General features: G+C 42.0%; 2 protein-coding genes across 2 annotated transcripts; one reads left to right on the forward strand and one right to left on the reverse strand.

The window, feature by feature from the left end:
• Window positions 1-22,417: 22,417 nt before the first annotated feature.
• On the reverse strand, window positions 22,418-80,159 carry LOC126480756 (ras-related protein Rab-8A). The gene is made up of 5 exons (XM_050104043.1): window positions 79,945-80,159; window positions 79,297-79,357; window positions 78,636-78,840; window positions 36,252-36,392; window positions 22,418-23,170 (listed from the first exon to the last, which is right to left on the reverse strand). Exons 1-5 carry the CDS (start codon window positions 80,066-80,068, stop codon window positions 23,075-23,077), a joined length of 627 nt encoding a protein of 208 aa, XP_049960000.1. The 5' UTR covers window positions 80,069-80,159; the 3' UTR covers window positions 22,418-23,074.
• Window positions 80,160-80,566: 407 nt separating this feature from the next.
• On the forward strand, window positions 80,567-82,476 carry LOC126480755 (isopentenyl-diphosphate Delta-isomerase 1). Its single transcript, XM_050104042.1, has 2 exons — window positions 80,567-80,740; window positions 81,192-82,476. Exon 2 carries the CDS (start codon window positions 81,195-81,197, stop codon window positions 81,924-81,926), a length of 732 nt encoding a protein of 243 aa, XP_049959999.1. The 5' UTR covers window positions 80,567-80,740; window positions 81,192-81,194; the 3' UTR covers window positions 81,927-82,476.
• Window positions 82,477-144,179: the final 61,703 nt, after the last annotated feature.

The following is a 144,179-nucleotide window of genomic DNA, read 5'->3' on the forward strand; positions in this document are numbered from 1 at the left end:
AATATCTCTCTACACTGGAGAATTTTCACACATATGCCTCACGAGGCAAGAAACATCGAACAAGTACAGGGAAGATCTTTGCTTTTGTGTGATTAGATGCATCAGAAAGAATAGTAATGCAGTTCACTTTGGACATTTCTAGCAGCAATTCATCATAACAGGGTGGAGCAAGCATGTGAACAACAACGGCTTGTCATTTTGTACGGCCACAAGTGCACTTAAGACTCGAAGCACTTCTGGATGAGTTTAGATGTACAGTAACTTGAACGAAAGCTGTGGTTTCTTGTACTAAATGGAAGGCCCATGTCCCTTCCGCTGCACCTGGTTTAAGTTAGTTTTCACTTCGAACAACTTGCCGAAAGAAGTCTGTTAAACTTCTCGAAGATGCGGCACTGGTATCTGATGACTTGTGCTTGGCCCTTTTCAAGTGATACTCTACGTCGTATTTCCCGTCACGAGAAACAGAAAACTCTCTTCAACATTTCGTGCAACGGACACCGTGGTCTGTTCTCCCTCTTTTCATTATGAATGGATACCTGTGTTAAAAGTAAATATATGACAGTGTATGAGGGTTTCTTCACTTAAATTTGATTTAACCCGTCTAGTATCTATGGATATCAACAGGAACACAATTATTACGTTGGGTTCTATCAGACTTCCTTTTTATTTATTTTTTATGTAAAACAATCGCTCTGGTGAAAATAGATGTTTATTATTTCCTATTTTTTTCTGCTTTGTAAGTGCTGAAACGACCAGCTTCAAAAGACAGAAATTATAATCGCTGGTCAGTCATTCTCAAAGACTGTAATTTAGACCTTTTTAACAAATTTACATAAGCGTATCCAGCAAGGGGCAGGGGGGGGGCAGCTGCCCCCCCCCCCCCCCCCCCTAGAAGATATTCGCAGTTTTTCACTAGTTTACCGTTTTATTTAATAAGAAATGCTGCATGTTTTCTTGGATTGTACAAGTGCATTCTTGTATTTAAAATGTTTATTAAAAGCAGTTTTTCATTGGTTTACTGTTTTATTTAATAAGAAGTGCTGTATGTTGTCTCGAGTCCTTGTTTCCTGAGACTAGTATGACCTTGCCCCCCCCCCCCCCCCCCCCCACCGCCCCTTAGTTCAGATCCTAGGTACGCCCTTGCACATTGACACTTGACAGCCACAGCCAAAAAGAGTGAACCGCTCCCAGAATCAATGTTAAACGGTTCATACAGTTTGATTCGTCATCTCAGTTGAAGCCTATCTGTCTCCGATTATTTTTAAAAAACGATTATTGACGAGAAAATAGAGTGGAAAGTTCGGCTCAGAAGCGCAATAATATCGTCAGAAATAGAGCAGAAGTTATCTCGTGGTTTTTTGGCCAATTTTTGAAGAAACGCCAAGTCTCTGCGTGGAAGAATGCTTCAAGACAGCGTTCCCCAACTGTCTGTGAGAGATCGCGACCCGGCATCGGGACGCGATAATTAAATATCGGGTCGCATAAATATCCTCTTGTCGCAACTGACAGTTCACAATTACGTACGCTATTAAATAATCCCATTTTAGTAATAGTAAGTTAATTAAAAAACTTAAGATACTAAAGGGAATCATATGACAGTTGCATGTTACATAGAAGTTGTACTCATTCCAGTATATAATGAAATTGCCTAAAACTGAGGCTCAACAAAGCTCAGAGAATTTCAAAGAGAGTACAACATAGGTTCATTCCCGCTCGATACAGCAACTCTTACCAAGGAGCATTTGCTGGAACTGGACAGTGCACACTAATCTGAAATATTATTTTCCTTCAATCAACAGCAACCGAACGTGGATAAGGAAATTGTTTTCAGTCAATTTAGAATACTCCAATTTGTCAGATTCAGATGCTGCCTCGTTAACTGTGCTGTCGTGTGGCAGATTTTTGGATATCTTATCGTCAAGAGCTCGCGCTTTTGCAGAACAAGAGATGAAATTCTTAATGCCTTTAGATTCGATACATAAGTGTGAATCAGGGTTTTCAACATTGGTGATCCTGAAGAAATAAATAGGCCTATCTAAACCGATTGGAAGTTGAACAGTCCCAAGAATAAAGATAACGTCTTTTGAACCGGATTTGGAATTCACAGTTAAAAATAAAGAGATTCATACCTCCGACTAATAGAGGACAGCTAAGGTAACATAACTGTGAAACTGTTAATTACCATTTTATTATTAAAAGTTGACGCTTCAAATACATTGTATGCTGTATAGATTTAGAAAGTGTTTTAATTTGCTTCGTTATCAGCCACACGATAATTTGCGCTTTTTGCCGTCTGTAAGTGCTGTTGGGGTCTTGATGGCATCATTGGAAATGTAAATCATGTCAGCTGTGCTCATTTTCTCATTGTTGCCCACGTGATTAGATCTACTCTACCAAGTTTTGCACGATAGCTGCGTGGCGAAGTGTTGTTACAATAACAAGCTGAATTTATCTTCATACTCTTTGCTATTTACCAGTACTGTATATGAAAACCCCAATAGTCTCTGTAATGCCATCCCCCCCCGTCCTGCGCGGGCCTTAAGGGAGAAGGGGCGATGCGGTAGGGCTGATAACGTTTACTCACGCACTTCAGTAATGTATCTCGTCTGTACCAAAAACTATTCGCCAAGTGTCGGCATCAATGTGGATAGGCAGGAGAATAACTAGCGGTGGGGGCGATAGCTCTTTCAAATGTTCTTGTATAGTAAAAAAACAGTGGTTCAGGAAGGGAAAGCATAAAAATTAACCGTCTCCAGCCATCCTGATTTAGGTTTTCCGTGATTTCCCTAAATCGTTTGTGGCAAATGCCGGGATGGTTCCTTTGAAAGGGCAGCCAGGACAAAAAAAATTTGGAACCTTTGCTTCAAGACACATTAACAATTTAAAAAAAAAAAAACCTTTGTTTCCATTTCCATTAGCGACACACAGCATAAATTTTTTGTCTGAAACTAAAATATTTGTATGAAATTTGGTGTGCACTTTTCTCTAACTTTATTCCAAAAACGAAAATAAAAATTATGTTTCGCCACATCCAGATGAGTTTATACACTTTTTTCTAACGCCCGAAATCTGTAAATCACGCGTATTTGCTACGAATGTTTTCGTATCTGGCGTTCTGCACAAACTCGTTTACTACGAGTTAACTCGCAGTTAGCGTCAGTGGCCAGTTCGTTCGTACGAGATAACTCGTAGTTGGCATACAACGTGTTAAGCTTTGCAATCTGGCACTATGTAGTTTGATGTAGCTCTTGCTCTTATGAATCGTATTATATAGCGTATTATCAGGGGAGCCAACATAAAACTATTTTACTTAAAATTTAGCTGGTGAAATTTCAACTGCTGTACAAACTTTCATGGAACATAGCTAAGTACCATTCTGATTCAACCAGCTATCAATAAAAAAACTGCATTAAAATACAAGTTATGATGCCTCTGACATACACACACAAACACGCTTTAAACTTGTAATACCCCTCTGTTTGCAACGCTGGTTAAGTAGGAAGAAAGGCTAGACTTCTGGCATCCATGCATCACATCCAATAGGAACAGCACACTTCGATTAGCATGGGTGTGTCATACATCACAGTAGAAGAAGTTTGTTGCACTCTTGAGAGACAATCCATAGTAGTTGAGGGTTAATGAAAAGCAGAATTACCACACTGTTTATGACACTGAATTATGAATACATTACTTACCTCTTTTGAAGTTCGAAACTAAAAGCGCATTGACGTTTGGGCACTGGAAAGCTGGTTACAAGCTGTATGCACTACAATAATCACGTCAACAAAACAATCACAACAGAGCTACCGCAGGGGAACTCCAGCTCAGTAATACCAACTTCAGCGCAAGTATTATTGAACGTCTCTAACTTGAACGCATCAGCAGACACGTCGTGTAAACGCATTTTATAATGTGGTATGTTAGTTTTGGGATATGCTATGGAAGTAAAGTGTGAATCACTTTTACAATGCTAAAAATATGAAAAGTTACATGTTGAAACATCCCGTGACCGAGACTTGGATTTGATTTGTAAAAACCGGAACATTTAGGCGTCCCGGCTGAACCCGGTCAGGACAGGCGGACAGGACTCAAAAATCCGGAAATGTCCCGGCTGAATCTGGATGCCTGGTCACTTTACAATAGAGAGCAGTGAATATTAAAGCTGCCTTAAGTGTTACATTCATCTATTAAACATCAATAGGCAACTGAGAGATCAGAGAATGCTCTTCGTAAGGGCAGCCAGCATCGAGCTTGGCCTTCAAAATTGTTTGTTTATGACACTATGCATGTGTAAAATTGTCTGAAGCCCAAGCACTCAGCACCAGAGCATCCAGGAGCAGACCCCTAGCCATCCACTTACACAAGTAAGTTACTGAGTGCAAGTTGTGTCTGGAAAGTTTGGGGAGTGATCTCAGAAAATAAAGGAAATTAGAGTTACAAACAAAATACCATTCAAAGTAAACACAATTAGCTACAACACACTTCTGAGACAGATTGTTAAGCTGTTGGCAACTGCCAGCAAATGCTTCTTGTCAAATTGCACAAAGCACTGTGATCACATGCAGTGTCTATAAAGCATAAGCCCTTCAGGGCTAATTTAAGGTGGCGAAACAAACAGAAGGCTGCCTGTGCTAAAACTAGAGACTAAGGAGAGTTTTGAAAAACAGTGACCTCACCCTGAGCAATAATTCTGACCGTGCAGCCCTTGCAGATATCCAACAATGCATGCATGCATCAAATCCACAAGAATCATTTGATGACTGTTTCCAACAGCCTTACAACCAATGTCAGAAGTGTGTTGTAGATAATTGTCATTACCTAGAAGACCAGTAAATGTATTTTGTATGTGGCTCCTGTTTCCTTTATTTCCTGGGACCTTTTGCCAAAGTTTTCAGATACTTTTTTTTTTCTTTTTTTTTACAAGCATTTGATATGCGAACCACCAGTGACCCGGCAGGCGTAATTACAGTAATTGAATCCTTGCCATACCCATCCCAGCATGGCATCGTTGACTGTGGCAGTCACTTCCTGTATTCTCTCCCGGAGCTCTTCTACATCTCATGATAGAGGCGATACATTTACCAGATCTTTAATGTGTCCCCACAGAAAAAAGTCATACGGAGTGTGATCTGGTGATCAGGGAGGCCATTTCATGAAACAGCTGTCCCCTCTGTAGCACGACCGATTCCTCAATGAGGCAGCTCCATGTTCAGGTACCCACAAACTTCACGAAGGAGCCCCCTCCTGCTGAAAGATGAATGCAGAGTCCGATTGCACTTGAAGCAAGAGCCATTGCTGCAACATGTCCAAGTAGGAATGTCCAGTGACTTTCTTGGCGAAGAAGAATGGCCCATACAGTTTTTGATGCAACAAGCACAAAAAACATTTACCTTTTGGAAATCACGCTGAAATTCAATGCATTCGTGTGGATGCTTTGCACCCCAGATTCGACAATTCTGCCAGTTAACTTTCCTATTTTTGCCGAACTCCAACACACAGGAAGCTCGCTCGCTCCGCACCTGAACTCACCATGTTTGCGACTAGTGCTACCAGCAAATTACCAAACTACGCTGTGGCGGTGTACATGAAAAAAAAAAAAAAAAAAAAAAACTGTCAGGGTTTCTCTTCAAAATGGTGTGTGTATGATATCTGTACAATGTATGGTTCTAGTGCAATAAATAATTGAAAGTTTTCCTGACTTCAAGTATAGCCTGTATATAAAAATAACTGTTATTATTAATTTCTCTGTTCATGAAGCAGTGGATTTGGCTGTATATTCCCATGGTGAAAGACTTCCATTTCCTGCAGTAAATCCAACAAATATCCTTGTGGTGCCTTATATGAGCTTTCAAGGTTGTTTGGACTTTAGCATTCTGTTAATCACTGCTTTGAAGTACACCAGGTTATGGATGGTGAAAAACCCTCTGTTGACGATCATCTCCATACTTCATGGCTTCTAAGACTTCCGATTCTGTCTGATGAAGAGGAAGGTGGGAGGAGCTAACTACTGCTGAAATCTAAAAGTTACAACGAAAATAAAAGAAATGGAAACTTTGTGTCAAAACAGTAAGAAACACATGATTATGTCATGACTGTGACAAATAATATGTTTATCAACAAGAAAGGGTTGCGCAGCTTGCTGTCAGGATCATACATACAAAAACAACTATAGTGCATATGACTTTTTTCAGGCTGAAAAGCAAGCAATGGGTGACATCCAAATATGACAGAGATCTTACACAAGACACCAATAGGATGTGTGTTGGCTCTACTGGAGGAAATGGAAATCTAAGTGAAAGGAATATACAGTCACATTTACTGCTTAACGAACAGAACAAGTTATTTTGATTATGAAAAGGAAAGTTGCTACTCACCATATAGCATAGATGCTGAGTTGCAGATAGGCACAGCAAAACACACACACACACACACACACACAAACAAACACACACACACACACCAGACTGTGAGAAACTGCGCATGATGGGAGAAGCAATCTGTGTGGTGGGGGTAAGAGAGGGAGAGCAGAGTACAGATGGCGGACAGTAAAGTGCTGTTTGTGGTAGCATACAGGGAGGAGGTGGAGAGAGGGTAGGGCAGCTATGTGCAGTCAGAAGGTTAGACAGAGGAAGGGGGAATGGGGAGTCGGGAGGGGAAGGGTGTGATCAGAAAAGAAGGAAGTAAAAAGACTGTGGGTGCACTTGTGGAATAGAAGTCTGTGGAGAGGACATAGAGGAGGGGATGGCGGCGGGCTAAGGACAATGACCAATGAAGGTTGAGAGGTTACGGCAATGTAGGGAATATTGCTTCAAAGAAGAAGTAATTGTGGGTGAGGATGGAGGTTGTAGGTTTGGAACTCCATTCTGGTCTCAAGCATCACCTATTCCATCAAACGCAGGGCGACCTGTTGAATCAGTCATGTGTTCTACAAGCTAAGATGCAACCACCGTGCTTCATTCTACATGTGTATGACAACTAACAAGCTGTCTGTCCACATGAATTACCACTGACAAACTGTGACCAAGAAACAGCTGGGCCACTCAATTGCTGAACATGCTGTCCAGCACAACATTCTGTATTTCAATGACTGCTTCACAACTTGTGCCATCTGGATCCTTCCTACCAGCAACAGCTTTCTTGAATTGTGCAGGTGGAAGCTCTGCCTGCAATATATCCTACACTGCCATAACCCTACTAGCCTGTCTTCATTAGTCATTGTTCTTCACCCACCATCTCCTTCTCTGTTCCCAGTCCACAGTCTTCTATTCCACAAGAACACCCACAGTCTTTTTATTTCTTGCCTTTTCTCTTTCGCCCCACCCACCTGCCCCCTGTGTAACCTCTCGAATGCACATCGCTCCGCTACTCTCTCTCTCTCTGACTCATTCCTGTTTCACAAGCTGTGACATTGTCACGAATAAAACAGTGACCCATATATAGAATAAATTTCCTTTAATTTACGTCTGTAGTCACAAACTTTTTCTTCACAGATTACCGGTTTCGGTCTATAATGACCATCTTCAGATCTGCAGCAAAAAATATGGGAAAAACATAAATACACTCACAGATTGTCTACAGTTTAAAAATAATAAATAGACCGTAATGAAAAGTACTACTGAGATATATATGCATATGTGCACCTCAAGTATGAAGAGGCATACCTGTTTTATAAAAACAGTGTCCTAATGTAATGCAGCCATAGTGGCATTGTCAAATGTTAAATGCAAAATCAGCACCAGCATCATCAAATATATATAAATAAATTATCTAGAATATTGGCATTTGAGCATATATCAATTACTGTCTCGTTACTCTTCCTCTTTTTAACAATCTGACTTTTGTCGTGTTCTATTTCATCCCTCTTTATTACTGTAATGTCTTTTATACCTTATAAGCTTATTACAGACATCACGACTGTATCCCCCCCTTTATTTTATGCTGTTCAATTGATCACTGAAAACTATCATATGACTACAGTAGCCACATCTGGTGAACATGCAACACAAACATCTTGTGGCTACTGTACGGCAGCTTGTTTTGAACAGTAGCGCTACTGACAACATGACTCGTGCGTATTCTGTTATTTATGTATATTTGATGACGCTGGTGCTGATTTTGCATTTAACATTTGACAATGCCACTATAGCTGCAGTACATTAGGACACTGTTTTTATAAAACACAGTTATGCCTCTTCATACTTAGAGTGCACATATGCATATATATGTCAGTAGTACTTTTCATTATGGTCTATTTACTGTTTTTAAGCTGTAGGCAATCTGCGAGTGTATTTATGTTTTTCCCATATTTTTTGCAGCACATCTGAAGAAGGTCATTATAGACCGAAACCGGTAATCTGAACAAAAAGTTTGTGACCATAGATGTAAATTAAAGAAAAGTTATCATCCCTGTTTGCATGCACAAGTAGCACTTCACTGTCTCCCACCATTACCCTGCTCTCTCTCCCTCTCCCCACTCCAGCTTCCTCTTTTACCTCTACCACCCAGTCTGCTTCCAATCATGCACTGTTGCTCACAACCTGACTCTGGCAGCCAGAGACAATGGTCACGTGTATATGTGCTGTGTTTTTATGAATGTGCATTTTTTTTTCCTTTTCTTTTTGAGTCTTCTGACTTGTTTGATGTGGCAGACCATGAATACCTCTCCTGTACCAACCTCTTCACCTCTGAGTGGCACTTGCAACCTACGTCCTCAATTATTTGTTGGATGTATTCCAATCACTGTCTTCCTCTACAATTTTTGCCCTCTACAGCTCCGTCTAGTACCATGGAAGTCATTCCCCGATGTCTTAACAGATGTCCTGTCATCCTGTCCCTTCTCTCTGTCAGTGTTATCTACATATTACTTTCCTCTCTGATCCCGTACAGAACCTCCTCATTCTTTATCTTCTCCATCCACCAAATTTTCAACATTCTCTATTGTTTCAATTCACTACCATAAAATGCTGTTAATCAAATGTACACTCTCAGAAATTTCTTCCTCAAATTAAGGCCTATGTTTGATACTAGTAGACTTCTCTTGACCGGAAAGTCCTTTTCGCGATTGCTAGTCTGCTTTTGATGCCCTCCTAGCTCTGTCCGCCATGGATTATTTTGCTGCTTAGGTAGTAGAATTCCTTGACTTCATCTACTTCATAACCATCAATCCTGCTGTTCTCATTACTTTTGTCTTCTTCAATTTACTCTTCATCCATAATCTGTACTCATTAGACTGTTCATTCCATTCAGCAGATCATGTAATTCTTCCTTACCTTCACTCAGGATAGCAATGTCATCAGCGAATCGTATCATTGAAATTATTTCACCTTAAATTTCAATTCCACTTCTGAGCCTTTCTTTTATTTTCATCACTGCTTCTTCGATATACAGATTGAACAGTAGGGGTGAAAGACTATATCCTTGTCTTATGCCCTTTTTAATCCAAGCACTTCATTCTTGGTCATACACTTTTACTATTTCCTCTTGGCTCTTGCACATACTGTACATTACCCATCTCTTCCTATAGCTTACCCCTATTTTACTCAGAACTTCGAACATCTTGTACCATTTTACATTGTCAAACGCTTTTTCCAGGTCAATAAATCCTATGAACTTGTCTCGATTTTTTTCTTTAATCTTGCTTCCATTATCAACTGCATTGTCAGAATTGCCTGTCTAATGCCTTTACCTTTCCTAAAGCCAGATTGCTTCTCATTCAACACATCCTCAATTTTCTTTTCCATTCTTCTGTATATTATTCTTGCCAACAACTTCAATGCATGAGCTGTTAAGCTGACTGCACAGTAATTTTCGCACTCGTCACCTCTTGCAGTCTTCCGAATTGTGTGTATGATATTTTTCCAAAAGTCAGATGGTATGATGCCAGACCCGTAAATTCTGCACACCAACGTAATAGTTCTTTTGTTGCCACTTCCCCCAATGATTTTAGAAATTCTGATGGGACATTATCAATCCCTTCTGCTCCACCACAGCTCTAATGAATTTTGTTTCTTATACTGGATCCCCTATCTCTTCAAAATCGACTCCTGTTTCTTCTTCTATCACATCAGAAAAATCTTCCCCCTCATAGAGGCCTCCTATATACTCTTTCCATCTATCCGCTCTCTCCTCTGGATTTGATGGTGGAAAACCCATTGCATTCTTGACGTTACCACCCTTGCTTTTAATTTCACCGAAGAATATTCTGACTTTCCTGTACGCCGAGTCAGTCCTTCCGACAATCAATTTTTTTTTTTCTTTGCATTTTGCATGCAGTCATTTCATTTTAGTTTCCCTGCACTTCCTATTTATTTCATTCCTCAGCAACTTGTATTTCTTTATTCTGAATTTCCCTTAACATTTTTGTTCTTCCTTCTTTCATTGATCAAAGAAAGTATTTCTTCTGTTACCCATTGTTTCTTTGCAATTAACTTCTTTGTATCTATGTTTTTCTTTCCAAATTCTGCAACTGCCCTTTTTAGAAATGTCTATTCCTCTTCAAATGTACTGCCTACTGAGCTATTCCTTATTGCAGTATCTACAGCCTTACAGAACTTCACGTGTATCTCGTCATTCCTTAGTGCTTCCGTATCCCACTTCTTTGCGTACTGATTCTTCCTGATCAATCTCTTGAACATCAGCCTACTCTTCATCATTACTACATTGTGATCTGAGTCTCTATCAGCTCCTGGGTATGCCTTATGTCCAGTATCTGATTTCAGAATTTCTGTCTGACCATGATGTAATCTCACTGAAATCTTCCCACATCACTTGGCCTTTTCCAAGTATATCTTCTCTTGTGCTTCTTGAATAAGGTATTGGCTATTGCTAGCCAAAATTTATTAGAATTCAATTAGTCTTTCTCCTCTCTCATTCCATGTTCCACGACCATATTCTCCTGTAACCTTTTCATCTACTCCTTCACCTACAGCTGCTTTCCAGCCCCCCATGACTGTTAGATTTTCATCTCCCTTTACATTTGTGTTACTCTTTCAGTATCCTCATACACTTTCTCTATCTCTTCATCTTGCAACATAGGCATGTATACGTGAACTATAATTGTCAGTGTTGGTTTACTGTAGGTTCTGATAAGATTAAACATATCAATGAACTGTTCACAGTAACACACTCTCTGCCCCACCTTCCTATTTATTATGAATCCTACTCCTGTTGTATCATTTTCTGCTGCTGTTGATATTAGCCTATACTCATCTGACCAGAAATCCTTGTCTTCTTTCCGCTTCACTTCACTGACCCCTACTACATATAGATTGAACCTTTGCATTTAACTTTTCACATTTTCTAGCTTCCCTACCACATTAAAGCTTCTGATATTCCACATCCCAATTTGTAGGATTATCCTTTTGCTGTTTCTTCAATCTTCTTCAACACTCCCAGAGATCCGAATGGGGGAATACTCCGGAATCTTTTTCCCATAGAGAGATCATTATGACACTTTTTCAGTTACAGGCTGCATGTCTTTTGGATACATGGTGTGTCTCTTTAACGCAGTGGTTTCCTTTTGCCTTCTGCACCCTGATGCCGTTGATCATTGATGATTCTTCTGCCGTCAGGGGCAGTTGTCCAACCCAAAGACAAGAGTGTACCCTAAACCTGTGTATGCTCTTCCGCCCCTCTTTGACAAGGCCATTAGCAGAATAAGGGTGCCTTCTTATGCCAGAAATTGGCTGCCAATGCTGATTAATAATCAAAATCTAAGCAGTGGCAGATTTCAAACCCAGGACAGAGGATGTTTCAATTACCAAAGACACTACCTCTAGACCATGGGTGCAATCTCGTGTGCGTTTATGTCACCTATTTTAGAAGAAGGCCTTCTGGCCAAAAGATTGTGTATGTAATAGTCTTTTGTTGTGCCTGTCTGCAATACAACATCTCCGCTATACAGTGAGAGACGAACTATTTTTTTTCATATTATTGTCATTATTCCATCCCAGATTTTCCATTGTTTCATTACGTCTACTCTCTGTATCACAGCAGTTCACAGCATGTGCATCTGACATATCAAAAGAAATAAACACAAAATGGTTAAGTTGTACTGCATACATCCAATAGCTATTTGAAGATACGTACTTCATTTTTAATGTTTTCATTATATGTTTAACAGAATAAGATTATGGCAGTAGTGTTAACTAGTTATTGATGAAATTACAATTGCAATCTTGGTGTAACAGTATAATAAAAAGTGCAAGGAATAACTGCAGGCACTTAAGCAGACTTTAAGGTCTTCAACCGAGCTAATTTTATAATCGTGAGATGTGCAAAGGAGGATTAAAACTGTAGAGGGAGATAAAGGCTTGAAACAATAAGCACGTTCAAAAAGACGTAGGGTGCAGTAATTATGAGGAAATGGAAAGACTTGCACAAGAGAGACTTCTGTCATGGAGGGCTGAATCTGGCATGTCTATGGACTGATGACTACAAAAAACAAGTTACATGTAATGTCTCCTTCAAATATATCTATAAGTTTTAACAATGAAACTCTTGTGATTCACAAATCTCCCTTTTCTGCGTCCGAAAATTAAGTTTCACAGCACCTCCACGACTCTCGAGCTTACTGAACACACATGTGGTGAAACACAATGAAGTACTGAATCCTATTGGCTATATTGTGGATGAAAACATTGCTTCACTTTTGGCTCATTGGGTTCTTGCTGTCTATTATGGAGGTCATGAAACTTGTCCTTTAATTACAAGCTGCAAAAGACAACTGATTATATTCCAATCAGTGGCGCGAATACACATTTATTACAGGATCATGACGACTTTCTAAATACAAAGGCCCAACAGAATGTCCAGTAATATTTTAAATACAAGTAAATATTAACAGTGTATCTTTGCACTTGTCAATAACTGGAATCAGAATGAGATTTTCACTCTGCAGCGGAGTGTGCGCTGATATGAAACTTCCTGGGAGATTAAAACTGTGTGCCTGACCGAGACTCGAACTCGGGACCTTTGCCTTTCGCGGGCAAGTGCTCTACCATCTGAGCTATGCGAAGCACGACTCACGGCCGGTCCTCACAGCTTTACTTCTGCCAGTGTCTCGTCTCCTACCTTCCAAACTTTACAGAAGCGAACCCTGCAGAACTAGCACTCCTGAAAGAAAGGATACTGCAGAGACATGGCTTAGCCACAGCCTGGAGGATGTTTCCAGAATGAGATTTTCACTCTGCAGTGGAGTGTTCGCTGATATGAAACCTCCTGGCAGATTAAAACTGTGTGCCCGACCGAGACTCGAACTCGGGACCTTTGCTTTTCGCGGGCAAGTGCTCTACCATCTGAGCTACCGGTAGCTCAGATGGTAGAGCACTTGCCCGCGAAAGGCAAAGGTCCCAAGTTTGAGTCTCGGTCGGGCACACAGTTTTAATCTGCCAGGAAGTTTCAAGAACTGGAATGATTTCTGAAACATTCAGAGATTAATCTCTAGCTGCTGTTGCAAATGTAAACATCTGGTTTTACAGCTAATAATTTGGGACTGGTTTGTTCACAATGTGTAGGTGGGTTGGGAAATTTAGTAGTAGTAGTAGTAGTAGTAGTAGTAGGTGGTTTTTTGTTTTTCCTTTAGTTTGGTGCAGCCTTTCACACTAGTCTATCGTGTGCAAGCCTCTTTACACAATTACTGCAACCTACATCCATTTGAAATGTTACTGTATTCATGACTAGCTCTCTCTGTACAAGTTTCACCGCAAAAACTTCTATCCATCATCAGACTATTGCTTAATGCCTCAGAATGTGTCCCTTCTTTTAACCAAATTATGCCATAGATTCTTTTCTCCCTATTCAATTCAGTAACTGATCAGTTATTGTATCTACCCACCTAATTTTCCACATTCTTCTGCGACATCACAATTCAAAAGCTTTTCTTCTCTTGTCCAAACTGTTTACTGCCCAAGTTTCATGTTGTACAAGACTAAGTCCAGACAAATATCTTCATAAAGGACTTCCTAACACTTAATTTTATATGTAATGTTAACAAATTTCTCTTTTCTGAAATCCTTTTCTTTCTATTTCCAGTCTGCATTTTATATCCTCTCTGCATTGGCTATCATCGAGTATTTTGCAGTCCAAATAGCACACACACTTCTATTACCATTAGTGTCTCATTTCCCAATCTAATTCTCTCAGCATAGTTAGATTTAACTATTGTTTTAGTTTTGTGACCTCTTTTCAAGACACTATCATTCTGTTCTGCTGCTCTTCCAAGTCGGGGGCTGCTCTTCCAAGTCCTTTGCTGACAATTACAATATCAGAATACCTCAAAGTTTTTATTTCTTCTCCCTGGACTTTAATTCCTCTTCCAACTTCTTCCTCAATTTTCTTTACTGCTTCCTTAGCATACAGGCTGAGTAACAATGGGGACAGGCTACAGCACTGTCTCACTCCCTTCTCAACCAGTGTTTCCCTTTCATGTCCTTCGACTCAACTGCAGTCTGGTTTCTGTACAAACTGTAACCCCCCTCCATTCCAATCAAATGTTTCCTAATGCTTCAAGACTCAACCATCTCTGGCTTCTTCCATTTATCCAGGGCCTACCACCTTGATTACCTATTCTTTTGCAATTTCTTCAGTTTTAATCTACAGGCCATAACCAATAAATTATGATCAGAGTTCACATCTGCCCATGGAAATCATATGCAGTTTCAAAATTGTCTTATCAGTCTGAAAGCTTCCACTATCTACAGATCTTTTTTCACATATACATTCTTCTGAGACTATTCCTTATACATTGACTGCCCCATGCAGTGATGGATGTTTCACCATCAGCTCGGCAGACATGTAGTCAGGTGTGAGTGGGGCTCCGCTGTGGCCAGTGGCAGTCTAGTTAAATGAAGGATCAGCAATGACTAAATTATGCCCTTTGTAAAATTCTACAAGGTGGCTCCCTCTTTCATACCTTCCCTGAGTCCATGTTCTACCATTACTCTTCCTACTACTGAATTCCAGTCCCCATCACAAATTCCCGCCACACTTAACTATCTGCATTTATGTCGATAGATAAAGAATCTACGTGTGGTGAGATTAAAGAAAGTGCAAGTCTTCTGAGCCAGTGGCTCCTCATGGCAAAACAGTTGAAGGAGAATGGGGGAGGAGGAGGGGGAGGAGGAGGGGGAGGGGGAGGAGGAGGGGCTGGTGAGGTTTAGCAGATTGAGTGTGTCCCCAAGTCACCTAGAACCCAGGATCAGGCAAGACTTACTAGACAGGATGAGAAGTAAAGACACTACTCACCCCGCCAGAATCGCTGCGCGTTGCAGCGATTCTGAGGAAGGTTGGATGACTACTGATCGTCCGCCAGACATCGATCTATTCTCAGGACAATCCGGAATATGCAATGTTGTCAGTTTAGACCAGAACAGTGCACCTATAGAATTTTTCTCATGTTTCCTAACAGACATATAAAGGAACAAACTAATCTGTATGCTCAACAATGCATCAGGACATTACGAAGCACAAATTCCCTTTCACCCACCTGCTCATTATCAAAGTGGAAAGGAGTTACACTTATGGAAATAAGGAAGTTTCTGGCAATTGTAGTCCATATGTCTGTAAGTGTGAGGCCACATATATGAGAGCACTGGTCCAAGAATCCTGTTGTGTCGTGTAATTTCTGTCCAAACATCCTGAACCGTGACAGATTTCTTTCTATTTTGAGAAACTTCCACATTAGTGATAATTCCTTAGCTAAGAGGAAAGGAGAAACTGGCTATGACCCACTGCACAAGGTGAGACCCCTCCTAGATAATGTGTGTGCTTATTTCCAGCGTGCTTATACACCATCTCAAAAAATTACAATAGATGAAGGCATGTGTAAATTTCGAGGTCGTGTGTATTTCAAACAGTACATGCCACAAAAACCAAATAAATACGGTATCAAACTGTACATGTTATCCGAATCTGACACAGGTTACATCTGGAATTTCTCTTTACACGGGTGAAAGGTCTAACACAGTGACTCTGGTAAAGACATTGCTTGCAAATCCGTCAGGAAAAGGCTACACTTTGTTTACGGACAGATTCTACACAAGTCCAATACTTGCTTCAGAACTGGAAGCTGCAAAAAACTGCTCTTGTGTGAACAACAAGAAAATCTCGGCAGGGGTTGCCTTGTGCTATAAAAGATCCAAACCTTCAGCGAGGAGAACTTATTTTCGGGCGTAAAGGAAATATGTTAGCACTGTGTTGGAAGGACAAAAGAAATGTGCATATGATAAGTACAAGGCACACTGCTGAGATGGTGACTTTCACTGATCAGAGAGGAAGAGAGAAGTCAAAGCCAGCCTGTGTAGTGGACTACAATAAAAACAAGTTTGGTGTTGACTTGTCAGATCAGCGATTGTCATACGGTGCATTTGAACATCTAACTGTGAAGTGGTGGAGAAAGTTGGCATTCCATGTTATACTAATGGTGATTGTAAATTCCTGCATATTATATAATAAGGTTCATGGGAAACACCTCACAACATCTCACTTCATGACAGTTATCTGTGCAGATCTTGCACAAAGCAAAGATCTTGAACCCCGACCTGGTCCATCTGGACTCTCAAGACTATCAACTGGAAATCATTTCCTGGAAAATGATTGAGACAGAAGTAGGTAACAAAAAGAAACAAAAACAGTGTGTAGTGTGTTTTCTGAGAGGAAAAAAACTGACTGGAAAAGTGTGGCGAAAAGACACAAGCTACCAGTGTAATGAATGTAAAGTAGCATTGTGCAAAATGCCGTGCTTCAAAATTTACAACACAAAGAGCAAAATTGCATCCTAAAATAGTTACAGGAAGTTACTGTAGATAAGACATACTGTATCCATCATAACTACAATTTCTGTGTAAAATAAAAAAAATTCCTTCTAGAAAATGCAGTAAATATACCTTTGACCAATTTTTCCTTTTTTCAAAAACAATGTTATTATTATAACGTTTGTCAATAGTATGTATTAATTCAAGAGAAAGGTATTATATATGGTTTTAAACAAGAAAGTCTAGGTCTTTCAATAAGAGTAATTTTATTGCTATAACAAACCTTTCATGAGTTATAGTAGTTTAAAGTACGTTAAAAATCAGCCAGGCTTTATGGTAGACACCCGCGCGCAATTGCTCAGGATCCAAAGTGTTAATGATTTGCTGAGCTAGCTGATAAATCAACTTTTGCTACTGTAGTGGGTGTTGGCTTCATGTCTATGATTACAATGTGTTCACTGTGCTGGTCACAGAAACTTACTCTAACCTAATTGAGGGATCTAACATTCCACTTTCGGACACAAAGAATGGCAGCATCTTCCCCCCCGGCCCCCCCTCCCCCTCCCCACACTGATGAAGACATCCTCCATAACTATCCCAACCACAAGTTACAAATTAAGAACTATTTACCTCTGCAATATTTTACTTAAGACCATGTCATCATTGTTAAGCCATGCAGCAGTGCTGCGTGCCCTCAGGACAAGTAATGGCTGTGAGTTTCCCTTGCTTTCATCCGTTCGCAACACTAGCACAGCAATTTTAGCAGACCACATCAAACATCCACACTGTTGCCTCTGTCTCTACTAAACGGGCTGCTGCACCTCTTCAGGAATCACAGGTGAGTGATCTCTCCACAGATACCCCTCTATTGTGGTTGCACCTGTAGTACAGCTATCTGTATCAGCAGTCCACCTCAGCTAGGCCTGTGGTTCATGGATAGGGGAGGGAGGTTAGTAGATACAGCTTCATAAAGCTAGCTGCTCTCAAAGTTGAAGCACAGTGTGCTGCTTGCTGAATTAGGATGCTAGGCATGTTACTTGTTTGATTCAGACAGGTAAAGCAACTGGCATAGTGACCAATTCAGATGTTAGACTGCATGTGTAGTGAGGTACCACTTTTTGTGATGTCAGGTTCTTGTATAATAATGAATATTACTGTAGTTTTGCCATCTCTCCCTTGAAAGCTCTGAAATATATCTGTGTCAGCTATCAACTTATTATGATCACTATGGTTATACTCTCACAAACAACAGAAACACAGGGCCAGAAGAATTTCTGTTCACTTTTATAATAACTTGTCCTACAAAATCAAACAGCAATTTCACCTTATGTAGTCTGCAAGTTACGTCTCCTATTAAGGGTGTCAAATAAGATCAGCTGACTTTGGTAATTTCATATCTTATACAGGGGCTTCACTTCTGCTGGTTAGTAACAGTTTGTCTAATTAGAAAGCAATGTGGAGCATTGAAGTATGTGCAAAATTAATGAAAGCAGAAGAATGCTACACTACAGTATGTGATTGTAGTTGTTCAGCCACCAGTTACATCAAATGGTAGCATGCCACAATTGAGATCCGACGAAAGTTTCAATATGATCAACCAACTAGAATGGGGAGTTAGTTGAGAAAGGTGCATGTAGCACCAACACTCATCATTCAGTACTAATGCAGTTTCATTAGATCATTTCAACACAAAAACAGATTCACACTGGTGTTTCTTGAAATAATGGCTTTTATGCATTACAGAACTGGTACCATACTATTACCTATCATAAATTACATTGCAGCCAATATAACACAGAAGAAACAGACTTCCTGAAAACTTTCATTCATAACACTAATCGGTCTTATGCTAGGTTTCTTAAAACAATCTCTGTAGTCTGTTGTATAGTAATTACAGTTCTTAACTCTCCATGCAACTGTAGTGCAACATCTAGCTATGATTTAAGGAATTTGACATGCTATGATCAGGCTCTGGAATGCAGGTTAGTGTTTTTTTTATAATTTTGATAAAATAATTTCAGTACAGTTTCTTTTTTTTACAAAAAGAAACTAATGTACTTAAATTTGTAAACAAATCAAAAATTTATTTCTTAAAACATCACATTTTTGTAACTGTTTCATACAGAATTGTTGCCTTCATTATTATCTGCATAATTATCAGAATTACAGGTAATAAAGGAAACTTTTAAAAATATGGCAATAGATATCAAAGATATGTGCTTTATGAAGTCTGCTTTCTTCTCAACTGTGCTTAAAACCTTATTTACCTGCAATAACATCAATTACTTTCTCCCATATGCACTTGTCAAAACCAGGTTTCCATTTTTATAAAGAGAAGCAACAGAGATTACTTCTTATGATTACAATGTGTTACAAATTCAGATTCACAAATGAATATAAAAATTTTGTAATGCAAAAATTACAGATACAGTGTGATAACTGTCACTATGATCAAATATTATGTTTATCTTAATGACCACCTTGGAATGTACCTCTGCAATGAATTCTACAAAACTATCTCATTTTCCTTCATTCATTCATGACCTTTTCTCTTAAGATATAATTCAGATACACTGCTTTGTTACAAGAATCTTATCTGCATCTCCATGTTTTTCCATTACCAGTAAGTTATCTTTAAAAATCTGTTTGTTCCAGGTAGCAGATCAATCAACTAAAACATTGAAAATATTTTCTCACTGTAGGAGTTAGGGAAAAAATGTGGTCCCTCTGCTATTCTTCTCAATCTTAACAATGTAGGCAAGTTTATCTAAGGAAAACATGGATGCACAAAATCAGCAACATTTGCTACATCGAAATTAAAGCAAGAATTTTGAAGTGACAAAATGTATCAATTAAGTCTATGCATATGTAGAAATGAAGATACCTGCCAAATTTTTATATCACGGTGAATATTTTTGCTCTTTGTAACTACCCAAATTGTATTATATAATTTTAAAGAATTTCTCTGTTAATGGTGCACACTGTGCATGATATAACATAGATCTATGAACAGTTCTACTTTTGGTCTGGCATCCAATAAAATATGTTCAGAACACCACTAGTTTTTGCACAATATATTTAAAATTACTTTTACAAACTTAAGGAAACCAACTGCAAACAATTTTCAGTTTACAAAAATGAAACAATAGTTCCAACTACTAAATGTTTTATTGACATAACCAGTTTCAATTAAGGACATTCATGCACTGCATACAGAAAGATTACTGTAACATTCAACTCCTTGACTACAGCAGCCACATACTCATCTTGTGTGCAGGCAGAATATTTCCTCTGCAGATGATTAATCATTAATTGAAACCAGTCATGTCAAAACATCTTGGAGGTGCAACTTCTTTATAGGAAATTTCGATAGTTGCAAGACATTGTCGCCTTATGGTAATCATTTTCAAACTATTACTAAATAGTTTCCTGGAATAAACCACTGACAATATAACAATGACAAACTACAATTGTTCCATACTGCACATTAAGCCTGCCACAATCATATTACATCAGCTTTTTGTTGTACAAAATGACTTTAAAACTCAGAATTATCAAATTCAATAAAATGAGAGCAACGATGAATCTTAGAAAGCTACAATAACTCATGACTGCATATTATTTTAATGTAGTGGCTTAAAATGCAGGTTGACACAGAATGTTTCATCGGTTTAAAGAAGGAAAAGCAAATCCTTTACAAATTACATCATCACTAATTCTTACTTTGTGGGAGGATAGGGACATGTTCCTTTAGCCAAGGCATCACTAAACAATTTCTAAAACACTTTTCTGAACGTTTCAACAACCTAAATTTTAACATTTATCAGTAAGAAAATCATCAATAGTACTGACAGTACAAAAAGTGGTACCAATTACTTGACAAATTTAATGACAAGAGCTCTTGGTCTCATCCAATAAATAACACCAAGTTGACAATTCTAATTAATGTCAAGACAAACAAATAAAATCACTGATTCTTTTCCCAATTAGTATGTCTAACGCTCCCATAAAAAAAACCAAATATCTAACTCTTGTAGTTAGAAACACTGTCATTTTTCAATTATTATGTGTGTGCCTGAAGGTAATCAGTAGATTAATAAAATAGATTTGCATAACGAGTACATATAGATGTTTTACTCTTCTCCCTATCATCAGCCTACTGAACAAAATATTGACAGGGTAATTTAACTGAAACGCAAGCACATGCACCTTCCTCCCCTACCCCCCCCCCCCCCCCCCCCAAAACGAAAAAAAAGACACACACACACACACACACACACACACACACACACACACACACACACACACACACACACTTATTGGGAAACAGCTATTACAACAAATCTTTATGCCCAATTTAAAGCATGCATTTACTAGTCCTTACATGAAACCAATACTTTTTGAAGCCAGAATTCCTACTAAGGCAACAGTAGTTTATACAAATTAAGTTTCTAATCATATTCTGTAATTGTGCCCATAAATAAATATAGGTATTTTCTAGCTACTTTGGGTTTCTATCGTTCAGTGCTTGTCAGTCTGCAAAGATGCAACAAGCTACTACTATAAATTCCTACACCTATTTTCATGCAATTCCCTTATGAAACAGGACTTTGTTCATTATTGTGGGTCTCTCATGTACTGTTGCTGTTGTGATACAATGATCCCATTCACAACATTGCAAATCCGCACATTCTCACATGTGACTGTTTACCGGCACTTCCAATATGCATGTCTGACACAAATTGTATTTTCTTCCAGCATTCATCTCTGCTGCAACAAGTATGCATGCTCTTAACTGTTAAGAAATTTCTTCTTTCCCATTAATCTGACAAGACATTTCAAAACTGAAAAGTGAATTTATGTTTACAGAAGTTATTTAAAAGAAATGCAAAAAGTGTTCAATAGACTGTATTTTGTGAAGAGTAGACAATGAACCAGAACATGCAGTGTTTTGCCACTACAAATGAGACTAGTTGTGTAATAATGTAAATTCTGTCCTCAGTAATTAAGTTGCCATGATTAAGGTCCAATAGATACCTACCTGAAAAAATACCAGTAACACTAAAAGTTAAAGTCAATTATTCTGCAGCATCTGGGTCTTGCTTGCCTTTACATAATGCAAATTATTCTTCAATGACTTAAATCTAAGGATTTTCTTAAGCCCACAAAAAGAGTGCTACTTAAAACACCCATCCCTCTTATTCTGACTATATATGAGTGGCAATAGCCTACTGAAAAATGAGGTTCAGTACTGTGAAATGTTAAATTTTAACATAATATTAGCCTACAAGCAACTGATCACAGTCAATGAGAATTAAGTATTTTCACCATAAAATGTTTCTTAACTAAATTATCCCGCAACAGTTACAAATTAGCAAAAATATGTGAAGGCAAAAATTGCTTCTCTCTTTATAAAGCTTTTTCTTTAAGCAAATATAGCACAAATAATACTTTTATTTTTCAACTAATTAAAAATCAGGGCAATAATTGGCAAACAAAGCAGCACAGGAAGTGCTTACAGTAACATGTCTAACCACACACACACACACACACACACACACACACACACACACACACACACACAGTGAGATATATATCAAAATTTTGGGTTGCTGGTGGTCCAGCAGTGACTCCAAAGAGGAAAGGGAGAATAAATACACAAACAATGACGACTGCAGTTAAAGAGTAACTTTTTCGTAAGTAAAATATACTCATTTTAATATCTTGCAATTAAGATTAAGAACCAAGACAACATTTTCATAATTTATAAACAAATCAATTCTAATTTTCAGAAATAAATGTATAAAATAGTAAACAAGCAATGATTTCCTATATCTAAGGCAATCATATGTCATGGCTAACACCATCCCCATTACTCGGCCACCGGAACATAAGCAAATGACAGCAAAAATGAGTATTTTCCTGCCACCACTGCTTTAACATAATTATATAACTATATGAACAAATCATGAGTACTGTATAAAAAAAACCCTTGCTGTTAAAACATCTCTGTACAGTCTTGATCATCATCCCTGGTGGAAGTAGGGAATAAAAAAACAAACTTGCTTAGCAAGTCTTACTTCAATCCACAGAACTGTACACAATTCTTCGAGTACAATTCAAATGTGTGACCGAATTACCTTATAAAAATGGCATAAATCCTTTCTCAAAATAAATATACAGCCACAATTTGGTCAGAGCAGTTACAAAATCACTTTATGCATTGTGTACTTCCCACAGAAGAATTTTTCACAACATACAGTGAAATAACTGTCTGCTGAAACATTAGTCTGAGGCCAAATGGAAACAGCACTGGACAGCTGTCAGAGTAAGGAACATCTAGACAACCAACTGGTTGGCTTCCTCATGGGTTCGGATGCCTTGAGCTGATGACCTCCCTTTGGTGGGTTGCTGGCCTCCTATAAAGTAAACATTATCTGTAAATACTGAAAACACTTATCCTTCAGTTACACAATGCTCTGGAACCTTCACATAAACAACATTGATTAGTACAAAACATGTTCCATGGCCATGCTAATTAGCAACAAACCAATGAGGTAACAATTTGGATTAAACTACGGTGAAATTCCAAACAAAACTTGTACCACAAAGTGTCTATGGTAGCAATAAAAACATTAAGTAAAAATTTGTATAACACAGAACCCTATTTTCATTTTCAAACAATCAAAAGATATGGATGACTTTCTGGAATCCAGTATTTATACTACCTTCTGTGATATAACAGTATCTGATAACTCAATAATTATGAAAAATTTATCAAATTAGTTTCATCAAACAATTTTAAAATATTTTTGCAAGTACAGCATATGAGGCTACATACAGTAACATATGAAATGTTACATTACACTAATCACTGCTTTCCAAAATAAGACTTAGAACACAGCAATTTAAAAAAAATTAATAAATAAATAAAATAAACTCTTACAAAGGCATTATAAGATGAAATGCTTCTTAGATGGTAAGTTTCAAGGAAAAAATGTTAAACAGTAAACCAAAGATAGTTTAACTATGTGAGAACCTTTACATTGCAAAATTTAGAGCCTGAAGTTAAAATAACTTCAAAGTTTAATACTGCTTTAACACACAGGCATTATTTTTAATTGTCATCCTATAACTGTAGTTTAAGAGGATGCAGAAAATCTATAGAAAATAATGAAATTAAGTAATTACACTCATATGAATCTACCCACTAAAACTGCAGGTATTACACATTAGTAACTTCTAAAAGAAAACCCACATGGTAGAATCTGATAAACAACTAAATAAGTTGTGGCATGAAGAATGGCAGTTATAATAAGGGACACTAAGCAAAATGTCCTAACTAGCTGAAGATTAAAACTGAACTGAAGGCACCATAATACATTTGTATACTAAAAATATTACACAGTTAGAAAAAACAGAACACTATTTAAATTTTATGAGTACCAATAGAGAAAGAATACCCAAATACTTTGAGGCTATTCCACCTCTAACTGGTCCGTGTAAATCCGTAGAACCAGAAGAGGCACTTCAAGAAGTCTTTAATTGATTTAGCCGGTATCTTATAATGTGCCCAACATATCTACTACTTGCAGTGAAAGAGGTTTTCACAAAACAACTACAGAGAAAGGGCCAATGAAAGGAGAGAGAAAAACATAAATGGAGGAAAATTATGAAATAATGTAAAGGAATTCCATCAGTAACAGTTCATATGATAAAGATATCATGAATTATTCAAACTCTATTAAATGACATTAGAAATTTTTAACTTTGTTATCAACAATTTTCCTGTTTCCAGGTAGAATTAGAACAATTCTGGCTGCCAACATGTTCTGTTAATTTTCTACTTTTACTCCCTGTCCATTGCACAGGAAACTAATGTGAATTATATCTGATCATCAAGATAACTGTAATTTTGACCATTCTGCTTTAGTATGTCACCCAGAAAGTGACTGATGTGTGTCTTGATAACATTGGGGTTGCTGCCATGTTGTGTATCTGCAATGTCAAAGTGGGTATGTTTTGGAAAAGGAACAGTTCACTTTTCTATTCGAGGTGTGTAAGGGCAGTGATGGATTCATAAAAATGACAATGAACATGGGCACTGCAAATGAGGCCAGCAGTAAACACTTCAAGTTTAGCATTAACAGCAAAGTATAACTTTTTACATTCTGGAAATTTACAGTACTCGCTTTTAATGCGCAAAATTCCAATTTATTCTCTACCTCTGTTTAACAAAGTCAGATTTCCACTATACCTCAATTTAGGGGGGGAAAAAACAAAAAACCCACAAGAATATGTTGTTTGCTTCCACAAATCCTCTCTTCATTTCATTTCACTCAATCTATTGTTCACATTACTACTCAGATTCTTCACTTTCATGGAATATAATCTACATGAAAAATAAGGTAGTATTATTTCTGTTGAAGCAAGGCTGTCAATCAGATTACAATAAATGCTTGAATATGATATGAAAGCAATTATCAAGCAGGCACAAAGCAGAAAGGTGAATTCCTTTAACTGCAAATGAAAGTATTATTTTTAGAATATTTGCCATTTTACTGAAAGATTTCTTAAGCCAGGAAAAGGCAAGGACACTCAGGCTTCCAATAAGAACACCATTCAGCTTTAACATCCACACTGGTACATGATTGAAAGCTTCCTCAGTGTATTCCTATGATAAAATATGCTTAGCTGATCAGCCACACAGTGGCAGGAGGATGACACCATCACCGCTTGACTGATCTCCCTCTAAGATTTTATTGCGCGCACACACACACACACACACACACACACACACACACACACACACACACACACAAAACTGGATATTTTATCGTCATTTTCTGTTGAAGAAACTTTTGAATATTGTGCATCTGAAAAACCCTCTGTCCAACTAGAACATAACAATAACACAACCTACAAAGTAATTTTATAAATACTAATGTATTTTACATCACACATTTCAATTTACAAACTGCAGTACTGTGATTCTCAGACTTATCACAACTGAAACAAGCCTGTAGCTGTTCCAGTAATATCCACATGCACATGCACAACTGTATCAGCACCTCAGTCTAGTGTCCCCCCTCCCCGCCCCCCCCCCCCTCTCCCCTTCCTTCCTTCCTTCCTTCCAGTTGAATTCCTGCTAACAGGTTAACTAAAATATATGGCAAATGCAGATTATGTATGTCCTCACTGAAGGGTGTTTGCATATTTATCCACTGCTGAAGTAGTTTTACATCTGCCTGTTCTATAAAAAACTCACACAGAGAATAGCATTTAATACAATGCCAAAAATTTAGATAACTTTCTATAAGCTATTGAAAATTGGTTCCTACACTGTGTTAAAAAAACTGAAGAACAAAATTTTACATTCATAGAACAATTAAACTTCTTTTAAGCCATTTAGTCAACACACATTTCCAACCCCTGAAACAAAATAACTTTTATATTTCAGTTAAACATAGATCCTAGCTTTTTGTAACAGCTCATCATGTGGTTTAAGGAAAAATTTACAATTTAAGTTGCTATAACATGAAAATGAAAATTTTATTGACATTTTATTGACATTTAACCAGTCTGTCTTAACACTTTCTGCAAGAAACAAAATGGACTTCCCTTGGCGCAGAAATATGTGCAGCATCCCCACATTTCGAGGCAAACTGGTTAACAACTTAACATTTACTTCTCCCATGATGCTGACCTTGTTAACTACTATTTCCTTGATCAAGAATTTTCTGATATTAACACTTGTATTTAATCACAAAAAAAAGAACTATTCTCTTAATGGTGTTCCATAGATTGAGAAGAACAAATAATCCTATGAATGAGAATGTATGGCAAGGAAGGGGGGCTTGAGAAATCATCCTGAAGACGGAGTCAAACCAAGCTTACTGGAAGCCTGGCTGCTTCATTTCTGAAACTCAAATCTGAGTGGAGAGAAATGCTGCAAAATATTGGGGATTAATACTTCCCACTGCAAACACAAGGAATCTTTCTACTTCCACTCTAAATTAGATTTACAATATACTTGATTCATAAACACTCTAGGTAAGAGGAAATGCGTGGTAATGGCAAAAAGAGCAAATAAAATTGAAAGCTTTATTGATGGATTGGAGGAGTTTAAAATGATGTGTTATAAGAACATAAAAACGCACTTTACACCTATGATCTTAATACCAACACCTGTGTGACTGCAAATGCTAATTACAGATAAGAGGAAGAAAGGGTTATCACTACTTGCAGATGCCCTCCACATCCAAAAAGTGCTCATTTCTCACAATTGTGCTACAAACTGGTCTAGTCATCTGCACCTCTGGATCTGAGCATACTTCGTTGCATGAAATCACACTACAGAATAGCTGGTGCAGAGATATCAACTCCTTGAGATGAAGGAATTATTATTTTACATAGTCTGTATGAAACACTGACTCAACAGCCTGTACTTAATGGTTTTGCAAATGCTATTTATTTTATAGTGTCAGCTGCCATACAGGATAATTCATTTCCTTCAAAGCAGGTGGAAATTTATCAAAAATATTTTACGAAGTGAAAACACATTGCAGAATTGTTTGTTGTGAGAAGATCCTGACTTTCACACTCCCAGTAGTTGCTAGAAAGTTGTGCGATGCTCTTATGAAAGAAAGAAAAAGGATTATGTCAGTGGCTACACTGAGCATTAGACAGAAGAGAAGTATTCGTCTGCAGGCAGGTTTTTTTACCATTTATACAACTACATGATTTTATGTGGAGGTAATTTCTCTGATTTCAAACAGCTGTTGCCAGCAACTTGACACGTCCTATACATAAATCATTCTGCAAGATTGAGGGAAACAATACATTAACCAAAACATGGATGATATTGAAAGAAGTATTCCTGAACTATTCTTCCATCATGCTCATTCTATAAAGAAAGAAAGAACAAACCTAAATAAAGCAATGGAAAATGTGGGATAGAATAACAGTAATGTGAAAAGGATAGACTGCCACTAACGACATGCAAGAGGCAATGAATGGTAGAAAGGCACGTTGAAAAAGACAACAGTATCTGCTAGGCTTTTTCAGGATGCCCGACACTCCACACAATCTCTCTGTGTTGAGCAGAGACCTGTCACTTCATATTGTTGCATCTAAACAAAAATTTCTCCTTCCTAAATGCTCTTAATCAAGACACCAATCAGCTGTTTCACATGTGATTAAAGTGAAAACCAACTGATTATATGTTAAGCTCCATTTTAATTTCTTTCACACTGTAATAATGTAATAGAGTACTTATATTACCTCAAAATGGGCCTACTTTAGATAACAGTAACAAATATATAAACTCTATGAACAAATTAAAATCCTTGTCGGTACTTGAAAAATTAAGGAGGAAATATTTACTTATACACAAAATTTGATACAAAGTTCATCACAGAAGCTTCTGTACAGTGTTAAATGCTGACAATACAAGAACACAGTGAATTGGGTATGGCATCCAAAAATCACTGCAAAATGTTAGGGAAATGTTTCCAAAGCATTGCACGAATATTAATCATCATGCAGCAGAAAAGAAACCAGTATTACCTTCTGCCATCACCAGTTGCATAATAGAAGGAATGGAAAGAAAAATAAGTATTAGTTTCCCCGAACAATTCAAAATTTTTTTTCTATAGCGCATAATTACAAAAATCTTAGTTTTACATTAATGCTAGACAATTTGAACAAATCCACACATTTCTTTTGTAATAATTTTCAGAATCATTATCTAATGTTGTGTAACTATGTCAAACATGTTTAGCACTAAGATAGTCTGTGGAATTGCATTAGTTATTTTACACACTACGCAGTACATTTCACTATCTCATCACATATGCAGCCAAAACAAATTCACTGTTGGGCTTTTTCAAAATGAGAGTACCCTATGCATAAACATATTGTGATAATTTATGTATATGAAAAATATGTTCTACAACTTTACTACTGCATACTGTTGAAAGTGTGAAACAGTGGTCATAGCTGACACCTTACAATTTCACTCAACAATACAACATCATGTTCTATGATCTAGTTATTTGACTTTTTATAATGAAAATAAAAAATGGAGATCTTCATGAACTTCTGAAGTGTAATATACTTCACATTAAGGATTTCAGTAAATATATATAAAAAATAAATTACACGGAGTGTGTGTCTGGCCAGCACTTGCCTTCAGGATGCAAAATCTGAATTGCTGCAGATACACCCACATTAACGAGTACAAAAAACTTCTCTCTTTTGGAACTGTTAGTTCTTTGCTCAGGGAGGAAAGAAGGATCACTGGGGAATGTTGGAAAAAATACAAAGTTCACTCAGAACCCAGAATGAGGAGCACCCGTTTTAAGGACAACAGGTGGCAGATTAAAGGGTAGGCTTCTCCTACAAGTCACCTCTAAACTATATTACACTTCATACATGAGGAACTTTTGCATACTATTCATCAAAACACTTTAAAACTAGGATACCTGTCCCACTACCACCAACCAAAACACTTACCATATTCAAATTAATTCTGAAAATTTTGAGAAGTAGTTTGCGGATACAGAGAGCTTTTTACTATTCCAATTAACTCTGTGACAGTTATGGATAATCCACGATACCACAGCAAACAGATCTACAAGCCACCTTCAATAGTCACCTAAATGTACCAATGTAGTCAAAAAGCAAAAACCAGTTAAGAGCATATCATGGGTAAGAAGGTTTAGTTCTCCACAAGGACATCTTAACAGCAAAGAACATGTGTTGACAAAATTGCAGCAAACAAAGGTAACAAGAGTCCATTTACTGTCATACAAATGACGAACTATTATGGGTTAAAATTAGGTTCAATTTTTAAGTTGCAAAATTTTGTATGTAACCTGTCAAAGGTAATTTTTCAGAATCTTGCTGGCGATTTCTTTCCCTCAGTTACAACAGAAAACTGGGAACTTACTTGCAGTTAAACTGCAAGCCTTTGTGGTCGATTTGAGCAACTGCAGTTTGTTGTCAGACACCTGCAACTATTCAGTCTCCTACAGACGCATGATGCATCTGTCAGAAAATGAGATAATGGCATGTGATGAGATGGGACATTGATGGACAGCACCATCCAACATGCTTCCTTGGCAGCTTTATCAGCCATGTCATTACCCTGTATTCCAATGTGGCCAACTACCCAGCAAAATATCACCACCTTGCCATGGTGTTGGAGCCACTGTAAGGCGTCATGGACAAGCTGGATCAGCGGGTCTACTGGATACATCTGGTGAAGTGCCTGCAGTGCATTAAGAGTGTCCGAACAGACAAGAAAACTTATGGTGATTTCTGTGAACCCTCTCCAGTGGCATCAGAATGACATAACTCCGCATCATAATTTGTAAATTGTTCTGGAAGACGCACTTTAAAAACCCTATCAGGGAAAACTGCAGAACAACCGAGAGAATTCCCCTGCTGTGATCCATCTGTAAAAATAACAATAAAACTATGGTATGTACTTAGACTAAAAGTTGTAAAAACCAAATCTGGAGTACAACTTTTCGTATATTGTGTCAAGCTTAAAATCACTTTGGGCCTCTGAAGACACCAGTATGTTCCATCCATGGGTGTGAGATCCAGAGCCTTGAGACAGTCTGTAGCACATATACCAAATGGCTGTGTCGCTTGGGGCAGATCCCTGAACAGTCATTCAAAGGTGGGTAGGATCACTGACCTACATGCCAATGACTGAGGTGACGCTAAGATTTTCAGTGCCTGTCGAGCCAAGAAAGATTCATCACCGAATCCAGAGTGGTGGTTCACCAGCCTCTGCACACAGACTTAACTGGGCTAATCCGAAAGGCTCCAGTTGATATCTGAATGCCCTCACAGTGCACAGCATCTAACATCCAGAGGTAGAAAGGACAGGCCAATCCGTAGACCATGCTGCCGTAGTCTAAGGATGATCTCACAAATGCCCTATAAAATTGCATGTCAGCATCCCATGTTTTTTCCACCAAGGCATTTCCAAATGTTCAACAACCAGAAGCCCTTTGTTCGTAGGTCTTTCAGGTGTGGGAGCCTTAATTTTGAGTCAAATAATAAACCCAAAAAGTGCACAGTGTCTTGAAAACATAAAATACAGTCCCCCATAGTAAGCTCTGGCTGGTTAAAATTGACACACAGTCTTCTCAGGTGAGAACCAAAAACCAGTTGTTTGGGACCAGGTTTCCAGCCTCCTAATGGTCAGCTGTAGCTGCCTTATCTTAAGATCAGAGGAAGAGAAGAAGATTGCAAAGTCATCCACAAACAAAGAGCATTTGATAGGGCTTCTAACTGCAGAGGAAATGCCACTGATAGCAATGGCAAACAATGTAACACTGAGGACACTGCCCTGGGGCACACCATTCTCCTGAACATAGCAATCAGACATGGCATCGCTAATGCAATAATGAAAACGCCAGTTCTCGAGAAAGGATAGGATCAGAAACAGCAGGTGTCCATGTAGTTCCCAATCATGAAGTTGGCGAAGGATGTTGTAACTCCAAGTAGTGTTATACGCTTTTTCAAGGTAAAAAAAAACACACAAACTAAATGATTTCAGCCTAAGGACTCCTGTATCACCATCTCCAGTACAATTAAGTTGCCTGAAACTACACTGGAGCGGCTCAGGTGACCTCGGGACTCGAGCAACCAGAGGAGGCAGCGGCTGAGCATGCGTTCCAGAGTCTTACCTATACAACTGGTAAGGGTGACATACTGATAAACAGAGTCTCTACAGTCCTTGCCTGGTTTCCACGGGCACAGATGACAAAGCACGGTATAATGGATCTCATCAGGTCCTGGAGCAGTGTGTCTGGCTGCAGATAAAGCTGATACCAGTTCCCCCATGGAGAATGGAAGGTTGTAGACTACTTCATTACATGGGAAGAAATTGAGCTCCCTCAACTCCACAGTCCGACGGAATACCTGAACTGCAGGAGCTTGTCCGGATGACTCCATAACAGTAAAGAAGTGTTCAGCTAAAATGTGAGCCATGTCTTCTGGTGCGTCCACCAAGACGCCGTTATTTGACAAGGCCATAAGGGGATGTGGATTACCCTCGCCTGGCATCAGTCTTACTGATTTCCCAACGTGAGCAGCGGAAGTGGAGTGATTAATGGAAGTCGTGAATTCCCTCCAGGAAGCCCACTTACTCACCTGGCATGTGCTCTCGCAGACATGAAGACATGAAAATTATCTGTAGTTGGCCACTGTTTGAAGTTCCGCAGAGCTGTCCGTCTGGCCCTGATGGCCAATTGACAGTCATCATTCCACCAAGGTACAGGTGGTTACTAGACCTCGGGATAGACTCTGCGGCAGCCCTTTGGATCTCATGAGTGATATGGGCCACTGCCTCCTGTGCACAATCCTTTTGTTCAAAAATAGCCTGTCAACTGTAATGTAACCAATTTGCCCTTTGTATCATCTACCTGCATGGTCTCCTGTTGGCCACCATCCTAGTTGGCAGATGTCACTAGAATGTAAATCTGGAGCCACTTCCCACTAACCTGAGTAGGCAATAGCTTGGGAACAAAAACAGAGGTAGATATCCGAAAAGACCCTGTAGCTGTGGAAAAGTGAATCATCTGACCCACATTCAGAAGGCCGATATTCTCAGAATGGACGAGTCACTCAATCATCTGACCCTTGAAGCAAGCCCCACGGGACATGGTGGGCATTTAAGTCCCCCACAAGGAGGAATGGGTGTGGGAGTGCCTGGAAGAGGTCTGCCAGTGCATCTGCATCCAAAGCGTCATTGGGGGGTGGGTACAAAGAACACACTGTGATAGTAAAGAGTGCGAGAACTTCCACAGCAAATGCTTGTATGGTCGTGGTAAGAGGGACAGGAGGGGAGTGGCATCTGTCATCAAGGAAAACAGTCACTGCACCTTTAGCCCTGTCTCCAGTAGTATCCTTCCTGTATATGTGGTAGCCCCATAATCCAAGTGTGTCTGTGACTTTAAGATAAGTTTCTTGTAAGCACATGCGAAAGGTTTATCCTGGACCAGCAGCTGCAATTTTTCCAAATGTGAGCGATATCCATTCAAATTCCACTGCAACACAGAAGTCCCCGTGGAAGCCACTGGTTAGCGATGGTGGTTTGTTTCTTTCTCCCTCGGAGGCAGTGACTTACCGGTTCCATGCTCTCTGGTTCCTCCAATTGGAAATCCATATCCTCAAGAGCATAGTCTCCATCAGAATGTGAGAGAGCTTGTCGATCTGAAGGTTTACCTACCACTTTCTTGGACTTAGAACTACTTTTCGAAGGATTTTTTTCCTTTACTGACAGGAGGCAGCAGTGGTTGCCTGGGTTGCAGGGATGGCTTAATTGGCTTCGGGTGTTGCGGAGTGGTATGTGGCTTAGGTGGTAAGCCTACTGCTGACAGCTTCCGAATGACGTCAGTTGCGAGTGGAGCGTTTCCCCATAGGTACATCGACAAGTGCATGTGCTCGTACTTTAAACTGTAGTCTGTTTGTGTGGAGGCATCACACTTAGCAATTGTTGTCTTAAGGGGTGATGCAAAAGAAGTAGCAAAAACCAGTGGTTGTACGGCTTTGAAAGCCTTTTTAGCTTCACCATACAGAATGCATCTCTTTTCTTTCAACTCTTTAATTTTCCTTTCCTTGTTGTAAACCCCACAGTTTCTACTCAACACTTGAGATCACCAGACCAGTTTACACATTTCGGAGGAAACGTACAAGAAGTCCCTGACTCTTGAGCGGAGCCTTCACGATTGCTACAAGTAGCTTTCTCATTACATCCCATAGTGGTATGGCCAAATCTTTGACATTTACAGCATCGCATGGGGACAGGAATAAAAGGGTGAACCTTAAGGCGGATATATCCTGCAATGATATGTTCTGGTAATTCCGGAGTACTAGACATTAGAATAAACATTGCCAATTTTTCCAATTTGTGATTGACTCTCCTCGCATAATTCTGCACCTCCGTCACATCCACATTCTTTCACTCTTCACATAACTCTGCGGTGTCCACCTCCATTATATCGGAGCAGGTAACCACGCCCTTACTGAAGTTAAGGGTGTTACACAACTCAGCCTCAACTGGGTGGTCACCTAAGGCCTTACATTCGAGACACTTAGATATTTGATTGGAATTAGCAGTTTAAACTAAACGTGTTCCATTACGAAGGCGTTTGACACTTTTCAGAGACCCAGCAATACCTTCCAATGCCTTGTTAATATAGAAAGGGGATATCTCCTCAAAGCTTCCCCCATTTCACTTTATTACAATGAAAGTGTTACGGCACACTAATGTTACTATTATTCTGAGACTTCTTTTCAGGAGGACTCTCCAACCGAGCACTCTTTGGAGAGTGGGTATAGGTGCTGCCTGACAGTACACCGTCCCGTCAGGAGTAGTAGTTTCATGAGACAGTTCCATAGGGATCCCACAAGATGCTAGGGAAACAACTGTCAACCCAGGCAGAGCCCTGCATGCCTGAGAAAGCCTTCTACAACTGAAGGTCGGCAGGTGCCCCAGAGGTTGCCCGCTAAAGACAGTTTTGTGTCAAAGTAACAGTATTTTCATTGTTTTTATAGCTTCTTTGAGCTTCAGTTGGAATAATTAGTGGTGTTCGTCATTCAATACTGGTACTGTGGTTTTTAAATAAATATTTCATTTTAAAAATGCCATTTGACTTTTCAACATGGGAGAATGAAGTACTAGGCCAACAGGAAACTAAGAAAACACTTTATACGAAACAGACTACATTGATGCAAATAAGGCCAAACAGTGTAAATAAGAAAGAATTTAAAAATTTTTGCAAATGCTTTAACAGGAACTGACCTTGTAAGAACGAATTAAAAAATAGCCTAAAATCTCCAATACAGCAGCAAAAGATACCATAAAGGAACAAAACTTCCACTAATTTTCTTTTCCTCATGCAACAGCACGTTTTGCAGAATATTTGTAAAAAAAAAATATTTTTGGTTTCCATTTTAGGCAATATGAAAGTAAATACAGACATTACTTTTTATAAAATGAAGCTAAAATTTTAAACTTTTCCCTGGATTTGCAAGTTTACTTACAAGTATTAGGTAATTTTGTTTACATTCCAATGAGTATATTAGCACCAAATTTCACACAGACAGGATGAAAAGTAAGCTTTCATATTTTTTTTTTCAAAATTTTAAGTGTCATTTTGCATCACTGTGATAAAAATGTGCAGACTTCGAAGCTCTGAGATATCTTGTTGCCTATATCAGTGCAGTGAACACCCTGCCCCCACCCCACCCCAAACCCATTCACTTTTGCGTATATATCGGTAGCGTCGGAGCTTTCGCCCCCAGATGGTAAGTACTGGTCATCAATGTTTTCTTGTAATTTTAAAATTTATCTTGTATCAATGAAAATAATTTTTGAAAACATAATTTAACTGATTGGATAAAATCTACTCACCAAGTGGCAGTAGAAGAACACACTTATAAAGGTTATTACAGTTTGCTAGCTTTAGGAGCCTGTCTGGCAAAAGGGTTGCAGGGGAAGAAAGAGCATTAGAGTTCTGGACAGTCACCCAGAACACCAGGTCAGATGAGACTTACCAGGCAGGATAAGAAGGAAAGACTCGAGAACTTTGATGCAAGGTTCAATGACAGGTTTGCTGTTGGAATGGTTTTGGGACAGGGCTGCAAAGTGATACTACACTTGACATTAAGTGTGAAGGAAAGTAGATCTTTCACCAAAGCAGCATGATTAAAGCAGGTTTAGGGCTCGAAGTGAGACTTAGGCAACACAGATTTTTCAGAAGGGGAGAGAGCTTTAGAAGAGAGGTTGAGAACACAGTATTCCTGTGACTGGTTCTCATGATTATGAGTTGCTATTTGTCTGAGAGGCAGTTGTGAAGGCTTTATGATAAGGAGGTTGGCCAAGTACAGTCTGTAGGAGAGCAGTAGTAGATGATGGTGTGGCTGTATACGGAGATGCAGAGGAACAGGAAGGGAACATTACTGTTGAGGAAGTTTAGGAATCTTTTCTCTTCATTCCATCCAGTAAGTCTCCTCTGACCTGGGCTTCTGGGTGACTTTTTCCAAACTCTACCCCTTTTTCTAAAACTCACCAGTCCTTTTACTTCACCCCTCTTTCTTCCTCTTCAACCCTCCTGCCAGAAGAAGGAGCCACTAGCTCAGAAACCTTGCAAACTGTAAGGTGTGTGTGTGTGTGTGTGTGTGTGTGTGTGTGTGTGTGTGTGTGTGTGTGTGTGTGTCTTGCTTATCTATTCATTTACATTAAAATGTATCTTAGGATTATTAAACTTGCATATTATTCATTAACGAATAATACAAGAGCACTATCAACTAATCACTGAGCAGTCTTAGTTGAGCAAGCATCACACTATAGCAGATCCCAGCACAGACCTCTAAGAAACACACAAAAATAGTAGTTCTTTGTACTACAACTTAAGTAAACAAACATCTGAATATGTAAAATGACAATCAGTGTAGTGACAGATGTCTACTAACCAATTTTTTCTCCATCTTAGTCTTTATATCTCTGGCAAGTGTGAAGAAGGCTTCCTCAACTCTTATAGAAGCTTTTGCACTTGTTTCCATAAATTTTATTCCATATTCTATAGCTAATTGTTCTCCTCTTTCTTTTGTTACCTTCAAATAAAAGAATAAAGAATATATTATGACTGATACATAGTATTTAAAAACTAAAAGCTAAAGCTAAAACTAGTCGCAACATAACAATGAAGATTTTTACACACCAAGTCTTTTACAATTGATTTTAATATTTTGTTTGGTTATTTCTGAGGCCAAGTGCAGGACTTTCAGTTTTAGGTACTGAAAAGAAGGTTTCTTATGAAAAAGTCCCTTCTCCCTTATGGAGCAACACCGCAGTTTATGTATTTTCTCCAGCAGGTAAGAGGTGCATGTTTAGTCCCAGTTAACACACCACAGTTACTTGCTTCTTACTCTATACACTTCAATACACAATTACAGCCAGTAATTAGTACAGTTTCCCAGTACGTGATATTTTTCTTGCTGTATTGTTCATTGCTAATTATTTCTAGAAAAATTAGTACAGTATTTTAAATTAGGGTTCAAGTTTATTATTCCACTGATTGCTGTATTACTAAATAGATACTATTCTGTTTCATCAGAAAGTACCGAAGACATATTTAAAAAAACATTTAGGTATTCAATTTGCTAGAAACAAATCACATTGGATTCACCTGTACTTTGCTATAAAAACTAAAACAAACAATGGGAAATCCAAGATGGAATATAACAATATTAGAGAAGGAAACAATATTAGAGAAGGAAACAATATTAGAGAAGGAAACAATATTAGAGAAGGAAACAATATTAGAGAAGGAAACAATATTAGAGAAGGAAACAATATTAGAGAAGGAAACAATATTAGAGAAGGAAACAATATTAGAGAAGGAAACAATATTAGAGAAGGAAACAATATTAGAGAAGGAAACAATATTAGAGAAGGAAACAATATTAGAGAAGGAAAGTTGATACTCACCATATAGCGGAGATGCCAAGTCACGATAGGCACAGCAAAAGGATTTACACAATTATAGCTTTCAACCATTAAGATCTTTGTCAGCAACACACACACACACACACACACACACACACACACACACACACACACACACACACACACGGAGGGCAGGAGAGAAGGTGGGGAGCGGGACGAGGACAGAGAAATAAAAAGAAATTAAAAGACTGGGTGTGGCAGTGACATGACTGCTGTGTAGTGCTGGAATGGGAACAGGGAGGAGGCTGGATGGGTGAGGACAGTGACTATCGTAGGTTGACCAGGAGGGTTACAGGCACGTAGGATGTACTGTAGAGAAAGTTCCACCTGCACAATTCAGAAAAGCTGGTGTTGGTGGGGAGGATCCATATGGCACAGGCTGTGAAGCAGTCATTGAGATTAGGGATATCACGTTTGGCAGCATGTTCAGCAACAGGGTGGTCCACTTGTTTTTTGGCCAGAGTTTGTTGGTGGCCATCCATGTGGACAGACAGCTTGTTGGTTGTCATGCCTACATAGAAAGCGGCACAGAGGTTGCAGCTTAGTTTATAGATCCCGTGACTGGTTTCACAGGTAGCCCTGCCTTTGATGGTATAGGTGATGTTACTGACCTGACTGGAGTAGGTGGTGGTAGGAGGATGTATGGGACAGGTCTTGCATCTAGGTCTATTACAGGGGTATGAGCCATGAGGTAAGGGATTGGGAGCAGGTTTTTTTTTTTTTTTTTAAGGATGGACGAGTATATCGTGAAGGTTCATTGGATGGCAGAATACCACTGTAGCAGGGGTGGAAAGGACAGTGTGCAGGACATTTCTCATTTCAGGGCACAACGAGAGGTAATTGAAACCCTGGCAGAGAACGTAATTCAGTTGCTCCAGTCCCAGATGGTACTGAGTTACAAGGGGAATGCTCCTCTGTGGCCGGATCATGGGGGGTGGTGGGAGACTGGCAAAATAAGGCACAGGAGATTTGTTTTTGTACAAGGTTGGGAGGATAATTACGGTCAGTGAAGGCTTCAGTGAGACCCTCAGTATATTTTGAGAGAGACTGCTAGTCACAGCAGATGCAACGACCACGAGTGGCTAGGCTGTACGGAAGGGACTTCTTTGTATGGAATGGGTGGCAGCTGTCAAAGTGGAGGTATTGCTGGTGGTTAGTAGGTTTGATAGGGATGGAGGTACTGATGTAGCCATCTCTGAGGTGGAGGTCAACATTTAGGAAGGTGGCTTGTTGGGTTGAGTAGGACCAGGTGAAGCAAATAGGGAAGAAGTTGTTAAGTTCTGGAGGAATGTGGATAGGGTGTACTCACCTTCAATCCAGATAGCAAATATGTCATCAATGAATCTGAACCAGGTGAAGAGTTTAGGATTCTGGGTTTTTACGAAGGATTCCTCTAATGGCCCATGAATAGGTTGGCACAGGATGGTGCCATGCGGGTGCCCATAGCCATACCCCAGATTTGTTTGTATGTAATGCCTTCATAGGAGAAGTAATTGTGGGCAAGCATATATTTGGTCATTGCGACTAGGAAGGAGGTTGTTCGTTTGGAATCCATAGGGCGTCTGGAAAGGTAGTGTTCAATGACTGTAAGGCCTTGGGCATTAGGAATGTTAGTGCACAGCGAGGTGGCATCAACAGTGACGAGCAGGGCACCGTATGGTGAAGGGAGAAGAACTGTGAAGAGTCGATGGAGGAAATTGTTGGCATCTTTTATATAGGAGGATAGGTTCCGGGTAATAGGTTGAAGGTGTTGGTCTACAAGACCAGAGATTCTCTTAGTGGGGGCACAGTAACCGGCCACAATGGGTCGTCCTGGATGGTTGGGTTTATGGACTTTTGAGAAGCATGTAGAAGGTGGCGGTGTGGAGAGTGGTAGGGGTAAGTAGAGAGATGGACTCAGGGGACAGGTTCTGGGATGGGCCTAAAGATTTGAGTAGTGACTGGAGATCCTGCAGGACTACTGGAATGGGGTCACAGTGGCAAGGTTTGTAGGTGGAAGTATCTGACGGCTGACTGAGTCCTTCCGCCACGTAATCCTTGCACCTGAATTACATTCCCCCACCAGGGTTTCAATTACCTCTCGTTGTGCCCTGAAATACGAAATGTCCAAACCACTATCCTTCCCACCCTTCCTACAGTGGTATTCCGCCATCCACCGAACCTTCACAAAATACTCTCCCATCCTTACACAATCCCTGCTCTCAATTCCTTACCTCATGGCTCATACCCCTGTAATAAACCTAGATGCAAGACCTATGGACCATACATCCTCCTGCCACCAGTTACTCCAGTCCAGTCATTAACATCACCTATCCAATCAAAGGCAGAGCTACCTGTGAAACCAGTCATGTGATTTACAAACTAAGTTGCAACCACTGTGCTGCATTCTATGTAGGCACGACAACCAACAAGCTGTCTGTCCGCATGAATGGCCACCAACAAATTGCAGCCAAGAAGCACGTGGACCACCCTGTTGCCGAACATGCTGTCTAACATGATATCCCTCATCTCAATGACTGCTTCACAGCCTGTACCAACACCAGCTTTTCTGAATTGCGAAGGTGGGAACTTTCCCTGCAATATATCCTATAGGTTCCCGTAACCCTCCTGGTCAACCTTCGGTAGTCACTGTCCTCGCCCATCCAGCCCCCTCCCTGTTCCCATTCCAGCACTACACAGCTATCATTTCACTATCTAACCCAGTCTTAATTTCTTTTTATTTCTCTCCTTTCCACTACTTCCCCCCCCCCCCCACCTCTCCCCTGCCCCCCTCCTAACCTGCAGCACTTCACTGTCAGCCACCCCCACCATGATCTCTCTCCCCCTCCCCGCCCCAGCTTCCTCCGTACCCCCACCCAGTCACCACACCCATCATGCACTGGTGCTGCTGCTCACAGTGTGGTTTCAGTTATCTGAGACTCCAGACGTGTGTGCAAGTAGTGTGTGTGTGTGTGTGTGTGTGTGTGTGTGTGTGTGTGTGTGTGTGTGTGTGTGTGTGTGTGTGTGTGTTTTTTTTTTGACAAAGGCCTTAATGGCCGAAAGCTATAATTGTGTAACTTTTTGTTGTGCCTATCGCAACTCCGCATCTCCACTATACGGTGAGTAGCAACTTTCCGTCTCTAATATTGTTACTATAAAAACTATATGATTAGTAATTGATCTGCCTCACATTTAGATGCAAAAATACAACAAAATTCATTATTTTGTGGAAGCATATTCCCATGGGAGATAAATCTTTTCTTTTGAGCACCAAGGTTTTAATAACCATTTCACTTCCACATATGTGTTTCTTAACTACAGTAATGCTTAACTCTTTGATGCACAGATTTTATGTTTAATTAATTTTTTAATAAAACATGCATTTTCTATGTCTGGTGGGGTTGCTAATAAAGGAAAACATGAATTAAAATTTTTTATTGTATTGATTTTGGTTTTAGATGGTGGTATATATAATATACCACCATGCCACTTAGGGCCGTACCTAAAGTTTTTGAGATATCTTGGTTTGTGCTTGTAACTCACCTTTAAATTCTACTCTAAGCAGTAATAATTAGTATAATTAATGTAAAATAATTTTATTTCTGGCAATTGGTCATTTACAATACAAAATCAAATTACAAACCTTACAAATAAAATATGTTTCTTATTCCTTTTTGTGAAAATCTTGAAAGCACCTTTTTGTTTTGCTAAGGCACAAAGGCACTTTGCATTCAGCGCACATCCAGAAAGTGCGCACTTGCTTCTTTTTTGTACTGCATTTCGCACAACGTCTGGCGGTAGTACGCTCTGGCTGGTGGGATGAATTGTCGAGACGCTGGCGTGAGGAAACATATGGCTTGTTTTTCTTTACGTGGACTTGACTCTCATGAAGTCTAGATGGCCTCAATGGTGTTTTCTGGGTTACTAAGCTTTGCAGGATACTCATCCTGAAGACTTTGGCAGTCATTTTTTCTCTATCGCCTAGTTCCTTCCAAATTATATAGCTGTTGACGATACTGACATCAAGCAGGTGAAAGAATATTCGGTGCCACCACTTTTTACTTCTCCGGCTTATTTCATATGATTTTTTCAGTTGGTCGAACTTGTCGACATTGTTCATGTGTGCATTGTAATCCATCACTGCTTGAGGACAAGGTAGCTCTATGCGTGAACCATCTCTTTCACGGCGAGTCACTGTAGTAACTTCAGGACTGTGAAAATTTGAAAGGAGATGAACAGCTCTCTTATCTTTCCACTTCAAGTAGAGGATGCCACAGTTGCTGACCCTCCAGTCAAATTCACCTCTGCTTAATTCTTTGTCTGTTTTTAATTTGGGTAAATGTTTCCTTGTTGGTTGAACTGTCCCACAGGCATATATGTTTCTCTGCTGTAAACCAGCCAACAAGTTATAGCTATTGAAATAGTTGTCGAAATAAAGATAATGGCCTTTATTTACGAGTTCAGAGGACAAACTCAGCACTACATGCTCCCCAAGGCCTGTTTGCACTGTGTCACCTACTTTTCCGGTGTAAATATCAAATTTCAAGTTGTAAGAGGTCTTGTCACACAGCATCCACACTTTGTAACCACGCTTTATGGGTTTATCTCTCATGTATTGTTTCATACTGTTGCGGCCTTTGAATTTGATCATTGACTCATCAATTGCTAGGTGTTTGCTGGGTTGGTAACACTTGGAAAAAGATTCAGATAGTATCTTGATCACTGGTCGCAGCTTGTACAGTTTGTCATAACCTGGGTGTCCTTTTTCTGGATGCAATGTGTTATCATTCAGATGAATGTTCCTCAGTAACCATCCAAACCGATTTACTGCCATCAGAGATGCAATATAACGATCATGAAGTTCTGGGGCACTAGACCAGTAGTCTCTGTATGCTGGCATACGCTTTATACCCATCAAAATGTTGATTCCCAGGAAAGTTCGTATTTCATTGTCAGTTGTTGGAGTGAAAGACTTGCCAGATTGCGTCGCATATAAATTTGTTTGGAAAACGATTAGCTCAACTAGCTCTTTTGAAAATATTTTTTCGAATATATCGATAGGTTCTGGATCATCAATGTCCCTAATAAAAGCACTTGGTCCTGATTCACTGTCGAACTGCATTCCTGAGGTAGCATTGAATTGTTGTCCCCAAGTTGGCGCTGTGTCAGCAGCGCGTTTTGGCGGAGTGGACTCACTTTCTTCCTCGCTCTCTGAAACTTCGCCTTCAGACGACACAATAGCCTCCGCAACAATGCTTGCTTCATAATCAGATTCGTCATCTGTGGTGTCAACAGTGGAATCCTCGTCTGATGGAATTTCACACAATAATCGTTCGATTTCTTCATCTCGTAAGCCTCTTCTTGACATTTTCATTTTCAAACAACAGCCTGAATCCAAGTAAAGAATACGTAAGCAAAACAAAATGGAGAAAGAGCTAAAATAAGTCACAACACAATTAAAAACTAAACTTTGTAGCGGAGGATTTCGAATTTTATACTAGGAAACGAAATGCAATAGAATACTGCTACATGCACGGTGGTACAAATAATATACCACCAAAATAAATTGTATATAAATAACGGAAGATTGTGCATATGAATGTATACATGGGTTCATACCGTAGCTGTGACGTCCAAGATATGGAAAAAACACAGGCGCAACAAGAAATTCGTTATAAACCACTATTCACACGCAAAAACCATGCACAACTCAGCACGCAGCTTTCACAGTTGTAATCTATGCAATTCTTGGCGGGAACTGATTCCTTATAGGCAGTGAGTGCCATCTGTCTGATAAGTAGAGAACTAGGTGAGCATATTAGAGTGGTGGTCGTGCAGTTAAACCACTGTGCAAAGAGCCAAGAAAATTTTCAAAAGGTGGTATACTATGTATACCACCGTGCTCCAAAGAGTTAAATGGATGTCTCAACAATTTTACCATGGGTTACTCCTATCTCGTTTAGATCCAAATATCGCCAACTCAGTATACTGCAAGAACAAAAGAAGATGCTGATATTCATAACACTACGATTATGTAACTAAAAATGAACAGAATATCTATTTAAATGAACTAATTTTATGGCACCATAGAAAACAGCAAAGACTGTTCATGGAGACCGAGAACCAAAGAGATACATTCATCAATAGATATATACTTCGTGATACGAAATCTGGAGCGTTTGCAAGTATGCCTTTATTTGTTTATGCAAGATATTGCAGAAGCTTGTATTCAGGCTTACAAGAGGGGATAAAATAAAAAGATGCAGGTTATATGACATGAATTATACACAACAATTTGTGACAAAGATCCAGGCGAAGCTTCAGCCTAAGTGGACAGCATGGAGGTGTACATGAATGGACCTCTAGCACAGGTGGTAAAGGCAAGCACTCCACTTCAGAAAGAAGAGACTGACACGAACCACAATATTAAGCCCTGATCTGGGCCGCCGAAGTGAGATGAACCGCCACGGGTGGGAAAGGGAGACAGTAATTTTTGATGATCAGGAAAACTATGAATGTGTGCAATGTAACTGTCAAGCTGTTGTGCATGGTGGGGGGGAGGGACACTGGCCGCCTCCAGGAAGCTGCTCACAGGACTTATGCTAAAGGCTTGCCAGTTGAACGCCACAGTGGTGCACTGGGTCAAGTAAACGCAATGCCGAGTGTGCCACCGAACCATAAACCAGACTCCCATAGTCAAGGTGGGATTGAAAAGGACTCAGTAGAGCTGCACCTATGTATACCCCTGTTGGTGCTGCTCAGGCAGTGGAAGGCATTGAGATGCAGCCAGCACTTTCACTTCAGTTGACTAAGATGGCAATCCACATTGAGTGCCAAAAACCAGTCCTAAGAATCGATGTGTCTCCACTACAGTGAGTGGATCATCATTAAGGTAAAGTTCTGGTTCCGGATGAACAGTACGACACAGACAGAAATACAGGACACACCACTTTACGGCTGAAAACCAGAAGCCATGGGCTAGAGCCCACGACTGCACCTTGTGGATAGCTCCCTGTAGATGCCACTCACTCAGCAACACCAGTACTGGAGGTGTAGTACGAAATGCAGAAATCGTCTGCATACAGAGATGGTAAGACAGATGACCCGATAGCTGCTGCTAGACCTTCACTGGCCACTAAAAATAGAGATACACTCAATACAGAGGAGCCCTGTGGGACTCCATTCTAATGGATATGGCAGGGGGGGGGGGGGGGGGGGGGGGGGGAACTAGAAACTTTGACACAAAGTACGGAGTGATAGGAAATTTTGGATAAAAATCTGGAGCAGTCCCCGGAGACTCCACTCATATAATATGGCAAGGATATGATGTCGCCAGGTCATGTCTTAAGCTTTTCATAAATTAAAGAAGACAGCAACCAAGTGTTGGCACCTGGAAAAGTTTGTTCCAATTGCAGACTCAAGGGAAACTACATCATCAGTGGCAGAGCAACCCTGGCGGTAACCACCCTAGCATGGAGGCAGTAGGCCACCTGACTCAATGACCCAACACAACTGCCAACTTACGATACATACTAATAGCTTACAAAGAACGATGAGGCTGATGGGCCGATAGCTATCCACATCAAGCGGGTATTTGCTGGGTTTGAGCACTGGAATGTTTGTGCTCTCCCACCACTGCAATAGGCACCATGGCACCAGATCTGGTTGAAGATGACAAGGAGATGTCGCTTATAGTCGGAGGAGAGATGTTTGATAATCTGACTGTGGATCCGATCCAGCCCAGGAGCTGTCGGGGCAATGGGCAAGGGCACTGAGGAGCTCCCACTCTGTAAATGGAACATTATAGGATTCACTGTGACGTTCAGTGAATGAGAGGGCTTTCCTTTCCATCCGCCATTTGAGGGTGGAAAGGCTGGGGGATAATTCCCCGATGTGGAGGCTCGAGCATAGTGCTCAGCAATTGTGTTTGCACCAGTAGATAACACGCCATTTATGTTGATGCCAGTGACACCTGTCAGGGTCTGGTACCCACAGAAATGTCCAAGCATTGTCCAGACCTGGGAAGGTTATGTATGGCACCCAACGTTTGAGACTTACCTCTCCCAATATTCCTGTTTCCGTCTTTTTATAAGCTGGCAAACGCAGGCATGGAGCCATTTAAATGCTAGTAGGTGCTCTAGAGAAGGGCGTCACAGCGGCTGTAGAGCTAGCTGATGCTCTTTAATGGCCTCAGCACTTTCCAGCGAGATTACAAGTGTGGGCATTATCCACAATTAATTTATTAATACTGAAGTTGTCTGTTGCAAAAATTGCTTTATTTCATAGATTTTTGAAATTTATGTACAAATAAATTTCGATTACATGGAGCAAAAACTGAAGGCTACCCAACAAAGGATTTTTATACCAGTAGTGATGTACTATCAATAATGATGGACCGGATCAAATGAAAGTGAAGATGACTCTACAACTACAACAGGGACATAAAAAAGGTAAGTACAAACTACTTGTGAAGTTGATGTTTGTGGACTCTTGTGCTTGTTAACAAAATGAGTAGATAGAAAAGCAAACGTGAGGTAGAAATAAAAGCTGCAGGATCCAATCAGGACATGTTTAAGCCAAGTGAAATCGTAATCAGCAAAGAAACATTAAAGACTGATGTTTTGGAGTTGATTTTGGTACGATTAGAGGAAATGAAGACATAACAATAGCAAATTTAGTGCAGTTAATGATCAGTTAACAGAAATAAGAACTGGAAACCATAGCAAAATGAACAGATTAAAAGATCAAATAGAGCAACTTAGTAATCAAGTTTCAGAGTTAAAAATGCGGTGTTGGAGGGGTTAAAAAGTGTGAATGAAAAAGTTGATGTTTTAGAAAATTCATTGTTTTAGAAAATGAGTGTAGCTGAGTAAGCAATAATAATAATAATAATAATAATAATAATAATAATAATAATAATAATAATAAAAGAATGTTGATGACAGTTGAACATGAGGCCAAAGCAGAAAAATCCTAACAAAATGTCACCAGAATGAGATTTTCACTCTGCAGCGGAGTGTGCGCTGGTATGAAACTTCCCGGCAGATTAAAACTGTGTGCCCGACCGAGACTCGAACTCGGGACCTTTGCCTTTCGGGGGCAAGTGCTCTACCATTTGAGCTACCGAAGCAAGACTCACGATACTGGCAGAAGTAAAAGCTATGAGTACCGGGCGTGAGTCGTGCTTCGGTAGCTCAGATGGTAGAGCACTTGCCGCGAAAGGCAAAGGTCCAGAATTCGAGTCTCGGTCGGGCACACAGTTTTAATCTGCCAGGAAGTTTCAAAATGTCACCAGTTTAAAACCAAAAAATTTTAAATGTAGGAAACAATGAGAAATAACAAATTTTTTACATCAGAAAACTTCAGCAGTTCAGGAAATTTGTATTAGGGGTCATTCCATGTCAGTTCAACCAGGGGCTCCAACTCAGTCTCAGATTGACTGAAATTCAGTATACTAATTCTACCATGTGTGGAACACTCATGTACAAAGTATTAGTTTCCCCTGCCAATAAGTTCCAGAATTATGACTTGTGAAAAAAGGTGGCGTGACCCGCAAATTGCAACCCGCATCTGGCAATCTCTTCAGACCTAACTTCAGGTCTTAATAACTTTGGAACTATTCCACACAGTCCAGTGAAATTTTTACAACCCAGTAACATCCATTTAGAGAACACACTCCATGAATCAAAACACCAACAACATATTTCTGAGGGAAAATAAAAAATTCAAAAATGTGATTAAAAAATGTAATATGTTAAAAGGTACATATTGAAGGAGCCATCTATGTCAAATATAATTCACTCAAAAGGGTATAAATTTTTTTGTGGTAAGCTTAATGTGGCCTAAACACACACAAAACTCATCATGCCCATATCAGTCACAAAATCTGAGTTACATGCTCACGAAAATACAAAAATTTGAAAAATTACCTGAAAAACATGGATTTTCGAAGTGTGGTAGCACAAAAGGGACATGTGGTATCCAAGCCAAATTTCACACACTGCATAAGTAGACCATAATGATACATATCTCAAAATTTCAGCATGTTATTGCAAGACATTTGTGTACAATGGAAGTTGACAGATGTATTTGATGATGTGGCCATTGTGCCACAACACAATTTTGTAAAACATATCAAACCGTTCTGCCTCTTCTTATCCTCTCCCACAACTGTTTAATCACTAAGCAACAACATATAGACAGATTAACACAACCTATCATTAATGTTTACTGCACCTTAACTTCTAAAAACCAGTCGATTGTGCTTCGAACAGAAGTTATCCCACACTTTAGCTACTGTACTCTGTACACTGAGTGGCAAATTGTACTGTCTTCCTGACACTGTGGTAGGAACTGGAACTGTCATAAGAATATGTTCAAAAGGAATCCAACACCTGTCTGCCAAATGTGCCCAATGAAATGATCTTGCTGGTACCATGAAGTTCACAAATACATCACCTTCTGCTTCACAGCACTCTGCCACACATCCAAAGTACCATTTGTCATCATAAACAGCAATAACATAGTAACCTGGTTGTACGTTGCTGCTTTTGCTTCTGAATCCTGAGTCAAACACACTGTGAAGACACATGTTGTGCATGAACCTATGGTTATAACCGGACAGTCTGCTCATCTGCACATTGTCAGAGTCCGCTGGAGAGAAGTGATGATGGCTCCTTGTGCCTGCAAGGGTTTTAACGTGTTCTAGTCTGCTTTTAAGCAGCTCTTCGACTGATTTCACCTCATCTTTCAAAACATAGAATGATTGTATGCCAGAGATATTTTTCTGTACCCAGGTAATTAATTGAAGAGGTGTTAGAATGTGACCTCCTGTAGGGTGCTGCAGACTAGCTCGTTATGCCATGTGCTTAATGGTAGCACCAATACCATCACATACATTTCTACCATGACTTGTAGTGAAAAAATTACATTCTGCGTGAATCTGAAAATCATGGTAATGCATGCATAAATTTGAGATTTTTACAGTTTTTGTATTGACAAGCTGCCCTATCACTGAAGTATTTCGCAGAATGTATGTGAGGCAGCTTGTTTTTCACATATTCCATGACAGTGCAAATGTGGGCATGAACTGCAACGGCATCGTGAATTCAACAGTCACTAAAAACGCACAGGTTCACAACACACACATCACCTGATTCAACTCTATAGTAAATCACAAATGGCTGGAGATTTGCTTGACTTGTCCCAACGATATCCTTGGATGGTATCTTTAACTATAAATGCATAATTATCAGAAAAGTCTAGTATTACTATAATTTCATCTTGTTTCAAATTATCCTTACAAAACTGGAGATAAGCCAATTGTGCTGTTGCTGTGAAGCTGTGTGTGGTTAGTTTGTCCATTTTTTGACAACACATTTGAACAAAATCTTCCACTGTACTTTGCTTTGTTTCAAGACTTTTGTTATCCCTATGTGTCCATTGTTTATAAGAAACAAGTTCATCATCCATTAGGAGTTCACCATACAGTTTGTTATTCATGTGTTATGCAAGATTTGCCTTACCTGGACACTTAACACCTGCGTATCATGCACTGGTAGGGACTGTGTCACACACTAGCAGCTTCATTGCACCTTTCTAATCGAGACCAGAAGCCTTTCTAGCAGCAAACATCAGCTTAGCATTTTGATGGGTCTCTCATACACAAACATTGTGTGCCTCCCTTGCACTTACAGGCACAACCCATTTTCGCTGAAGATTGAATTCTACATATAGCTCTTTTTTGCATCTGTACACATACACTTCCCATTTTCACCATTACATAGTCTTTATTTCCAGGCATTATTCGGCTGTAGTCATTATTTTCATAAAACTCCAACACTAGCACCTTTATTTCTGAACTCAATTGCTTACCTTGAGCCTGGTGAAGGTGTGGAAGCACTCCTTGGGTTGCTTTTATTTTCCTAGCCTGCTTTCCCATATATGTAAAAAATATTGAATTGCTTGGCAGTGTAGTCAATAGACCAGCTGGAAGGTGCAGAGGTAAGGATAGCTACTTTTTCTGGCATGTGGATATGGCACATTTCTTTCAAATCGGTCACAATTTTGTCCAAATCAGAGCATTTCTGGCATGATTTCTGTTCCTTTGGAGCAGATAGTTCTTCCTCTTCCACCAATTAGTGTGTCAGCTATTGTGTATTTTAATTCCATTTGAGCTTCTTGTAGTTTTCTTCTACGATAGCTGGGCCTGTCTCTTTTCCCAACTTTGTGTGTCTTCATGGGAGACAAACCAAGAGCAGTCACTGAAGTATTTAATTTCTCATCCGCTGTGGTTGTAGGTGGCTGATACTCTTTGTCACTGTCATGTAAATTATCAGAATATTCTTCATTTTTTAGCAGTGTAACACACTTGGAATGTAACTTTTGTCCTGGTTTCATGTTAAGTCCCATGCACAAATTCACTTTCAATACTTATTTTATATTAATTTCTCTGAGGCTACACTTCACTGTCTTCTTATGAATCCGAAATGGATCAAAACAACTTCTTTGTAGGAAAGAATATTTATCCAGAAACACATTCATATGATGATGATAAACACTAAAGTTTCCTGGAACTGCACTTCTTGTGCCCATAGGGTGTATCCCGGATCTCCATAGCACCAAATCTTGGTCCAATTCATCCAGATCATACAGTACAAAGCGAATGTCACATTTTGTTCCATATGTTTTATGACATTGAGATGCTTGTGCTCTACCAATACTGCAACTTGTTTGAACAAAAGCACCACTAGTACACTCTTCTGCCTCCATACTGACTTTCCACAACAGTACTGACCAGTCTGAACTAGAATCTTAAAAACATTAATAGCCTGTAATCGTTGCTTGTTTCCTTTGTTGTTCCTGCCTAACAATGACTCAATCTGTCCCCGAAAACTACCATTGTTTAACTTTCTGTTGCCTAATGGTTCCCAACAATTGCTGCAGCTATATCTGAAACAAGCTGTCTGCATCATCACTATTACTTGCTAAACCGTGTTAAAAGAAACGTAACCAAATACTTCGCCGTCAACTTTTATTGTACGCAAGTGCCTTGCAATAACAAGTTGAAATTTTGCCACATATTATATTATGGTCTACTTATGCAGTGTTTGAAATTTGGCTTGGATAACACTTGTCCCTTCTGTGCTACCACACTTCGAAAATCCATGTTTTTCAGGTAATTTTTCAAATTTTTGTATTTTCGTGTGCATGTAACTGTTTGTTTGACTGATATGGGCATGATGAGTTGTGTGTGTTTAGGTCACATTAAGCTCCCCACAAAAAAAATTTATACCCTTTTTGAGTGAATTATATTTGGCCTAGAAGGCACCTATAATATGTACCTTTTAACGTATTACATTTTTTTAATCACATTTTGGAATTTATTTTCCCTCAGAAATATGTTGTTGGTGTTTTGATCCGTGGAGTGTGTTCTCTAAGTGGATGTTACTGGGTTGTAAAAATTTCACAGGACTGTGCGGAATAGTTCCAAAGTTATTAAGACCTGAAGTTGGGTCTGAAGATAGATTGCCAGATGCGGGTTGCAATTTGCAGGTCACGCCAACTTCTTTCACAAGCCATAATTGTGAAACTAATTGGCAGGGGAACTTAACATTGTTTACAAAAGTGTTCCACACTTGGTATTATTGGTGTGCTAAATTTCAGCCAAATCTGAGACTATCAGCTGGAAAATTTTTTCAAATTGGTTGAATTGACATGGGATGACCCATTAATCAAAATCTGTTTGCAAACAGTGGTATTGCGTGGTCCAACACACTTATCAAAAGTTTTCAATCATGTAACTTACATCCAGGGGATTTTCTGTACCACCATAGAGATAGTTGTATGTCATGCATGAACGACAATCAAAACATTAAATTTTTTAAAGATTTTATTAAGACAAAGCTCTGTCATGGATCAATTTAAATTCACATCAGATGGAAACTATCAGAGTTTCGAAAAAAGTTTTTTTAAATACATTTTGGTCAGAAGAGCAACAGGGAAGAATTGAAAGTGAATTTTTGAATGGTCCTAATTATAGGAATAGTGATGACACTTTAAAAAGAGTTTTGTAAGAACAAACTTTAAAAATTATCAAATCTTGACAAACCATTTGACAAAATGACCTTGATTGATGCACTTTAAAGGAGATTACCAGAAATATTACAGTGGGATTTAGTACATGGACCTGGAGATTGTCTTTTACAATTTTTCCAATATATTGACAGACTGGATAGGGCAGTATGAAGTATGTACTATAGTAATAGCAATGATAGTAATAACAGAAACAGAGATAATGTAAACTTCTCTCAGGATCAAAGTGTCAACAGGAAAAAATTTGGAAATCAGCAGGAGTAATGGGGATAGCCATGGTCATTTTAATGGAAGAAACAACCATGGAAGTAACTAATCAGGAAATAGCAGTTCACCTCAATTAAGGTCCATAGTTTTGGGGCGAGGAAACTTAAGTACAAGACCCCCACGTTACACTCAATTAGACAATAACCAACAGTTTTAATGATACTGCACAAGTGTCTGAAATTGAACAGAAGGAATATCAGATTTTCACTTATGTTTTGATAAAAAGTTTTGGAATACTATGTTTAATTACAATGATTTAAGAGCTGATCACAAACCAGAATGTGAGAGTAGTGAGAATTTTGATGTAGTATGTACTTATGATTTCTTCTCTTGGGTGGAAAACAGTGTTGTTGATGTTTAAAAATCAGGTGATGGCTATATTGGATATGAACTAGGTGTTATCTTTGATAATGTGAATGAGAGCTGTGAAACGACTGAGGCTGGTAACTCTCAGACTGGAGGCTTATTGCAAATTAATGTAGGTGAAGTATGCGACTGATGGAGATGAGACTTATTGCCAGTGATGTTGTCGATGAAATGTTGGAGGAATATGAAGTCAGGTATTTGTGGAGTTTAGGAATAATGAAGTTATTTGTAAATGATGTTGACAATACAGGTAAGGTAGGAGAAATATGCTGTAAGTGAGGGTCATGTAATACCAGTCCAGTTAAAAAAGTTCTTCATTAATGTCATGCAGAGTAATGACACAAAAAGTAAAGGTGAGGTATCTGTGAGCCTGGAAAATAAAGGTGAAAACTTTTTGAAATTTGTTTGGGACCAGATTGACTATAACATTGATAAAGGTGCATTCTGGGATAAGTTAACTATGGTTAGAATTTGTACCCCAACTGGTGGAATGAAGTGAAAGAGGATCTAAGCAGGAAGCGTAACTTTGACAGTAATGTGTTTTGTGTTCCTTCTGCAATGAGTTGTGTTAGTTGTGCCATGGAATCCATTCATTGGGTTCATTCTTTACCTGACAACATGAGTAATCAAAGTAATGTTATGATACTTGTAAAGCTGATAAAACCTTGCGAGGACAGTGTGGATTGAAAGTGATATTTTGCATTACGTGTCTGGAAACAGAGGATGATTCAGATTTTGGGTGTCCCCACATTGAAAATTAAGATTGAAGGCAACTGAATGAGATTTTCACTCTGCAGCGGAGTGTGCGCTGGTATGAGACTTTCTGGCAGATTAAAACTGTGTGTCGGACCGTGACTCGAACTTGGGACCTTTGCCTTTCACGGGCAAGTGCTCTACCAACTGAGCTACCCAAGCACAACTCACGCCCCATCCTCACAGCTTTACTTCTTCCCAAGCTAGAGTCTCAGTCCGGCACACAGCTTGAAGGCAAATGTTTGATACAGGTAGCCCAATTTGTGGTATATTGGAACAATTTTGGGACAAGAATTTTGTGGAAATGTCCACTGTAGATGTAAAGATAAGAGGAGGTACAGGTAAGCAAAGCAAATTGGTAAAATCTCAGGTACTTTTAATTTTTAGTATAGAAGACAAGATCTTTGACCAAGGATGCTTAGTGATTCCTAATCTGGAAGAAAATAAACACTACATTATTCTGTTGTTTAATAAATTTGTGCTTTAGATTTTGATACATATATGTCATGTGCCTAAATGGCTACATCCTTTTACAATTTTTTTGAATGTGACAATGCCATTAAGCATCTAGTGATAAATTCCTCATTTCACAATGATGTTGTTGTTGATATTATTATTCCTGTGTACTCTACAGAAAATGATTTAATTCAATTGTCATTAACTTTTCTGGGTGAGGTCATGGGTGTTGTGGTAAACTGAATGAAGGCTCGTTTTATTCATGTGCACTGTAAATATCAGGAATAGTATCTTGAAATTTCATATGCACAAGCCAAACATGTGTATGTTATACACACAATTCTTATGCCAGTACATCATGGACTATGGTTCATACCTCATTTGGCAAGCATTTGCCAGATGCTTTGTCAATGCAGTCCAACTTGTGTACATAATTTCTTTTAATCTGCAAATTGCGAAGTAATTGTTACTCTGAGACATCCACTTTTTCCATTGAATTTAGCTCTGTTTATTAAGTACCACACGTGTGAACACCTTTTAATCCAGTTTGAATACTTTTTTTTCCCTTCAATATAATAGGCAAAACATATGCCAAATGATGTGGGGGAGGTATTTAACATGATATTTAGTACATGAAACACTGTTTCAGGAATCAATGTGAAAGCTTGACAGGAAGTTACCTATACGTTGGAGCGTGAGACGATATATCTAGGGAGGAAACAAAGATGTGGCTGGATCCACTCCCACACTCCTGTGTGGCTGCACCCTTGTTAGTCCAGCCAACTTACAAGAGATCACAGGTGCTGGGTAACGTACTCAAGCATCTGTCAACTACATCAGTCTTGTGATTGAAAACTAAATTGTTAGCTGACAAATTATCCTATATGCAAAATTATCTTATTTATATAAATTTCAAAGAACTATTTATTTAGGAAAAAAAGTTCCTGCTATGGACAGTGTTATTCCACATAAATATATGTTTTTTTCAAGTAGGGGTATTAACTTCCCAAACATTACGTAACTTTAATGCTGTGGAAGGTTAATGTTTTATGTCTGATGATTTGTCACGTTCAACACAGAAATGTTAAACTTAAGGTTCAGGATTATATTCTATGAACCATGATGTAAATAATTACCAGAATCTGATAAAATTAGGCACTGTTGGGTTAGTAGTCATACATTTCAATGACTTTTCTTACCTCAACACTCAGTATGCATTTTTTAAATTGTAAATGAATCTTCTAGACATCAATGTACGTAGATTAGTTTCTATGAACACTTAGCAAATAGCATGGCGGACATTTACATTTGTGATCATGAATTGCCTATAAACTGTATAACAAGATGAATACATTTCCAATTTCACACACTAATTTTTGTCCTCATGCTAATCTATTACATCATCGTTCCAAGCTATTGATGACTGATTACCTGTATTTATCTTGCATTACTGTATCTGATTGGAACTGAACTGAGTTGTGTGCAACTCATGCTTAACTCTGTTTTGGTTACCCCTACTCATTACAATTGTGTGTACTCGAGAGAGAGAGAGAGAGAGAGAGAGAGAGAGAGAGAGAGAGAGAGAGAGAGAGAGAGAGAGAGGAGGGGGGGGGGGAATTTCAGCTTCCAGAATCAGACCCCTAGACAAGAAGAACTGGAGCCAACTCTACATGAAAATGTGAGTAAACTAGAATGTTTATTGTAAACTTCACTCCTCTCAAATCTTCATAAAAAACTAATGGGGACAATAGCTACAAATAGGAAGGAGGGGGTAGATTATAAGCCTTCCCATCTCCTTTTTCAAACACTTTAGTTTCTCTACCATGTTCAAATTTCTGACATCTCACAAACCAACTTTTAGAATGTTACCCTTACTTTGGTTACTTAATATTTTTCTCCCTCAATGCAATACCCTCTCCAAGATACAAATAGAATGCTAATCAAAAAAGTTGTGCCAATGGAGATATCTTCCCGACAGTTTTTTTAATTATAGGTCCCATGTCCTGTGGACATACTATACATGTCCATCTACTGCAGTGGTTTCCATTAGCTTCTACATCATCTTACAGTTCATCACTACTGATTCTTCTGTTTTGTAGGGCAGTTTCCCCATTCAAGGGCAGGAGGATGCTCAAACCTCTTTATGCTTCTCCATCTTTCACAAGGCCTTTGAAAAGACAAGGGCAACTTATTATACCAAAATCCTTTGTCCACCATGACAAATTTTAATCAAATTTCAAGCACTGGCTGGGATCCAACCTGAGACTTAGAACATTTTGATTATTAGTTGAAGATGCTACCCCAGATCACAGAGGTTTCCTTGAATGTGTGTATGGAATTTTTTATTACACCTTGTCCATTGCCAGCAACTTTAGTAATACATCATAAGATCCACACTGGGAATGAACAGGCAATGAACAAGAAACCGTATCAGGTACTAAATCACCTACGATCAGTAGTGGAGTAATTGAGGAAGGGTCATCCATGGCAATTTTACTTACACATGGATAGCAGTACGGCATATCAATTCTTCTGTGATCACCATTATCTAAATCAGCATACAGTTGCAGATGTATATCCAATCTGAAGTGTCGCAAATGCTTTTTTAACCTAGGGCAGGTCCATCAACCAGAAGCAGCACCTTATCAAACATTATCAATACTGCTGAATGCCGTTAGGACTGAAGAATGCACCCGCGACATTTAGGCATCTGCTATATGGGGTGCAAACTACAACAGTACGAGGTGTGATCAAAAAAATAAGGGTTTTTTTTTATTTTTGTGGGCTTTGTACATGCAGCTTTCAAAATTTCTTTTTATTTTGTTTGTAAACATGTTCCTGATGCATGTCTGCATTTCTAGCTGTTTTGAATATTTAGTTTCTTGTTCACAAGTCTTAAAGGTTATACATGTTTTTGAGAGCCCTGCAAATTTTTACTTTCAAACAACATGGATCAACAAAGAATTTGCATTCAAGTTTGGTTGAAAAAGTGAACAAAATGCAGCACTGCATTTGATTACTTTATATTCCTGAGACTGAAAAGAATCACAAAAAGACATCTTTTTGCCCCCACTGATGAAATTAAAACAGAACTGTTGATGGAGCTGAATGCCGTAACAAAAACTGAGCTCCAGAAGTGCTTCCGAGGCCAAAGTTGATGTTGACGAATAAATATTCTTAAAGAAAAGCAAAAATTCTCACTACCTTTTTATCATACCTCTTTGGTGTAATTTGACAACACAGTAATGATTGATTTCTTGAGAAGGTTTATGGGACCAAACAGCTAGGTCATCAGTCCCGTTATTCCCAAGTTACTCACAGAAGAGAGGGTCCGTTAAAAGTGGACGGATCCAATCAGGGGACTCAAATTATAAAATGATGAAGTTAAAACAAACACAGTAAAAGGCATAAAAGGTGAGACCAAATCTAAGAACTGCAAAAAAGGGCACGTTCTCTGGGGGAGTGCCCTTGGGGCCCCAGATTGAGAAGACAAAGAGAGGTCTCAACCACAACCACCCTGCCCACACCACAGGAGTAAAGCAAAACCTTTAACCTGGAAAGAAAAACCACTTTCACAGAGGACACTGAGGACCAGTACAACCATCCGTGAATTGTCTGCTAATATTAAATTTAAGGAATCTTTCCACGTATTTGCAGCTGGAATTGTGAAAGGGATTGGGGTTAAGTATCTGCTTCTCTAGCCAAACGGTCAGCCAGTTCATTCCCTGGGATGCCCACGACTTGGGACCTAGAGAAAGAAACTGAACAGGCGGCATGACCAAGGGCAGATTGGTCATTGACAGCAGAGACCAAAGGGTGATGAGAGTAGCACAGTTGATAGCCTGCAAGCTGCTCATTGAGTTGGAACAAATGAAAACACTGTGGATGGAGGCCTCAGAAACAAAATGGAGGGCTCTGAATGGCTAGAAGCTCTACTGTGAACACATGACATGATCCCAGCAACAAATGGTGTTCTAAGCCAGTAGGAGCCATGAACACATTATCGACTGTCTTAGAACCGTCAGTGTAGAAGATGGTGTCACCCCAAAACTCTGCGAGGATGGCATGTACAAGACACCGGAAAACCATAGGGCAACAGAGGTCTGTGGTATAGGCACCATCCAATGGTGGATGTGGGAGAAAATACACTGAGTGCATTCCAGTGAGTGGGTATGGAGATCTTGACAGAGGGAAGCGAGACGAATGCCTTCCGGTAATCCCAACCATGGGCAGTTGTCAGAAGGGGGACATTCCTCATTTGCAAGGAGGCCAGGGTACACAGGTTGGCCAGGGAAATGGCAGATGGCGATTGCATAAGAAACCAGGAATTGGCTCCATTGTATTTGTAGAGGAGAAATCCCTGCTTCTATGAGGAGACTCAACGAGACTAGTGTGAAAGGCACCAATAGCCAGACGCATCCCACAATAGTGAACAGGGTCAAGTAGTTCAGAGTGGAAGTAGGCACTGAGCCATAAACCTGACTACCGTAATCTAGGCTGGGCAAGACCAGAGCATGGTAAAGATTGAGAAGAGTAGTACAGTCTGCACCCCAAGATGTGTGGGCCAAGAGGCAGGAAGCATTAAGCTTCCACATGCATGTAGTCTTTAGGTGGCGAATATGGGGCAGCCATATCACCTTTTTATCAAAAACAATGCCCAAGAAATGGGACTGTTACAACATCAAGAGCTGGTCACCTAAATAAAGTTCTGGATGGGGCTGTATGGTGGGTGAATGACAAAAATGCATAACCCGTGTTCTGGAGGGAGAAAACTGGTAGCCATGGGAGATGGCCCACACAGAGACCCCATCAGATGGCATCTTGGAGCTGGCACTAAGCAGATACTACCAAGTGGGAGCCACACCAGAAGCAAAAATCGTCTACATACAATACCAGGGTAACCACGCGCCCAACAGATGTTACAAGTCCATTGAGGGCTACGAGAAAGGGTGTGACACTTAACGCAGAAACCTGTGGGATACCGTTCTCCTGAATCTGATGGGAATGAGTGAAGTGCTAACTCGAACCCATAAGAGCCGTCATGAGAAACTCCGGGATAAAAATCTAAAGGTGCCATAGAGGGCAACTAAAATATGATGGTGCCAAGCCATGTCGTGTCACATACCTTATGTAAGTCAAAGAAGACCTCAACAAGGTGCCGGCAGTTAGTAACTGCCTGTCAGACTGCTGTTTTCAGTCTGAGCAAGTGGTCAGTTGGAGCTCATCGTGTCCAGAAGCCACATTGAGACACAGCAACAAAAGGCACCGAGATTCGAGTACCCAACATAATCTGAAGTTCACCATCCTCTCTAGCAGTTTACAAAGTACATTTATCAGGCTAATTGGGCATTAGCTGTTTAGAGCCGTTGGGTTCTTCCTAGGCTTATGGATAAGGATAACTACACTGTCTCACTATTGTGACAGGAAAGCACCCGTGAACCAAATGTGGCTGAAGACCCGGAGGAGATGTTGCCTCTGGGGAACGTCCAAGTGCGATCATCTAGTTATAGATGGAATCCGGGCCTTGGGCAGTGTCTCATGAAGAGGTAAGAGCCTGCAAGAATTCCCATTAAGTGAAGGTTTCATTATAGGGCTCAGCGTGGTGCAAGTTTAAACAGGGGGATCGGTTCAACTCTGCATTTCTGCCAAAGAAAGGTATCAGGATAGAAAGAGGACACCGATGCCACTACAGCAAGCAGGGAAGCCACTACAGCAGGGGAGTAGATCACGAGATCGATAGCAGTAAGGGTGCCATGAGCGGCATGGAAGTGGGAGATACAAATCTGTAATAAGTTGACCAATTAGGAGACCCCTACCCGTTGAAGTGGCACTCTCAAAGAGTGGGTGGTGGCCATTGAAGTATCCAAGAAGGAGATTGGTAGGTTGGTTTGTTTAAAAGAGAGGGGGGGGGGGGCGACCAAACTGCTAGGTCATCAGTCTCTCATTCCAATTAAAATAATTCCACAAGAGTGGGAGTAAAATAATCGAGACATACAACACACAGTTGGAGGAAAGGAGAAAACCACAAGAATGGCAGAAGGGCAACAAACACTAAAACAGAAAAAATTGGACAAGAAAACCAGAGAGACGCAACCTGTAGAAGAGATCAAAACAAGATAGCAAATTACCATGGCTGGCTGATCATCATGAGAATAAAAAGAAGTCAGCCACTCTGCAACACATTAAAACTTCCACCCTAAAAACATCAGGGTGGAGGACACAGAGGGACAAAGGACATGCAGTAAAACAGACCAAATAATAAAACCCACCCTCATGAATAAAACTTAAAGCTGCTATTGAGACGACGTCCAATATCAATAGTAGGATGCTGGGAAAGTTAAAAGTCCACTGCAGAGTGGCTAAAACTGGGCAGTCCAGCAAGAGGCTGATGACCGTCATTTGTGAGTCACAGCTGCACCAAGGTTGGTCCTTGCAACGGAGGAGGTAGCCAAGCGTTAGCCACGTATGGCCAATGCAGAGCCGGCAGAGGACAACTGATTCCCTATGAGAGGACTGCATGAAAGACTTCCACACGTTCATAGTCTCCTTAATGACACACAGTTTGTTGAGCATACTGTTATGCCATTCTGTCTCCCAAAGCCAAAAAACCCTGCAGTGTAAGACAGAACAAGTGTTTTGCAAATGTCCATCTGCAGAAGCAGTTTCTGCGTAGCCTGTCTGACCAGCCTCTCGGTAAGTTCATTGCCTGGGATTCCGACGTGTCCTGGGGTCCACACAAACACCACTGAACGATAGGACTGTTCCAGGGCATGGGCTACCAAAGGGTGGCGAAGGTAGCACTGGTCAATAGCTTGTAGGCTGCTCAAGGAGTCCGTAAACATGACTCACCAGGCCATGAAGTCAAAGTGGGGAGCCCCAGGGTTAACGAGTCCTTAGGGCCATGCGAATTGTTCAGAAGAATCTGTGGCCTAGGTGTACACCATGGAGGTGTACGTGAACGAACCGCGAGGAGAGGTGGTAATGGGAAGGACTCCAGTTCAGACAGAAGAGACCAGATGCAAACCGCAATCATAAGCCCTGACCTGGGCTGCCGATGCAGGAGACGAATTGCCGTGGTTGGGAAAAGGAGTCTGTAAATCGGATGCACAGAAATGCGAACCTGTGCAACATAATTGGCGAGCAGTTGAGCATGCCTAACCTTCAATGGAGGGACTTCGGCCTCCACCAGGATGCTGGTCACTGGACTCGTTCTAAAAGCTTCTGTCACTAGGCGAATGCCACAGTGGAGCACTGGGTCTAGTAAACCCAAATGCTGAGGGTGCCACCGAACCATAAACCAGATGGTCACAGTCAAGGCGGGATTGAACAAGGGCTCTGTAGAGATGCAGCAGTGTAGAACGATCTGCACCCCAGTTAGTGTTGCTCAGGCAGCGAAGGGCATTGAGGTGCAGCCAGCACTTCCGCTTAAGCTGATGAAGGTGAGGTGGCCTAGTCAATCGGACGTCTAAAACCAGTCCAAAGAATCGATATGTCTCCACTACAGTGAGTGGCTCACCATTAAGGTAAAGTTCTGGTTCTGGATGAACGGTGCAATGCCGACGTAAGTGCACTACACACAAACTCGCGGTTGAAAACTGGAAGACGTGGGCTAGAGCCCATGACTGCACCATGTGAATGGCTCCCTGTAGTCACCACTTAGCAACACCAGTACTGGAGCAGTAGTACTAAAGGCAGATGACATCCGAATACAGAGAAGGTGATACTGACAGCCCTACAGCTGCTGTTAGACCGTTAATAGCCACGAAAAATAGAGAGACACTCAATTCAGAGCCTTAAGGAACACCATTCTCCTGAATACGAGGGGGGAGGGGGGGGGGGGGGGAGAACTATGGTAGACACCGACAGACACAAAGTACAGAGCAACAGGTTTTGGATAAAAATTGGGTGCAGGTCCTGGAGACTCCACTCATACAATATGGCAAGGATATGATGTCGCCAGGTTGGGTCGTATGTGGAAGCCTCCCTGACAGAGCCAGGACACGTGACTCCAGAACCCAACCCAACCACTGACACCATATGCTCCAGTAGCTTACAAGGAAAGTTGGCAAGGCCGATGGGCCAGTACCTATCCACATCAAGCAGATTTTGACTGGGTTTGAGTACCGGAATGGTGGTGCTCTCCCGCCACTGCGATGAAAAGATGCCATCGCACCAGATATGGCTGAAGATGACAAGGAGCTGTAGCTTGTAGTCAGATGAGAGATGTTTAATCATCTGACTGTGGATCGGGTCTAGCACAGGAGCTAAGTCAGGGCAATGTGCAAGGGCACTGAGGAGCTCCCGCCCGGCAAAGCGCCCGGCAATTGCATTTGTGTCGGTAGATAACACACCATTGATGTTAATCCAGGGACACCTGTTGGGGATCTGGTACCCAAAAGATGTCTGGTCTTCGTCCAGACTTGAGAAGGGGATGTATGGCATGCAATTGTTGACACATACCTCTCCCAACACTCTTGTTTCCGTTGCTTTATAAGATGGTAAACGTGAGCATGCAGTCGCTTAAAAGCTATTAGGTGCTCTAGGGAAGGCTGCTGCTTATGTCACTGTAGAGCTTGCCGATGATCTTTAATTGCCTCAGCAACTTCCAGCAACCACCATGGGACTGTCTTTCACTGGGGCACCCTAAAGAAAGAGGGATCGCATTTTCCATTGCAGAAACGATTGTTTTAGTGACCTGCTCCACGACAACCATGTACGGGAGATTCAACGGTGACAGCAGAGGTGAAGGCTTCCCAGTCTGCCTTGTTTACAGCCTATCTGGGTAGGTGTCCGTGGGTATGATGCCGGGGGAGTGACAGGAAGATGGGAAACTGGTCACTACCACACAGGTCATCATGTGCTCTCCAGGGAGATAGATGGGAGGAGGCCAGGACTGCAAACCTGGAGATCAATCGCTGAATATGTGCCATGTGCCACACTGAAATGTGTGTTGGCACTTGTATTTAAGAGGCAGAGGTCAAGTTGTGACAGTAAATTTTCGACCTCCCTACCTCGGCCAGTAAGCACGGCACCATCCCACAAGGGGTTATGTGCGTTAAAATCTCCCATAAATAGGAAATGTTTAGGGAAATGATCAATCAGTGCAACCAATACATTCAGGGGTACTGCACCATCTCGAGGAAGATGTACATTGCAGACAGTTATTTCCTGTATCGTCCTTATCCTGACAGCCACAGCTTCAAGATGGGTTTAAGGGACACAGGTTCACTACATACTGAGTTCAGGACAAAGATGCAAACTCCACCTGACCCTGTATTATAGTTGTTACAGTTCCTGTAATATCCCTTATAGTTGCGGAGGGCAGGGGTCCGACAGGAAACAGGTTTCCTGGACAGGAATGCAGAATGCAGGTGTAAAGCTTAACATTTGCCACAGCTCAACCAGTTGGTGGAAAAAACCGCCACCATTCCACTGGAGGATTATGCGATCGTGAGACTGGGAAGGTATTGAACACTCAGTGAGGCAGTCTACACCTCAGGGTCACCTGCTGTCACCAGATGAGTACCTTTGCAATCGACATCCATTGTGTGAGGGGCCAGCGAGATCTAGGTCCTAAGCGGACGCCAGAATCTCCACCTCATCCTCAGACCCAGAGCTTGTAGGTAGTGGTGGTGGTGTGGGTGCCACCGCAGTGCCTTGGTTCTTGGCGGTCTTTTTCTTTTTAGGTTTCTCTCACTGCTTGTAAGGTTTGTACAGCTGAGAGGGCTTCACTGATTCAGTCTCATGGACTGAGAAGGACTGTGAAGCTCTATGACCAGCTACCTGTGGTTGCTTCAGCCACTTGTGGCTGTCAGCTTTGCCATGGTAGGAACCTGGGAAGCGAATGACCCAAGGGATTCCTTCCTGCTGAGAGGAGCCGAAGAAGACTTACACTTCTCTGGCTGAGAAGGGGGTTGTATTTCTTAGCTTTGAAGTTGGACCTTGACAGCTTGGAGACTGCTGGTGTTTGACCACCAGCAAGAGATGATGTACTATGCTTCATGGCGTGTCATCTGCCCTGATGCTACCCACTCCGACCAAGGGCCCTCCCCACAGATGCCACCCAGCCGTAGCAAAGGCCACATGGCAGGATGGCCATTGCCAGGAGACCCGATGTCCCAAGGTGACGGGCATCTACTCCTTGGGGTACACGGGGAGTTAATGGAGGCATCAGCATAGCTACCCTGTGTGGTCAGGGGGCTACAACCAACAGGGTACATGGCAACCCCACCACAACGTACTGGCTACTGTGCTGGATATCAGGCGCAAACGAGCTAAGTAGTCCATTATCATCGACAGCGCAGAAAGCAATACTGCATAGAGGATGGAGGAAATCGCACCCAAGAGGGTGACCTCACTCAGCAGTTGGAGAACAAGTGGAAGTGCAGATCCACATCGACAAATGATGCAAGAGGTCTCAGCACATTATGGACACTATGCACCATGTAAGGCGCCCTTCCCGAAGTGTCTTGCTCTACGGGAAAATTTTGAGAAATGGAGGTGAAGCCCTGCAGGAGACCATCACATGAAGCCGAAATGTGTTAGACTCCTTTTACCTTTTAGTCACCTCTTACGACAGGCAGGAATACCTCAAGCCTATCCTAACCCCCCGGACCTGCAGGAGGAGGCGGGGGGGGGGGGGGGGGGGCAGGGGGGTGGGGGGGGGTGCGGCAAGGAGGAGAAACTGGGGCAGGAGTTGCTGTACTAAGGTATACAGTTCAACATAAGGAAGTGGCCAATCTGAAGGGAGTTAGACATTGAAAATTGTGACTGCCATAATCATTCCCACTAACCACTATTGCTTTCAGGTTTGTACACAGAGGGATCCAGTCACTAATGACATCTGAGCGAACCAAAGTCCAGACCCCGCCGGATGCAGCACACTTCTGACAGAATGCCTGAAAACCATGAGATGTTGGAGAGTGGACATCACAGAAGTGTGTTTCTTGAAGAGCAAGACACGACACAGAACAGGAGACAAGATGTATTTCCAGTAGATGACGATGGTATCTGTTGCAATTCCACTGGATGATCATGTAGTGAGAGTGCAGATTAGACGTAAAGAAGCTAGGAGGTGGTCATGTCACTTGGTCAGTGATGATCACACACAAGGAAGGGGTGACACACAAATAAGATGTTAGACTCCGTTTCCAAAGAGGGAGATAGCACCTCTGGGGACAATGGGGTGGGGAGGGGGGGCCACCTTGTCTTGGGACATATGTTTCTTCTTTTTTTTCCTTCTCCTCCTCCTCCTCTTCTTCTTCCTCTTTCAGAGGTGGAGGAGGGTAGGGCACAAGGAAAGGAAGGGGATAGGGGGACGGGACTGGGCTAAGGAAGAGGTGAGGGGGGGGGAATGTAACTGAGGCAAAAGTTGAAGGTACCGGCACTGGATGAGTATCATACTTTTGGCAAGCCTCAATATAAGACAGGCGATCAAAGGACTTTTACTCTTGGACCTTCTTTTCTCTCTCTTGTGAGGTGGGCAATGCAGCAAGTGAGTGGAGTGGCTCTCATTACAATTGACACACACACACACACACACACACACACACACACACACACACACACACACACACACACACACACACACAGGTGGTGGAACATTGGTGCTTCTTATGGAGTGGGTGTCCAGTCACCACACAGAGGGTCTACCGTACAGCGGGAAGACATATGCCCAAAACACAAGCACCAAAAGCACCTCATGGGTTGTGGGACATACAGCATGTCACATCTGTAACATGTAACCTTGACCTTCTCTGGGAGTATATCCCCCTCAAAAGCCAGAATTGAGGTGCCGTATCACTGTGGTTGTCTTTTGACCTTTCTGCACCGATCTAACAAAATGAACGCTGTGTTGATCCAGATTAGCCCAGAGTTCCTCACCAGTTTGCAGGATGAGGTCCCTATGAAAAATCACTCCCTGGATCATATTTAGAGACTGATGAGGAGCAATAGACACTGGGATATTGCCAAGATGATCACAAGTATGAACAGCTGCAGATTAGGTACCAGAAGCAGCTTTGATCAACAGGGAGCCCGAACGCATCTTACTAAGAGACACCACTTCACCAAACTCATCCTCTATATTCTCCGCAAAAAAGTAATTTCTTTGCTGTGATTGTTAGACACTGGACTCGCATTCGGGAGGACGATGGTTCAATCCTATGTTCGGCTATCCTGATTTAGGTTTTCCATGATTTCCCTAAATCGCTCCAGGCAAATGACGGGATGGTTCCTTTGAAAGGGCACGGCCGACTTCCTTCCCCATCCTTCCCTAATCCGATGAGACCGATGACCTCTATGTCTGGTATTCTTCCCCAAAGAACCCAACCCTTTGCTGTGATTAATGTTTCCCCGTACATCTTAGTACAGATGAGGTAGCAGAGAAAGTGTTTCATCCCAAGATGGCAATCCTGTCCTCCTCCCATGGTGTAGCCAGGGAAGGAAAAGCTGCCGGTCATATGAAGCAGCATTCAATGATCTTTCACCACTCAAAGAGATGGCCATTTGAGAATGGGCAAATTTTTGCAGTTTTGCAAGCATTTGCCTTGATACCACCCACTTCGATCAGGGGCTCTCACCATAGGCACCACCCAACCACAGCAAGGGCTGCCAGGCAACAGCGGCTGTTGCCAGGAGTCCCAATAACCTAAGAAGACGAGCAACTTCTCCTTGGCAAACATGGTGAGGGAACAGCTGAGGTATCAGTAGTGTGATCTGTGTCATCACGAGACTCAGCCAAATGAGTACATAACAGCCCCACCACACAGATTGGCTACACGTGCTGGTGACCTAACAGGGTGAAAGGTGGCTATAGTGGGGAAGGGAGAGGTATCAGATCGTAGATGCTAGGGAGGGAGTTATTCCCCAAACAGCTCATACTATAAACAGAAAATTTAGAAGTAGAAGTCAAATCTCATGCAGGGATCTAAACGCCAAAATGGGTGATAGAACACTCAGAAGAAACAAAATTGCAAGCAATACAGAGAACCAGGTGGACAGCCAGGTTGATATACATCAGAACATAGAGAGAGGGGAAGGAGGGGGACAACGGGGTTGGAGTGAGGATAGGGAGAGAGCACAGGGTGAAGGAAACACAGCCAGGGAAACAAGAACGGGCTGCAATAGCTCAGGGCCCCATGTGCACCACACACAATCTCTCAAAAATACTGTGAGGCCCCAGGGGAGGGGGGTTGGGGGTGGTTGGTAGGTTGGTTGGTTGGTTTAAGGATTAAAGGGACGAAACTGCAGAGGTCATCCGTCCCTTTTTCCAAAATACTAAAAATACCTACAGAGAATAAAAAATGTTCAACAGAATAGGAGACAGACGATACAGAACAAAAGAAACATAGACAAGGAGCAGACAAAACGAAATAAAATCACACGGAGTGTGACGGTGGTTGGCCGACCACAGGAACAAAAAAAGGGAAAAAGCTAACCACCGAAAACACATTAAAAACTTAGTTTAAAACCGTAGGCCAAAGGGCAGAATCAACACAAAACAATAAAATAAAACAGAAACACTCAGATTAAAGAATAAAAACTCCCTGCCCTAATAAAACGTAAAACTAAGGCAGCCATAACAGGGTCATCAGATAAAACGGCAGGGAGCGTATCAGGCAGCGCAAATGTCTGCCTGACCATAGCTAAAAGGGGGCAGGCCAACAGAATGTGGGCCACTGTCAAAGCCGCCCCGCAGCGACATACAGGAGGGTCCTCCCGGCGCAGTAAATAACTGTGTTAGCCGGGAGTGGCCAATGCGGAGCCGACAAAGGACGACTGAGTCCCTGCGGTTGGCTCGCATGGATGACCGCCACACAGTCGTCGTCTCCTTAATGGCACGGAGTTTATTGGGTGTGATCCGATCGCACCATTCAGCGTCCCAAAGCGCAAAAACTTTTCGGCGGAGGACTGCCCGCAAATCAGTCTCTGGGAGGCCAACATCCAGAGATGGTTTACTTGTGGCCTCTTTCGCCAGGCGGTCAACATGTTCATTGCCCGGGATACCGACATGACCGGGGGTCCACACAAAGACCACAGAGTGGCCGCAACGCGCAAGAGTATGCAGGGACTCATGGATAGCCATCACCAGACAAGAACGAGGAAAACACTGGTCGAGAGCTCGTAAACCGCTCAGGGAATCGCTACAGATAACGAAGGACTCACCTGAGCAGGAGCGGATATACTCTAGGGCTCGAAAGATGGCGACTAGCTCAGCAGTGTAAACGCTGCAGCCAGCCGCCAAGGACTGTTGTTCGGAATGGTCCCCTAGAGTTAGCGCATACCCGACAAGACCAGCAACCATCGAACCGTCGGTGTAAACAATTCCAGAGCCCTGATACGTGGCCAGGATGGAATAAAAGCGGCGGCGGAAGGCCTCTGGAGGGACCGAGTCCTTCGAGCCCTGTGCCAAGTCGAGCCGAAGGCAAGGGCGAGGAACACACCACGGGGGTGTACGCAGAGGCGCCTGGAAAGGAGGTGGAACAGGGAAAAACCCAAGCCCGCAGAGAAGCTCCTTGACGCGTACGGCGATCTGACAACCCGACCGGGGCCGACGGTCCGGCAGATGGACGACTGACTGTGGGAACAGGACACGGTAATTTGGATGCCCGGGCAAGCTAAAAACATGGGCAGCATAAGCAGCCAGTAATTGTTGGCGTCGTAACCGCAGTGGAGGGACACCTGCCTCAACAAGGATGCTGTCCACAGGGCTGGTGCGGAAGGCACCAGTGGCAAGTCGGATCCCACTGTGTAGTATTGGGTCCAGCACCCGCAACGCAGAGGGGGATGCTGAGCCATAAGCCAGACTCCCATAATCCAGACGGGATTGGATTAACGCCTGGTAGAGCCGCAACGGTAAATCGGTCGGCGCCCCAGCGGGTGTGGCTCAAGCATCTCAGAGCGTTTAGATGCCGCCAACACGCCTGTTTAAGCTGCCGGATATGAGGCAGCCAAGTCAACCGGGCATTGAAAACCACCCCCAAAAACCTGTGTGATTCCACCACTGAAAGAAGTTCGCCGGCAAGATAAAGCCACGGCTCCGGGTGGACAGTGCGTCGCCGGCAGAAATGCATTACGCAGGTCTTGGCTGCCGAAAACTGGAACCCATGAGCTACAGCCCAAGACTGCGCCTCGCGGATAGCACCCAGTAGCTGACGTTCAACAGCTGCAATGCCAGTAGAGCTGTAATAAAGGCAGAAGTCGTCAGCATACAGGGAAGCAGAGACAGAATTTCCCCACGGCCGCAGCGAGCCCGTTAATGGCTATTAAAAACAGGCAGACACTTAAAACAGAACCCTGTGGCACACCGTTCTCCTGGACGTGGGTGGAACTATATGAGGCTGCGACTTGCACGCGGAAGGTACGATACGACAGAAAATTTCTGATAAAGAGCGGCAGAGGGCCCCGAAGACCCCATCCATGAAGCGTAGAAAGGATGCGATCACGCCATGTCGTATCGTACGCCTTCTGCATGTCGAAAAAGACAGCGACCAGGTGCTGACGGCGGGCAAAGGCACTACAGATGGCCGACTCCAGGCTCACCAGATTGTCGGCGGCGGAGCGGCCTTTACGGAACCCACCCTGAGACGGAGCCAGAAGGCCCCGAGACTCCAGTACCCAAGTCAAGCGCCGGCTCACCATCCGTTCGAAAAGCTTGCAAAGAACGTTGGTGAGGCTAATGGGGCGGTAGCTGTCAACCTCCAAAGGGTTCTTGCCTGGTTTCAGAATGGGGATAACGATACTTGCCCGCCACTGCGACGGAAACTCACCCTCGACCCAAATACGGTTGTAAAGGTCGAGAAGCCATCGCTGGCAGTCCACTGAGAGGCGTTTCAGCATCTGGCAGTGGATGCTATCTGGTCCAGGAGCGGTATCAGGACAAGCGGCAAGGGCACTGCGGAATTCCCACTCACTGAATGGAACATTGTACGATTCTGGATGGTGGGTGCGAAACGAAAGGCTCCGACGTTCCATCTGCTCTTTAATGGAGCGGAAGGCCTTAGGGTAATTCGCAGAAGCGGAACTCATAGCAAAATGCTCTGCTAAGTGGTTTGCAATGACGTCAGAGTCAGTACAAACTGCTCCATTCCGTGAGAGTGCAGGGACGCTGACAGGTGGCTGATAGCCATAGACGCGTCGAATCTTGGCCCATACCTGCGATGGAGTGACATGGAGGCCAATGGTGGACATGTACCGCTCCCTGCACTTCTGCTTGCCTTGGCGGATAAGGCGGCGGGCCCGCACACGCAGCCATTTGAAGGTGATCAGGTGTTCAATGCAGGGATGTCGCTTGTGACGCTGTAGCGCCTGCCAGCGATCTGTAATCGCTGCAGCGATCTCCGGCGACCACCAAGGCACAGTCCGCCGCTGAGGGGACCCAGAGGAGCGGAGAATGGCAGATTCGGAGGCAGTAACGATGCCGGTGGTGACCGATTGAACCACCACATCAATATCGTCATTAGAGAGAGGCTCAAGAGCGGCTGTGGAGGAGAACAAGTCCCAGTCAGCCTTATTCATAGCCCATCTGCTAGGGCGCCCAGAAGAGTGATGCTGTGGTAGTGACAGAAAGATCGGAAAGTGGTCACTACCATACAGGTCGTCATGCACACTCCATTGGACAGACGGTAAGAGGCTAGGGCTACAGATTGAAAGGTCAATGGCGGAGTATGTGCCATGTGCCACACTGAAGTGTGTGAAGGCACCATCATTTAAAATCGAGAGATCGAGCTGCGACAATAAATGCTCAATGATGGCGCCTCGACCTGTTGCCACTGACCCACCCCAATAGCAAGAAAGGTGGCGGCAATTGGGCTAGCAGCGCAGCCAGGACATGCTGCGAGACATCACCATCCGATGGAAGGTAAAGACTGCAGACGGTAACAGCCTGTGGCGTCCACACCCGAACAGCGACAGCCTCTAAAGGTGTTTGGAGAGGGACGGACTCGCTGTGCAGAGTGTGAAGGACAGAGGCAGACGCCACCCGACACCCTTTCATATGCTGCCCGGTTCTTATAATAACCCCGATAGCCATGGAGGGCGGGGGTTCGCATTGCCGGAAACCTAGTTTCCTGAAGAGCAATGCAGAAGAAAGGGTGAAGGCTGATAAGTTGTTGGAGCTCAGCTAGATGGTGGAAAAAACTGCCGCAGTTCCACTGGAGGATGATATTGTCCATGGCTGAGAAAGGCGTGAAAGGACTGGGAAGGCAATTTACGCTGCTTGTTTACTCACTGCCACCGATTCAGTACCCGTACAAGAGGCATCCATGGCGTCTGAGGGACCAGCGAGATCAAGGTCCTCAGCGGACGCTAGAATCTTGACTTCATCCTCAGACGCAGAGCACGAAAGGTGCGGTGGGGTTGGTGCCACCGCAAGTTCTTTGGCCTTAGAGGTCTTTCTCTTGGACTTCTCTCGCTGAACCTTGGGTTTCACCGGCTGGGAAGGCTTCACCGATTCAGTCTCCGGGACAGAGGAGGATCGTGAAGCCCTACGCCCGGCCACTGGTGAGGACTTATGCCACTGGCGGCCGTCATCCTTCCCGCTGGTGGAATCCTGGGAAGGGAGGGTCCCAAGGGAACTCTTACGGGCGAGAGTAGCCGAAGAAGTTAGACGCTTCTCCAACTGAGAAGCGGGGACAGACTTCCCCAACGGGTGGGAGGAGGTTGCTCCTGAGGTAGGTGGTGCAGCAGCAACCGGTTAAGTAGAGCCCCCCCACGGGCAAGGGGGCAGGAGGAGTCTTACTGCTTATCGAGCTGGCTGGAAGACTCGAAACTGAGGGGGCTAGCACAGTTGCTGTAGCAGCTGCATAAGAAGATGTCATTCTCACAGGATGGAGTGTCATATTTCCTTTTGGCCTCAGTATAGGTCAGCCGGTCCAGGGTCTTATATTCCATGATTTTGCGCGCTTTCTGAAAGACTTTGCAGTCAGGCGAGTAAGGGGAGTGATGCTCTCCGCAGTTGACACAGATGGGAGGCGGGGCACAGAGTATCGGGATGAGATGGGCGTCCACAATCTCGACATGTGAGGCTAGAAGTACAGCGAGAGGACATATGCCCGAACTTCCAGCACTTAAAGCACCGCATCGGGGGAGGGATGTAGGGCTTGACGTCACAACGGTAGACCATCACCTTGACCTTCTCTGGTAATGTATCACCCTCGAAGGCCAAGATGAAGGCACCGGTAGCAACCTGATTGTCCTTCGGACCCCGAGGAACGTGCCGGACGAAATGAACACCTGTACGCTCTAAGTTGGCGCGCAGCTCGTCGTCAGACTGCAAAAGTAGGTCCCTATGGAAAATAACTCCCTGGACCATACTTAAACTCTTATGTGGTGTGATGGTAACGTGAACATCCCCCAACTTGTCACAAGCAAGTAACCTGCGTGACTGGGCGGAGGATGCCGTTTGTATCAGTACTGACCCAGAGCGCATTTTGGACAAGCCCTCCTCCTCCCCAAACTTGCCCTCTAAATGCTCGACGAAGAACTGAGGCTTTGTGGATCGAAAAGACTCCCCATCAGCTCTCGTGCAGACTAAGAATCGGGGCGAATAACTATTACCTCCATCCTGAAACTTACGCTCCTCCCACGGCATGGCCAGAGAGGGGAACGTTTTCGGATCGTACTTTTGAGCATTACATTGAGCCCGAGAACGCTTAGAGACTGCTGGCGGCTGGCCGCCAGCGAGAGATGATGTACCACGCTTCATTGCGGGTCATCCGCCCTGATGCCACCTACTCCGACCAAGGGCCCTCCCCACGGGCGCCACCTGGGAGGATGTCCATTACCGGGAGTCCTGATGCCCCAGGGAGACGGGCATCTACTCCTTGGCATACGTGGGGAGTTAACGGCGCAGGCATCAGTAGAGCGATCCCTGTGTTGTCAGGGGGCTACAATCAATAGGGTACATGGCAGCCCCACCACAACGGACTGGCTACCGTGCTGGATCTTAGGTGCAAAAATGTCCAAGGTCGTCGTCGCAGTTAAAAGCAACACTGCAGAGTGCAGCGTGGTAATCGCACCCAGTGACGTATCCCCGCCCAAGAGACGGAAAATGAGCGGGACACCATTACAACGACGAAAAAGTTGGCTAAAGGTCTCAATGCACGACGGATACAGTGCACCATGTAAGGCGCCCTTCCCCCATTGGCTTGCTCTTCGGAATAATTTAGAAAGATGGAGGTCAAACCCGAGAGGGGACCATCACACAAGGCCGAAACATGTGAGACTCCTTTTAGTCGCCTCTTACGACAGGCAGGAATACCGCGGGCCTATTCTGATCCCCGAACCCGCAGGGGTGGGGGGGGGGGGGGGGGGGGGTTGGGGGTGGCAATGCAGTATTCTCGACTGACATTCAGGAGCATTTATTGGAAAACTGTTTAAGATCAGTGCAAGTAAGTGTAAAATGATTTATTTTTTTTCCTTTAGGTCACATTATTGGCTTATAGGTCTGAATGATACTACCAGCTGTCAGATTACACACATTGAGGCTGAATGAGTGTCATCTGAAGTAATCCCTAAGCCCAGGAAAACCCTTTGTAATACCTATGGCCTGAGCTGCAAAACACGTGATAGAATGTGCTGGAATTTTTGCAGGTGGTGAGCTGCACAGGGCACTGACAATAAGCGAATGTAATTCACAATGAAACAAATCTGTTTCAACAACAGAATACTATAAAGAAATACAACAAGGCTGATGTTAATTGTACCAGCAAGTATACACAATCAGGTGTTAAGATAGGCCCTTGAGAGTGCATTTAGAATGGTGAGTTACATGATGATTATAATAATTTAAAGAGACTGAACTGCAAGGTTACCAGTCATTATACTCATTTAAGTCTGAAGAATTGCCTAAGTTGATGTACTGCTAATCTTTCTAGTCTTCTCATTTTTATTATAATACTTATTATTCAATTCCATGAGTTGGATTAAATAGGAGAAGCAACACAGTAGTTTGGTGAAGATTTTTAGTTGTAAAGGTATGGTACGGGTGGACAATGTGTGCCTACATGAAGGTGGACACCCCTGGGTAATTCCATGTTAAATCAACAATAATTTTACTCATTTCAGATTTTGATGGTACTTGGCACAAAGGCAACAAACATACAGATTAAGAAAAAACCCCAATTTTATTAAAACCCATTGACTCATTTTGAAAATAAGGTGATGTAAAGTTGTCAAATATCACAAAAAACTATACCACCATAATTTCAAAATGGTGTGGCAACTCTCCTAATTAAGCTAAAATGGTGGGAGAGGTCATTTTGCAGCATTTCCCATGAGCTTTACTACAGTATATAACAACACGTGTTTTAGATTAATTTTTTTTAAATGTAAATAAAAATATAAATGTTGAATTTCTCAAAACGCACATCTTTAAAAAAAAAATTATATATAGTGCTTCACATTATTATTAATTAATTCCCTAACAAGGGAACCTCCCCATTGCACACCCCCTCAGATTTAGTTATAAGTTGGCACAGTGGATAGACTTTGAAAAACTGAACACCGATCAATCAAGAAAACGGGAAGAAGTTGTGTGGAACTATGAAAAAAATAAGCAAAATATACAAACTGAGTAGTCCATGCGCAAGATAGGCAACAAAGGACAGTGTGAGCTCAGGAGCGCCGTGGTCCCGTGGTTAGCGTGAGCAGTTGCGGAACAAGAGGTCCTTGGTTCAAGTCTTCTTGTATATTATGTTTATTTTTTCACAGTTCCACACAACTTCTTGTCTGGCTCCGATTTTCCAAGGCCTATCCACTGTGCCAACATAACTAAATCTGAGGGGGGTGCGATGGGGAGGTCCCCTTGTAAGTATGAAAGTGGGACTGTCATCATCATCATTATCATCATCTACAGATAACCACAGAATATCTGGTTTTATACGATATGTATAAGACAGTGATGGGCCTGCTGTGTGAAGGAAAGCAACAAACTTCATCAAGATCTTTGTCTTTTGTTAAAATATAAGGTAACCACCATTTCTTGCCTTACACAACAGTAACATAGCCATGAATGTCTTTCACAGCCAGAGTTTCTGGACATTTTGTTAACTGTTTCAGCAGTAGATTCTGATGTGTGTGAAAAAGTTCTTACCAATATTTTTTGATGTACTTTATGCAATCAGTACAAAAGCATGTAACTTCTATGTCCCTTTTATGGGAACAGACTGACTAGAGCACTCTTCCAGAAATCTGTTTCAATGTACTCTTGTGTTGAAAATTCAAAACATACAGATGTAATGTTTTTAACAACCCAATCAAACACTTGTTGTTGTTGTTGTTGTTGTTTAAGAATTTGATTGTCCTACAGCCTCCTCTGCAGACTTGCTTTTGTTGCTAATCTCTTTACAGTGCCACTGACATTATCACAAACTGCTTTTCCATGAGCAGAGGCAAAAAATGTTTTACTGCATCAATATCAAAATAATCTTTGTGGAAGCATAAGTGTACAAAATTCTTTTCATTCTTGTACTGGGCTGCACTGTCATCCGAAAGGATTATCTTCTGTAGATCAGTCTGAAATTTCATTTTTAAAAACTGATTTACTTTTTTTTTTTTTTTGCAAACAGGAGACAGCTATGGTTTTATGCTGTAGACAAATTATTATATAACCCATGTGCTCTGTTTTGTTCTCCCCTGGGCCTCATCTTTGATCACAAAAAGTAATCCTCAGAAGTCACACACACATTCACCCTTATTAAAGTTTCCCTACATTTCATTTACGAAAGAGCTTTCCTGCTTTGCTAGAAAATCTGAGTATTAGTGTAGCCAGTTTTTCAGAAAATAATTCAATGAACTCAGATGAAGTCTTCTGCACTATTTCTAAGCTGCATCTGTCTACTGAAGCCCACTGTCGAAAAGTGATATTTTCAACCACATTATCATTAAATGCACTTTATAGTGTTCTTTTTATTGGGTCACATCCTAGACAAGAACTACAGTTTCCTATAATGCAATGGAATGGTGCTGAATTACACAGCACCTTTGCCAAACAGTGGTTGAGATACAGAGCCTAGAATTTCCTATCATTTGTGACATTTTGACGTGTAGTGCAAACATCTCGGGTGTGTTCCACTTTAACCAGCTAAAATTTAGTGTTTTGGGCGAAGTTCTGCAAATTTAGAAAACCTGATCTTCATTGCTGGAAATTAAGCTTCGAGACCTTTATATGCCCCTTTTAAATTGCACAAAGTAAGTCCTTTAGATATTACCGTTCTATCTCAATCTTACCCCTTCACAGTTACAGTCTTTCTTCCCTGCCATTACTCTGCCTATTACATGATTTTCATAAAAATAATCAAACAGAGTGTGCCCAACTCCTTGTGACAAATTCTTTCCTGGCTTTTGAAAAGGACTTTTTAATATACCTCTTTCCTTCAAAAGCCTTTTTTCTGGTGTACCATGTAGCTGGGAGCATTAAATTAATGTATTAACTTCATAATACATCAAGATTCAGGAGAACAAGTTAGCACTACTTTCTTTTCGACAGATTCATTTTCTGAGGAATCCTCTGGATTAACAAATAATTGTTTAAATTGTTAATTTATTGACTGGTACATTATGTATCTCCACTCTAGAATACACACATTTTACAAAAATATCATTCTTTTTAGTGTAATGTGAATTTTTGAAACTTTATAAAGATGTGAACCTCTGACAGCCCCACTTCTGTTCTTAGGGAAAGTGTTAACAATGACGTTAAGCATTAAAAGTAATTTTTTGAAAATTTGAGAAATTAAAAATTTAAATTTTTATTTAAATTTAAATGAATTTATCTTTATCTAAATTGAATCTTATATCATAAGAAAATTCATGGAAAATGATGCAAAATGACACCTCTCCTACCATTTTAGCTCAATTATGAGAGTTGCTACAGCAATTTGAAATTATGACAATGTAGTGTTTTTTTTGGCGATTTTTGACAATTTCACATTGTCATATTTTCAAAATGGGTCAACAGATTTTAATAAAATTGGCATTTCTCTTAATCTATAGGCCTATGTAAGCTTGCTTAGTGCCAATTTTCATCAAAATCTGAGATTGCGAGTTAAAATTGAAGTTAAAAGTGTAGTTATTTGACAGGGAATGACTCCTCCCCCTGTGAATGACAATCTACAGAAATAAGTGTCCCAGAGGACTATTAGCAGCACACATGCAAATGGGTCATGGAGCAATACATGATCAGACCAGAGATTAGCTAACACTTTCAAGTGACTGCTATGGAAATTCTTGGACCCTCCACACTAACACTAGTGTGAAAATCAGTTTGCTTTAACCATCACTGGTCACAGATAACACTATATATAATGACTGCTGTATCCCAGCAGCAAGCACCATGATCAAATATTTAATACTTTTATCAGTGTGTATACAATACTTCACCAGTATTGTCAAGCCCAAGAGACATGCCTGCCTGTATAAGTCATGCAAAGCTGTGCTCAGTCTAAATGAAGAACGACTTGCCAGAAGTGAAAGATGATCAGTATGACCTGTCTGTGAAATAATTAACCACCACTCAGGTATTTACATGTTTAACAGCAGCCCGGAGTCTTCACAATATTTTGTCATATCATTCGCTGATTAGATGTAGACAGACTCTACAGGAGGTAAAAAAATAACATACCACTACAACGTCAACTATCACGGCAGTGGATGAGCATTTCCTAGACCTTACGCAACTCTTCCAGCTTATATCACTACTTTTACATATTTAAGACAAGTTTTATTTCATTTGTATTAGACTATGAAGGTGACTTTTCCAGTTAGCTAAAATAACACTTCTGTAAGTACAGTGAATGGTTTAACAGCAAACAAAAATTCTGAAAAAATTCATTTAGGCCGTTCCCTTCCATAAGAAAGACTCCTATTACTGACGAGTTAATCCGCAATCTCTGATCACGGTAATCTCTGGTCAAGCAAGGTATAAAACCTAAGTGGGTAAACTAATTACAATCAGAATGCCCAATATTCGTAGAACTCTGGTGTTAATCCATATTCAAAGTCATTTCCCACTGTGAATACAGTGTGACTTAAATTTAAACTTCCTGGCAGATTAAAACTGTGTGTCAGACCGAGTTAGAGTCTTGGTCTGGCACACAGTTTTAATCTGCCAGGAAATTTCATATCAGAACACACTCCATTGCAGAATGAAAACTTCATTCTGGTGACTTAAATTTTTCAACGTCTTAAATTTAAGTAATAACTACAGTCCACATCATAAAATATTTTTTAGCATATGCTAATAGAGAGATTGGGGAAGGCAACATTTCAGTTGACTAAATGGTCTCAGTACAACCAACAGCAATGTTATTTCAAAGGATATTGTGTGCAACATTGGCTCGGTTTCAAATAGTGCAGTACATGACCTAAGTTCATGGCTTGTAGAAAATTAATGCTAAATCACAGTAACACTCAGTTTTTACAGTTCCTAAGACACAATTCAACAAAACCTTATGTTTTAATTTCACAAAATGAGCATATGATTAATGAAACTGAACAGTTCAAATTTCTAGGTGTTCAGATACATAGTAAGCTGTCATGGAAAGCCCACATTCAGGCTCTTGTTCAAAGACTTAATACTGCCATTTTTACTATTCCAGCGGTATCTGAAGTGACTGATCATACGACACAAAAATTAGTCTACTTTGCATATTTTCTTTCGCTTATGTCGTATGGTATTATATTTTGGGGTAACTCTTCCCATTCTAAAAGGATGTTTTTGCTCAAAAACTGGCAGTTTGGGCAATAAGTGGTGTAAGTTCACAAACACCTTGTCAAGACCGGTTCATTCCTTACCGTTATTTCTTGTCAACAAGATTAGCTTAGTCCCAAGAATAAGCAGATCTCACTCAGTTAATTGTCAGCACAAATCAAACCCACATTTGGATCGGACTTCCTTAACTATTGCACAGAAAGAGGTTTGCAGTATACTGCTACATCAATTTTCAATAAGCTACCACTCAAATTCAAAAATCTTAGCAGTAATCCATGCGCTTTCAAATCTAAACTGACGAGTTTCCTCATAGGTCACTCCTTTCTGTCGAGGAGTTCCTTGAAAAATTAAGCTGGTTCTTATTATATTGTTGATTGCATTTACTTAAGCTTATGGACTTTTTTCGGGTTCATAAACATTTATTTTTATCTATTTTACTTTTATGTTGTAATTTCATGTACTGACATATTCCATGACCTTTGAGATTTGCTCCTCAAATTGGTCCTATGGAACTTTATGTGTAAATAAAAAAAATCCAATAATAATTTTATCAATAAATGTACCATACCAAGTTATTACTTGTGCCAATATAAGCTTCTACACTACAATCTATAAAACATTTCCAACAGACTTGAGTCCTCTCTAACTACCAGATTATGTCACCATAGTATTTAAAAATATGTAAGTAAACAATCTGAGCAACCTGGCTGAATTTACTCACCTGCCTCTTCTCAGTTAATTCACATTTATTCCCTAGCAACATTTTCTCTACATCAGCTGATGCATTTTCTTCAATGTTTCTAATCCAGTTTTTTATATTCTCAAAACTCTTCTCATTTGTAATATCATATACGAGCATAATACCCATTGCCCCTCTGTAATAAGCTGTGGTAATTGTGCGGAATCTTTCCTGACCAGCAGTATCCCTGAGAAAAAAAAAATTATAAAATTTATGGTCAATGCAAATAAGTTTTTTGTTGTAAATGAAAATGTTAAGCAGTCAGTGACAGTTGTTACAGGGATGCATTGCACATGGTGAACCTAAAAGGAAGTCATCACTCTTAAAATTTGCTAGGAATTCACTCACAGTGACTAGATGTCTGTGTGTGAGCAAACAGCAATTGTCACAATTGTGTTGAGTTAATTTCTGTTACTGTGCATACTTCAGAGCAAGATTTGTGTACAGCCTCAATGAACTGTTCATAAACACATCTACCATTAACTGCTTCCCTGCCAATCTCTCTCAAACTACAGTTAATGAATATCAGAAAATGTATGATTAATTTTGTCATATGAAATCAAATAAGCTATTGAGATAGGTGTTATACTATGTAGAACAGGTCAAATTGAAGTATCATTATGCCCTTACTTTCAAAACTTACCATATTTGTAATTTTATCTTCTTTCCGTCTAATTCTATGGTCCGTATTTTGAAATCTATACCTGTCAACAATAAAAACAACGGATAAGAACACACTATCTCTTCAGCACATCACGCCTCCTACTGAAAAAGACACTTTTTTGAGTTAAATTTAACATATGACGTTATCAACTAAATGATGACCCAAACCGTGGAGGAAACTGCAACAAATTTATATTTGCACTACCACTTAATACACGTAAATTTAGTAACGCAGCGGTACGAAGCTTTCCAGTAAAATTATTTCTTCTGCTGAATTCTAAATCATACAGATTCACTGAAAACAATTGCACCGCGAATAACACTAACTGGTATATGAAATATCAGTATAGAAATAAAATATACACTCAGATCATAACGCTGCCCTGTTTATCTTTTTTCCATTACAACTGTCAACGTCTTGACATATTCTACTCGTAAGGTCAAAAAAACAAACCATAACCTACACTAAACATCCAAATATGCTTTAACAGACGAATAAAATGCAGTGAACACAACAGTGCGTCACAGTACCAAGAGTGTTTGTTCAAGACTGCACAAACCTGTCGCTTTCATACATTACTATTCAATTGGACCCTATGTATTCATCTGCAAAAGGACGATAGCTTACCTATTGTAGATATAAAAGTTGTGTTAAAAGCATCCTCAGAAAATCTAAATAACACACACGTTTTACCTACACCAGAATCACCTATCAAAAGTAATTTAAACAAGTAATCGTAGGTCTTTGCCATTGTTCACGTATTTTGATGCCCTGTTAAAACAACCTGTCATGGCCTCCTATAAGTCACTGAGTGTTGAATCAGCTATGCAGTGTCTGCTTGTAACATATGACATAGCAAACGTCAGAGACATTTAACAACTCAAAATTGTTTTAAGGCATCGAGTGTTCTTCCTTTTATGACCTCCCATTGAAACTTACTGGAAATGAATGCTGCATAAGTGCCGTGAATTATGTAAGTTCGTGAGAGTAAAATTAAACTATTATTTATGAGAAATTAGAATACTCGTTTGTCTCCGATTTCGAGAGAATAGTTAATTATTTTTTGTATGTGGAATAACAGTGAAATTATATCTAGAAATGTGGTTTATTATCAGAATTCTTTCGACTACTGATGTTTCTTTTTTTTTGCTGTCCCATCCATGGAGGTCCCATCACTTTCTGGATGGCATATGATCTTTGCATGTGTCAACCAGAGGATCTTTGAACTGACAGGTGCCAGTGCCAAAGCGTTAACTTAAGGCAAGGGAAGGAGCCGACGGAAGAGCCTTAGAGTACTAGCGTTCGAAGTGTGTAGTGTGTTGCAGCTTTTGACAACGTTTGACTAGAGAAAAACTGTGTTATTGTTTTTAAATGAAGTGTTTTTAAGCATTGTTCAACTCGCTACTCTCCGCTTTAGCAAAAAGTAAGTGATTACCTCGTTTCTAACCGGCTTTTAACTTTTCCACAATTTATATCGTATTACGTTGACTTACCGGTGAACTCATTTTAATTATGTGTAAATGCGTGTCTTGTCTATGATGACTGACAATAATCGTATAAAGTTAAGAGAGCATAAATCATTCGTTGATGTTGTAGACCAGTAGGCTGTTAGGTACCATAAATGAAATATATTGTCGTTACTCCAGCGAAGCTTATTGTTAGTGAAAAGCTTACACCCAAAAACTGTCAATCAGGGGACGGGGTAGGAACATCAAAGAACGATATTAAATTTACACACTTCTAAGAGTTACATCGTAGAAGTCTTATCTGTGCTGCATATAAGCTACGTGTCATGTTGTAATGTCATTTTTATTAAGTTGAGGTAGCATATTACTTCGTGATATATTTTAACACACCATTTCTCTCTTTTTCAGGCCATGAATACGTTAAAATTATTCCACACAGCTGCTAAAGTATGCAACAGACGGTACTCAACCGCAGTACACTTAAGACATTTAAACCATGTACAGGAAAGAGCATTAGAAGATAAATGTATCTTAGTAGACAACAGTGACAGGATGGTTGGCAGTGCAACAAAACGTGATTGTCACCTTGTAGGGAAAGATGGAAACTTACTACTACATCGTGCATTTAGTGTATTTATCTTCAATTCGAATAAGGAATTATTGCTCCAGAAGCGTTCTTCCCATAAAATAACATTCCCAAACTGCCTAACAAATGCATGTTGCAGTCATCCATTACATAACATTCCTGGAGAACGCGAAGAAGATGGGGCCATTGGAGTAAGACGTGCAGCTCAGCGGCGATTAAATCAAGAGTTAGGGATTCCCCCAGAACAGGCCACACTGGACGATTTGCATTATTTGACAAGGATACATTACAAGGCAGATACTGGCATATGGGGAGAACATGAGATAGATTATATCTTAATCCTACACAAAGATGTTGATGTTAATCCCAATCCAGAAGAAATAAGTGAAATAAGTTATGTTGCCAGAGAGAAATTCGATGATTTCATGAAGTCTTCAGTGACACCTTTGACTCCATGGTTTCATCTGATAGCTGACAAGTACTTGCGCCTGTGGTGGGACAATCTGAATCAGCTCAAGCAATTCCAGGATCATACAACAATTCATAGCTTTTGTTGAGATATGTTCTCACTAATGTTTAATAAGTTACTCATGTTCAATTTTTCAATGGATGTAAAACTATTTTCACACCCTAAGATTCCAAGAAATAGAGTATCAGAGACATGTTACACATTCCGTAATGCGTATGTATGTCAAAAATACCTGTACTGTTATCCCACCCTCATAAGCTGATTCCCCCCCCCCCCCTGTGCAGATGCAACAGCCTTCTTGGGATCCTTCAGTGAGTAGTTAAATATCTTGGTTTCAATGTTATTGAACCAGTATTGACACTGAATCTCAACATAGTTGCATTTTTTAAGACTGTGATGTTTGAGACTTTATACCATAGGCAGCCTTTTGTTATTTTGTATATTTTTACCTAACCTTTTTTTACATTTTTAGATTGTGGTTTATTATGTTTCTTTACACTTGTTTTGAAAATTCTCATGTAATATTTATTCCAAGTACATTTAAATAATAGAATGTCATTTATTTCTCATAATGTACAAAACTGTGACAGCTAAATTTCTTACCTGCATAATTATTTATACAGAAGTTTGATGTATATGACCCCAAGTAATAAAGAACTGATATCAATTTTCTTACTTTTGTATCAGAAAATTAGTTAACAAGTTGGAATATTTTATTACAAAAGCTGACTGCACCTCAAAGGAAGGTGGAGAAGGCCATAACAAGATCTAGCTTTTTTAGTCACCATGTTAGCTCAGATAGTTCTGCTGTAAGGCTCAAATTTTACACGTAAGTGTATGGGGGATAAGGGACTTTGCTTAGCTGGAGATGAATTGTTGGGGGGGGTGGTGTCAAAATTTAGACAAAAAGGAAACTAAGTTACATGTAATGACTGAAATTGTGAGTAGCAACTGAAAAATATCAATAAAATCTGTTTTGAAATACTGCATAGATTGTGTACAGAGGGATATGATGACACAAATAATCAGCACAGGCAGTATTGTGTGCATGTGCAGTAAGATGTGAGCAACCACCCCTCTGAGCTTGGCAGTGACAGTGTTGCTCAATACTGGCAGTATTTTCACTCAGTTATCTAACATAGTGTGTGTATAAGAACTTAAGTGCCATCTCACCCCCCTAGGACTTTAATGCACATAATTTCTCATGTTGACATGATTTAACAATATTACTGAATGTGTTAGAGGAAGTGAATTACTACTTATCAAAATTAAGATGGCAATTTAAGGTGTGTGTGTGTGTGATGTAACATGTAGATAATTGCGTGCAAATTCAATGCAGAAGATTTTCTAACATACTGTTGTAGATTTCTTTCAATTTTGGTGCATCCAGTGACCCAGATAAAAATGGAAAACTAACAATTTGCAGAGGTATGTGTATGTACACCATGAAGAAAGTTACAGGTCCGTAAAGTTTGGAAATTGTGCAGTTTACATGCACCTGTCTCAACATAAATGACTGTAATTCTGGTTCTAATCCAGGTACCCCAGTGAAACTTGTATCATTGAAAAGCTAATGAGAAAAGCTGTACTTCGTTTTGCAACATAAGTTTCTAAGAATTTTCACACTAAGGTCATTGACCTTAACCTTTGACCTAGATTTAAAAAAAAAAACACACATTCAGTTTGTTTTTGTGGTAATATAAACGTTAAATATAAAGATGGTACACCAAAGGCATCATGCCCAAAAATATTGTCAGCATCAGTATACTATCAAAATGCAGAAGGTAGTGCACAAATTATAAAAAATACAATTCATAAGTAACGTTGTACAAAAATGTAGTTCCAGTGGCATCATGAACCATTTATAGTGTATTGTATTGAACTGGGGATCTAGAAACAATGGGGATGCTTCGTCCCCACAGTGGTACACAACCCCACAACAGGCTACAGCAGTCCACTTGCCCCATTGCTGCCCCGCACCAAACCCAGGGTTATTGCATGGTTCGGTCCCAGTGGACCCATCCTCCCCCCTGGAAATGTCTCACAAGAGACGAATGTAACCCCAATGTTTGCATGGTAGAGTAATTATGGTGTATGCGTACATGGAGACAGTATATGAGCAGCAGTCACCAACATAGTATAACTGAGGCGAAATAAGGGGAACCAGCCTGTATTCATTGAGGGAGCTGGAAAGCCGCCTTAAAAGCCATCTAGCCTGGCCGGTACACCGGACCTCAACACTAATCTGCCGGGCAGATTTGTGCCGGGGACCAGCACTCCTTCATGTCCAGAATGCAGGGAATTAGACCGCACGGCTAACCGGGCAGGCCATTTATAGTGTAGTCAGAATGAAAAGACAGTACAGAGCAGTTACATCTTGTTTCACAAGTCTCCAATTAAATTGTCAAGGTTCAACAGAACTGATGCAGGGGAAAAGTATGTCATCCCAGATGATTTCACTGAATCCATATTATTGAGAATGTCATGTCTTCTGATAACACCAGTGTCTGTTATGGCAGGAAACACATGAAAATGGGCCATGTGTGTGGATGCAAGAAGCTGGCCTTTTCTTCATGTTTCCATAAGTAAGACATATGCAACCCACCAATGACTGGCACACAGAGAGGCAACAAATCAATGTACCTGTTGACAGCTTTTCTTTCCACAAATCAGTCACTGACTCATCTCTGCTCACTAAATAAGCAAAATTTGGCTTTTTTTTACTATACCATTGTTAATAGATATTATACACTGAATCTTATTGTCACCTGAAATCATTCTCGTATTCTTGAATCAATGCTTCAGCTTGGCAGTGCCATAATCGTGATGGAGAGACTGACGTATAGTCGAAGCCACATGAAGGAATATTTTCTTTGTACCACTGAAACAATTATCATAGTGTGAAAATATGTTTGGTGGTACGCATACAGATAAACAACATTATTCTTGTACATTGCTTTATATTCGAAGTAAAGTAATAGTGAGGAAACTGATAAAAGCAGCATCTGTGCGGTTTTAAAGATAAGGGTTGCACGCAGAAAGGTCAGATTGTACCCTCACCTCCTCCCCCTTGGATGGTTATTCGCCTCTCCCATGACACATCTTGTTTTGTCGTTTGTGATATTCAGGTCGGATAATGTTTGAGGTTATTCAAAAGTTTCTGTGCCGTTTTGCAACTGCTACCAACTCAGGCAGTGTACCAATGTGTGGCACTGCAGTAGTCATTATGCAGAGAGCAGTTTGTCATTCCGTCGCTTTGTTGAACGTAAAGCAGTGTCCACACTGGCCGCACTGAACTGTGCTGCACAAAACCACAAGGGTCGGCTTGGACATATGTCTGTGCCGCTCTGTCACAACAATGTACAAGTATCGGTACGTCAAAGGAAATGGTTAGTTCTTGCATGGCTTTGGACAGCATTTCTCGTAATCAATTACCTCAGCGCCCATTCACACCAGAACATACCTGCACACATAAGAACACATTGCTTCATTCTGCGCTGCTCAGCTGGAAATGCGCAGTACGGCACGTCCGCTGTGGATGCTGCTGTACATCAAATGGCATTGTTATATGAAGAAAGCTTGCATCTGGAACCAGACTGTGTGTATTACAAAGATCAACCCACCCCCTCTCCCTCATTGGACCACTGCTCATTTCATGTGCTGTATGGGGTGGGGGGATGACAACTTCCTAATTGTAGGACAGTCATGAAATTCATTCTGTTTTTTAATTGGGCAGCATAACTATTGAAGAAGTAGTAAATGTGAAACTGTGCTCTGGAGCTGGAAAGTGACAATTTTAAGAAATTGTGCTGGAAAAAATACAATTAAGTGTTTCCATGTATGTCACACAGTATATTTCATCAGTATTTCCGTCTCCATGCAGGAGTCAAACATTAATTGTAACCTGTGAATTATTCTAGTGAAATCCCTGCACTGCATCCTGAATGGTGAATGAGTAATTCTCTACAAAATCACTGGCACCAAGATGTTCATTACTTTTAAGTTCTTCTTCAGTGATATTAAACATCTGAGTGCTGTTGGGTTATTCATGACTACAGTAGGTGCTGTTGTAAATGTGGTGCAAACACATCAATGAGCGTGTGTGTTGAGTTTGTTATTGTCTCTAGAGCTACATTTCTTCTAGTTAACGTACACTTGTATGTCAATGTAGTTTGTTACAAGCAGATAAGTCAATCTTGCCAAACTTGGACAATTGAGACGTGCACCTAAGAAAGATGCTGGAATCCTAAGACAGAATGTAACAAATGGTACAAGTGCTTTTATGGTGGTAATGTGTGCCCTTCACACTTCATTTATTTCAGTTTAGACCCTTCAACTGTGGTCTGAGATGCACATAAAACAACATACGTCCCATGATATAAGCAAGACCACAGTGCTTTGGCTGCAACTCAAAAATTCAATATTTAGATCTGAGTATGCATTTTTGAAATATGCATACAATTCCTTAAGGCTATGCAACCTCAGCTTCTTTTGCTTATGTACTCTAGTTCCATTTTCTTTCACAGGTACATAATCTTTTCCTCGTGGCATCATATGGCTCACTTTGTGATCACTGTAATAATAATTATTAAACACTGAATGTGTGTTTTCACAACAAGCTTACCTGGCTTGAGATTTAGTGGTAAATCATACAATGTTCTGCTGCTAACTGATTTGCTCTTCGTAACATGTAATCTGAAGTGGAAAAATCTTTCATGATTTTTCTTATACTTTAGCTCTTTGGAAGTACTGCCAAAATTTGTAATTTTGTCACACGAACAATAAGTATACTGAAATTTATCTTTCAGATGGGCTATGATTTCTCTTCATGCATTTTTTCACTGCCTTCTTTTTACAGTTGTGCCACATAAGTGTGTTCTAGAAATGAGCGAACCTTTTTCAGTTTTTGCTTTGGGTACTTTTTCTCCCACTGAAGTCTCTTGTTCTAAACAGGAGATTCACCTAAAAACTGAAAGCTAGTGCTTAAAGAATCCAGTGCCATATCTGATGCTATTTCACTTAATTTAACATACCTAGCACAGATGAGCACACCTGCAGGGGTTGATGGGTTTTGTGATTTCACTGTCTACATTTACTGTAAATTTTTTCACTTAATAATACTTTAGGACACATTTTTACCACCTGCTCCTGAACATTCCTCATTCTTCTGTACTCTTGCGTGAACTCTTTCTTTAAATGGACTGCGGTAATACAGTCGTGACTTAAAATCCATTTTTTGCAAACTACTACTACCAAATACAAGTTTGCAGCACCTTTACACTGCAGTTTGAGTAAACAAGCCACACCCATGAAACAATCTAATTATGATTGCTTGAAATGAAAGTGTGTCTGATTGGCCGTTCACAGCAAGAAATTTTCACCCGTTTGTCAGAATAATATTGACTGCTGTTCTGGAAAAAGCCTTGATGTGTAGCTACTAAGTGGGATGGGGAGGCTTGTGCGTTGTGGGAAGGAGACTAAACAATGAGGTCATCGGATTAGGGAAGGATCGGGCAGGAAGTCAGCTGTACCCTTTCAAAGGAACCGTCCCGGCATTTGCCTGGAGCGATTTAGGGAAATCACAGAAAACATAAATCAGGATGGCCAGGCGCAGGATGGAACCATTGTCCTTCCAAATGAGAGTCCGGTGTGCTAACCCCTGCGCCACCTCACTCGGTATGCTGCTTAGTGCATTTTGTTAATATAGTGATGTAGATGAAATAAATTTTTATGATTATTCCTTTGATGTGCCATCTTGAGTTACCATATTTATAGTAGCAAAGTTGAGAGATACTCAAGGGGAAGGTCAGTGACCTTTAATGTGAAAATTCTCAGAAACCCACCATGTTGCATATAATGTAAAGTTGTACTCATTAGCTTTTCAATGATGCAAGTTTCACTGCCGTATCTGGATTAGAAATAGAATTATAACCATTTATGCTGAGACAGACACATAAATTTCTCACGATTTCCAAGCTTTGAAGACCTGTAACCTTCACAACTGTCATACGTGTCTGGAAATGGGTCATTTTCCATCTTTTATCTGTACCATTGAAGGCAACAAATTTGAAAGAAACCTGAGTGAGCTGGGCTGGGTGCTGCATTGAATTGGCGTGGAATTACCAAAATAGACTAAAAACATGTTCTTATTAAACATGTACAAATGTAATTCTGGAGGACCTACTGGATGATTCACCATAGTGTTTGTTTAGTCAGTGCAAGAAACAGAAATCTTCATCTCTAGTCGAATATCCTGTAAGAAAGAGACTGTGCGTTGCACAATAGACTTTCTACTAAAATTCTGGGAGTACATTCATACATGAGTTAATAGACAGATTTCCTTCTCAATATATCTCATTTGATGATCATATCTGTAAAATTAGTGAAAATCTGTCATACTAAGCTAAAGATATCAGCCCATACCTTACAAGTGGCATTTGAGGGGGGTCAAACGACAGTGTTACTGTACATATACCCATCACTATACACCATACAGTTGGGTTCTGGATCGCAGCACAGGAGATATGTGCCCCTCTCCTCTTTCTTTTCCCCTATCCAACATTGCCCCCTCCCCGCAATATAGCTTGTGCTATCTGCAATTGTTTTATTATATGTAATGTTGGAAGGCATCTGAAATATGTACCATTTGTCCATCAGTGGATATCACAGGGGCAGAATGGTGATGACTGTAGCTGTGGTGTAAGGAAGTCTTGATAATAGTTTCACATACTCAGTAAAAACACTGGTAGTCAGGAAGTGCCCATCTGCATCAGCTTCTGAAGGCCAAAAACAAGCTATATACATTTCTTCTTGTAGCTCTGGATAGAAATTGCAGTTGGCATTCTGTTGATGGCCACAATTTAACAAAGAATGCATGTTTTGACTATATAAAGATGGGAATTCAGTATCATTTTAGCAAATAAAGTTTGTCACCAACATCTACTATTTTTCTTTGGAATTTTCATCGGATTAAACATAAATGATTCTGGTTTTTGAAAGTTTATTAACTTTCTGAAATATTGCACCCATAAATGATAGGAGAGAAGGCATGTAAATTACATAAAAGCCAGTGTCTCAGTATTGATAACTATTATTTGGATATAGCATAAAAAAATTAGCATGCGGCATATCTTGTTCACTAAATTTTTTCTGTGATCTGCCCACACAATTCTTCAAAAATGTATTGTTTGGAGATTTTCATGGTCCTCCTATTTGTGATTATCAAAGAACTTTGGTTTTCTGACTTCACCATAGTTTGTAGAACTCGACTATTGCCAGTGCTCTTTCATTCCTCAGTAACTGCCAGCACTGCTTCACACTATGTGGTAGCTGTTCTTATGTTGCTGCACATTTTATTACACTCTTTGTTAGTAATAAATATGCTAGAGTTCAATGAGCTATTCTTCAGGAAGGCTGGTTCGTAGTAATTTGGCAGTGTCAACACTTCTTCCACTAAACTGCTATATGGATTATATAGGGTAACCTCACAATGATGTTGTAAACTATCTGGGATAACGGAGAAAAGTAAATATATCAATTTGAGGTAAGGGGCTCTGGTATAGAAATGACAGTCAAAAGCTATAAGCAGATATTGTTCTCGTACTTCTGACAGCAGACTACATGTACCATTAATATTGCAACTAAGTTTGTAGGGTAGGCAACTTTCAGAGATGGCAGTATGGACCAAAACAAGGAAATAATGTCTGATGAACATCTGCTCCAAAGTGCATACCTTAAGAGCTACGAACATTTGTTCATCTTTTCTACTGTGAAACACGTCTCATCTGCTGAACAAGTGCCCTTAGCTCTTAAGGTGTGCACTTTGGAACCCATATTTAGTGTGCATTTTTTTCTGGTTTTGATCCACACTACTTCCTCCAAAAATTTAGAAAGCAAAGAGCTTGCAGTAGAAATGTCTCTCACAGTACTGAAGATGGAAAAAGTTGTCATAGCTCTTAACGTATGCTTTTAGAGCCCATGTTTACTAGACATTTCTCCTTGTTTTGGTGCATAGTATCTTTGTGCCCTGTAGCAATCCATAGTTCTGAAACCAAAAAACAGAAATGAGAAACACAACAGGTAAAATGCATTTAACTGACTTTGAGTTGCTGAATACAACACATTCAGATACAAAGTGAATATTCCAGTGTGTCCTATCTCAAAGCTGACTCTTTTACACTGTAGTCACTTATAGTGGTCGTGTACTCGCATGAAATGATCACGATACAGAATGGGACTCTGCTTGTGGTGGTCTCTTTGTATGCTGTGATGGTGGTGCTACCTGCACTGGCTGTCGGGGGAAGGGGGGGGGGGGGGAGATGGGCATGTTGGTGTATCGGCTGTCGTTTGCTGTGGGGCTGCCCCTAGTGGCGACACTAGTAATGCCTGTTACTAACCTTTGAATGGTGAATAGACATGCCAGTGTAGTGTCTGTTATGGACACCACATTCCTCCCCCCCCCCCCCCCTCCAGGGGGGGGGGAGGAGGTCTTGATGCAGGTGTCATTGAAGAGGCAGGAGCTGGAATAGTGGGCAATGGCAAGCTCCTTCCCACTCTCCACCATTTGCCTTACGAATGACTGGGAACAGCAGCAGAGAAACTGGTCATAGAGTGCACACCCATGCCTAGAGATGGGGCATCTTCTTGAAATGGCTGGTGGGTCCTCAGAGGCATGGAGAAAAGCAGCGGGACAGAGAAGACAAGATCTCTGCAGTAGGGGCAGCTAACTTTGCAGTGATGTCAGTGGCCCTGTACAAGATAGACAGGCTCAAGGCTTCCTTCCCAGTGCCTATTACCGCCAAAGAATCTGAAAGAGACATATATTTTGCTGCAGTCAATGCAGCAGTGTTATTTCAGTATCATGCACAAGTTCCCCAGGGGACTTGCTGTTGCCTTGCTGGGAGTGGTATGAGGACAGAAGAGTCATTAGAGCTTTCTCACATGTGTGGAAGGCACTTGTCCATTTGCTGCTTAAATGTTCTCACAAAACATTCTGCTTCATTGTTTATTAGATTGTTGGTGGAATGATGCACTTATCACATGTTGAATGTCATTGGCATTACAAAACTGCTTGAAGTGTGCCAAGTTAAACTGTCTGCCTTTGTCCAAGACTATCACTTTTGGGAGACCTTCAATACAGAAAACTGACGTGAGAAATTTGATGGTGTATAAACTGCAGCAGCAGCACAGATGGAAATTTGCTATAAGTGCCCACGGCAACTGGGCAAAAGGTGTTCCAAAATGGACCCAAAAAATATACATGTAGAATCTGCTAAGGAGCGCTGGGCTTGGACCAATCAAAGAACCTGTGGTGTGGAGCAGTCTGGTGCTCTTCACATGCCTGACAATGAGAGGTCAACTGTCCATGCAAAAGACAAATGACTTCTTGTTGTAGAGACTGGAACAATCATATGCAATTGATCTCTATCTGAGTGAAGCATGACGACACCCTATTGTACAGACAAGCCATTCCAAACCCAATGTATTGGTGAACCACTGGACTGTGAAAAGCTTTGACAGAATGTGACCAAATGATGGAGATTTACTACAGTAGAACTTGTATATTGGGTTCTGCAGCCAGTGCATGAGCAATCCAGCAGTAATAGATTGGGAATCGATAGTGTTTCATGGTCCTGCACATCAGTATGAAACAAGAGTCTTCAAATGTGTTGAACAACGCATCGTCACCAGCTGCCAAATGAGAGAGGGTGTTTGCTTTGGAATGGTTGGCTGTCAGTCTTTACATGATTTCGTACTGGCAATTTGACAGTATCAAAGAACACGTTGCAGTTTTTGCATTGTGCATGATGGGACTGGTTTGGAAGGGCTGAACATCATCAGTCACTTGTGACCTGTGACTTGTAAGTAAAACTTCCTTCCATAAAGATAATGGTGGAATTTTGTCACACCATATAAAATGGTAAGAGCTCCATTCTCTGAGAATAACTGCACTGACCCGTGGTCAAGAGCTTGGATGCAAAAGCAGTCGGTCTGTTCACAGATCCAACTTTGTGCGAAAGCACTGTGTCACTCCCATATGAGGAAAAGTCGGCAGATAGCACGACTGACTTAGCGGGATAAAATGCATTAAATAGTTGTCATTCAACAAAGCTTCCTTCAAACGAAGTCTGACACTTCCAAGACCATTCAAAAGAAACATTTGTCCTACATAATCTGTGTAATAGATCCGCAACTTGTGGTGCATTCGAAATGAAACAAATGTAGAGAGGGAGTTTGGCTATTCAGCATCAAGATCACTTATGTTGGGAGGTCACTAATTGCAGTTAAATGAGACTGCGAAGGGTAGATTGTCTGAGCGTGGATGATATGACCAAAACACTAAACTTTAGTTGGAAAGAAAGAAAACCTGTCTGCGTTGCACGTCAGAATGGCAGCATAGAGAACCTGAAATAAACATCTGAGATTAGAAAGATGTTCTTCAAGAGTACGACCCAAAACCACAATAGCATCCAAATAATTCATGCATGAAGTCACTGTAGCACTCAGCTGTTCAAGATAGCGCTGAAAAATAGGAGGCACTGAAATGCTACCGGATTGCAAGCATAACAACTTCAATAGCCACACGTGGATGTTGATCACAAAAAAAATTCTGATACCGCTCGTCCAATGGAATCTGCAAACAGGCATCCTGTAAGTTTATTGTAGATATGTGGCCAGCTTACCCATCAGCCTTTTACATCGGTGTGACGACAACTAAACTGGCTGAGCGCATGAACGGGCACAGATGAACTGTCCGCCTAAGAGATGTTCAATACCCAGTAGCAGAGCATGCCATCCAGCATAATTCTAGGGACCTAGGAACCTGATACAACGTATGTGCCATTTGGCTTCTCCCACCCAACACCAGTCCCTCAGAACTGTGGAATGGGAACTTGCACTCCAACACATCCTTTCATCCCGCCATCCTCCTGGGCTGAACCTACGTTAACCAACCTCACTCCCATTTACTCTTTACTCTTCAGTCTTCTCTTTTTTCCCCTCTCCTCTTTAGCCATTCATGCATCTTTTCATCCTACATAGTTGTGTTTATCTTTATACTATATACCTCTTTACTTCTGTATGTATCCTCTTTGGTTTGAAGCTGGCACAGTGCTTAACAGTAGAATATCTTTGGCTTCCCTCTGACAACAATGCCTCCATCCTTGCTACCCTCCCTGTTTACCTTTCCCTGTTGCTTCATAACCTGGGTTGTGAGTAACTGAATCCACTTTCCCTTATTCCCTTTTTTCCCCCTCTCTCCTCCCTGATGAAGGAACAAAGTTCTGAAAGCTAGGGATGTAAATTTTCTGTTCTGTTTTGTGTATCTATCGGATGTACTGAGCTGAGGTAAGTACTGGCCAGCCCCTCTATCTCTTTGTTAGTATTTGTTTCACATCTTTATATGAGATTTTCCATTAATCATTTTGATTATCCATCAAATCATCAGGCTGTGGTAACTGAAATGAATCAATCAGTGGTCGAGGATTCACTGATGACTTAGAACCAGCACGCAGTCTTAATTCATCATACGGTTTCCTGATGACTGCAAGAGAAAATGTCCACCGACTAGCTGCTACTGGAGCGATTACGCCTTTTCCTACCGGTTCAACAAATGTTGTGTCACTTGATTTCCAATTGCTTGGGGGCCGGGTGCCCGGTAAAACCGCAATTGCGCATATTCTTTCATTGTATATGATTGGTTGCTTTGCTTAGGCCGTCCTGAAAAAGTTCACTACAGTCTGCACAAAGTTTTGAAACAGTATCGCGATGCAGAAAAGAATTTACAGAAAGTACATTGTCGTGAATTTGCAGCCCAGAAAGATCGAATGCATCAATACCAAAAATGGTTTGACTGTCCTTGGAACAAAACATTAAATGAATCTTTGTTATATTTCGAAAAGTCAAGGCAGGCTACAAACATAAAGAACTGCCATATCACGACCGTTGTAAGCCGTAAAGGGTTGTCTGTGACTTGTACAGTTTAGGTGTTTCTAGCAGTTCGTACGCGTGTCCAAAATTATCACTGAAGCTTCCATATAAAACTGCATGCACGCGTTGCGATTAGAGAACTTTAAAATGACAAAATTTTTTTGATTGCCGCTGAATAGAAGACTTATTCGAAACTGATTTCGACACTGACGTGGCACCATGACTAGCACTAGGTAGGTTTGAAAGTACAACATTGACATTCCTAGACTGGTACTTTAAATTAGTGATGCAAATTACAGTGCCTCATGTAGCACTGGTGTACCCACTGCTAGTGCCAAAATTCCGATGCCACGGCACTGTCAGTGCCACGATGCCTGTACTTATTCATTGTACACGTGTAAAAACCTCTATTCTTCATGCACTGACAAAAAAATGAACTACATATAGACATACCGTAATTTATATTAACATTTACATGCACAATATTTCAAAATAATCCCCAAATAAGTTTTCCATTCATATGCCCTGACAGGCTGTTTCGTCTTTTAGTCGAGTTTTGAGCAGCTTTCGGAAACACACGCTCGGCAGGCGCCGATTTTGCTATAACACACAACTTCTGAACAGCTAAATAGTAAAGGCTGGGTCACTGAAGCTTTCTTCATAACCACCGTTTTAACGGATCTGCCAGCCTAGCTATTATGGCGTCTTCCAGGTACCTGTAATAAAAAGATACGAATAAACACTATTTCTCTAATTTGAATGTTCAATAACGAATTAGTGTTTTAATAGAATGTCACTCCGAATATTTTACAGAGATTGAAATAAAAGCAGCAAACAAATATATATGTAGTTTGCTTATCTGTTTACTTGTGCAATAGCTTGAGAGATAGTTGCTGAAATTTGTGGCTGCAGACATCCAGCTAAATCCTCGTTGTAGGCAGCCCTTGGTGAAAATTCTCCTAGTTATCTTTTTCAGCAAACTGTGGCTGTAGCAACGGGTCTTCCAGTTCCCCGCGAACTTCCGGATGGGATCTTAAATTTAGGTCTGCTACATCGGTAATGACATCTGCATTGATTTTTCCGGCATCAAGAAGAACGTAAAACATGCTTTTTCTTTTGAATCTAGGATCTAGGGATGTACAGGCTACAAATGTCTTGGTCTTCTCAATGTCTCAACGTATATGGTTAAACCGACCACTAGCGAATGTAAAACTTGCGCTATGATGCTCTGAAACTTCTTTGAATCGATCATTTTCTGGCAGGAAGAGAGTAATCTCCTGCTTAAAACAATCATGTTCGACGCCGATACATATTTGTCTGCACTTACTTCGCGTTTCACTATTTCGAATGACTTAAAAACTGCACACATGTCACGAATAATGAGCCGTTCTTCCACTGCAGTGGCGGGAACGTTAGCGTTTAGTACAGCAGCCGTACTTTTCGCATCGCTTGAAAGTTTATGGAAGCGATCATGTGAAACGTCGAGTTCTACCTAAGTGATATATCGTGGATGAATTTTTCAATTGGGAGATCGTTCGCCTGTAAATAGTTTCTTAGGACTGCCATTGCTATCGTGTTTCTTTCGAAGTACTCCACCGTTTCCCTCACTTTCTCCAGAACAACTTGTAACTCACCCTGCTTCATCGCAAATTGCACTACTGAGTTCAACGCATGAGCGAAACAGCCAAATTTAGTAAATTTGCTTCGATTGCGCGAACAATATTCGGAGCATTGTCGAACCCAACCGTTACTCTTTCTCGTCGACGTTCCGTTCGTTTGTGATGCGCTTAAGCTGAACACACAGATTTTCCGCAGTATGTCTCCCTGAACACGAAGATCACTTTAAGAAAGACTCCGCATGGTCATAGAGTTTGGCAAAATAAAATAGGTTGTGACAGCCATAAAACTTTGTATGTTACATTATGTCCAACATTCAGTAGTCAAGACAAACATAAGGAGCAAGATGAATGTATTCTCATAATTTATGCTGGCAAGGCGCATGCAGAGAATTTATCAGTGAATGATTTTCAGACATATTTTGACGGGATTTCATAGTGGGATTCAGAGCTTGAGTGTACTCCACAAATCCAGTGTTTTCAACCAAACTGTACCGCTGTAAATCCATGTAGATTACTTTTGCTAAAGCGAGGTCTATTCTCTTCTTTTGAGGAGAATTTAGTTTTCTTCTGACTAGCGCATCTGGTTGTTAGCCTTTGAAATAGGCACCTCTGAAAATGGCGTAGCTGGTGCTCTTACAGGAGAGGCAGCTAGATCAAGAGTCCGACTAAAACTCGAAACACTATTTCTACACTCAACTTCCAGTTGTTCATTGCTCTTGTTTCTGCTTTCCGGCGTCTGAGTCACTTCTTCACCTCAACGCAAAATCACAGTCGTTTGGCGACGAAGCATATGCCGTTTTAAATATGTTATCGTCGATTTGAACGATACACAATATTTACAAATACCACACATTGCTATGTGCTGGTTTTTGTCATCTGGAGTGAAATAGCTCCACAAAGGGATAGATTCTCGTCAGTCTGCCACTGAGTCGGAATACAAGACAATTCGATTATTCACTGTACTGAAAGTTTCAAGTCCCCCATTGAGATATGATAGTACTGATTTTTTATCTAATTTATTGAACATATGTGTCTTTCTGCTTGTTTTAGTTATCCTTTTCACTTTGGCAATCATTGTTGCCACAAACGCGTCATCGTCACTGATACCAGTTTTTTCGATGTGGACGTCCTCAAAGACGTAAAGTCTATTTGTTGCCATTAGATTCAATATATTTCCATCATGAGTGGGGTTCCTAACTATCTGTTCTAGATAGTTTTCAGAGAAGGCATTTAGCAAAGTTTCACATGGGTGGCTTATTAAGTCCACCACTAACAAAATTGTAGTTTTCCCAATTAATTGATGGATGATTAAAGTCTCCACGGATGCTTACAGTACGATTGGGGAACTTACACTATGCGTTCAAAAGTATCCGGACACCTGGCTGTAAATGGCTTGCAAGTTCGTGGCGCCCTCCATCGGTAATGCTGGAATTCAATATGGTGTTGGCCCACCCTTAGCTTTGACGACAGCTTCCACTCTTGCAGGCATACGTTCAATCAGGTGCTGGACGGTTTCGTGGGGAATGGCAGCCCATTCTTCACGGAGTGGTACTCTGAGGAGAGGTATCGATGTCGATCGGTGAGGCCTGGCACGATGTTGAAGTTCCAAAACATCCCAAAGGTTTTCTACAGGATTCAGGTCAGGACTCTGCGCAGGCCAGTCCATTACAGGGATGTTATTGTCGTGTAACCGCTCCGCTACAGGCCGTGCATTATGAACTGGTGCTCTATCGTGTTGAAAGAAGCAATCGCCATCCCCAAATTGCTCTTCAACAGTGGGAAGCAAGAAGGTGCTTAAAACATCAAGGTAGGCCTGTGCTGTGATAGTGCCACGCAAAACAACAAGGGGTGCAAGCCCCCTCGATGAAAAACTCGTCCACACCATAACACCACCGCCTCAGAATTTTACTGTTGTCTCTACACACGCTGGCAGATGACGTTCACTGGGCATTCGCCATACCCACACCCTGCCACCGGATCGCCACATTGTGTAACGTGATTCGTCACTCCACCAATGTTTTTCCACTGTTCAGTCGTCCAATGTTTACGCTCCTTATACCAACCGAGGCGTCGTTTGGCATTTACCGGCGTGATGTGTGGCTACTGACAAGGGAACCTCCCCATTGCACTCCCCTCAGATTTAGTTTTAAGTTGGCACAGTGGATAGGCCTTGAAAAACTGAACACAGATCAATCGAGAGAACAGGAAGAAGTTGTGTGGAACTATGAAAAAAATAAGCAAAATATACAAACTGAGTAGTCCACGCGAAGATAAGCAACATCAAGGACAGTGCGAACTCAGGAGCGCCGTGGTCTCGTGGTTAGCGTGAGCAGCTGCGGAACGTGAGGTCATTAGTTCAAATCTCCCCACGAGCGAAAAAATTTTTCTTTATTTTCGCAAAGTTATGACCTGTCCGTTCGTTCATTGACGTCTCTGTTCACTGTAATAATTTTAGTGTCTGTGTTTAGCGACCGCACCGCAAAACCGTGCGATTCGTAGACGAAAGGACGTGCCTCTCCAATGGGAACCGAAAACATTTGATCGCAAGGTCATAGGTCAACCGATTCCTCCACAGGAAAACACGTCTGATATATTCTATACGACACTGGTGACGGCATGTGCGCACATGACAGGAATATGTTGTCGACCCACCTAACTTGTACACTTGGCGAATGGGTAAAAAGATTCTTCTACGTTGCCCGATTTAGGTTTTCTTGTGGATGTGATAATTATTCCCGAAAAAGTGATGAAAACATATGAGTTTGTCATATAAACTGCTACAAATGAATCCAAAAGTCTCACAGTCGCACACTTTTCGCTCTGTCAAAACATATGTTTTCACGTTTTCAAATTTTTCCGAGTGTAGATCGTCAAATCCTGCATATGTCCAAGCAAATCTGAACATGTCCTGGAATTTTGGAGAGCGAAGTTGATTATGTGTGAGAGCCTGAACTTTGATAATTGTCTGAAAATAAAAAATTAAAATTTTCGCTCGAAGGAAGACTTGAACCAAGATACTCTGGTTCCGCAGCTGCTCACGCTAACCACGGGACTATGGCGCTCCAGGGTTCTTTGTAACCTTGATGTTGCCTATGTTGTGCATGGACTAATCAGTTTGTGTATTTTGCTTATTTTTCATAGTTCCACACAACTTCTTCCTGTTTTCTCGATTGATCTATGTTCAGTTTTTCAAGGTCTATCCACTGTGGCAACTTATAACTAAATCTGAGGGGGGTGTGATGGGGAGGTTCCCTTGTGAGCAGCCGCTCGGCCTTGAAATCCAAGTTTTCTTACCTCCCGCCTAACTGTCATAGTACTTGCAGTGGATCCTGAAGCAGTTTGGTATTCCTGTGTGATGATCTGGATAGCTATCTGCCTATTACACATTATGACCTTCAACTGTCGGCGGTCTCTGTCAGTCAACAGTCAAGGCCGGCCTGTACACTTTTGTGCTGTACATGTCCCTTCACGTTTCCACTTCAATAACACATCGGAAACAGTCGACCTAGGGATGTTTAGGAGTGTGGAGATCTCGCGTACAGACGTATGACACAAGTGACACCCAATCATCTGACCACGTTCAAAGTTCGTGAGTTCCGCGGAGCGCCCCATTCTGCTCTCTCACGACGTCTAATAACTGCTGAGGTTGCAGACATGGAGTACCTGGCAGTAGGTCTCAGCACAATGTACCTAATATGAAAAACGTACGTTTTTGGGGGTGTCTGGATACTTTTGATCACATAGTGTATGTACAAATTAACTGAGGTTTTCTCTGCAGGTTTCTGTTACATCAGGAGAAGAATCTGGTGAGTGAGAGAAGGATTCAGCTACAATTTTTTGCCTACCCCGATACTGGGTCTTGCCCAAACAATCTCACCTGCGGCTTCAATTTATATCTCAGTGGATTTGAATTTTTTTGTCTACTGCATCAAATACACCACCTCCATTTCCCACTGACCTATTCTTTCGATATACATTTAAATTTTCCTCAAAAATCACACTGCAATCAATTTCAGGTTTCAACCAGCCTTCTGTAACTAGTATTATGTGAGGTTCACTGTTCTTAATGAGTGCTTCTAACTCTGGCACTTTGTTACGAATGCTTCGGCAGTTTACCATTGGGATTTTAATACTCTCTCCTGTGGGAGGCATTCTTTCGATCTTGCACTGATACCTCTGCGTTTACTGCGGCGGTCATCACCTGGATTGGATGAAGAGTCGCCTAATCTAAAAAACCCTTGTGTGCACCCCACACAGAATCAGATACCTGAGTAGCAGCTTCTGATGTGTAGTAAACTCGTTGAAAAGTAGGCTTTTTTGGTGTCTGTTCTTGCCCTTACTAAATAACGAGTTGCCCTTTAAGATCAATGTACACGTCACAGACCTTTTTATTCTTGCAAACGTTTCACAGATTTATTTTTCTAGCCGTGCCAGTGCCAGTGATTCATTTCAAATCGGGCACCGCGTTATCGTGCCGCCTATGGCACCGGTGTCAAGGCTCACAACTACCTTAAATAAAGAACAGATTGCTTGTGAAACTTTCGCTTTTGCAAACATACTGATTGTTTTTGTCCATGTTTACCACAAAGGAGAGACTTTATGTCCTGGCAGGGGCATGCCTGACACTTGCGTGACATGAAGCACTGAGGGTACGAATTAACACTGCGTGCCGCCTGCCTAGCATGCTGCTATTGTTTACGGCACTGCCCGGGCTATGATTTGGTAGGTCGCGTCAAGTGAACTGGGCGCACGACCTGTATACTGTCGACACTTCTTCGCATTACAGATATGAGAGGAGAATCAAAGTCTACTGCAGCACTGTCATGAGTCCTGTGGCTCAATTAAATCTAACATATGCTTAAAATTTGGGTCTGGGTATTTAATTGTTTGTTCCCTGATTCTATAGTCAGACACATCCAGGGTGATAGCGCCTCGAATTATGGTGTCACTGTTATATCAACCGCATTCACACTTGAACTTGCAGTGTCTAGTCAGGACCTGTAAATCAACTACCCACGGATTTTGAGTTTGATGAGGCTGTCTAGGCAAATGAAGATCTTTTGACGAGCAGCAGCCACATTCACTTGTTCATCAAAGTATTTGCCTAATACAGCAGTCAAGGCCTCATTAGTCTACTCTTTTGGGGCAGCCACTGGAGAAAGCCTATATGCCAATTTTTGTAGTGCAGCACCTACTTTTGCCAAAAAATATGGTTTTCTGTCCATATACTGAATGTAATGTGCAGTGTAGATATCGAGGTCAGCACGGTATTCAAACCAGCCCTCAGGCAGTGCATCGATGCCCGGAACTGTGATGTTGTGGCACGGCTTGGTGCTGCAAGTGACAATGAAAAACTGGTTTGGAATTGCAGCAACTGCGTCATTCCCATTAAGAGTTGGATTTGCTGTGTCTGCAGCAGAATAGCTTGACTTGGAGGTGGTTCCTCTGGTACATTGTGTGGTGTCACCGCCAGACACCACACTTGCTAGGTGGTAGCCTTTAAATCGGCCGCGGTCCATTAGTATACGCCGGACCCTGGTGTCGCCACTGTCAGTGATAGCAGACCGAGCGCTACCACACGGCAGATCTAGAGAGACTTCCTAGCACTCGCCCCAGTTGTACAGCCGACTTTGCTAGCGACGCCACACTGACAAATACGCTCTCATTTGCCGAGACGATAGTTAGCATAGCCTTCAGCTACATTTGCTACGACCTAGCAAGGCGCCGTATTCAACTGATATTTATTATATGAAGCATGTATCATCAAGAGCGATGTTCTACAATTATGGATTAAAGTTAAGTATTCCAGAAGCTACGTACTTTTCTTTATAGCATTCATTACGTATCCTGTTTCAGACCTCACGCCAGCCTGCGTGAGTTTAAGCGCGTGCCTTTCGGCTTCCTCTCATGGTGTCTAGGCTGTCTTGTCTAGACACAACACATTGCCAAACAACCTCTGTACCAGGTAACAATGAAAATAGCGGGTTGCAGGGGGGAATATTCGGAAACATTAAGAGAGTTAAGACACAAGCAGCACCGCGGACAAGCACTGTGTTCGTCAAAGAATGTGCAAGAAACGCACGCCATCTTTGCCACCATAGCGTTGCTGTATCAGCAAGACCAGAATCCTGCAAAAAATAGGCAAACGAAAGATCAGCCTTGGCGCCAGTGTTTTTGTGTTCCGTAGCAATGCGCGGGTTCTGAAGGCAAAAAGCAGAAATGAGAAACATCACAATAGTTAAGCAAAATGCGTTTACTTATCTCAGAGTTGCCAAATACAATGTAGTCAGATCCATAATGAATATTCCAGAGTACCCTTTCCTATAGCAGCGTCAGTTGTACTGAAGTCGCTGGTAGAGAGAGAGGCTGCATACTTGCAGGAAACAATTCTATTCAGAAAAGGGTGCATGGTAGCTTGTGGTGGGCTCTTACCGAATACGCTACAAGAGCATCGCTGCTTGTACATCCGTGAGGGCGGGGTAGGGGGGAACGAGGTGTGTTAGTGTAGCAGCCGTCGGCTGGCGGTCCCCAATTGATGTGTGACTACCTCTAACAGCAGACCTGGTAATGTCAGCTGCCAACATCAGAAAAAGGTTCAGATGGCTCTGAGCACTATGGGACTTAACATCTGAGGCCATGAGACCCCTAGAACTTAGAACTACTTTAACCAAACTAACCTAAGGACATCACACACATCCATGCCCGAGGCACGATTCGAACCTGCGACCGTTGCAGTCGCGCGGTTCCGGACTTCGCGACTATAACCGCTCGGCCACTGCGGCCGGCTGCCAACATCTGAAATATGAATAGACACATCACTGTGATATCTGTGACGAACCTCTGAAAGTTGTCCACCGTACAGTTCTTAGCAACAACAGTTCTAGTACATCTATTCCACTGTCAGAGGTATAAGATCGATTTTCGCTCTCAACTTTCGATTCGATCGTCTCCTGTCCAGGGTCCCTTACTCCTGAAAGTCTGTAAAATCATCACAGAATCACCTTGTATATAAACACTATGAGCGAAATGACGCTTTATTAAATGGCTACACTTCGTTGAACACTTTGATACACCCCATAAGAACGTTAAATAACCATTTTGTTAATTGTCTAAAATTGCGCATACACTCCCTGAAACGCCAAAACAGCCTGAATTGTTCTGGTTTTCATAAAGTATGTTACTACCGCAATTTGAAAAAAAAAAAAATTAGAGTTTCTTAGAAGTCCCCATAGTCTGGAAACAAAGGAAATGGATGAATTGATATTCTCACAGTTTGTTGAAGACCGTACTGTTTTATATTACGTAACTGTTACTATAATACAGGGTGTCCATAATTAAAGTTCCAGTTTCAAAACGCTGTAGAAAGAGGATCACTGCTCAGAACACGTCAAATTCGATCTGCATTTTATTGACATACAGGGAAACTTCATGGGAAAAAAAAGAAAATTTGCCAATAGATGGCGCTGTTTTTCATCAGAATATGCACACCTACAGATGCGCGGCACACGGCTGTTCCCTAGTTTGCTCCCGAGAAGCCGAACATGACTGTCTCCAAGAAAGATAGCGAGCTACTGATAGAACTCTTTTCAAAGGATGGTGACTGTGCACCAGTAGCCCTGCAGAAGTTCCGGATACCTAAGGGTATTAAAACAGCCGTCGGTCCCATGTCTGCTAAGTGTCTGGACAAACCCTCTTTCTACAGCGTTTTGGAACTGGAACTTTAATTATGGACACCCTGTATTATAGTAATTTACTTGTAGTCCGGGGTGATATGTTACAATACAGCGTCACCGGTCTATTGCGGTCTAACTGTGTTGGTGAGGCGGTAAATTTCCACAGGGCAGTGACTCCGTCACTGCAATTCGCTTTGGAGGTGTGGCGGTGGGACTTGTAGTCCCGTACCACCCTCTGACGGTGATAGTACTACATGAGTCAGGCAGAAAAATTTTGCCTAACATGGCCAGGTGAAGGTGTGGCGGTGGGACTTGTAGTCCCGTACGCCAGGGCAGGGGTGGGATGGGACGCGTGTATTATAGTACCGGTTACGTAATATAAAACAGTTCGGTCTTCAACAAACTGTGAGAATATCAATTCATCCATTTCCTTTGTTTCCAGACTATGGGGACTTCTAAGAAACTCCAATTTTTTTTTCAAATTGCGGTAGTAACATACTTTATGGAAACCAGAACAATTCAGGCTGTTTTGGCGTTTCAGGGAGTGTATGCGCAATTTTAGACAATTAGCAAAATGGTTATTTAACGTTCTTGTGGGGCGTGTCAAAGTGTTCAACGAAGTGTAGCCATTTAATAAAGCATTTCGCTCATAGTGTTTATATACAAGGTGATTCTGTGATGATTTTACAGACTTTCAGGAGTAAAAGACCCTGGTCAGGAGACGATCGAATCGAAAGTTGAGAGCGAAAATCGATCTTATGCCTCTGACAGTGGAATTAAAAAAGATGGATTCTTGTGAAGTCCAATGTGGCAGAGGGAGGTAAGTAGTTGATCCGACATCTGTCGAATATGTAGCCTCAGGGGTCAAACGGTGGTATGCGGACATGCAGTGCACGGGAAACTGCCTGAACGTTGGACATGCCTGTGAGGATGGTCCACAAAAAATTCTACAAAACATTCTGCATTGCTATCCGCACAAAAAAATCCACGTTCGTGAGTTGCTTACTGCTGACCTGCCCGAAAGGCTAACGTTCACTCTGAAATTTCTTGCTCGCATGGAAGTGGACAATGAATGGCCATGAAACGTTCTGTGGACAGACGAAGCTCATTTCCATCTCCAAGGCATGTCAGTATGTAGAATCGCAGAATATGGACACACGTCAATTGGTACCATTTCATTCTGCAGAGGTGACTGTGTGGGGTGGGCTGAGGGCATCGTTTATCGTAGGGTCGTATTTTTTCTAAGAGATTAGTTCTATGGGTCCTGTTACCTATACCATCACTGATTAACGCTATGAGAGTCTTTTGCGCACCAATGTCATTCCAACCCTCAACAGCGTGGATATGTAGAAAGGATCATTTTTATGCAAGGTGCCACTCCTCCACACACTGCACAGCCAGTGAAGTGGCTGCTGCAGAGGTATTTCGGAAATTCTAGAATTACGAGCTGTCATTTTCCCACAGTGTGGCCATCCAGATCAACTGATCTTCATCTGTGTGACTTCTGGCTGTCTGGGGTTATGTGAAAGATGATGTGTTCAGTGCTCCAAGTACGAGCATAGCTGAACTGAAGGCACGCATTGTGCAACACATTCTGAACGTCACCCTCAAGACATTCCGATCTGTTGTGGAACATGCTGTTTCTCAATTTCAACTTGTGGCAGAAAATGGTCGACAGAATACTGAAAATCTCTTACACCAGTCTCACGACAATTAGAAACCGATGCCATTTTGCATTTTATACAGTTTTTGACCGCAGGACAACTAAAAACCTATTTTCACGCCCGATGTCGTACTACCTTGCCGTGGATGGGCTTACCTAACGAACAGTGCCACAACTTGCACAGTCATGCACATTGAAAAGTATGGATGGTGTAATGTGCAACTCAGACCATAGTCGTCCTACTGCAATTTACCTATCATTTGTAGCTGACCCCATTTACGTTAAGACCCTTACAGCGGCCTCTGTTGATAAAATTTTTGTTCATTTCTTTGGTCTATAATCTTTCCCCATGTATAAATATAATTCTGTTCAAATTTGACGTCATTCTGAGCAGTGGTTTTCTTTCTCCTTCGTTTTGGAATTGTAACTTTAATTATTTGTACTTCCAGATTATCTCACTAAACATCTTGCCCTTGGTGAGCCAACTTGGGGACAGCTAACTTCCGGATGATGCAAGAAAATGTACTCTTTTGCATTATAATGCAGTTCGCTTGTCTGATATTCCCAATCTGTTTGTTAAGTCACATGGTGGTGTACAGGACTTGTATAGAAAGGAAGTTAAGGCTTTAATGTTCAGCTGAGACTTGTGTAAGACTAATAGGTTTGATCCAAATACCAGCCTGTCCAGTTATTCAGCGCGTTGTATATATTAATCCAATTTCATAGCATAGTTATCTAATTCTTCTTTTGTGATTTGCAGCATGATCTTCTTAACATCTGTTGAAGAGTACACGTGCATAATGAGGTATTTAATTATTGGTATGCAATACATGAAATTCATTTGCAGTTGCGAATATGAACAGTTATTAGTTGTATGGATGTGTGTATGTATATGTATAACGGGCTCGTAAAAGAGCAGTTTGCTGACCACATGCTCCTCAGTATGTGGATGCAATTACGCCTGTGGGCTGAGATGACACGGCGGCTGGTCGGTACCGTTGGGCCTTTATGGCTCGTTCAGGCGGAGTTTTATCAGCTATATAAGTGAATGACGATAAGGAAAATCTGAGTCGGACCAGGACCCCAAACAAGATTTCCCGTTTTATGCAAATGGTCACGTTAACCGCTTTGGCTGTCTGTGTGTGATCTACAGACAGACCCAGACTTCCATATGTCATTGTTCCTGAGTGACAACCTGTACTTGTACACACATATGTAATTCCTGTATGGGAGAGGACGTTTCAACCGAAAGTCAATGCCTGACATCAGTGGGTAAACACGATGTTGTAGGGCCTGTGTTGTTAAGAAGAACTAAGCAATTTTCCGTTGGGCATGCAAGCATGAACGACGACATATGCAAGTTTGTGTCTGGCTGTGAGTTGTGCATGGATAGCCAAAGCAGTAAAGGCAACTGCTCATGTAAAGTGGGAAATCCAGGTTTGAGTCCCAGTCTAGTACAAATTTTCATTGGCATCATTTCCTCATACAGCTGTTGGTTGTTTGTATTCACAACTGCAAGTACATTTTATATATTTCATAATGACTGTAATCGCCAAAGTGCCTGTACCTCTGGACATGCATGTTAGGTTACTTGGACTTCAATGTGAGAGTCGCATCTGACAGGTGGGTCGCCATCATTCTGAGGTCTGAGTGGCTATCCGTACGCATCCCACGTGAGAAACATCAGTATATAATTATTCACAACATCAAAAAGATTTTTATGAGAATAGCACTCAGAAAGTGGGACACTATGGCATGTCATGGATTTAGATATCTAAAGTTGTGAGTATTGATAGGAATGTTACACAAGATAGAGAAAGACATTAATTTCTTCAGCCTTAGAAATAAATCTCCAAATTTGTGGAACATGTAAGTGTAAGAAAATAGGGCATTCAGATGTTTAGCAAGCTTTTCTCATATAAAGTGATAAAAGGAAATAAAGGAAACAAGCAAGCAACGAGGCTAGCTGACCAGGGAAGGTAATGAGGACATACGACACTTTCAAAAATTGTATAAATGAATCTCACGTGGGGGCCATGGTGGGTCTGTCTTATAAATTCATAAGATAAATGATAAAAGTGCACAGCACTCCATTACCCCTACCCCCTATCATTCTCCCTCATCATCTCCTTCTCCTTCTCTGCCCCTCTATCACACATAAACAAAATAAAACTGGTTGCAGGTGATGTAAATTGGGTTGCCTATCTTAAGGTGCATGAAATACACTCCTGGAAATTGAAATAAGAACACCGTGAATTCATTGTCCCAGGAAGGGGAAACTTTATTGACACATTCCTGGGGTCAGATACATCACATGATCACATTGACAGAACCACAGGCACATAGACACAGGCAACAGAGCATGCACAATGTCGGCATCAGTACAGTGTATATCCACCTTTCGCAGCAATGCAGGCTGCTATTCTCCCATGGAGACGATCGTAGAGATGCTGGATGTAGTCCTGTGGAACGGCTTGCCATGCCATTTCCACCTGGCGCCTCAGTTGGACCAGCGTTCGTGCTGGACGTGCAGACCGCGTGAGACGACGCTTCATCCAGTCCCAAACATGCTCAATGGGGGACAGATCCGGAGATCTTGCTGGCCAGGGTAGTTGACTTACACCTTCCAGAGCACGTTGGGTGGCACGGGATACATGCGGACGTGCATTGTCCTGTTGGAACAGCAAGTTCCCTTGCCGGTCTAGGAATGGTAGAACGATGGGTTCGATGACGGTTTGGATGTACCGTGCACTATTCAGTGTCCCCTCGACGATCACCAGCGGTGTACGGCCAGTGTAGGAGATCGCTCCCCACACCATGATGCCGGGTGTTGGCCCTGTGTGCCTCGGTCGTATGCAGTCCTGATTGTGGCGCTCACCTGCACGGCGCCAAACACGCATACGACCATCATTGGCACCAAGGCAGAAGCGACTCTCATCGCTGAAGACGACACGTCTCCATTCGTCCCTCCATTCACGCCTGTCGCGACACCACTGGAGGCGGGCTGCACGATGTTGGGGCGTGAGCGGAAGACGGCCTAACGGTGTGCGGGACCGTAGCCCAGCTTCATGGAGACGGTTGCGAATGGTCTTCGCCGATACCCCAGGAGCAACAGTGTCCCTAATTTGCTGGGAAGTGGCGGTGCGGTCCCCTACGGCACTGCGTAGGATCCTACGGTCTTTGCGTGCATCCGTGCGTCGCTGCGGTCCGGTCCCAGGTCGACGGGCACGTGCACCTTCCGCCGACCACTGGCGACAACATCGATGTACTGTGGAGACCTCGCGCCCCACGTGTTGAGCAATTCGGCGGTACGTCCACCCGGCCTCCCGCATGCCCACTATACGCCCTCGCTCAAAGTCCGTCAACTGCACATACGGTTCACGTCCACGCTGTCGCGGCATGCTACCAGTGTTAAAGACTGCGATGGAGCTCCGTATGCCACGGCAAACTGGCTGACACTGACGGCGGCGGTGCACAAATGCTGCGCAGCTAGCGCCATTCGACGGCCAACACCGCGGTTCCTGGTGTGTCCGCTGTGCCGTGCGTGTGATCATTGCTTGTACAGCCCTCTCGCACTGTCCGGAGCAAGTATGGTGGGTCTGACACACCGGTGTCAATGTGTTCTTTTTTCCATTTCCAGGAGTGTATTTTTCTCAGTCAGTTTTATTTTGCCCACACTGTAATCCTAAATAAATCACTGTAAGCCACCTGTGTGAAGGCTCTGGCCTCTCGGTTTGGAAAGGCATTCTTTAGGAAAGATAAATTATTCCTCTTCTGTGTGAAGCCACATTTACTCATAGGCACGTGGAAGAGATTGGATTGTCTTGTCAGACATTTCACAAAAGAATGAAAAGGGTTCAAGCTCCATGGAGAATATGAACATCCAATGAAACACACTCACCATTCCGATTTCTGGAGGAGGACTGTTTGCTGAAACAAAAATCATGGATATAGATGCTTTACATTCATAGTATTGATGAGCAGCATCATGGTCATACTTGCTGTATTTTCATTTGAGACAATTTTGTTTTGCGTTAGAGGTGGAATGCAGTCATTTTTATTTCAACACTGCCTATTCCTGAGAGTAAGTTTGCAAACTGATGCTTTCTCTGGAATTATTCATTTGTTTGTGTTGTAAAAATGTTATTAGGTGCCAGAGAGAGAGAGAGCATACAGAACAAGTACAGACTGGAGATGAGTATAGATAGACAGGTACAGACATGATAACTACAGACTTATTGATATGTGTACAGACTGGCAGCCAGACACTGACACTGAGAGTGGCGAGCCCTTCCTTTGCTCGGGGGGAAGGGGGCAGTGGAGGCCAAGCAGGTGAATACTATTCCTGCAGAACCTATAGTTGGGTGGGAGGTGCAAAGGTGCAAGACTGTACTTGTAGGTTAGCATGTGGTGATGTGGAAAAGATCCTGAAAGCTTGAAATCCCTATATCCTCATGGAGCTGACAATTCTGGTAGTTCCTCAGGAGGTGCAAGGCGAGTTTGATGCGATTGTGCACTCATTACAGTGTTCCAGTAAGGGAGGTAGCAGTGTCATCCCACACTATTGTGGCACACACCAGAACATGACGAACGAGTAACAGATCTACTGCGCTGTAATGGTGCAGAGCAAGCAGTGACTTGGGGTTGATGATTGGGTAGAGAACGTGAAGATGGCCACTGCCTTGCATCTGGCACCTGACATCTTGGATGTGCAGTAGCCATTTGAAGGGGCAATCTAGGGTCACCCCCAGCTACTTCCCCATCTGCAACTACTGGATGGCGCCTCTAAGGATGGCTGACAGGTGAAAAGGCAGGAGGCTGATGGGAGACCACTGCCTGGCTTTTGGTGGCTTTAAATTTGAGTCTCTATTTCTTGGACCAGGTGTCCAGGGCCTTGCAGCCAAGCTGGAGACAGTGGCACATCAACACCGCATTCAAGGATCGTTTAGAGCCATTTCATTGGCGTATAAACTCAACTGCATGATTTCCACCTTTGGGACATCAGCCATATACAGAGAGTAGAACACAGGTCTGAGCGCCAGCTCCTTTGGCACCCCTGTTTAGATTGGCTACACTTTCGACATTCCATTCTCTGCCCAGATGTAGAACATTCTATCAGAGAGGTATGAGCATAGAAGAACCCAGTGCGATTTTGGCAGCCCTTGTATAAAGAGTTTATACACAAGGCCTCATGCCACATGGAGTCAGACACCTTGAAGACTAGAGCAGGACAGCCCACCTGACCCAGGTAGAGGGAGGGGGGGGATATAGTGCCAGTGGTGAAGGAAGTGCATGGTATGGCGCCAAGCACTGCCATCATTGCCACATAGTGTTGAAATCAGGGCAGCCCCAGTCATGGCGATGGCAGTCTTCAATGGCTGCTTTAATTTTGTGATGCATTATGTTGAGGTTTTTGGCTGACATGTAAGCTGCCATTCATGAAACAGGCGATTTGTCTCCATGATTGCTTCCCCGAGCTGAGGCAGGAGTTGCCTGGAGAAGTTGCTGTGGTCAGATGACCTCCTAGGCAGAGCTCTATTCAGCACATTTAGTGTTTGTTGATAAAATACTGCAGTGCATCATCCATCCTGCTCGGGTTGGGTGTATTGTCCAGCCACAAGGGTTAGAACCATGCCACATCGTTGCCATGGTAGGTTTGGTGGTGTGCGGGCTAGGCCGTCCTTTCGAGTGCCATGTCAAACACCACTGGAAGGTTATCAGGGCACAGGTCAACAGGAAATGAGAGACACCACTGAGGATCACGATATCAAGGACGTCACGAGACCCCTGCTATTGGGGTAGAAGGTGGCGTCATGCGATCCAAGGAGGATGGTCCCATGCTGCAATGCAGTGCAAAGAAGACACTGGCTGCTGTGTTCACAGACTGTGAATGCCAGTGAGTATATTTCCCATTGCACTTACCTGCAAGGAACAGCTTCCCTGGCATGAATATGAGGACATCAAATTGAGCAGTGTCCAGAATCCCCCTCGGCAGCTAGTAGACTGCAACGTAGCTGATCAAGCCCAGAGAAGGGTGCACTGCAACGCTCATGGCTTTAATAGCAGTGAGCTCCAGCAGGTGAACTTGGAAATGCTGGAGAGACTGCTTGACATAGATGACAGTGCTCCCACCAGCGGTCAAGATGTCTGTGCAGTATCAGGAGTCACTGGCCACCCACATACAGACTGCAGGTTTCAGAAAGATTTTGCTGACCAGACAGATGTCAATGTCCTTGTCCTGGAGGAAATGGCGAAACTCTCCTTCCTGGAGTTGGAGACTGTTTGTTTTGAAGGCGCAAATGGCGAGACCCAAGATATGGCGATTATCCATAGCAGATCTAAGGGACAGAAAAAAAGATAGTGTAGCTATAGTCGCGACTGCTGCAGTAGCAGTAAACATGGAGGGCATAAACGACCAACAACCAACAGTGTCTATGCTAGTTCAGCAAAAGCAATAATTATTCTGTCCCAATGTAGCACACATGCCAACCAAAGGAGAAAAAACAATATGCCATGCTGAAAATAGATTGCGGCAGGTTGCAAACGAGTACAGGAAATTGCTGTGTATTGTAGCTTACAAGAAAACACTTGATGAGAGCCAATGATGGGGGGCTCAGCCCTGCATACAGTCGCGAGTGGAGGAGCGAAACAGCTGCTCCAGTGTCTACATGAAGCTCTTTCATGTTGTACAAAGCCTGTGGTGCCAGTTGGAAGTGCAACACGGTGCCTTTGTTCTAGGTGCCAACAGAGTTGTCCATTGCAGTGAGGTTTCCTGGTTGCGTTGTAGCAGCCTCCTCTTCACCCAGCAGGCTTGCTGCTATGCGCCAATGTTTTCCACAAACAATAATGTCTCCATCCCCCTCCCCTTTCCCCTGTGAATGGAAAGCGCAGGAAACAGCGGTCGAGACTGGATTTACACAATGAAGGGTGCACTGACAAACATCTACGGCAGGTACGAGTGGAAGGGTCGTATCCCTGAGCATGGAGCCAGTAGATTGCTGCATGAGGAAAAAGTCGATTCAAGTACAAGAGTGCATGAGTGATGAACAACCGAGCCAGTTCTGAAAAAGGGCTAGTCGACACAACTAAGAGAGGAGGGCCACGTCCGGAAATGGGGGCCTACTGACACAACAACGAAGAGTGGATGGCCATTCCCAAAAAGGAGGCCAACTAACAGAACAATGAAAAGAGGAAGAACTTTCCTGAAAAGGAGGCCACTAGCAGAACAACGAGAAGAGGGAGGCCATCCCTGAAAAGGAGACCATAACAAAAAAGAAGCGTTACCAGTGTCCAAATCCATCACCTAAAAAACAGCAAAGTGTTGGTTGAGCTGTTGGTAGAAACTTGCCAAACCCAACATGCGATTCTTCCCATTTTGCATACTTCATTCTTCTGTTTGTGCAGCAATTTTCAAGTAAAAACCTTAAACTGCATATTTTTGTGTTAAAGTCATTCAGACAGGATCAGGTGGTAGTAATGAAAGTGCAACTACTTACAGAGGTCCAGTGTGGGCTGTAGTTATCGTAAGGCAACAAAACTTAGTAGATATTCTAATAATTTGAAACTGATCAACTCTGGAAAAAATAGTTACAATTTTAGCCACCAGGCACGTGTCTGGCACTGTGAGTGCAAGAAATACATTTAGAAATATTTCCATATGTAATTGATAAGGAATGGGCAGAATGGGTCAAAGAAGTGAGAAAGGCATAATGTTGATTTTAGTATTAGCTGCTGCTTACATAATTTGTTCAGTATGAACACTGGAGACGTCGACAAGATGCTGTACAGCGCCAGATTTGCACCTGGTGGCCAAAATTGTAACTAAGCCGCTTCCACATTAACACTTTATCATATCTACCAAGTTTCGCTGCCATACGACTATTAGAGTCCACACTGAACCTCTGAGAGGAACTGCACTTGAATTGTAACCACATGATACTTCATTATAGGTAACAGCATCAACTGAAAAGAGTCTGAGGTTTCTATTAAGGTTGTCTGACAGATAATTAATATAAAACATGAACAGCATGGGTAAAAACACACTTCCATGGTGCATGCCAGAAGTTAATTCTACATCTGTCGATGCATCTCCATCCGAGATAACATTCTGTGTCCTCCCTAACAAGAAATCCTCAATCAAGTCACAGATTTCCCTTGATACCCTATAAGGCCACATTTTCGATAATACTGAATCAAACGCTTTTCAGATGTGGTGTACTGGAGGTTCAATGCAGGACATTAAAATTCAACAGAATGAAGCAATAAATGCCACATTAGGATGAGCTAACTGAATATTTAGCTGTGAAAATGATTAGCATTTCAGGTAGCCACACAGACTGTATGACGACTTGTGAACCACTACAGTCTGTCAGAAAGACGACCATTGTTGCTCCTTCCGCTGACGCCACGCCAGAGAGAGTTGTGTCGACAGTGGCGGCCTCAGTGATAACACTGAACACAAGTTGGAGAGAGACATTCATTTCTTCAGCCTTAGAAATAAATCGCCAAATTGGTGCAACATGTAAGTGTAAGAAAATGGGGCATTCAGATGTTTAGCAAGCTTTTCTCATATAAAGTGATAAAAGGAAATAAAGGAAACAAGCAAGCAAGCAATCAGGCTAGCTGAGCAGGGAAGGTAATTAGGACATACGATACTTTCAAAAATTGTATAAATGAATCTCACATGGGGGCCATAGTGGGTCTGTCGTATAAATTCATAAGATAAACGTTAAAAGTGTACAGCAAAGTGACAGCTTCTCTCTCTGTTTCTCTCTCTCTCTCTCTCTCCCTCTCTCTCCCTTCCTCCCTCTCCACTACCCCTACCCCCTACCATTCTCCCTCACCCTCTCCTTCTCCGCCTCTCTATCACACATGAACAAAATAAAACTGGTTGCAGGTGATGTAAATTGGGTTGCCCGTCTTAAGGTGCATGAAATATTTTTCTCAGCCGTTTCAAACGAGTCCCATTCCTACGTAGAACTTCACGATGGACGTATCCATATGTGACGGTTATGAGGAGAATGAAGATTGCCAGACTGCATTCATCATCGTCATACAGCCCCAGTACTGATATGTTGAAATGATGATTTGGATAGCATTGCCGCCTTAAAGCCGATGGTTAAGCCCTATCTTTGGGGGTTTCCTTGACGTTATCATTCATCAAAACAAGACTGAATGTTGCCTGTGCTGTCCCGATCTGTCTTGACAGAGGGTGTTCAGCTACTGCCCTGGCAAGCATATTCTCCAGATCCCTCGCTTGTTGAAAACCACTGGTCATGGGATGCTAACTGATTGGCACACCACCACTCGCTAGTCACTAATACGGGGCCTATTAGACCTGTTGTTCAATGTTTTTCATGAGTTTTAGGTCCGTTGTAGAGGAACCTATCCTGAGTTGATGACTAGGGGCTTTTCATGTGATGACCCCTAGTTTTAGAGGAAATTGATGTTGAAGTTTTAGGCGCATTTACTATATCCGTAACGTTCAATTCGAGGAGCGTTCCTCGGTCAATTTCGGTTAGAAAAATGCGGTATCTGTTTTGGGGTGTCGTGGAATACTCCCGCTTCAGCGCGTATAGTTTCGTGAAGTTCCAGTAGGTGGTGACGCTGTACGTAACATTCAAAATGATGTCTATAACAGAGGTGTATTCCATCAGACAGCTGTCATTGAGTTTCTCTTGCGGAATATCAGAGCATCACAGGTACGGGCGCTTGCAGCAGGTCTACGGAGAAATGGCAGTGAACAAAAAGCACGGCGAGATGCCTGTCATCATCGCAACAAGGTTATGAAATCCGGCCGGCCGCTCACAGCTGTGATTTCTACAGTGTTGGAACGTGCGGACACTCTCATTCGAGGTGATCGACAGAGCAGAGTCAGTCCACCAGTTGGGAAACTCAAAGATGCGTTCCAGCTGGAGTCCTCGCCGCTTAACAAACGAAACTTCAGGATGTTCGTCACGAAAAAAAAAAAAAAAGAAAAAAAAATGTAAACGAACGTCTCCTTCTCCACAGGTCTGTGCACGTGAGAGGAGCGCACAAAACTTCGTTGGACTGTTCTTCTTCATCCACCCTACAGCCCGGAACTCGCACTTTCCGACATCGATTTCTTTCACACAATGAAGGATGCACTCTACTGGAAGCAGTACGTAGATCATCTGGAAGTAACTGATGCAACGTGGTGTTGGCTCTGACGTCGATCAGTCGAGGGGTACCATGCGTGCATGCAGGCTCTACCTGTAAGGTGACGTAAGGCGGTTACGATGAACCGAGATTATGTTGAGAAATGATTGAGGGATAATATGGTGTTTTCGAATCCTGAATAAAACCAACCTATTTCAGAAAAAAATGTGTTACATTATTTATTGAACGCCCCTCGTATGTTCCGATCGAACTTGTTGGCGACCTGTGTTCAAACCCTGCAGGTCTGAATTTTTTTTTCACTTTCATTGAACGAAATATAATTAACTAGAAGAGGTCATGCAAAATCATTCAGAAACACTTATGTTAGCCATAATAATTTAATTACAAAATCAGTCATGATAGCACACTTTCTTCAAATGTATACTCCACTTGTCACAGAATAGATTGCAGAATCGTCGCTTGCATCACCTGCTTTTCTAGAAAAGAATTCCGGATGGTACTTCTCGCGGAAGCAACACAAATCGTAGAGTGCCATGCGCGTTTAATGGAAACTACTGCCACGTAAACACACTGATTTTTTAGATACGATACCGCAAAACATAGAACAGTAAAATTAAAGCAAAAAATTGTTCTGTCTTTGATCAACGCGTATTTGATCATTCCTGTGAATGCACACGCACTACATTGATACAGAATCAAAGAATGTATTTTTATTGAATCTTCATTTGAAGCAATTTCTCTATTAGCCTTTCGCAGGTCGGGGAGCAATCTGTTTTTTATGAATATTTTTACCTACCTATAAAAATAAACACCACAGGGTTGGCAAAGTAGAGCACCTTTGGGTGGGATAGATTTTACGTTGTAGGTACATACTTCTCCTTCGTCTACAACGATTTGTTCGTAAACCGTCTGATCAGTCAATCTTCTCCACGAATCAATAATGTAAAGACATTTTTCTTGTCTCATGTACAGAGAAATGACAGATCTGAAACACTCTTCGCGCAGCACTTTCATGCACTTTCCTGGTATCGTGCAAGTCAGAATTACAATTTTTAATTTGTGAGACAAGTCGTGAACTCTTTTTAGAACAATACGACCAAATTTAAAGGATGGTCCTTGCTTACTTAACGAAACGTAACGGAATATCTTTCCCAACATAGTTATGGTACACTGCACAGTGAAGGAATGACTAATCTTATTTACAGAATGAGATTTTCACTCTGCAGCGGAGTGTGCGCTGACATGAAACTTCCTGGCAGATTAAAACTGTGTGCCCGACCGAGACTCGAACTCGGGACCTTTGCCTTTCGCGGGCAAGTGCTCTACCAACTGAGCTACCGAAGCACGACTCACGCCCGGTACTCACAGCTTTACTTCTGCCAGTACCTCGTCTCCTACCTTCCAAACTTTACAGAAGCTCTCCCGAGTTCGAGTCTCGGTCGGGCACACAGTTTTAATCTGCCAGGAAGTAATCTTATTTAGCTCGCTTTTCACTCCTTCTTCCACAAGTGATCTATTGTACGTCGACTGGAACTGGCAGCCAGTTTGATCAACATTAGTTACTCAGTCGAGGTCAAAATTAGGGATGAGTACTTCCGTTGGTTTTGGGTACAGCTTCATACATAATGATAAGGAGAGGGGGGCTTCACAGTGGTGTGGCAACTGTCTTCACAGGAAAGCTGGACAAGAGCCGAAATGATTAGTGAACAAATTAATACAGTAAACAGAAGATTTACTTGTATTTCTCCAATCCTACAAAGACTCATAACAAATATTGCAGCAAGAAACAGATCCGAGCTATCACAATGTCAACAAGGATAAGGCTCTCTCAACTAAGCACAAACGATGGTGTCATACCAAAGAGGCTGGAAGTGAAAGTGGGCGAGTGGCTGTTGCTGGCCATCCTGTATTGCAGCTGCAAAGTTCGCTCATGGTATGGAGCCACTAGAGACGTGATGCAGTAGGTATGCACCATTGCGTCCGCCAGCCCCCAAGCGACCACTATTGGTGTCATATGGAAACTTGCAACCCTGTTGCCAGTCCTTCCGCAGCTGCTAATATTTCTTTCGTCATTGAAACCTCTATGAACCTGTCCAAACATTTGGAATTTTAACTACAAATCAAAAACTGAATACACATTTGAAGAAAGTGTGCTGTAATGATTGATTTATTAATGAAATCAATATGACAAAGACGTCTAGTTTTGAATAATTTTGGATGACATAAACTACAAACATAAAAAAATTACATCACCTCGGTTCTGAGAGTTCTGAAAGCTGTTCAGAAAATTGGAATAGAGGTCAACATAAACATCATTTTCTCCCTTTTTATTGTTCATGAAATCCACACATTGCATGTTGTACCACCATACAGCGAGACCTTCAGATGTGGCGCTTCAGATTGCTGCACACAGCAGTACCTCTAACCCCGTAGCACCTCCTCTTGCATTCATGCATGCCTGTATTCGTCGTGGCATACCATCCACAAGTTCATCAAGGCACTGCTGGTCCAGATTGTCCCACTCCTCAACGGCGATTCGGCGTAGATCCCTCAGAGTGGTTGGTGGCTTACGTCGTCCATAAACAGCCCTTTTCAGTCTATCCTAAGCATGTTCGATAGGGTCCATGTCTGGAGAACATGCTGGCCACTCTAGTCGAGCGATTTCGTTATCCTGAAGGAAGCCATTCACAAGACGTACACGATGGGGGCGCGAATTGTCGTCCATGAGGACGAATGCGTCGCCGATATGCTGCCAATATAGTTGCACTATCGGTCGGAGGATGGCGTTGACGTATTGTACAGCCGTTATGGCGCCGTCCATGACACCAGTGGTGTACGTCGGCCCCACATAATGCCACCCCAAAACAGGAGGGAACCTCTACTTTGCTGCACTCGCTGGACAGTGTGTCTAAGGTGTTCAGCCTGACCGGGTTGCCTCCAAACACGTCTCCGACGATTTTCTGGTTGAAGGCATATGCGACACTCATCGGTGACGAGAACATGATGCCAGTCCTGGACAGTTCATTCGGCATGTTGTTGGGCCCATATGTATTGCGCTGCATCTTGTCGTGGTTGTAAAGATGGACCTCGCTATGGGCGTGGGGAGTGAATTTAGGCACCATGCAGCCAACTGCGCACAGTTTGAGTCGTAACACAACGTTCTGTGGCTGTACGAAAAGCGTTATTCAACATGGTGACGTTTCAATCAGGGTTCCTGCGAGCCATATAATCCATAGGTAGCAATAGTAGCGCTTGGGCGGCCAGAGTGAGGCATGTCATCGACGGTTCCTGTCTCCTCCATGTCCGAACAACATCACTTTGGTTCAGTCCAAGATGTCTGGAAGCTTCCTTTGTTGTGAGCCCTTCCTGTCACAAAGTAAGAATGCGGATGTAATCTAACCGCGGTATTGACCATCTTGATGTGGTTGAACTACAGACAACACGAGCCATGTAACTTCTCCCTGGTGGAATGACTGGAACTGATTGGCTGTCGGACCCCCTCCGTTTAATAGGCGCTGCTCATGCATGGTTGTTTGCATCCTTGGGTGGGTTTAGTGACATCTCTGAACAGTCAAAGGGACTGTGTTTGAGATACAGTATCCTCAGTTAACGTCTGTCTTAAGGAGTTCTGGGAATTTGGGTGATGCAAAACTTTTTTTGATGTGTGTATTTAAGGATATTTCATACGACAAAACTGAAAGAAGAAGAAAAAAGAAGTGCACAGGCAGGGTTTGAGGCCATATCGCCAGCGTGGCAGCCATGAATCTTAGTTCCTGTGTTACACTGACTCAGTCGAAACATATTTAACGTTACAGGTGTAGGAGGCAAGCATAAAACTTCAACATTTATTTTCTCAGAACCTAGGAGGCGTCTCAAGAAAAGCTGCGAGCTAGGTACTCAAAACAGGTCCCACTACAACATATTTAATGTGGCATCACACTCCACTGGGTCAAAGTTGCCAATGGAACTGCAAGTTTCTGTAAGGTGACGACAGCAGTCATGTAGGATCCGGGGGACCCAATGGAGCATGCCTGCTGAGCCACAGCTCCAGCAGCTCCATACCATGACTGACCTCTGCCGCCGTGATATAGGATGGCCAGCAGTAGCCACACAGCCCATTCACACATGGGAGTCTCTTTGCTACGTGACGTTATGCAGATGCTGTGTAGTCCCGGCTCCGACTCCATCATTTGTGTTTAGTTCAGAGAGCCTAATCCTTGTTGACACTGAGAGCCAGACTCTGATTATTGCTGCATTATTCGTACTTTTGGAAAACACAAGTTAAGTAAATCTTCTGTTTACTGTGTTAACTTGTTCGCTAATCGTTTCTAATCCTGTCCAGCTTTCTTATGACAACAGCTACCACACCACTCTGTACCCTATCTCTCCTTACCATTGTGTACGAAATTGTACACCAAACTTAAGATTCATCAGAATCCATAATTAACAGGTCTGATGGTCCCCTTGTAAGCATCATGGAATGACATACACTATGTGATCAAAAGTATATGGACACCCCCCAAAACATACGTTTTTCTCACTGCGTGCATTGTGCTGCCACCTACTGCCAGGTACTCCATATCAGCGACCTCAGTAGTCATTAGATATAGTGAGACAGCAGAATGGGGCGCTCAGCAGAACTCACGAACTTTGAACAAGTCAGATGATTGGGTGTCATTTATGGCATATGTCTGTACGCAAGATTTCCACACTCCTAAACATCCCTAGGTCCAATGATTCCGATGTGGTAGTGAAGTGGAAATGTGAAGGGACATGTACAGCACAAAAGCGCACAGGCCGACCTTGCCTGTTGACTTAAAATGGCTGCCGACAGTTGAAGAGGGTTGTAATGTGTAATAGGCAGATAGCTATCCAGACCATCACACAGCAATACCAAACTGCATCAGGATCCAATGCAAGTACTATGACAGTTTGGCGGGAGGTGAGAAAACTTGGATTTCAAGGCCGAGCGGCTGCTCAGTAGCCACACATCACGCTGGTAAATGCCAAACGACGCCTCGCTTGGCGTAAGGAGCGTGAACGTTGGACGACTGAACAGTGGAAAACCGTTGTGTGGAGCGACGAATCACGGTACACAATGTGGCGATCCGGTGGTAGAGTGTGGGTATGGCAAATACCCGGCGAACATCTGCCAGCATGTGTCGTGCCAACAGTAAAATTCGGAGGCGGTGGTGTTATGATGTGGTCGTGTTTTTCATGGGGGGGGGGGGGGGGGGCTTGCACTCTTGTTGTTTAGCGTGGCACTATCACAGCACAGGCCTACATTGACGTTTTAAGCACCTTCTTGCTTCTCACTGTAGAAAAGCAATTCGGGGATGGCGACTGCATCTTTCAACACGATCGAGCACCTGTTCATAATGCACGGCCTATGACGGAGTGGTTACACGACAATAACATCCCTGTAATGGACTGGACTCCACAGAGTCGTGACCTGAATCCTATAGAACACCTTTTGGGTGTTTTGGAAAGGCGACTTCGTGCCAGGCCTCACCGATACCTCTCCTCCGTGAAGAATGGGCTGCCATTCCCCAAGAAACCATCCAGCACCTGATTGGACGTATGCATGGGAGAGTGGAAGATGTCATCAAAGCTAAGGGTGGGCCAACACCATATTGAATTCCAGCATTACCGATGGAGGGCTCCACGAACTTGTAAGTCATTTACAGCCAGGTGTCCGGATACTTTTGTTGATATAGTGTAATTTTACTTTCACTGTGTGAAGGAGTCTCACTACTTATTGAAATTTCATCACGCCCAATTGTTCTCTTTGACTGTGTGAAGCAATTTTTAACGCAATTAGTGTGCTACTTCTTCACATCGGCATTTTTCAAAAACAGTTGCTGAAAATCTAAATGACAATATTGGTCTTGCGTTGGGCGGGGACGTGCAGGGGGAAATGCTGACATGTTCGGCGCTCGACGATAGAAGCAGAAACTGCAACGTTTAGCTTCACTATGCAATTTTGACACCTCAGCTGCTAGGTTGCTGGCGTTTGCAGAAATGAGAAAACATATAAGTCGGCATGTAGGGTTCCGGACATGTCCGATGTGTGCCGAAACCGAACGACGGACACCTTTTATTGTGCCACTTACACGCAGTTACCATTCTTAGCAAAGTGGTTATCGCTAAGCGTTAACTTGCATCGTTTCCAAATGGTTCAAATGGTTCTGAGCACTATGGGACTTAACATCTTAGGTCATCAGTCCCCTAGAACTTAGAACTACTTAAACATAACTAACCTAAGGACATCACACACATCCATGCCCGGACTGAGCGCCTAGAACCGCGAGACCACCGCGGCCGGCGCATCGTTTCCCTTTAAACTTTTGTTCTAAGGGGGATAAGCAGGCTGCTAGCTTGTTTATGTACAGAAGATATAATAATAAATCAATACTTAAATAATGAGCTTTAAAACCGGCAGTATATTTACTATGTGCAGCTGACTTTTGTGGGTCGGACCGTCGATATTTTTTCTGTCGATGTATCGATATGCCGATACTTTTTTCGACATATTGTGGGCCGATAATGATATTTTTTAAAATATCGGTATATCGGATTCCCATTATTTTTTGAAATACCAACAGTCCTACCTGCCATCACTGGAGAATAGTCTGAAGATAGTCTGAAAATAGACACAAACTGTTCACCATTATAATAAACGTTTTTATGAGATCAAGACTGTCTTAATTTTTAACTTATAAAAGTTGTGCTGAGTCAGTCATGTTGATTGGACGTTTCCGTGCCTAGGCTCCTGTTATTTCTTCCGCTCTTTGTTTTGTAAGCTCGATCCCGTATTTGTTCTTTTCATACCTGTAAGGTATACGTAATTCCCACGAGAGCCGTTGTAAAATTCAATAATAAGGATAGTTCCGGGACACAGCTATGGTCATTTGTGGACATACATAGCTTGCATGTCGTATTTTCCATTTTTCCACTTTCCTTTTCTGTTTCAGTTTTTTCTGTCTCTGATCTGGGGACCATGGGTGACCTCCATTCCGGAGTCTCCAGAGTTATGCCCATGCAACGACCACTGAAGGATAATTGTGTAAGATTACTTTTAGCGTTGTGTTGCTACTAACGTTAATACTGAAACGAGAAGAAACAAAATCTGATGTCTTATGTATTTAAATGAGTTTATCGATTTCATTTATGTTTTGTATATTTTAATTGTAATCCGAGATAAGAGATTAAAGTGGTCTTGTGAGTCCCTTGTGGCAACTCTCGTTCAAACTGTACTACGGCGTCGTGAACTTCATACGTTACGCCTTATTCAGAGCGTTTGTACTCCATGGAAATGGATTTTGAGTGGTACAGAAAACTTGAGTTCCTTCGTTCAATTATCACCCTTGGAGTTTAGTTTCCATTGCTTACATCGCACTGCAAACATGACAGAATTACTTATACTACAATAAATTTAAGTACTGAAACAGAAATAATATTAATTGGCTAGTTTGAGAACAATGCACGATTTGCTGTCTTTATCTGTCGAAAGGGGCTTGTCACTAACATCTGATGCGCTGACATATTCGAGCGATATTCCGTGGTACGTGCTTTACGTCGGTCAGGACATCTACTGTTAATCTAGCCTCATCCTTGGTACAAGTGGCCCAGCTGAAATGGTGATGGAGTGTCCTCTCAGGATGTTTTGACGTATATGAGGGGCGTTTGAAAAGTCCGTGCAAAGCCCGAGAGATGGCACCACCAGCGCGTATCAGGTCATATTTAGTTAGTAGCATCTTTGGAAAGAACGCACACCAAGTTTCAGCAGTACTGGTCTACTTCTTTGTGTTTGGCATTCGTGTGAATCAAGAAAGTCGGGGGATTGTCAAAAAATGGACGAAAAAGAATTTCGTGTGGCGATTAAACATTACTTTATGAAAGGAAAACGCCTCAGGAGACTAAAGAGAAGCTTGATAAACATCACTGTGACTCTGCACCTTCGATTAGAACAGTTTATAAGTGGTTTCAAAATTTTCGGAGTGGCCATATGGGCACGAGTGATGCTGAACGCTCTGGACGCCCTGTAGAGGTTACTACTCCAGAAATCATTGATAAAGTCCATGATATGATGATGGATGGCAGAAGAGTTAAGATGCATGAGATTGCTAATGCTGTGGGCATCACGAATGAATAGGTACACCATATTTTCCGCAAACATTTGGACATGAGAAAGCTATCCACAAGATGGGTTCCGTGATTGCTCACACTTGACCAAAAACAGAATCGTGTGAAGTGTTGCAAGGATGGTTTGCAGCTGTTCAGGAAGAATTCGCAGGATTTTAAGCGTCGTTTCGTCACTGTGTATGAAACATGGATGCATTACTATACTCGTGAGACCATACAACAATCTAAACAATGGGTTACCATGGGAGAGTCTGCACCAAAAAAGGCGAAGACCATTCCTTCGGCTAGAAAGATTATGGCGACTGTCTTTTGGGATTCACAAGGGATAATCCTTATCGACTATCTGGAAAAGGGTACAACTATTACAGTTGCATGTTATTCATCGTTATTGGACCGTTTGAAAACCGAGCTGCAAGAAAAACGCCGGCGATTGGACCCCGAAAAAGTCCTTTTCCATCACAACAATGCACCAGCACACACCTCAGCAGTTGCGGTCACAAAAATAATGGAAATAGGATTCCAACTCGTTTCACATCCCCCCTATTCTCCAGACTTGGCTCCCTCGGACTGCTGTTTGTTACCCAATTTGAAGAAATGGCTAGTGGGACAAAGACTTTATTAAAACGAGGAGGTCATTGCATCAACTAATAGCTATTTTTCAGACTTGGACAATTCCTGTTATTCGGAAGGGATCAACAAATTAGAACAGCGTTGGACAAAGTGTACAAGTCTAAAATTTAATTTTGCACGGACTTTTCAAACGCCCCTCTTACAGGTTTTGGACGAAAACATGGAAAGACTACGAGAAACGTATGCCTGAACATAAATGCAGATGCTAGCCAAGCGTGCAGGTTGCGCTGTTGTGTCTGATCACGAACGGCACCCGTTCAATGTCCTCAATACGTTTCAGGTGGCAGTCGTGGTCAGAACGGTGTCCTATGTAGTTGAGTGCAGTTATGTCGAAGCTAAGTGATTTCGAATGTGGACAATTTGTTGGCGCTCGTTTGGCGGTGTGCTTCCGCAACTAAGATAGCAGAAGTGTTTGGTGTTTCAAAGAGGCACCGTACAGAAGATTTTTAACGCATACAGGAAAAGCGGCAAAACGTCATCCGCAAAGTCGCGACGCGAACGCAAGTGGGTGATCGTGACAGACGGTCATTGAAGAGGATTCTGATGAAAACTAAAAGGACGACAGCTGCATATTTCACTGCAGAACCGAATGTCACACTCGCGAAACTTGTCAGTCCTAAAACAATACGAAGAGAGGCGCGTAAGCAGCGAATAGCAGGGCAATCTGGTATTCCAAAACCACTCATCAGTGATGCAAATGCCCGTAACAGGAAAGCGTGGTGCCGACGCTATAAAACCTGGACTGTAATGGAAGAAAGTCATTTGGTCGGGTGAGTCCTACTGACCACTGTTTTGGACTTCTGGCCGAGATACTTCCTTAGAATGAAGCAGGACGGGAGTTAAATGACCTAGTAGATACTGTCGGAAGTTCCATGCGCCTTTTCGCGGATGATGCTGTAGTACACAGAGAAGTTGCAGCATTAGAAAATTGCAGCGAAATGCAGGAAGATCTGCAGCGGATAGGCACTTGGTGCAGGGAGTGGCAACTGACCCTTAACACAGACAAATGTAATGTATTGCGAATACATAGAAAGAAGGATCCTTTATTGTATGATTATATGATAGCAGAACAAACACTGGTAGCAGTTACTTCTGTAAAATATCTGGGAGTATGCGTACGGAATGATTTGAAGTGGAATGATCATATATAGTTAATTGTTGGTAAGGCGGGTGCCAGGTTGAGATTCATCGGGAGAGTCCTTAGAAAATGTAGTCCATCAACAAAGGAGGTGGCTTACAAAACACTCGTTCGACCTATACTTGAGTATTGCTCATCAGTGTCGGATCCGTACCAGGTCGGGTTGACAGAGGAGATAGAGAAGATCCAAAGAAGAGCGGCGCGTTTCGTCACAGCGTTATTTGGTAAGCGTGATAGCGTTACTGAGATGTTTAGCAAACTCAAGTGGCAGACTCGGAAAGAGAGGCGCTCTGCATCGCGGTGTAGCTTGCTGTACATGTTTCGAGAGGGTGCGTTCCTGGATGAGGTATCGAATATATTGCTTCCCCCTACTTATACCTCCAGAGGAGATCACGAATGTAAAATTAGAGAGATTCGAGCGCGCACGGAGGGTTTCCGGCACTCGTTCTTCCCCGCGAACCATACGCGACTGGAACGGGAAAGGGAGGTAATGACAGTAGCACGTAAAGTGTCCTCCGCCACACACCGTTGGGTGGCTTGCGGAGTATAACTGTAGATGTAGATGCAGGTGATAATTAGGGCAACCATACCGTGAAGTTCCAAGCACCACATGGTTACTCAACAAGGTCACATTACTGCTAAGGATTATGTGAGCGTTCTGGCTGATCATATCCATCCCATGGTTCAATGATTATTCGCCAGCGGTGATGCTGTGTTCGAAGACGACAGGTCCCATGCTCACATAGATCACATCGTCCATGACTGGTTTTGTGAGCACCAGGATGAACTGTCGCATTTCCCCCCGGCCACCCCAGCTGCAATATCTCAATATTATTGAACCTTTGTGGTCTACTTTGGAGAGAAGGGTGCTTGTTTTCTGTCCATCTCCATCATCGTTACCTGAACTTCCCGTTTTTTTTTCCGGGAGGAATGGTATGAGATTGCCTTGAAAGCCATACAGAACCTGTATTTATCCAATCCGAGACGAATGGAGACTGTTTTGAATGCCAACGGATTTCCTAGACCGCATTTGGTATGGCAATGTGTTGTGTTTTTGATGTTTCCACAGTTCTGTCCACATTCTGTTTGTCGGTCTTTTGCAATTCAAAGCCTAAGCATGATACTGTGTTAGTAAATTCACTGTAGGAGTGGGTTCTGCCTGTAATTACAAATCACATTTTTTATTTATTCATCCAAACATATTTCAACATATCTACATCATCTGAAATTTTTTTTTATATTTGAAAAATGACAACGACAGTGCAACATTAGACCTTAAATTTTTCGTTGATACAGTTCTGATTTTTTTAATAATACAAGTTTATATGATTCGCAGCACAATCGTTAGTTCTTGCTAGGTAGCACGTCATCTGCAACAAGATGTTTGCTCTGAAAGATGGGTAAAACTAAAGAAAATAACAAACTGTAAACTATCTGCGAAAGTTTGTTCTCTGAAGGTATTTAAAATTCTTACACACACGTGCGTGGGTGTGTGGGCGTCTATATATAGCAATACTGACCCTACCACTTATCTTAGAAGATAGATTAAGGAAAGACAAACTTACGTTTCTAGCATTTGTAGATTTAGAGACAGCTTTTGACAATGTTGACTGGAATACTCTCTCTCAAATTCTGAAGGTGACAAGGGCCAAATACAGATAGCGAAAGGGTATTTAGAGCTTGTGCAGAAACCAGATGGCAGTTATAAGAGTCGAGGGGCATGAAAGGGAAGCAGTGGCTGGGAAGGGAGTGAGACAGGGTTGTAGCCTATCCTCGATGTCATTCAATCTATATACTGAGCAAGCAGTAAAGGAAAGAAAAGAAAAAGTTGGAGTAGGGATTAAAATCCATGGAGAAGAAATAAAAACTTTGAGGTTTGCCGATGACGTTGTAATTCTGTCAGAGACAGCAAAGGACCTGGAAGAGCAGTTAAACAAAATGGACACTGTCTTGAAAGAAGGATATAAGATGAACATCAACAACAGAAAAACGAGGATAATGGAATGTAGTCGAATTAAATCAGGTGATGCAGAGTGAATTAGAAAATGAGATACTTAAAGTAGTAGATGAGTTTTGCTATTTGGGGAGCAAAATAAATGATGATGGTCGAAGCAGAGAGGAAATAAAATGTAAACTGGCAATGGCAAGGAAAGCATTTCTGAAGAAGAGAAATTGGTTAACATCGAGAATAGATTTAAATGTCAGGAAGTGTTTTCTGAAAGTATTTGTATGGAGTGTAGCCATGTATGGATGTGAAACATGGACAATAAATAGTTTAGACAAGAAGAGAATAGAAGCTTTCGAAATGTGGTGTTACATAAGAATGCTGAAGATTAGACGGGTAGATCACGTAACTAATGAGGATGTACTGTATAGAATAGGGGAGAAGAGGAATTTGTGCCACAGAAGAAGGGACCGGTTGAATGGAGGGCAGCGTGGAGGGTAAAAATCGTAGAGGGAGACCAAGAGACGAATACACTACGCAGATTCAGAAGGATGTAGGTTGCAGTAGGTACTTGGAGATGAAGAAGCTTGCACAGGCTAGAGCAGCATGGAGGGCTGCATCAAACCAGTCTCTGGACTGAATACCACAACATGTTCCAAACACGAGAAAAACCGCCAAAAAATTCTGTACAACTCACTATCGACAGCACTGTAACTCCTTAGGCGCCAGCCCTGTGAAACACGATGTTCATGTTCGTACTAAGTGCCTGGATGCGTGTGATGTTCAGTTGTTCTACTCTTACTCTTGGAGCATAATTTGGATTCTCTCTCTTTCTTTCTTTCTCTCTCTCTCTCTCTCTCTCTCTCTCTTTCTTCCTCTCCCGAGCTTTGGGTCTTTGGTTATGTTACTACAAATCTGTTTGGCACGCGCGCGCGCGCGTTTGTATGTGTGTCTATATATAGTAAATCATTGGCTTTACTCTGAGTACACATAACCGAACATAATTTCACACACTAGGCTTTCAGGTTTTTTTTACTTTTTATCTGAGACATACCGCCCCAGAGTTAAAAGTGGCTCGCATCCCCATTCTGACCAAGGTTTTCTGGAGGTCTCCCTTTGTTGCAAGGCAAATGCCGGAACTGGAAATCCCATCCCAAATATTCCCAACTGACACTCCTCCACTTTACCACTAGCTCGCATCGTGTTTGGCTGAACAGTTCTTGAGTCTCCACTGGGTCATTATTCTACCAGCCCATTTTACTTTTAAGGGGAGGGAATGAAACGTATTTTTAAAAATATGTATTTGTGTGTTTGTGTGTGTGTATGTGTGCTCGAGAGCACGGGCGCGCGCGTGCTTGCGTACTTCTTCTTCAGTCTCCCTTTCATCAGTCCGTGCTTCTTTTCCCATATAATTCTTCCAATGCACTGGACACAGTGTACTTAATGTTGTCTATTCATTTCAGATCTGTATGTGGAAATATTCGGTTCTAGCTGATTTATCCATCTGCTCCCTTCTACAGATGCCTTTACTCATAGCTGTTCGTTTCTTCATAGTTTTCTTCTCAGTTCCCACTCTCATCTGCCCACAGATCTGCTCACAGCTAATCGGTCTCCTATGAATCTAAGTTTCTACTAACGACTGGCGTGCGGGCAACTTTAGATATTCCTTTCTTATTTGCAAAAATGGAAATCCATAATACGACGAGGATAGTGGAAAAACGAATAGTGGAACATAAAAACATTAGTCGAAGTAAACAATTGGGCAAATCAGCTGTACGGATCGCGCTTTAAGTGAGGAAACCACATGTTCCTGTTTGATAAGACCCAGGTCATGGTAGCCACGAGCGGAGGTTGGACAGAGATTACCCCATACGGAAGAAATTGTAATGGAGAAGAGGAAGGTGTCGAGCTTCGTGGTTCCTGGTTTTCGCTTATGAAGAGAAGATGCATCAGAGTTGAGATCATCTAAAATTTTTTGGTCCACAGCATGCTACGGTGGCAGGCTTTAAAAACTTATTCCGTGAGTTCCTCCTTAAGCGACACTCAACCCACAAAACCCAACGCGACAAGCTGGGAACTATGACGTATCAGTAGATACAAAAAGATTTATAGACGGTCTTAAGACTCTGACAAACATAATTCATAAGAGTAATTAATACAATGCATGAAATCTAGCGATGGTCTTAAAAAGGAAGCTGAACCCTACAGTAATTTAACGCAGCTCTTACGAAGGGCGTTGGCAGAAAGGGCTAGCATCAAAGCATCATTCAACAAACTGCTTGACGTAACATACAACTTATGATTAAAACTTCGCACCGAACGCTGATTTCCTAACAGACGTATCAAAACTACAAAACAACTCTCCGACGAGCTTTGCAAATGCGGCAGTGTGACGGAGCCAGCCGGCTACAAGATCAAAAAGTTTCGAGATTTAATTTTATTCCTATTCTTGAGTCACAAATCGCAATGGAGCAACAAACTGAACTGTCTAAAATAAGTATTCCAGACATTATTCGAGACATTCTCCAGAATGAGAAAAGTATGTGAAATGTTTGTTCCAACAACTTGACTCTCGCAAACAGAAGACTGAGACGTGGATCCCTGCTGCGACTTGATTCAATGGGAAAACGTGGGTAGTCCTTTTCTGGAGGAAGTCACCACGGGTGACACGAATCTGTCACAAAATGACAAAGCGCAGAATGGTTCTGTGATGATCCGCCAAGGCCGGGGCAGGTGCGAATGTGACGCGCGAGTTGAACACCAACCCCAATGAAGGGCTTTTCCGATATTTTCACATGCTTGTCTGAACGTTCTGTGGGTTGCACTCAAGTGGGAAGGTGGGGGGAACACCCGACTATGTAGAACACTCGAAGCATTAAAAACACCGTCTGAAGGTTTCTGTGTTTTTATTAATCCACTCTCGAAACTTCTTGAACTGACAGGTGAGTAGGTTATGAATGAGACATTTTTACCTCAGGATTGACACCATTTATTCGCAACTAAACACGCGGCTTCAAGGAAGAAAATAATTTATAATCGCTACTGATTAATACACCTTTGTCCACATCCACCGTCTGTAATGGTTCAAATGGCTCTAAGAACTATGGGACTTAACAGCCGCGCGGGATTAGCCGAGCCGGCACGGTAGCTCAGCGTGTTCGGTCAGAGGGTTAGCTGCCCTCTGAAATAAAAAAATAAAAAAAACTGAGTCAGATGCAAAAAAAAAAAAAAAATAGCGGTCTGAGGCGCTGCAGTCATGGACTGTGCGGCTGGTCCCGGCGGAGGTTCGAGTCCTCCCTCGGGCATGGGTGTGTGTGTTTGTCCTTAGGATAATTTAGGTTAAGTAGTGTGTAAGCTTAGGGACTGATGACCTTAGCAGTTAAGTCCCATAAGATTTCACACACATTTGAACATTTTTTTGGACTTAACATCTGAGGTCATCAGTCCCCTAGACTTAGAACTACGTAAATCTAACTAACCTAAGGACATCAAACACATCCATGCCCGAGGCGGGATTCGATCCTGCGACCTTAGCAGCCGCATGGTTCCGGACTGAAGCGCCTAGAACCGCTTGGCCGCAGCGGCCGGCCCACCGTCTGTAATAAACATCTTAAAATGAGGCACTACAGTACGTAACGACGTTTCCTGACTACTTTCGTCTATTTCCAGAACGGTTGACGTTGGTAAGAAATTCTAAGCACAAATATCAAAGCTGTCTCGTATACAAGGCGCAGTAAAACAGCACACTGGTACCGAGTACCCTAGGCGTACATACAGCCCTTCTGCTGTATGGTACAGCACCTATGATACTGTAGAACGTGCGAGTTCTTTTTCCAAGCGAATAACATACTATGTGCAATATTCGTCACGTGCACTGGTACCACGCGGCTGCTATGGTCGCAGGTTCGAATCCTGCCTCGGGCATGGATGTGTGTGATGTCCTTACATTAGTTAGGTTTACGGAGTAGGGGACTGATGACGTCAGATGTTAAGTCCCATAGTGCTTAGAGCCATTTGAACCATTTGAACGTGCACTGGTGCGGACACGAATACCTGTTTACAGTGCTTATGTATATAGTACATACAGGGTGAGTCAAGAGGAAAGAAATTCTTTGAGGGGTGATATTATTAGTGGTTCTGAACAAATAGCGTCATTCATTATGAACATTGCCTTATTACGAATGGTTTCCGGGACAGAACGCATTTAATATTACTTTTCTACGTTTTTCCTTAATAACTCGAAAACCGCACCATCCAGGGGAAACACATCGCGGAACAAAATTAAACTACATTAAATTTCCCACAAAAAACGTCTATTCAAATTTTCTCTATGTGCGGAGAGAGCGCGTGAATACTGAAAATCTCGCGTGACGCGCATGCCCTGTAGCTTAGGTAGTTTTTGAAGGCCACTTTGAGATATACCTGACTTGATAGACTACAAGTGTCATGTTTCAAATTATTCCTCCCAACTTCCTCTACAAGGACAAAGTTTGAATAATACAGAAAATAAGTAACAGTGTATACTTTTGGAAATTCGTAGTAAGGTCTTATGGGACCAAACTGCTGAGGTCATCGGTCCCTACGCTTACGCATTTCTTAATCTAACTAACTTACGCTAAGGACAACACACACACCCATGCCCGATGGAGGACTCGAACATCCGCCGGGGCAAGCCGCGCGGACCGTGACAAGACGATCCAGACCTAGCAGCTACCCCGCGAGGCACAGTGTACATTAACTGTGTTCTATACCGGAAACCATTCGGAGTAGAGCGTATGTCCATATGAAGATTTTCGTTCATAACCACTAATACGATCACCCCTCAGAGCATGTATCTTCCCTCCTCACTCACCGTTTGTTGTTAAGAGACTGTAGTTACGTCCCTACACAGGGAAATGTTCATTTGCGCAACTGTCAGCGTCTTTTTCGTCAAGTGAAGAAAGACAGGAAGAGTGTTCGTAAGACATATTGTAGCCTGCGGCGAGACAATGATTTACCGCTGCACGACATTGAACAAGAGGAGTATGGAGCGGAGGTAAAGGTGAGAGAGGGCCACCAGTCAAGGCCAGAACTGGCGCATCAGCAGCGAGAGTCCCAGCGTCTGTCGTTTGGTATTCAAATGGCGCGTCGTTCATTGATATTCTTCACGACAGAAGAGCGATGAAAGCGGCGTACCACTGCAAGCTGTTCGTCAATGTGAAAGCTGCCCATCGCAGGACAGGGCGCCGGTAGTCCATTTCGAGCGTTCTGCTTCGACATGGAAAATCACGACTCCAAGGAATTCATTGCAAATTCTTTTCACGGTTCCTATTTACACCTCTGTGGCTTCCACATGTCAAGGCCCCCGAAGGATATACCAGGACTGTGAAAATTCAGCTATCACGCTGCCGAGTGACTTGCCAACCTGGACTGCCCCCTCTTCCTTTTTCAATGAAGGAATCAAGAAGCTGCCCATACAGTTTTGTTTAAGTAACTCATACAGTAAAATAGTATGCTGATTCGTAATGTTTACGCATCACTAACAAACTTATAAAATCAAAACCTGGCTTAAGTCTAAATGACTCCCGCATTACATCCTGAAGTCCTTACTATCCTCTTACCCATTCGTCTTCCTTTCTCATTTCGCGACAATCAGCTGTCGGACAGTTTGCACGTTTAATTTCCATGTGTCACTATCAAAGGCAAGAACTAGAGTTCGACTAATATTGACTTTCCATTTCAATCACAGAGAACAGTTATTTTTGAATTCAATATTCAATCGTCCAGATAAACTCCAAATCACTTTTATTCTCCGCTTCTCTTTTTGTATCCATTCAGTTTTCGTTCCAAATTTCACTGAATGCAGGTTCAGTAATGTCGTTGGTATCCTTCAATTCATTTCTTTCTGTTTAGCAGTTACACATACTTTTGATCTTACCATATTAATTTTCAGCGTTAAACTCCTGTTTGCTTCATTAATTTCATCTATTGTCTGTTGATGTTCTGCAAAAAAATGCCATCCACAATCAAACGTGCTTCAAATTAGAATCAATGTTGTGCATACTATAACGAGTAACTTTGTAGCCATTAATGAAAATATAATACTCTTTAATTACTGCGCGTTTTGGAGACTTTCTTTCGTCATAAAGTGAGAAGTAAAATTCTTCATAAAGCAAAGATGTCGAAAAATTCAATCTCGATCACACCTAATTATACACTCTTTCAAATCCTCTTTGATCCTTGCTCGGACTACCGTCAGATTTTTTCCCAAATCGTTAGTGAGAAATTTGTATAAAATGTGATATAAAAGGAGAAGAAGGCGGATTAGATTTCAACGTCCTATTGTCGGTGACGTCATTAGGAACAGAATGGACAAGGATGTGAATGGAAGTCGGCGATTCCCACTTGAAATGAACCCCTGAGACATTCGCCATAACAAATTTAGGATAATGACGGAAGAACCTAAATATTGATAGTCGGACACATTTTAATCCCTCTGTTCTCGGACTGAGTCCACTGCATTAACTAATCAGTGCGTTAGCTCGCTCGGTAAAATCTAGTTTATACGAGTCGTAGTCATAAAGTTTTAAGTATCATCTCAATAAAGTTATGTAGTTAATTTTTTATTTTCAAGTACACGTCTGCAGTCTCGCGACACAATAACGTGGCACGCCGTTTGAATTAAACTAAATACTTGGGGATTACAGTTACAAGTAACTTGGAATGATCACATAGATGACGTTATCAGGAAACCAAAGCAGACTGCGTTTTATTTACAGAACACTTAGAAGGTGCAACAGGTCTACGAGTAAGATTTCCTACATTACTCTTGTTTGTCCTTCTCTGGTGTAGCGCTGTTCACTGTGAGATCCGCATCAGATAGGGTTGACGAAGGACACCGAAAAAGTTCAAATAAGAGCAGCTCGTTTTGTATTATCACGAAATAAAAAAGAGACTGCAACGGATATGATACCGAACTGGAGTGGCAGTCATGAAAACGAAGGCGTTTTTCGTTGTGACAGGATCTTTTCAAGAAACTTTAATCATCTACTTTCTCGTCTGATTCGAAAATATTCTGTTGGCGGCCACCTACATAGGAAGTCACGGTCACCATGATAAAATAAGAGAAATCAGAGTTCGCGCGGAGAGATTTACTTCTTCGTTTTTCATGTGCTATTCGAGATTGAAATGGCATGAAGGTGGTTCGATGAACCCTTTTCCAAGCACTTAATTGTGAATTAAAAAGTAGTCACGTAGGTGTAGATACAGAGGAGCCAAAACAATAAGGCATAGCCCATCGGTAAAGCGGAGTTTCATAAGGTAATTCATTTCCTATATTCGAAGGTGAACAACACCGCAACAATCCATGCTGATTTGATGGACGTGTGCGGGAACAACTCACATTATGTTTGGGATCACCATCAAGTCGGATTAAAGTCATCGAAGAAATTCAGATGTGGGCTGCTAGATTTTATACCGATACGCAACTAATACGGAGATGCTTCGGGAACTCAAATTGGAATCCATGGAGTGAAGGAGACGTTTTTCTCGAGGAACGCTATTGAGAAAATTTAGAGAACCGGCATTTGAAACTAACTGCAGAACGATCCTAATGCCGCCAAGACAGAATATGTGTAACAACCACGAACATAAGAGAAATTAGGGGTCGTACGGAGTCATATGGGCAGTCGTTACCCCCTCGTTCTGTTTGGGAGTGAAACAGAAGGAAAGCAACTAGTAGTGGTACAGGGTACCCTCCGCCACGCATCCTACGGTGCCTTTCTGGGTATGCATGTAGATATAGATGTAGAAGAGGTGTTTGTGCTCCACGACAACGCATTAGCTCATACTGCGCAGCAAGCAGTCACACCCGCTGTTTCATTGGGCCATCGAATTTGGGCTTACCCCCTATTGTCCTGACGTGACTCCCACTGACTTCTTCCTCTTTCTTCAAATAAATAAACCACTGCATGGCAGGCATTTCCAGAATGACGACGAGCTGATATTACCTTGCAGCCAAAATGCAGACTTCTGACACCAGCTTCTCCAAAAGTAATATACCCTTGGGAAAAATGTGTCGCATCGAAGGATGAATATGTAGAAGAAGACAAATACATCACCGAGAATCACGGTCGTAGCTTGATTTTTTTTTTCGAAGTGATAATCAACAATTTTTCAAGACTACTCCACGTAACTGACAAAAGAGCCCGCCTGGTTAGCGTGCCGTCTAACGCACGGTTTTCCGGATTGGGAAGGAATGCCTGGTCCCTGGCACGAATCCGCCAGGCGGACTTGTGTCGAAGTCCGGTGAGCTGGCCAGTCTGTGGATGCTTTTTAGGCGGTTTTCCATCTGTCTCGGCGAATGCAGGCTGGTTCCCCTTACTCCGCCTCAGCTACACTAGTCCGCAGCTCGTGGTCGTGCGGTAGCGTTCTCGCTTCCCACGCCCGGGTTCCCGGGTTCGATTCCCGGCGGGGTCAGGGATTTTCTCTGCCTCGTGATGACTGGGTGTTGTGTGCTGCCCTTAGGTTAGTTGGGTTTAAGTAGTTCTAAGTTCTAGGGGACTGATGACCATAGATGTTAAGTCCCATAGTGCTCAGAGCCATTTTTCAGCTACGCTATGTCGGCGATTGCTGCACAAACAAGTTCTCCACATAGGGGTTACACTCGTCTCGTGTGAGACGTTCTCTGGGGGGAGGGGGGGAGTGGTCCCCCTGGGCCGAACCGCACAATAACCCTGGATTCGATGTGGGGCGGCGGAGGGGTGAAGTGGACTGCGGTAGTCGTAGTGGGGTTGTGGGCCACTGCGGCTGCGGTGGGGACGGAGCCTCTCCGTCGTTTCTAGGCCCCCGGATTACATACAGTACAAAAAAAAAAAAAAATGTTCAAATGTGTGTGAAATCTTATGGTACTTGACTAAGGTCATCAGTCCCATACAGTACAATACAATACAACTGACAAAAGACTAATGGACCTATTGGCGTCCCTGGAGGGGTTGGGAAGCAAGAGATGGCACTTCCCCCCACCCCCACCCCCTCTCTCTTGGACTCTTGGTACAGCCCGGATTAAATAATTATGATTAAAATAATCATTAGTGATGTAATGATTAAAATAATCATTACAGAACTCTATGTGACGTGTAGCAATCACTGTCTGCAACTCCACTAAGCTGCAGATTTTATATTGCCGACTATGACACGAATATTCGCCAGCTTTAGCTTTCACTATAAATGATTGAAGCGATTTCATAAACTCACTGTAGCTGCGTTAATAGAAATATTTTCACTCGCCTAGAAAAACTCAAAAAAGTTGTGGCAGCTGCACTTGAGGTTTCTGCCACAAGAATGCAGGAGTCAGCAGTTAGTCAAGAGGGTGACAGGCGCCGAGAGAGTATATGTTGTCCCTGAAACGCATTCACATCAGTCTGCCGTAACAGTGCAACGTCACTTCAGAATTAAGATCAACAAAGATACATTCGGCGATGGTATGTACAGTTTAAAGCTTCAGAATGCCTCTCAAGGGTAAATCGCAGCGATTGGTGTCATGGCCTCCACGCGGTCCAGACCTAACTATATGCGATACTTCTGTGTAGGATTATGTGTCAGATTCAGTGTTTACTTCTCCTTTATCAACAAACTTACCAAAACTGTGAGCTCATATCAAAAGTGCTTTTGAACAGGTAGGAACATACTGTGCCAAACGTGGGAAGAACTTGATTGTCCACTTGATATCTGCAGAATCAATAGGGAGCACGTTGTAATACGTCAAAAAACCTTTTTGAGTTTTTCTACGTGTGTGCAAAGCCCTGTGACAATACATCCAACAATAAAACCACAGAAAATCCGTGAGATCGCTTCATTCATTAATAATAACCTTGTATAACTTGGGTTTTCTTAGTTGCCACTCTGCGGGAAATTATGCTGTTTGACTGGTGCAGCTGCGGTTTTGGCTCTTTTCTGCAGTCAAGGTGGATACGCACCTTTACAGAACATTGCTGAAATAACATCTTCAATTGTTTACTGTTGTTTCCTCGTTCAGCCTTTAACGTGCTGCAAAAAAGGAGCCGGTTGAACAGCCTGGCGCACAGCTCGGTTGCCTTTTCCCAGCACATCATAAATATGGCAGCCCTGTATGTGCCAGTCGTTCATTGACTCTTAAAACTATGCAATTCATCTAGTTGTTCTTCCCTGATTTCAGAGCGGCACTCTTCATGTCACAGGATATCCTTGTAGCTGATAGCACGGTTGTAGATAGGTACCTACCATGACCCCATTGCTAAGGAAGCTAATTCATGTACGATATTGTGGCACGATTAGGAGGCAGCCAGTTCGAGTCCTAGTGATGGAAGAAATTTTCACCGCGAATATTTGGCCAGTAATAGTAATAGGAGAGGTGATGGCGTAAAGTTCCTGGCCTCCAGACTTTGCAACAATGTCAAATGGTTCAAATGGCTCTGAGCACTATGGGACTTAACATCTATGATCATCAGTCCCCTAGAACTTAGAACTACTTAAACCTAACTAACCTAAGGACATTACACAACACCCAGCCATCACGAGGCAGAGAAAATACCTGACCCCGCCGGGAATCGAACCCGGGAACCCGGGCGTGGGAAGCGAGAACGCTACCGCACGACCACGAGATGCGGGCAACAATGTCTTGAATTAAATTGGAAATCCCTATACACGGTTTCATGGACCGAAGGCATGCGTTTTAAAATTCGCTTCTAAAAAATAATTTACGGAAGCGAATCATACATGCGGTATCATCCAAAAATCATGGTGCCACACCAAAGTTGTCAATGCGCATTGATACCACAGATTTTAGCAAAGTCTCGCTGCAATCCATAATGACGAATGGGAAGTGCTCCTGAAGACATACTCTTTCTCCCAGCACCACAACGCCATCACACGGAGGCCAATATAGTGCGAGCATGGACTCGCTCTGCCCAGTTCGTGATCTCTGATCAAGCAGTCAACATCATATAGTCAGGGCACAAGCGTCATTCGTATCTCAGATGGAACTATACTTCAAGAGAAGAGTTTGTAAATATGTGAATCAAGTAATACTTTAATCTCCAAAGAAGGGTTTTAAGTATTAGGCGCACTCCTGTGACAATGGAATGTATAAAGTCAAGTAAACATGTTTATCATTCATTTAATAAAGTGAACAAATTACAATCAATCATTTCCCAGAGCAATCAAAGAACCCACAGCTATGACCGAACGGTTGGAGTTGTCAGGTCATAACAATTCAGATATAACCTCGTTTGACTGCTGGACAAACTCCCTCAAGAAGGACACCGAAATAAGTATCGTTGCGTTGAAAAGCAACTGAGAGAGTTGAAAACCAATTAGTCGCTAGGTCCAGAAGAAATCTCAGTTCCCTTTTATAGAGAGTGCTTTCCGACGTACTTTGCTTGCATTTATCACGAATATATCGCCCATTGGGAAGTCACAAGCACCGGGAAAATAGCTCAGGTGACTATCATACATGAGAAACGTAAAGAAACCGTCCCACCAAATTACTGACCAATATCCATAACATCTCTGCAGAGTTCTTAAGCGTATTCTTTGAAGAACAATAAATTTCATTGAGAGAGAAGAGCTACTATCCAAAAATCGACACGGAATTACAGACCATCGCTTGTGCGAAACTCAGCTTGTCATACAATATCCTGCGAACCACAGATGAAAGGTAGCAGGCAGATTCTGTATTCCTAGATTTCCGGAAAGCGGTTGACATAGTGCCACACTGCAGACTGTTAACGAAGGCTCGAACTTGTACGAGTAGAATAGATTTTCAGATTAGTTAGTAGCTAGAAGACTTTTTAAGTAAGACGACCTAATACATTGTCTAGGAAAGCAAGTGTGTTCATCGGAAACAAAAGTATCGTCAGAAATGCGCCAGGGAAACGTTACAGGACCGCTATAGTTCTCTGGATAGATAAATGATTTGACGGACGGGATGGTCACAAATCTGCGACTGTTTGCAGTGTGCGAGAAGGGGTCGTCTTTGAGTGACTGTAGGCTACAGGAGAACTTGGATAGAATTTTTAATCCAGTCAACGCAGGAAAGTTAGGGAGAAAAATTCTTGTAGTAGCAAATTTTTGTACAGTGGAAGGAACAGTGTCTTAAGCAAATACTAAAACTTCTGACCGATCGGATGTAAGACGTTTAAAGGGCACTTTTTTAGTTTTTTGTTGAATTCCTAAAACCATTGCTCCTAGCGAAAATGTTTCACAGTGCAAAATTAAACTTCATTAAATTTCCTACAAAAAAGGTCCGAATGGTGTTTTAATGGTATCAAATCGGTTTATTGTTGAATGAAGTGGATTAAGAACGAATTTTAAATGTATGTACCATATCTAAGTGCAACAGAGCCATATTGATGGATAAGTGTGTTCTGAGGGGGTGTAACAGGGTGGAAAAAGAGGAGGGGGAGGAGGCGGAGGTTAGACGCATGAGAGAAACAGTAATATAAGAAATTGAGTCCGCCTTGATGCAAAACACCTTGTTATTCGTTTATTTCTTTATTATCCCAAACTGGTTTTGGCGACAAATATCACCATCATCAGTGGGGTTCTTTAATCTAAAACATGCAGAAAATGGTATGGTTTGACGCCGAAACTAGTTTGGGATAATAAAGAAATAAACGAATAATAAGGTGTTTCGCATCAAGGCGGACTCAATTTCTGATATTACTGTTTTTCTATTCAAACACGGACCAAATGGAAGAGTTCCAAGATAATATTATTGTAACATGAAAGAAAAGAAGATAAGTCGCCGGATTGTGGTCATGCACTTCCCTCTTTCATTAGTATGCGTACTTAAAAGCGAGCAGGCAATTCCTCCTTCTCTCTACCACACTATGTCACAGAAAGCAACTACGAGGTGTTTCACAAAGTTATACTGACACTACCGCAGCTCGCCTATTGTGAATCACTGGTCACCCTGTGTGCAGACATGCGAAGGGTTTTTAATTTCCACAAAATGTGTTAACATTAATTAGAACACAAATATGAATTACTAATAATACTGACACAAGAAATGCATGTGGATAGATCAGATTTGTTCAGTTTTCGTTCCGTAGACCGAAAAATGAGATGATTCTCATGGGTGTGGAACACGTCGGAAAGTATAACATAAAAAAACATAAAAGATTTGAATATATACTCACTACCCAGATCATTTGTCAGAAAAGTGTCAAAATACTTGAATACGAGTACATTACAGTAAACTGGAACTGCTAATATTTACAGAATTAATACACTGTCAGAATAAAACATAGTTATGCACTTCTAATAATTGTACCATACGCAAAATACCTAATCTTGACTGTTGTGACAAAGTACTGTCAAAACTGAATCCTAACAGACATTTTTACTTAAGCTGGTCTAACAGTTCCTGTTAAGATATTCATCTATAGATTACACGGAGTTGCCTATCAAAAGTCTTTCAAACTGTGTTTAAACTGTGCTTTATCTGAAACTAAGTTTTTAATTGTTGCTGGCAATTTATTGAAAATGTGTGTTCCTGAACATTGGACCCCTTTTAGAGCAAGATAAGCGATTTCAGGTCTTTATGTAGATTGTTCTTATTTCTAGATTGATACTATGTACGTCTGTCTAAGAAGTATCCGACCTTTGATTTTCCCGCGCAAAATAGAGACGATAGCGCTGCGCCACTGTACACAGTAAAGGAAGACCTTTATGCCCATGCGTGAATTTTGTCCCCGCCTTCCAGCGCGTCAGTCGCTGCCTGTCGGTCGCTGAGCGAGGTGCTACACAAAGTGTTCGTGGGATTACCGATTCTCTCAAGATGACTGAACGTGTTGAGCATAGATACTGCATCGAATTTTGTCAAAAGCTTGGTGATTCTCAAAGTGAAACAATTCGTAAGATTTAGCAGGTGTTTGGAGAAGATGCGATGGATGTAACGCAAATTAAGCAGTGGTTCAACCGCTTCAAAAATGGCCGCACATCAGCGGAGAGTGACCAGCGTTCTGACAGGCCCCAAACTGCACGGAGTGCAGCTGTTGTTGAGAGCGTGCAAAATTTGGTGGAGGCAGATCGTCGTTTGATTATGCAGGAGATTTCCCAAGAGGCTGGAATGAGTAAAGATTCTGCACTTGAAATTTTGCTTGATGATTTGAACATGCACAGAGAGGCTGCGAAATTCGTGGCCAAGTAGTTGTCACCAGAGCAAAAAGACCCCGTTTAGACGTTGCACAAGTCCCAGCACTGATCCTGGGTTTCTGAACACCGTGGAACTGGAGATGAGTAATGGGTGTACAGGTACGACCCAGAAACAAAAAGACAGTCGTCGCAATGGAAGCATCCCGAGTCTCCAACGTCGAAGAAAGTGCAGTAGGTGCGAAGCAAAATCAAGGCGATGCTGGCTGTCTTCTTTGATGTCTGTGGAACTGTGCATTACAAATACGCACCGGAAAGACAAACAGTGACAAAGGAGTATTATGAAGATGTTCTCCGGAGACTCCCTGACGCGGTTCAGCACAAAAGACCAGACATGTGGATGGCGAAAAACTGGCAACTGCATCACGACAACGCCCCTGCACATTCATCCCACTTGATCCAAAATTTCTTGGCCAAACATGGAATTACAGTCGTTCGTCAACCTCCCTACTCTCCAGACATGGCTCCTTGCCACTTCTGGTTGTTTCCAGAATTGAAGACACCACTGAAAGGATCTCGTTTTGAGAGTAGAGAAGAGATAATGGAGAACACGACGACAGAGCTGAACACCATTCCAAAAGAAAACTTCCACAGGTCTTTCCAGCAGTGGAATGATCGGTGGGCTATGTGTGTGCAAGTACAAGGGACCTACTTTGAAGGGGATTAGGGTCCCAACCTCGTCAGGTATTCGAAATATTAGTTTTGGCCGAAGATTGGATACTTTTTAGACAGGCCTCGTATTGAGCTATTGGTGGAAAATAGACTTGCAACAACTTTCATTAAGGATTAAACATACTACGGAGCAATGGTTAGAATACAAAGTTCTTTGAACAAGTTTCTTCATGATATTCTTGAATTTAAACCACGAATGATTCTTATTACACGCTTTTGCGTGCTAAAAGCTTTTGCTCGGTTTGATGAGTTATCCCAGAATATGATCCCGTATGACATAATAGAATGAAAGTAAGAAAAGTATGCAAGTTTTGTTACATTTATATCTCCTACAGCTGACACCATTCTCACTGCAAATACAGACTTGTTTAGCCGCTTCAGCAATTTTTCTTGTATGCACTTCCCAACTGAATTTATTATCAAGCTGTAATCCCTGGAATTTAACACTATCAACCTCATCGTTCTGCATGTCTTCATGTGTTACACACACGTTGGAAGGAAATCTTCTACAGGTTCTGAACTGCATATAGTGGGTTTTTTCAAAGTTTAATGCTTTAAGCCATTTATTAATGTCAGTGAAAAATTGATTTGTAGCAATTTCTAAATCTGTGCTTGACTTGCTACTTATTGCAAAGCTTGTATCATCTGCAAACACAACAAACTAAGCGTCTGGTAATGTAACAGACGAGAGGTCATTAATTTACACAAGTAAAAGCAACGGACCTAAGATGGAACCTTGAGGAACACCAAAAGTAATTAATTCCAAATCTATGTAAATCTTCACACAACTACTAGAGGGAGACAGATTCTTAGGCATCCTGTTTGACAGCTGTATCGTTCTTCTGGGAAAGGTAACTTCCCCACTATGACTGCTGCTTCAGTTTCAGTGTATAAACAGATTGTGCCTTCCCAACAATCCTCATCCACTTTTCTTATGTGACTAAACAAAATAACTTCACTGGGCTCACGTTACACAGTGCAGTTATTTTTATTTCATTAGCTGAGTGTTTATTTGCAGTTGTTAAGTGAGCTATCAGGTATAAAAGCTCCACACCTGGTATTGTCAGGTGTCAGCCACACTGAAGAGCCTGTCCCAAGTGTAAAATACTTGCAATATATGTTCAACAATGTTGATTTCATTGTCTGCACTATCAACAGTACTGTTCGAAGCATGAGAGTATCAAATTCATCTGCCGTACTGGATGACTAACAACCAGTTTCGCTTCTAATAGTTTCGGATAGTGTGCGGAGATTTACATGGAATATGTCGCAGGGGCGAATAGAGAGGGCGGGAGACTATTGGGGTGCAGCCCCACCGCGCCTACAAATACACCTGTTTCTCCACTTTTTATTTTTTAAGAAAAAAGACCAAACACAACTTCTTGCAACTTAGCTCTCAGACTCAACTGACTCGAAAGTTTTCTCGTTATTGTAGTTGGTACACATGGCACAGTGATACAAAATATCTGTGTGCTCTTCCCGCCCCCCCCCCCACCCTTCGCCCAAACTAAACTCCATTCTGATCTGACCGTATGCTTTCTTGCATTAGTGTTATCAGTGCAGTGCAGTGATAACACTCTTTGTCGTCGGAGGGGCCGAGCGGTTCTAGACACTTCAGTCTGGAACCGCGCTACCGCTACAATCGCAGGTTCGAATCCTGCCTCGGGCATGGATGTGTGTGATGTCCTTAGGTTGGTTAGGTTTAAGTAGTTCTAAGTTCGAGGGGACTAACGACCTCAGATGTTAAGTCCCATAGTGCTCAGAGCCATTTGAACCATTAACACTCTTTGTGGAAAATAAACACCCCCTGCAGGAGTGTCTGCACACTGTGTGTTAAGTGATACACGAGGCGAGCTCCAGAAGGGTTAGTATAGCTTTGTAAAATACCCTGTAGTGGCTTTTTGTGACATAATGGTGTAGAGAGAGTGGGAACTCGTCTGCTCGCTCTTCAGGTTGCAAACCAACAAAGGGGGGACGTGCATGACCACAATCCAGTGGCCTATTATTTCTCACGCTTCTAACCTTCGCACCCCTCCTCAGAACACAGTTATCCCATAAAGCTACTCCACTGCACTTCGATGTGGTACACACTTTTAATATTTGGTTTTAATCCACTTCATTTAACAATAAACATCGATTTATACTATTAAAACACTATTTTAAATAATTTGCGATGTTTACATCCCCTGCAACGCGTATATTATTGGTTCAAGAGAAAAAATGAATGGGGCCTTTTTTGTAGGAAATATTATGTATTTTCTTCTTACTGGGAAATTTTCGCGGGAAGCCTCGGTTTCCGAGATATTCAAGAAAAACCTTAAGATGTAACCTTTAAAGATACCCCGACCTCGCACTATTACACCCTAACGATAAGGATTTTCAGCACATAGTTCATGGCGCACCCTCCTACCACTGTACAAAAATTTGGGACTACACGAATTTTTTCTCCCAATCGACCTTTTTGGTCTTCGTTGTCTGGCTATTCTATTGGGAGAGATATATGGTAGCGTGTTCTATAAGTGCAAAAATGTATGTCAGCCCGGATGAGCGGGAGAAAGAACCCTGTAATGTGCGAATACAGTATTAATGACGTGCTGCTTCACACAGTCACGTCGA

The sequence above is a fragment of the Schistocerca serialis genome, chromosome 5, assembly GCF_023864345.2.
Source record: "Schistocerca serialis cubense isolate TAMUIC-IGC-003099 chromosome 5, iqSchSeri2.2, whole genome shotgun sequence".
NCBI classification, from domain to species: Eukaryota; Metazoa; Arthropoda; class Insecta; order Orthoptera; family Acrididae; genus Schistocerca; species Schistocerca serialis.

Bases quoted from the DNA above. Each gene is read 5' to 3' on its own strand.
- LOC126480756 (XM_050104043.1), bottom strand. From the start codon at position 80,068: ATGGCAAAGACCTACGATTACTTGTTTAAATTACTTTTGATAGGTGAT. The intron at 79,358-79,944 runs GTAAGCTATCGT...TATTGTTGACAG, and splicing joins AACTTTTATATCTACAATAG to GTATAGATTTCAAAATACGG. The intron at 78,841-79,296 runs GTAAGTTTTGAA...TTTTTTTCTCAG, and splicing joins AAGATAAAATTACAAATATG to GGATACTGCTGGTCAGGAAA.
- LOC126480755 (XM_050104042.1), top strand. From the start codon at position 81,195: ATGAATACGTTAAAATTATTCCACACAGCTGCTAAAGTATGCAACAGA.